The sequence below is a fragment of the Pongo pygmaeus genome, chromosome 2 (assembly GCF_028885625.2).
Source record: "Pongo pygmaeus isolate AG05252 chromosome 2, NHGRI_mPonPyg2-v2.0_pri, whole genome shotgun sequence".
NCBI lineage: Eukaryota > Metazoa > Chordata > Mammalia > Primates > Hominidae > Pongo > Pongo pygmaeus.
Window position 1 is genome coordinate 110,996,807 of NC_085930.1, and position 130,169 is coordinate 111,126,975.

A 130,169-nucleotide genomic window follows, 5' to 3' on the forward strand; every position below is an offset into this window, starting at 1 on the left:
CTGCCCTGGAACATCCCCTCAGAGCCATACATATTGAGTCACTGAGGTTAGGAGGTGGTTTGTTACTGCAGCAGAACTCAGCCTAACCTGACTTATTCACCAGTCCTGGTTCTAGAAAGCTACATAATCCGGGGGTAAGTAAGCCCAAAAGCACCACTAAGCCAGGGTGCCTCACCTCCCCTCATTGATCCTTTAGAAGGAAGGAAAGTCTGGCCTTCCCCAGCAGGGCAGTGCTGCTCTGACCTATGCATGCTTCAGGACATGAGATGTTAGTGAGCTGCTTGGTCCCAAAGAGCAAGATCAGGGAAAGTGAGTGCTCCAGAGACACCAATCATGGTGCCCACCGTCCCACAGCCACCAGCCACCCGGAGGCCTCTGCCCCAGAGCCTAGGATGACAGTGTCCAAGACTGGAGTGTGAAGGTGGAAATGCTGTGAGAAAGAGGGAGGTGGGGGTAGGGCTGGAGGAAAAAGAGGTGTCATGCAACCTGATATAGGAGGAGGTCAACAGAGTGGAAACACAGAGATAAGTGGAATCTGCACAAGAGTTGGGGGAGCAGCCAGGTCCCCAGGCCTGTCAGCCAGCCTTGTTTCAGGATCTCTTGAACAAGCCTGTGTTTCTTCCATTCATAGCAGGACTGTGCAGAAAGGCAGTGCCAACATCCTAGGAACCTGCACCTCCTTTCTGGCCAGTCAACAAATCCACCCATGAGACTTCTCTCCCAGTCCCTCCCAGTCCTGGGAGGTCCTGTCTGACCCTTTTCTACATATACAGAGTTAAGTGCCACAAGGAGCCTCATTCTGCATGTGTCCCCGGGGCCTAGAATTCCATTTGGCATGGAATGAGTGCTCTCTGTATATACTACTTGTGCCATGAAACAATTCTGAGTTCCCCAGGGAGAGCCATCTGCTCCTCTGGAGGCTACCACCTGTCTTCCATCTGAGCTTTTGTCTTTCCGGGTGCCTGAGTCAGCATCTCTGTTATCTGGCCCCTTCTGACCTCCCCTGCCTGCCGAGGGAGGGATGAGTCCATACTGCTCATCACAGCATCCCCAGGACTCAGCACATAAGTGGGAGCACCAGTCCCTGCTGTCCCGGAGCTCCTGTGGCTCCATGCCTGGTGCTCATGGGAAACCACACCTGCACAGGCCCTGGCCTCCTGTGGCCATTGCCTTCAGGACCTCTCCTCTTTCATGCCCCTCTGCATCTGACCCAAGACCCACCTATTTGCCCATCCCCCATCCCCCACCGCTGCCCTTGCCTCATCTCCTGACTCTGGGTGGTCCCCAAAGCCCAGCCCCTTGCTCTGGTCCAGGAGTCAAGGCAGGCCAAGTGCAAAGAAGAGGCTGGGCCAAGGGACACGAGTTTTACTGACTTTATTCCCCTTCATCTTCTCACTCGCATGCCTGCTGTGCCCCATGCTCTGGGGCTATGGGGTGCCTGTACACAAGCAGTTGTCAATGGTCTCAGCACACACCTGGGCATGGCCATTCTGCCACGACGAAGCCCTCTGTGAAGGGCACCGTGGAGTCTATGGCAGCATGAGCCGGGGTTGAAGGCTCCCAGAACTGTGGCCACGGGGCTTGAGTTCATCACTATAGCCACCCCTCGCCAGCTGGCCTGAGACCAGAAAGCCCCAAGGAGCTGGGGAGGGGGCGGACCCAGACTCCAGGCCTGAGTTCTAGCCAAACAGGCTGAGAAGTCCAGATGGACGGTAGGACCCCCACAGATCTCCTTGGGAGGGGATGATCCTGCGTCCCCCTTCCCCCAGCCCTGGGAAGTGAGTATGGTGTCCCAGTCTCCTCATTCTGACATCTGGGGGCAGATTGCTTTTTTTTGTTTGTTTGTTTTTTGTTTTTTTAAATAAAAAGGAGATGTAAAAGCTAGTAAAACAGGAACCCCTATCCATACCGGAACTGCTGAGGTGCCATTATTGCTTCTGGCCTTGTGGTCTGGCCGGAAAGGAGCCCCCACCAACAATGGCCCAAGTGAAGAGAGTGCTTAGCACCAGGGACACAGGCTCCTATCCCCAGTGGGGCAGGGGCCTCCCAGGAGAGGGGTTGGTTGTGCCCACCTAGAGCTCCCGTGACCATCTTGACCAGCTGTCAAGCTGTCTGGCCAGCTGTCTGGACCCCTCACCTGATCCCAGAGGGGAAGTGTACAAGAACAGGAAACCCATGTCCCAGGACAGGGTTTCATCGCCAGCTCCCCACCACTGTCTCTGACCTCTGCTTGTCAGTATGGCCTGACAGGTCTCAGCCTGGCCAGGACCACTCAGGCCCACTCAGGCTGTAGTGGGGCCAGCAGGTGATGACACCACCAGTCCCTGTGGGAGACCCTGGTGCCAGTGATGGGGGCTGGAAACCCATGGAGGTCCCTGCCTACAGCCCACTGGGAGAGATAACTTTTTTTGGGAAAATGTGAGCCAGCTCCAAAGAGCTGCCAGGCACTGGGACCAGAGATTAGAAATAGCAACAGGGAGGGGGGGACCCTGAGGACATCACGGAAGCCCAAAGATCAAGGAGTGCAAGGAAGAAAAAGAGCTACAGTAAAGCAGGAGCCTGGAGTCCCCAGCCTTGGGGTGGGGGTCCTGACCAGAAGCCTTCCTCCTCGAGGAGGGGCGAACCTTCTCTCCCCCAGGACAGCAGGGGCGCCTGAGCATATGTCTACAGCTCCAACATCAATTGAGCAAGGAAGCTGCTGGCACTGTCCCCTCCAAGCCCAGAGAACAACCAGGCTTGGATTATAAATCCTCAGATCACTCGGGCACCTTGGGCCTGCCCAAATCTGTACAGAATAAAGTGCTTCGTTTATTGATGATTAAAATGTCCCCAGCTCCCTGCCCCAGTGCCATGGGCCTCATAAGGTCAGAGGGGTTCAGTCCCCCTAACCATTCCCCCGGGGCCCAAGCCTCTTCCCACTCCAGCCATGCTGGGAAGGCAATAGTGTCGGGGAGTGGTGGGGGTTTAAGGTGCAAAGAGTATAACAAACAAAATTGTATAAACACAATAGGAAAGAGCTTAACTAGGAAACATGTAGCTTATGGAACCTTCCTCCCCATATTAAAGGCAGGAATAAAAACATTAAATGACAACAAAAAAGGGTTTCCTATTAGTGCTAGCCTCATGGGGGCAAGCAATTGGGTCTAGGCTGCGCCTCCCCAGTCCCCCTAATCCCCCGAGGGGCCTGAACATGCAGGTTCCTTTACCGGCAGTGCTATGGGCGCCCCACCCACCGGTGCAGAGGCCCAGGAGGGACGAGGATGCTGGAGCCAGCCAGGGACAGGTTGTGGCAGGGCCTAGAGGGAGGATAAGGCCTAGAGCGGGCCTTTGGGGGAGCAGAGATGGACACAGCCACACTTGTTCCTTCTGGTGTGGGATACATGGCCAGAGTAGCTGGTGAGGAACTAGGGTGCTCTGTGAGCAGCCGCCCTGCCCCTGCCCCACTAATAGCACCTTGAAACCCTACCAGCACTGTCCAAGCCTCATCCTAGGACTCTGCTCCCAAAGCTGGTGCTGCCAGTCAGCCTGTCTGCCCACCGAGGGTCTGGCTGACAGCGCTGTGAGGCACAGCAGCTTCTGGGGACATCTCTGGGACTCAGGACACTTGGTGCCACCTGGTGCAGGTCAGGGATCCCTGGGCCTGCTGGCAGCGGAGTGGGTGGGGAAGGCAAGTCCCTGGGGTCCAGCCCCTGCCTGCCCTGCTCCACACAGTGCAGCACTGGTCTGCAGTCTCCGCACCTCGCCACCCTCCACCCCCCACGCTCACCCAGGTCCAGTCTCAGGCCCTGCCTCAGTGCTTGCGGCTCTCAGACTGGGTTTACAACTCCTCAAGGGTTGTGGGGGTGGCAAGCCAACTTCTCCCCAAACCCTCCAAGATGAGGAAGCAAATTAGGGGCATAGAGGACATGGGGATAGGCTGCTGAGGCTGACCCAGGCTCCACCTGGCCAACACCTCTGGCACAGGCCTTGGCAGAGGGACTGGCCACACCTGCTGCCCAGGCCCCTTTCTTTCTGCTGCAGACCCCCAGCACCCCCCTCACCTGGAGGGGGGTGCTACAAATAGTTTCTTTTTCCTTCACTTCCCAAAAAAAAAGTAAAGGTTTCAAGGAGTCACAGAAAGGGGGGGCACTTGGGAGTCAGGTGCCCTCCACCAGCTCTGGGGGCTGCCAGCCTGCATACCCCTCATCGTCGGGGCCTCAGGCAGGGTACATCCAGCCACTTCTGGAGGTGGAGCAGGGCCCAGGCCCGCACTGCTGTGCTCCCCGGGAAGGCAGTGGGTCCCTCCTGGAGTGGGCCCTGACTCCAGGCCCCAGCGGGTGCACGGGTGCAACTCGGCAGCTAGTTGTTGGCGTTCATCCTCCCGCCGGGGCTGGCAGTGGTGGGGAAGAGCGGAGGCGGGGGCGGCAGGTGGGGCGGGGGCGGCAGGGTCTGGGGCAGCCCCGGGAGCAGGGGCAGTGCGTGCGCCTGGGGCTGGGTTGGTGGCAGGCCTGGGGCAGCGGGGGCGCCGTCGCCGGCCAGGGGGTGGCTGACGCGGAAGCACTTCTCCTTGTGGGCCTTGAGCATGTTGGAGAAGCGGAAGCGCTGGCCACACACGTCGCATGGGTAGGGCTTCTCGCCCGTGTGCGTGCGCCGGTGCCGCTTCATGTTAGGTCGGCTGGTGAAGCTCTTGCCACAGATCTCGCAGATGTACGGCTTCTCTCCTAGGGGTTGGGGGTGGGCAGCAGGGCGTCAGTGAGGGGTCGCCACACCCCAGTCTGGGGCCAGTCTCCGTCTCCCATGGAGCCACAGTGGGGCCCAACCCTGGCGCTCTCAGATCCTCCCCGACCCTGGGGCATTTTGTGCCAGCCTCACCCAACCCTGGGAGGCAGGAAGGATGGGTAAACGGAGGCCCAGACTTGAGAAGGGGTGTGGCCAAGATTATTCCAGGTGTCCTGAGCGGGGCTGAGAAGGGGTCCCAGGCCCGGCATGGAGCTCCGTCCCCTGGGGCAGCCGCACCTGTGTGGGTCTTCATGTGCTCATCGAAGTACTGCTTCATGTTGAAGTCCTTGCCGCACCATTGGCACATGAACTGCTTGTGGCCAATGTGGATGCTCATGTGTGACCGCAGCTGGTACTTGTACTGGAAGCGCTCATTGCAGTTCTGGGGGTGGGGTTTGGGGGTGAGGCCCAGACACAGAGCAGAAGAGCAGCCTTTGTGGAGGGAACAGCTCCCCTGTGGCCACAGGGCCAAGAAGGGACACACTCAGGGGCTCCTGGGCAAGGAGATGGGGACGTGAGGGCAAGCCGAGGTGCATCTGGGTGGGCAGTACATGGGCACAAGAGGAGAGGCCACAAGCACCCAAGGCTTAGGTGGGGAATGGGGGTCGGAAGTGGGAAAAAGCCAGAGAGTAGAGGGAACCCCATGCTTAAGGCACGAGGTCTCTCATCCTTCCTCCTGATCAGACGTCCAGCCCCTGCCCCTACCTCCCCACCTGCAGCTCTGTTGTCTCATCTGAGCTCCAGGCCTGGGATGCTCCTGAATCCGCCTCCCCAGAAAGCCTGCTCCTGGGGCTGCAGCCCACACACACTTCCCACCCTGAGTGTGTGGGGCTGGGTTGGGGAAGGAAGGGCAGGATGGGAGTGGGCCAGAGAAGAGTAAGGGCTGGGTGGGAGTGGGAGGCAGGGGCCGCAGACCTTAGAGGGTGGGCCTCTCTCTTTCTGGACCCTACATCCCGCCCCCTAGCCCTTTGTTTTTCAGCAGCTGTTCTGCCTAATTCCTGCCCCTCCCAGGTGGCCCCTCGGGCAGGCCAGGCAGGAGATGCAAGCTCACCTCACATCTGAACGGCTTCTCCCCTGAGTGCTGCAGTGAGTGCACCTTGAGGGACATGCTGCGCTTGAAGGACTTTCCGCAGGTCTCGCAGGTGAAGGGCATGTCCTTGGTGTGGGCTACGAGGTGGGCACCAGGGCCATCATGTCTTACGGGCCTGCCCAAGCACCCCGACGTTGGGCCCAGACCCTGCCTCCTGGGGCAGCCCTGTGCCACCACCCTTCCCTGGGGCTGGCCTTATACCCTGTCCCAGGACCTGTGCTGATTCCCAGGAGAGGCCCCCTGCCTCCATGGCTGGGTCTTCTATCTGCTCTGAAGGTCTGCCTCAGACATGCCGGGGCTCTGTGGTTCTTTAGCCTGTGGTCAAGGGAAGTGGCCAAGGCTGCCTTGCCCCCAAAGCTTTAGGGAAGGATGGAAGGACCCTGGGTGGACCTGGCTTCAGCTCAAATCCTGGCCTGACCACTGGCTTCCCACTCAGTCTCTCTGGGCCTCCGCTTCCTCTCCTATAAAAAGGGACTCATAGTGGTCCTGAGCTTCAGGGGTGGTGGGCTTTATAGGGGACATATGCAGAAAGGCCCTGGCCTCAGGCCCTAGCCAGCAGTCTGGAGGAAGTTAGCTGCACTCCTCCCAGCACCCACGGATAGGTGAGGACTAACAAACTCTTCAAGGATCTGGTAGGTGGCCACTGGAGACAGAAGGCTCCCCTCCAAGCTCACAGACACCAGTCCTGGTTTACCCAGCATGCTCCTGGCTGAGACCTAGGCTGCAGGGTGAGCTTCCAGTCAGTTCACACTGGAGGGCCCCCAGCACTGTCCCATGGAGAAAGAGATTAGGACCTGGCCAGGGGCTCACTGTCCGCCTTGGCTACCCCTCCCCCTCAAGGCCCAGACTTGGAGCTGGCAAGGAGGGCAGGGCTGTAGGGACATAAGACTCTGCCAGGCCCACATACAGTGGCTGGGCAGCCTTGCCTGGGGCAGTGGAGTGGCCAAAACACACACTTGGGGGACCTCCTTACTGTGTCCAGGCATGAACCCTGAGGGGAGGCTGCATTCAGAGAGGCCTGAAGCCCTATGAGGACCAGAAGGTAAGAAAGAATCAGAGGCACAGCTGTCATCAAACTGACACAGGGCCTGTACCAGCCCATACAGCACTTTGTATAATTAGGAAAAGGTATTCCTTTCCCTGGGTGGACATGAGCCCATGCCAGGATGCACAGCCTGGTTAGCAGTGTGCCAGCTTGATTCCGGTTCCCACCTTCCATCTTGTCCAGGCACCCTTGTGCAATGTGCAGTCTGCCCAACTGTACATGCCAGCCCTGGCCCCAGAGCTTGTCCAGGCTACACCTGCCACTGGAACCAACCTTCCCAGGCCTCCCAGCTGAGAGGGGCCTCCTCACCCCTTCACATTGCCCTTGGATGTGAAGTCTTTCCCATCCACCAGCCAGAAGCTGGTCCATCTCTATCCTCCGGCTCTATCCCCCAGTGGCCCAGACTTACCAACCATGTGCTTACGCACATGGGCCATGGTGTAGAACTTCTTCTCACAGATCTCGCATGAGAACTTCTTCTCTGCGTAGCCGTGCACAATCTTGTTATGCTCATGGAGGGACCAAAGCTTCTTGAAAGCTTTGCCGCATGTCACACACTGCAGAATAAGAGGGCTTGAGGCCCTGGGTCCTGAGTCCCCAGGGCCTTGGACTTGGGCAAGCTACTGCCCCCATCTGGCCTCAGTTTTCCCACTTGAAATATGCTGGAGGGCCCTTGATGCCAACAGCCAGCCAACTCTGATGTTTCTAAGGTTGGGGATGAAAACTCCTTAAGCACCCCCAAACACACAGCCTGGGGTCCTCCTTCATCCTTGAGTTAACTAGGGTCACGGGTCACCTCTTCCAGGAAATTCCCCCCTCTGGGCTCATTTCAACAAGGGCTTCCAAAGGCGTCACCCTTTGTCTGTCTATAGAGGTAAGGCAGACAACTAGCTGAAGGGCGCCCTCTGGTATGGAGGCTACACACAGAGATAACAGGTCCCACAGAGTGAGCCATTATCACTGCTGCCTCCTCCTGCTGGGACCTGTGCCATGACACCATGGATATCCCCAAGAGGATGAGTCCCAGAGGCATTGGCTGAGGAGGACAGCAGGAGGCTCAATGTCCCATCAGGCACAGAGAGTGGTAGGAGATCTTGGGGACCATATCCCCCCACTTGTTCTCCTGGGCCCTTGTCCTGCCCATCTATGCAGGACACCCCACAGGGATGGAGGCTAGGCCAAGGCTTGGGCAGAAATTGGTCAGGGTACTCAGGTTGGATGGGGCAGAAGCTTCTTTCTCCTTCAGGAGGGAGACTCAGGTGTGCAGCAGTTAGAGCATCAAAGGGCAGCCCAGCAGGCGGGCAAGTGGGCACAGGTACACAAGGGTGGGGCAGGATACCAGGTGACCCCCGGGTAACACTTTCTCCACAGGGCACTGCAATTAGCAATTAGTGCAGGCAATTAGCACCCACGTACCTGCTACCTTTCCCCCTTCTCCTGGGCCAGAAGAGGTGAAAACCACCTGTGGGAGCCTGGCTGGCCCTGTGCCACCCCACCCTGAGAAGCGAGGCTGGCACAAACAGACTCAGGCTGGCTCAAGGCCCAGCAGCCAGCTCAGCTCCCCTGCTTACCCCAGCAGCCTCTGCTCTTCCCAAATTTCTCACCCAATCCCTTTTTCCCAGGCCCATGAGAGCTGGCATCCCCAAAGAGCTGAAAGTGGGGGCTGCCTCCTGCTGGGCTGCCCCCTCCTCTATACAGCACTTTTGTGGGAAGTGGAGGATGGCATCCCTCTGGGCAAACCCCTCCTCCCATCGTGTGCTCATTTGCTGCAGTGCACAACCTGTGAAACTATACACAGTGGCCCTGCTGGCCTTCCTATAGCCCCAGTGTTTGTTAAAACCCCATCTGACTCATCCCACCCAGAGTGGGCTGTCTTCTGGCTTTGTCTGCTCAGACAACTCTCCACTCTCATCCTCCCAAGTCCATGTGCCCCCTTTGTTCCTCTGGCCAAGGGTACTGTTTGTTCCAATCCTCTGTACATCTCTTCATGCGCCCAACTCTATCCACCTCTCCCAGGAAGCTCAGCTTGATGTTACCCCTGAGCTCTAACCACCCTGAGAACTGGGCCTGGGCCAGCCTGTCTGGGGGCTAAGTCTGGTCTCCGCAGACCACCTAGGTAATGCAGTCAGCAAGACACTGGGTGCCCAGAGCCCAGTTCTGGCCTAGCCCCACTTGGACAACCTCTGCCCTGCCCCCAGCCACGTGAGGCCCACCTGGATGTTGCGCTCGCAGTCTGTCTGCCTGTGCAGCAGCAGCTCGCTCTCCAGCAGGAAGCGCTTGCCGCACTGGTCGCAGATCTGCATGCGGCTGTGGGTCACATTCATGTGTTTCTCCAGGTACCAGCGATTGTTGAAAACTCGTGGGCACTTCTGGCATGGATGGTGCTGCTTCTCCTCCAGCTTCACCTTGGCCCCCAGCCCATCAGTGGCTGGCGGCCCTCGGGCTGATGCAGAGGCCACTCCAGGGGGTGGCTTTGGCCTCTTCCCACCCCGCTGCCCAGCTTCTTCAGGTTCAGGGGTACCCCGGCGCCGGGCATTCTCCCGGGACCGTGTGGCCATGTGACTGTGGGGAGGGGGGTCTGCCCGGCTGCCTCGGCTTCCCCGTGGCCCCTGCTTGCCCCCAGCCTCCCCTTCCTCCCCCTCCTCCTCCTCAGAGCTCTCTTGATCCTGCTCACTAGGCCCTTCCTCCTCTTCCTCCTCCTCTTCCTCTTCCTGCTCACTGTGCCCGTCCTCCTCCTCCTCTTCCTCTTCTCCCTGACTGCCACCCTCTTCCTCCTCCTCCTCCTCCTCCTCCTGTCCACTGCCACCACCTTCCTCTTCCTCCTCTTCCTCCTCCTCCTCCTCCTCGTCCTCCTCCTCCTCGTCCGAGTGTCTCTGCAGCCCGTCCTCCCGGCCCAGAACCATGGTGGCCGGGCTTGGCCCGGCACCTGGCTTCCCCTCTGGCCCCGTGGACACGTGCAGTGTCTGGTTGTTGAGGTTCACCTCCACAATGATCTGGGACTGCTCCCTGCGGCTGTAGGTGCCAGAACCCCCAAGCTCTTCCTCCAACTCTTCTCCACCCTCCAGCTTGCACAAGCTGGCCGGGGGCCCACCGGCCTCCTCGACACCACCCTCCTTCTCCTCCTTAAAGAAGGGCTGGGCTGGCCCAATGGTGGCAGGCACTGTGCCACCAGCAGTCCCTGCCCCGTCCTCAACACGCACCGAGTAAGGGTCAGGGCCCTCGCGGGCGTAGATCTTGGGCAGGCCTGGGGTGTCAGCCTCCTGCTTGATGTCACAGTAGTAGGGCGGCGCAGCTGGAGTGCAGCTGGCAGCCGGCTGGGCCAGGGCCACAGTGCCCGGACCTGGTGGGCCTAGAGAGCGGGCATCCAGCAGCTCTTGGCAGGATGCAGCGATGTCAGCCATCTGCAGCAACGAGGCGGCACTGAGCACCTCGTGGACGTTGGCCGCGTTGACCAGCAGCTTGGACGTATAGATGAAGTTGAGGATCTGCTGCAGGCCACCAGGTGCCAGCGCCTCCAGGGACAGCTCCACACGCTGCAGCTGCTTGTTCTGGGTGAAGAGTGAGTGGAAGAACTGGCTGTAGGCGGCTAGCACACCCTTGTGTGCCGGAAAGACGCTGCGCTGGGGCACCAGCACCAAGTCCACGTCGCAGAGGTCAGGCTGGAAGAGGCGCTGCTCGTTCAGGCGGCCCATCAAGCAGGCAAAGTGTAGCGCCACGTCCTCCACCAGCGAGAACTCAGCCGCCGGGGAGTCAGTTGTCTTCTCAACCAGCAACTGCGGGGACAGAGGGCACAGGACTGGGTCAAGGCCAGTTGGCCCCTACCCGCCCTTCCCCCAGCACCACTCCCAGCATTGCCAGCCATCCAGGAGGCAGCCCATCACTCGTGGCTCCACTTTACAGCAACAGAGCCAAAACTCTAGCAAGGAAGGGATTCAAGCCTGAGTGAGCTGCCCTCAGAGCTCAGGCTCCACTCGTGACCCTCTGAGGCTGAAGATCAGGTCCTGTCACTTTTCTGGGCCTCTGGGTCATCTCCTGGGAAATGGGAAAAGTCATCCCAGGAAGGGAAAGGGAAGGAAAGGGGATGAAAGAGAGACCACAGTGACCAACCATCCAGGTTTGCCAGGGACCTGGGCATTTTCTGGGGTGCAGGGCTTTCAGTGCTAGAACCAGGACCATCGCAGGCACACCGGGACCAGGTGGTCACCCCAGGAGGGCCACAGGCATTCCTTCAGCATTTCCTCAGCCCCGTGGATTCTCTCCACATATTCACTCACACATACCAATACAAGCAAGCTTGCCCAGCCCCAAACACCTCAAGAACAGAAGCTGGGCTCACTGCTCACTGCCTGGCCTCTGGCTACAGAATCCAAGGGGTAGCACCTGAGGGAACCCCTCATTGCAACAGCCGTGCGGCTGCTGCAGAAGTTGAAACCTGTGAAGAAATCCAGGCTCAGGGCCTATACCATCTCCCCACTCTGGTCCTGCTGCACTGCCTGGTGAGGTCCCCTCATCACAGCCAGGGCTTGGGCCAGGCTGCCCCCAACCCCTGCCTGCAGCCTCAGGCCTAGCCCCCAGCAGCTCTCTCTCACTCAGGGGCTCTGCAGGGGTGGAACCTGCCTACCATACTTGCGGGCAGGAGGCCCCAAAGGCCTGCCCCAGACCCTTTTCCCTGTAGACCCCCAGACCCCAGGTCAGGTGCGGTCCATGTCCACAGGCTCTGGGAAAGCCCTGCCTTAGAGGCCACACCATCTGGGGCTTCCAGAGCCCTAGGGGAGGCCCTCAATGTCTGATGGGTCAGACTATCAGTCCTGTGGGCCACATCCAGCACCTGTGAATTGCCTGGAATAGAGGCCAACTCAGTCACCCCCGGCTCTACCACAGCAGCCTCCCCAAAAGGTGGGCAGCACAGACAGGCAGCCTGCCCAGTCCCTGCACGAGGACCATCGCACAGTGATGTGTAGATATTCAGTTAATATCCAACAACCACCAGCCCAGCTGGACCAGCACCACTGGTTCCAGGTTCTGGCTCTCCTCAGGGCCAGCCCAACCAGGTCTGAGCCTCCTGCATTCGGGAGGTATCTTGCCACAATATTTTGATGGCCACAAAACCATCAGCTCCATAGCTGTCAGTGCCTCCCTGGGGACCCTGGGATGAATCCTGGCCCCATCCATCCACAGCCTACCCGCCCCCCCCCCCCCCCATACCAGGCCTTCCATCGCCAGGACAGCAGTGGGTAGGCTGGGACTGGGCAGGAGTGATGGTGGTTGAGCTCCACTTCTCGGTCACCTGAATGAGAAACCTACCGTGGGCCTCAGGAGGAGCCTCCCTGAGCCACCAGGGGCTACCTATCTCCAGGCCTGTCCCGGACCCTGCCCCCTACACCCAGCGGCCAGGGCAGCAGCCATCCTTTGCTCCCTCACAACCCAGTCTGGCCAGGCCCCTGGCCAAGGCTACCATCTTCCTTGAGTTCTCCACTACACCCCTTACTCCAGCCAAGAAGCCATCCATCTGCCCCTCTGTCCCAGGCTGTCCAGGCCTGGCCAATCTAACTGGGACGTGGCACCAAGCCCCTCCCATCTCCCTCCTCTGACTCATTCTGATTCATCTTCTGGGGCCAACCCCTACTACACAGATGGAGAAACCGAGGCTCAGAATGAGAGGGTTCCACAGTCCAGAGCCCCTGGACTCCCAGCTCTGCTAAGACCACCCCTTCCTTGCTAGACCCCACATGGCTGGATTTCTGAGCCTTTAATGACTTAAAAAGCAAGAACATCCCTCCACCTGGAGACCAGCCGTGCTTCCCCACACCCACCACTACCCCCTCTACCTGCTCCCTCCTCCCTAGAGCCACTGCACCTGCAGGTCAGCGAAGGATCAGGGTACAACTTGGGTTGCAACAGGGGCTCCTTAGGGCCTCCAGGGGCCAAAGAGTGGCAGGAGAAGTGGCTTGGATAAGCACTTGCCGAACGAAGCCAGGCCTGTTGGGGGAAGTCCACCCCAGGCAACAGAGCCCCAGATCTCTCTGCTCTCCCTTAATGGAATGCCCTCTACTGCCCACCTGTGCCCACCTGCCACAGGGAAAGGGCAACATTCCCATGTGCACTTTGGCCTCTAGGCCAAATGAGGCCTGACTTTGGCCCTCTGGCCTCTCAGCAAGAAAGGAGGGGAGTGCTTTCTCAAATACTCCATTGCTAAGGTAATACCCTTAGCCAAGGCAGCACCATCCTTGGCTCTTGGGGGGCCCTAAACCTCACGACCTGATTGGACTGTCTTGACTGGGCACAGAGATGCTGCCCGAGTCCACAACTGGCAGCCCCTCAGCAGGGTTCAGCCACCCCCGTGTCTGGCCCCTTTCACACAATGCCCACCAGCTGTGCTGGCCTCCACAGCCAGATGTGCTGGTTTCCGGAAGCAATGGGTGCCCCTCCCCATCTGGCTGTGCCAGCTGCAGTCCAGGTCACTCCAGCCTAGCTAAGATGCAGGACCAGGGAGGTGGTCAGGCACTCTGGTTGCCAAGGGGTTTCATGTCCTCAAACCCTTGCCCCAAGTCAGGCTGGGGATTGGCCAGGTGCCAGACATCTCTCCAGGCTGCTCACCCAAGTCAGAGCCTTCTACACCTGAGGGGTACCTTGCCTCACTGATGAGAAGCCTCATCTCTCTACCCTGCCTCAGAGCCTCCCTGGAAGGCCCCATGATGAAACCTGGGGAGTCCATCTGTACCCCCCCCCCATGTCAATTCTTTCTATGCTGGGCAGCAGTGGGTGGGCCCAGACTGAGCAAGGGGGCACAGGCTCATGACCTCTAGGCTCCTCCTTTGGGTGAGGGAACGTCCATGCCAGCCTCCTCTGTGCACATACCTACCCTCCTTCCCTTGGAAATAGACCCAGAGAGGGCGGGGGATCTGCCCAAGGTCACACAGGAGTTGGTAAGGGAGCTCTGGGTGTCCTCCCACACCCCCTTGGCCCGGGTCATCCCGAATCCCCAGGCAGGGCGGCTCCAGCGCCCACGTGGCCCAAGGCCCAGGCGGGAATCCGACTCTCTCTTCCCCCCATTACCCAGCCCGAGGGCGGCGCCGTCCGGGTGCAGGGGAGCGCCCCCCTTCGCCGGTGCCTAGCAAGACCTCAGCCTCGCGCGCCGGCGCCCCCACCCCAGGAATTTAACCCCCTCCCCACCGAAAGCAGCGCCACAGCGCCGCATTCCCGGCCCGCGGGACCCAGCAGATGGAGCCGGGAGACCGGGGGAGGGGGGAAGATCCCTCCAGCCCCTCCACCCGAGCCCGCGGGCCGTGTGCCTGGGAGGTCAGAGCTGGCAGGTGGGCGGATAAGCGGGGGGACAGGCAGGGCCCTGCGTACCATGGTGCCGTGGCGCTGGGGGCTCACAGGGCCCCGCGGGATCGCGCTGCCCCCGGCGGCCAGGCCAGGGCCGCTCCATGAAGCGCCGCGCTGGGGGCCGCCCCCGCGCAGGGCCCCGCGACCATGGCCCCCGGGGGCGCGGCCGGGCAGGCGGAGGCGCAGGGCCGCGGCGAGTCCAGAGCCGAGCAGCTGCGGCCCCAGAGCCTCGGGCGCGGCGGGCGGGGGGCGCGGGGCGCCGATTGGAGCCCGCGCGTCAGCTGGGGCCGCCGTCTGGACGCTTAAAGGGCCAGGCCGCCTGCGTGCCGGCGGGGGGCGCGGACACGCGTGGTGTGCGCGGTCCCCGTGCAGCCCGCCCTGCCGCAGGCTGCCCTCCACCCCCAGCCCCAGCTCCAGCCCCCAGCCTGTCCCCACTGCTCATATCCGAGCAGGTAGACCCCGGCCCCACCCTCCCGTGCTGAGCCTCCTTTCTGCCGGGAAGTTCGTCCGGGAGTCAAACATCGCTGCCCTCCGGTTGCGCCACGGAGGGGGAGCCAGGATAGGAAGCTGCCATGAAATCAGGAAGCTGAGCGCGCCGGGCCCCGGATCCGATCAGAAAAGGCTTCCACCTGCTCCCCTGAGCGATCCCACGCTGAGGGACTGAACCCCGCACCCCAGCCGCGCTCACCACCCCCACGCTCTCGCCTGGGCTGCTCTGACCTGGGGGTGAGTCTGGGGTCCCCAACTGGTCCAGTCCCTCATCCCTATCCCAGGGCGGCGCAGGTCTCATTTTGCTCTGTGCCTCCAGGACTTGGCTCCAGTGGACCCATACCTACCTGGCGGCCTCATGCTGCATAGGGCCACCCAGGGCAGGAAATTTAAATCCCAGGACTACGACTGCAGCGATCAAATTCTCTAAGGTGACTGGCCCAGGACAAGGAGACAGAGGGACCAGAGGAGTAGGGACCAGAGGCCCAGGCCCCACTGTGCCCCTGTAGCCGTGTGACCTGACCACTGCTGAGTGGCCCCCCTGCTCAGCCTCTGCTGGGGAGATGCAGCCAGGCTTGCGGAATGCTGCTCTGGCATGGACACCCGTGGGGGCAGGGGGCTGGCTCTGTTGGCAGGAGGCTGTAAAGGAACGCCGCCAGGCTGAGCAGGCAGCAGGGTGGGGACCACGGGGCACTAGACCTGGCAAGGTCTGGATGGTGACTGGGTCACCATTGTAGAGGAGAGGCCTCTGTGGGCATCCCCTACTCCTACCCCAAGCTGACTACTGCCTGTCCTGGGTCACTCTCATGTTGCCCCCATCCTGATATTCCGCACCCCTCCCCACATATGTGCGCTTGTGTTTACATACAAGTCCATGTCCAGCTGCAGCAGTATCTCCTGGGTATGTTGCCCTACTCATGAGTGGGCAGGAACTCTGGCGCTGGCTCAGGGTGACTTGGTTCTAGGTGCCAGAGGAGAAATGGAGGAGAGACCAGGGTCTTAGGCAGGTGCCGTGAAACAGCCTGATGGTCTGTCCCATAAGATTGCAAGGGCCTCCTCCCCCACCCCCAGTCTCTGCCAGAATACAGAGGGCCTCAGGATAAGGCTATCCCAGAGCTAGGGAGAAAATGTCTCAGGGGCCAAACCTGGGGCATCTGGAAGCCCCTGGCAGCTGCTGCAGACATCCTGCACCTGCATGGGTGCACAGACAGCTGGCCCAGCTCCCAGAGGCCCCAGGTTAAGGCCAGGCCAGAGCAGCTTACATGCTTCTGACCAGCTAGCCCCCTGAGGGCTGCCTTCTGCCTCTTGCTCCCAGCCCACTTCCTCATCTGACTCACAGTGGATCCTAGCACTGGCCCAGGAGGTAGTAAGGGAGGGGCTGTGTGCCCATTGGTTGGATAAGGACTCTGAGGCTCAGAGCGGGACAAATCACTTAGGCATCAGCATCAGGAGCCAGGGGAAAGGGAGGTGGGGAGAGGGGACCCCTCCACCGGCTGGAAGAAGCCTGGCAGAGAGAGCTGCATGGGACATTGCTAGGCCCACTGCCAAGCCAAAGCTTGACAGAGGGTGTGGCCAGCGTAACTGAGGTGGTGATGCTGGCCCTATGGGGCCTTAGCTCCAGCAGTCAAGCTGCAGGAAGGGCTGGAGGTTGGGTGAGAAGGGAGGGGACGGGTGGTGGGGAGGCACTCAGTCTCCCTGAAGGCCTCAGCTATTCCCCTCTTGCTTCTCTGGCCTGCAGCTCATCAGCTGGGGAGTCCCAGGGCAGAGCCTGAGCTCTGTGAGCAGCTGTGGGCACCTGGCAACACTGGACCTGGCAGGAAGGAGTGGTTTGAAGAGCTGTCTGGTGGTCCCACAGGGCTGCTCAGAGCTGAGGCTTGAACTTGAACATTAACTAGAGCAATGAGGGAGTGAAAGGGCTTTCCAGACAGAAAGCCTGCAAAGGCCAGGAGGTGGAGACGATTTAGCACCTGCAGGGAACTAGAGGGGATTTGGTGTAGTGGAGTCAAGATTCCTGTCTATCAGTTGTCTGGTCAGTGGGAGTGAACAGGTGGAGCTAGGCAGAGGCAGAATTTCTTTCTTGGTCCTGACGAGGGGCATGCAGTAGGAGCTTCACTTCAGGAAGGTCAAGGCAGGCTTTCTGGAGGGAGGGACTGAGTTATTGGGGAGTTGACTCCTGGGCCAGAAATGCATGTCCCAGGGGTGAGTCAGGAGTCTGGAGACGCTCACCTAGCAAGGGCAGAGCTTAGTGATCCTTCACATATTTGGGATTGGGTCCTGGCAAGGTCAGCAAAGCTATGCCCCTGCCTCTAGAAGACAGCTCATGGGTTTTCTCTCAATTTCCCTAAGTATCTACTCTCAGTGCTGGAGTGTCCCCAGGCTTGGTTGGGGAAACCAGATTCAACCCCACTGAAGTTAGAACAGCCCAGGTTGTGGGTATGCATGTGTGTGTGGGAACAATGCAGGGCTGAGTCGGCCCGGAGGGCATGGAGCTGTGTGTAGCTGAGCCTGGGGAAGAGGGAGAGCAGAGTGGGCAATGCCAGAAAAATACAGGCAATGCAACTCAACTCGCACAGCATGGGGCTAGTGGGGTGGCAGGGAAGTTCAAAGCTACCCACTAGGCGCTGACCCAAAGCCCAAAGTTCTAGCAGGGCGGGAAAACATGAATCCCCTGGGTGTGGGGTGGGTTAAGGGTGGAGTTTACACCTGAATTCTGCCTCCACTGAACCTAGCACTAATAGCTACAGCTGCCCTGGGTTGGGGGCCTCATGCAAACCGGTAGGTTGCCTGGTTCCCTCACAGCATAAACATCATGGCTTTGGCATTTCAGGTCTCTCTTGCAGCTTCTAGGATCCTCTCCTGCCCTGTTGGTTCTGAGGGCCTTGGGCCTCTCCCTAGTGATTGAACCTGGCTCCACACATGAACCCTCTGGGACTCCTTCACTTCTCCTAGAGGCACCACCTCAGGGGCCACCACCTCTGAACCACTGATGTATGCTTGGTTTTCTAAACATTTAATACACCACAGTTCTAGGAGGAGGAATCCCTAGCATCCATTTTTCAGATGAGCTGAATTATAGAGGTCAAGCAAATTGTCATCCTTCCAGTTACCCAACTGGGAAGTGGCAGAGTAGAACTTGAACCCAGGCAGCCTGGTTCTGGCCCAGAGTCCTTAACGATTGTACCACAGAATAGTTGCTCATAGAAGTCCCCCTGCTTCTTCAAAATAAAATCAAATTAGGCTGGAGGCATTGAGGTCAGTGGGGACTCTTTTCAGGCATTCTCTGGCAACCTGGCCTGATGGGAGATTTTAGTTGCTAGAGGTCCTAGGTGACCAGAGGCTGGTGAAGTGCCAGCCTATACACCCAACCCCTGTGGGCCAGGTCCACTGGGAGGCAGACTCGTCTGCAGGCTGGGAAAGGATGAGCACCCCTGGTTGTCTATCATGTCTGAGTGTGCCAGTCATATATACCCTCTTTCAGGGTTTACGAGCCATAGGAGGCCCAGGATCAGGGCTCAAGATGCAGAATGCAGGTGTTTGTCCTGAGACCTCAGGTCACTCCATTTGTTGTTTCTCAGACAGGGTCTTGCTTTGTTGCCCAAGCTGGGCAGAGATGCAATCATGGCTCACTGTAGTCTCCACCTCCTAGGCTCAAGTGATCCTCCCACCTCAGCCCTCTGAGTAGCTGGGACTACAGGTGTGCATCAGCATGCCCAGCTGCTTTTTGTTCTGTTTTTGTCTTAATAGTCTTGCTATGTTGTCCAGACTGGTCTTGAATTCTTGGCCTCAAGCAATCCTCCTGCCTTGGCCTCCTAAAGCACTAGAAATACAGGTGGTCACTCCTCCTTTTACCCTGATGTCCTCATGGCTCTGGGCTGAAGAGATGCAACCCTCTCCAAGCTAGCCTGGTTCTGCAGGCTGTGAAGCTCAGCTTAGTCTAGGGAGCTGGAGTTTGATGGGCTATAGTAAGTGGTGGGTCTGGGGTCTCCAAGAGGCAGCAGGCCCACCCCGGGGCCTTCTGATTCAGTGAGGAGTGGAGGCAGCAGCAAGGGAGCACTACCTCTACCTTGTACTGAAACTTTGAAAGAAAACAGACCACTAAAGCCTCCTAGCCCTGTGTGTATGTGGCCAGGGCAGGCTCTCCTTGCCTTGCACTTATCGGGCCCTGACAAGCTTCCCAGTCTGTCCTGAGATGAACAGGTGTTCTTTCAGGGTACCCAGCGTCCTCCCCTGACACCTCTGGACTCCTGAGGGGACTTTACTGCATCAAAGAACTTCTCCCTGCTGTCTTCCCAGCTCATTCTACCACAAGGCCCTCATGGGCCTGCAGGCTCTTGCCTCACTGTGGGGAACAGCAGAGTTGATTCTCTGTTCCAAAAACCAGAGTTCTCTGGAAATCTGAACCCAGTCCCTTTCACCTTGTGAGGCATGGCTTCCACATCCTTTCACCTGACCACATTAGTTTGCAACACTCCTTCAAGGCTCAGCATTTGCCTTGAAAAAGTGAGTAGAGCCTCTTTTTTTTTTTTTTCAGTAGAGATGGGATTTCACTGTGTTGGCCAGGCTGGTCTCAAACTCCTGACCTCAAGTGATCCACCCGCCTTGGCCTCCCAAAGTACTGGGATTACAGGGGTGAGCCATCACGCCTGGCCACCTCCTGTCTCTTCTAAACAGTGATGCCCAGTTAGTGTCCATAATCTCTTGCAAGAGGGGCATTTTCCTTGAATTACCTTCCCAACTATTTAATGCCCATCTAATTCAGAAGAGTCAAGACCAAAGTCCTTGGCACATTTTCACCCCCAATACTGCCCAACTATCAAGTTTACCACTATCAGAACTTGATCCTGCATTTTCTTTACATTTTAAAGGAATGCATCCAGATTTGACAAATTTCAGGAGTTGCCCAACTAAGGAGTCCACTGTTAACTCAGTTTAAAAACTGAGTATCTGCAGTGAGAAGTTAACTAAAATAAGTTATGTTGTATTCACTAAGAAAATAGACATTCCTTTCAGTTCTGAGGAGACAAAAGTTAATTGTACTTCCCCTGCAAATTTTTATGTGTATGCTAAAAATATCACCATCAATGTTTTCTCTGGGAGTGAGTGACATGTGCTGCACTGCCTGGTGCGCTGCGGTTAGGGAGGGAAATGTAGAGGCTGTAGGTAAATGGACTGTCTCTAGGCAGAAACTCACACATGGGATGTGACATATTCCTCCCTCAGCAAAGACATCTTTATGCAGGTCACTTTAACTGGATGACAACAAAGTGTACAGGAAATCTGGAGTTTCCAGGGGAGGAAAACCAAACATCATTAATGCTTACCTGTGTAGGTTAAAATCTCTGCCTGACATTCTCTCTAGCTCCACCTCCTACACCCACCACTAACACTCAGCTAGGAGAAGAAAAGGAGCTGCCAAAGGAGATGAGGTGTCTTCACTGGCTGGGTCAGCAGAAAGATGAAACATGAACAGACTCAGACTAAGTATATATTTTAATTTCTACAAGGTCCCCTTTCAAGTTTTAGGGAAATTTAACTGAAGTGTATACAAATTAGACATTGCTAATATGTACAAAAGTATTTAATACAGTTTTTGAACGATAGTAGCTATTTGCAATAAACAGGATGTTACAAAAACAGTCCAATAATGAATTTCCTATTAAGCACAATACACAACATAATTCAATTTTATTAAAAAATAACTTCAAAATGTAGAACAATCCCCTTTAGGAAGAAAAGCTATTTCTGTAGTTCACTCAGTCAGTAAACACACAAGTTGAATGCTGCAGCAGAGGGCTATCCTTTTCCATGGAGAAAAGAAATGAGGCTTCTAGGGCCTATCTTTTCTGGATAAAGTTCCACCTACAGCTGAGATGGGCAGTTATTGCCTGTGGTAGGCAGAATTTGAAAATGCCCCTCCCCCTTTCAGTGAGCTAATCTCCGGAACCCGTGAATATGATGAGATGAGATAGTACTCCTGCAATTATGTTCTATAGCACAATCAACCTTAAAATATATCTGTGGGCTTGAGCTAATCATATGCCCCTAAAACAGAGGACGGGAGAGAGATCTGAAGCATGAGAAAGAGCAGGAAGGCTGGTTTGAAGCTGGAGGGGACCACATAAGAAGGAATGCAGGCAACCTTGAGGTGACGGAGGGGCCCCCAGCTGAGAGCCAGCAAAGAACTGAATTCCACCAACAACCTGAATGAACTTAGAAGCAGATTCTTCCTCAGAGCCTCCATGAAGGAATGTTGTCCTGCCAACCCTTATTTCAGCCTTGTAAGACCCTGAGCAGAGAATCCAGCCACACTGTGCCAGACTCATGAGCTACAGAACTGCTGTGGGTGTTGTTTTTTAAACTGCTAAATTTGGGGTAATTTGTCACACAGCAATAGAAAACTAATACACTGCCCGAGGGTAACTTTTCTTAACCTAATTACATTTGGGAGTTTCTGCTTGGGTTCTGAATGCATTTTTTTCCTGCTGACTAGTAGTAATATTCTCCTTTGCAGGCAACCTTTGGAAACCTTTAATATAAATCATACTGTTTTGTATTCAGTATCCAGTATTGTTTGTTTGGCCTAAGTCCTGTTTTCTAATGTACTTCTGTCTATCGACCTGGCAAACAACTGACCACCTTACCCTGTTTTCATACCTTCTTTGGGTGATAGTTTTAATACATTCAAGGGCACCCTCCCTCCACCAAGGGTTGTCAGCTCCCTCCAACTGAGGGCTCTTTTCCACTTCCCAAATACACCAGACAAGGCCTGTGGTAGGGTGGTGCTGAGTTCTACATCAGGCAACCAATATGAATTTCTTCTGCATAACTGGATTAAACTGGCACTAAGGTGATTAAGTACACTTGGGGAACAAATTCAAAGTAAAGATTAAAAAAAAAAAACCACACACACACACACACACACGTTTTTACAGGTCCAATTATTTTTGGAGGAACCACCCAAAGCCATGAAAATATATAATTTATGCTATACCCTCTATCCCTCTTCCCCTGTCTCTTGCACCTGGGTCAGGTCATGCAAGGCTTTCAGTCAGCTGCAGGTCACAGTGGAAACAGGAAAAACATGCTGGTTACAACAGTTCAGCTGCTGTTGTGGTAATATCCTGTACTTGAAAGACTTGAAAGGAAAGCCCTGCAAAATGTCTCCAGGATGGTGGCAGTTAGATTTTTGATGTTACTTTTGAAGTCCATTCTTCACTCTTCCAGAGGCACACACACGCAGTAGACTTGAGTGGCCAGTATCTCCTACTGCCAATCCTGCCTGCTCCAGGGGACCCCAACCCACATCTGTACTTGAGAGAAGCCCCCCAAATAGTCAAAGTGAAGACAGCTCAGAATAAACCATTTTTGGTGCCAGTGATTTTTTTGAATTTCATTTTTCTCTTTTATGGTATTTTAATATATGATATATAAGAGTAATGCTTAAAGATGCACCAAAAATTACCAAGCACCAAAGCATGAAGTAGAATTGTTTTTATAACCTAAACTTCTGATCGGTATTGATTAAAAAGAACATAAAATAGTAAGTCCTCAGAGACAGTGCAGGTATTTATAGTTAAGGCTGATTGATTCTTCCTAAACCTTGCCCACAAGCCTGAAGTAATACAGACTGTATGGGATGTATGATGACTACTTTCCTAATCCTGTGAAGTATCAAAGAAGTTAGGAATGAATTAAGAACCCCCCAGAGCCACTGCCTTATACTCCTGGTTACCAACAGTATCAATTCTGGGTGGTTTGTTTTTAGAGCACATATGTACAAGACTCTATGTAATCAGTATATAAATATTTGGCCGCCTTTAACAGTTCTCCTTCACAGTTCTATGCTTGGCAGCATATATGCTAAAACTGGAAAAACAGGCAAAAAGAATCTGTATTCTAAGGGATACGTGAGATAGAGTGAAATAGACTTAAAATAATATTGCAAATTATACATAGATAAATTTCACGATTTCTTGATTCAAGAAAATGAAGTTCATTTCCATAGTTGGCTACTGTAAAATGTGGCATAAAAATATTTTTAGGAGACATATCTGTATTTTAAATTCTTCTCCCCACATGTAAATGAACCAGTAACAATTAAGAAGTGTCTATTTTTGAAATTCACCTCTGATACTGAAATAGAACAACAGACTGTCATTAAGTTTCTTAAGCTTTTAAGTTGCCAGATATTTACAAATAAGATATAATTTGTATTCGGACGTTTTCAACTATATCTGCTGCTCTCACTGGGGCTCCGGTGATGAGAGTAACTTCGGTCACTTTCACTGTCAGAGCCATAAGATCTACAACTCCTGTAATAACAAAACAAAATATATAAAAACCTTGTAACTATAAAATCTTTGAATTCCTCTTATAGCTTCTTTTTTATATGAGTGGCTTGAAAACATCAATAGTGTTTCAAGCCACTCATATAACTGATGCACTATTGATGCAGCATAGCACAGAGGTAGGGTACTGACTATGGCAATACCACGGACTTTTCTTTTTCTTTTTTAGATGGAGTTTTGCTCTTTTTGCCCAGGTTGGAGTGCAATGGCATGCTCTCAATTCACTGCAACCTCCACCTCCCAGGTTCAAATGATTCTCCTGCCTCAGCCTCCCTGGTAGCTGTAATTACAGGTGCCCGCCACCACACCCAGCTAATTTTTTGTATTTAGTAGAGACGGGGTTTCACTATGTTGGCCAGGCTGGTCTTGAACTGCTGACCTCAGACGATCCACCCGCCTCAGCCTCCCAAAGTGCTGGGATTACAGGCGTGAGCCACTGTGCCCGACTCACACTATGGACTTTTCGAAGCTGTTTTAAATGACAAGTTGTAGTAATGTCAAGATTAAGATAAAGAAACATCACATCTTAGGAAATTTGTGTGAAATTCATTCATGCAAATGCTGGTACCACAAAAACAAAAAACCAATGAGCAGAATAGTTTCCCATGTTACCCAAAATGAGTATCAATATTTGAGTAGATTACCTGAGAAAAGTAATGGGGAAAAGGTGCACAAATAGTTTCATTAAAGGAATGGAAACCAAAATGGGGTCCAATGAGGGGTGGGGGTGGCCCTCGGCATGAACAGGACCACTGGGATATTGAGTCAAGAGGACCTGGTCATGGGTCCCATTCAGTTATTTTGAAAAACATTCACTGTGAGCCAGGCATTTTGCAAGATGCTGGGAACACACACATATACACACACACACACACACACAGACACAAAACCAAGTATAGTTCTCTGGGGTTCAAGGACAGAATAGAATAGTCGGCAAGACAAGTAATTTAGGAGCAAGGGGAGCCACAGCAGGAGCAAAGGCTGTCTTAGAGGCACATGGGAGGGACTGTATCCTAGGACTAGGCATCAGGGAGGGCTGCCCAGGGACAGTGGAGATCTGCAGGGTAGATGGGAACTGGCCATTTCAAGTGGCAAAAGGGGAGATGGTGAAGAGGACACGTGTGTCTCCAGGCAGAAGGAAAAGTCCCAACACTTTATAGGAGGGAAGCCAGAAAGAGTGTGAGCTGGAGTTGGTGCTGAGGAGGCTGGACCTGATCATGAAAGCAGTAGGGAGTCCTTGAAGAGTTTCAAGCAAGGGAGTATCCAGATCATACTGATATTTACAAGCATCATTGTAGTTGCAACGGACAGGGGAAGACAAGACCAGAAGCCACCAGAAAAGGACAGTACAAAAGTTAACATAAAGACTTTTGCAGAAGCCAAAATATGTTAAACATAATACATATAATACATAAAAAATGTATTTTACTAAATAATTGACAACATATAAACCTCAATCCTGCTGCTGAAGCAAATGATATTATGTATTTTTTAATCTAAAAAAATGAGAAACTGGTTACTGCTAGCAAGTAGTTCTATTTAAGCAAGTGGCCATGGTTTGGGTGGCCTTTCTTTCTTTCCAAAAGAAAGGTCTGTCCAAGATATGTGAATATTTAAAAACCCATTTTAGATTCAAATATTAATAATAACCAACAAATATTACCTGGCAACTCTTAATATAAAAGCCACTTTTAGTGGCTGCTTGTGGGTTGTTCAGATTTAAAGGAAGAAGTATTTCTGTCCTTGGAAGATTACACCACTTTCTCTTCCACTAGCAGCCCATCACCCTCCCACATCAAGTGCCCACCGTGGCCTACAGTGCGATAAAGGACGATAAAGGAGAGAGACCCACCTGGACCGCCGATTATAACTTCTGCCTCGGTGGTAACTGTCACTTCTCTGGCTTCTACTTCGACTCCGACTCCTGCTATAGTAGCTATCGTAGGTGTAGGACCTGCTTTAATGGCAACAACAAACACTAAATTTTCCCACTCAAATACTCATATGTTCCTATTTCTTTTTAGGATCTCAGGAGTGTTCTAGCTTAGAACTTGGGCACTAGGCGACAGCGTGAGGATATATTTCCAAAACAAGTACTGGAAACATTTCACAATTGCCCCAAATGAGACTTATCATAATTAAAGAGAAAAATGTTAATTTCTTTTCTGCATTGAAAAATATCACAAAATAACGAGTTAGTTTGAACCTGGTGGATCTCTGTAGGCAATTATATTCAATAAACACCTGCCATTACAATTTGATATTGTCATTTTTGACACTGGAGTACAATGGGCCAACAGATAAAACTTGTCAAACAGACCTCATTTAGAAAAGGTATGGTTTCAGGAGACAAATATATGCATTTAGTTACTCAATAAAATACCACTTTGAACGAACAGTTTATAAAACAAGATCTTTCAGTTCTGCCCCACTGGTGGTTTCCCAATCCCTGTTCGTACCTGGATCGACTGTGGGGATCATATGAGCTGCTCCTGGATCTGCTCCTGCTGGACGTCCTAATATTAATCACATGAAGGACCATCATCTTATAGATCAGGGCAGGACAGGCTATACCAAATATCTAGACATTTATTTGCCCATCAAGGTAAAAATACAGTGAAATCCCACAGCTACATTTGTTTTGTTTTCATATCAAAAGTATATTGGATTTTTTAAAAAGCCTACTGGATTTCATAAGATCAAGTTTTATGCAGTTCTTCTCTGAGATGCATATAAAGTCACTAGGGAGGCTCTAAACTGGGTGGAGTTAGGGGAAAGGTCTGTACAAGTAGGACCTTTGTAAGTAAAGTGAAGTGACAGCAGCAGAAAATACCTCGGAGGCAAAAGAGGCAAAGAAGCTAGGAGAACTAGAAATCTGGGGCCACCCTTCCCACAATATATATATACTTCTTCCTCTTGGTCCCCTCTCTACAATCTTCCTATCCCAATCTCTAACCCATGTCAAGAGGTGAATGCAGATGTAAAACTTAGGTTAAGGAAGATGCATGTGGGGGAGGTGGAGGTAGGGGTCAAGGCTTCTTAAGTATTTCTACTGCTCCTCTTGCCTCACTCTGATAAGATTCCAACAGAGGAATAGTCAAGAATTCCACAGCTCTTTCACAGGAAAAAACTACATGAGAAAATAGGCCAGTATTATATTCAGTAATGACATGATTCTTCTCAACAACTACCCCCTCTGCCTATGTAGCCTTAAAAAGCGGACATGATGGAGACCACATCACAGGGCGAGATCACAAGCTCACCTGTGACTTTTGTAACTCCGGTAGGAACTGCTCCGGCTTCTGGTTCGGCCTCTGCTGTACCATCCTCTGCTCCGACTTCTAGAGTAGCTTCTTGATCTACAATTAAAGCAATTGAAAAAATATATAATTATGTTAACTCACCACGATATTAAAATTAATTACTGGTAGGGCAGGAAGGGGAAAACACAACAAGAAGAAAGGCCTCTCACAAACTCCTCACAGTGGATATGACAGTGTCAGCTAATGAGGAAATCTCGAAACAACCATGGTTAAAATCAAACAGAAGAAAATAAAGAAAAACAAGAAAAAGTTGGCACAAGTATGTTCATAGAAGCCTGATTTATAACACCAATAACACTGAGAAGAAAATAAACCAAATCTCCACTAATGGTAGAATGGGTTAAAAAAAAATTAAGGTAGAGACATATAATGAAATATTCTGAAGAAAATGAACTACAGCTACATGTATCAGCAAGGATGTATCTCCAGAACACAATGTTGAATGAAGGCAAATGTAGAACATCTATATATATAAAAGTATTTCACTTATAAAAAGTGCAAACATAACATTGTATAAAGATAGAAACATTTGGGGTAAAGCTATAAAGAAAGACAACAAAATTATAACCAAAGTTTAGAATAATGGTTAACTTTGGGACACAGGCGTGCAACTAGGGGTGGCACTGGTACATCAAAGCTCTATTTTTTTTCTTTTTTTTGAGAAGGAGTCTTGCTCTGTCGCCCAAGCTGGAGTGCAGTGGCATGATCTTGGCTCACTGCAACCTCTGCTTCCCAGGTTCAAGCAATTCTCCTGCCTCAGCCTCCTGAGTAGCTGGGATTACAGACGCGCACTACCACGCCCGGCTAATTTTTGTACTTTTAGTAGAGACAGGGTTTCACCATGTTGGTCAGGCTGGTCTTGAACTCCTGACCTTATGATCTGCCCGCCTCAGCCTCCCAAAGTACTGGGATTACAGGCGTGAGCCACCACGCCCGGCCCAAAGATCTATTTTTTAAGCTAGATGGCAGGTACATGAGTATGTATTATATAGTTTTTTATACTTTTATCATTTTTTATGTCTAATACTTAATAAAACAAGCAAAAATGTAAGCAGTACAATTCTGCCCCTCTGCATTCACTTGGCTCCCCACCCTTCTCCCCTACTTTAAGCCTGTCATTCAGGAACAGAACAATACCTCTGTGTACAGGTGACATTATGTAATATAATATCACCATAGGTTTTATTCAGTATGCACTATGTTTTGGAAGACATGACCTGCTTCCAGTATATCTGCAAGAAAATGAATACATTATGTTCTAATAAGACTGTAGTCATTTATTCAACCAAAAATAATAAAGCCAGACCCTGTGAGGTGACTGAACGATGAGTAACACACAGTTCCTGACTTCAAGGAGTTCACAGCCTAATAGGGGTGTCAGGCCCAGGCAGGTAACCAAAACAGGGAGGCAGGGCAGCACCCAGGCTTATCCATCTCAGTCATAGCCTAGAACAAGTCCCTTAGCCTTTCTATGCCTTGCTGTCTTCATTACAAACTGAAATACCACCCACTCCAAGGCGGAGGTGGGAAGGTAAATGAGAAGTGGCCAGCATCACGAATAGCTCAGAGCTGTCTCTGTGTAAATGGTAAGGCGGATCATAAGCAGACAGGAAGCTGGAGTCGCTCAATAGGCAACTGCATCTATCAACAGGAACTCAGAGAGAAAAGGCCACGAGGAGGAAGAGAAGCCTATAACACAAGGACAAAATGGCCTGAGTGGGAGAAAGGAGAGCTAGCAGAGGGCTCCAGAAGTGAGGCTGAAAATATGCCATGGCACTGGCCATCAGAAGTACCTGAAAGTCTTAGTAAACTAAGAGATACGGGGAGGGGAAGGCACAGAAGGCAGCAAGCACACAGCCGAGGAGAAAATGGGAGACCGAGTATAGATGGCACGTGGCAGTTTCTTTTTTAAGAAGTCTGGGTAGGCAAGGGAAGAAGGACTGATGAATAACTAAAAAGGAAACAAATGTCAAAGATTCTTAACGGTATTTTCAGTTCAAATGATGAATATCAAGCACAATAAAATAAGGGATATGAATAATTAAGAAACAGGCAAAACCATAAAATATTTACAAGAAAAAGAATGCAACACAACTGCTTACTAACTTCCTATTACCATAACAAATATTTTTAGTTTTTAATTCTCATCTGTTATCCATTCTATGCTGACAAGTTATGATGCAATTTATAACAATAACAAAAAATCTTTTCATGAAGGTGTAGAGTGACAAAGATGAGAAAAAGGTGTTTTAAATTCTTTTATTGCTTTTCAAACAACAACAAAAATCTAAAGATGATCATTTTTATCCCTACCCCCCATCTAAACTAAGATGCACGTCTTGGGCAGGTAACTTTGTCTCTCTGGCCCTCACCTTCCACATGTGTAAAATGGAAGGTTAGATTAATGATCTGCAAATTCTATAGGGAATCAATTCAGGATTCCCTTCTAAGGCATCACTTGACTGGCAAGAAGCAGCCTCACACCAAAGATGGAGAATCTACCACCTATCATGGGAGCTCATTTCTAGTGACAGAGAGCTTTAAACTGATAGTAATAAGAGTTTTGTAAACCCAGCCCAAATTTCTCCTCCTGAAATTCCCTCTCCCTAAGTTCTCAATCTACTCTCTGAATCACACAAAACAAGACTTCTTATTCCTTTCAGATATTTGGAAATGGTGATTCTGTCCCTAATTCTGATATTCTTCCAAGCTAAACAATAACAGACTCTCCTTGGGAGAAGAAATGAAAGAGAATATTGCTCACCGATAAGATGATGTGGAACTTCTCGATCGACTTCTTGAGTGACTATAGGAGACAGACCTTGTTCTGTGTCTTGATTTGGTTTCAGATTTACTTCGAGATCTACTTGGACTCCTGGACTGGCTGTCATCATCCCGACTAGGCGTCTGCTCATCACTTGAACTCTCCTGATTTCTTGGTCTACGGTTTAAGCGTGCTGTCTTTCTTACTTCATCAAAGAGAGACCCAGGCCGAACTTTATTTTTGCTTTTAATTTCTATTCTCAAGCCTTGTGGTTTCATTTCAGGCACAGTGGTCAACACCTTAACTTCCACAGCACTGGATGTGGCAGCAGTAGGTGCTGCCAGGTTCCCCACACCTTGCAGGGGCTTCCATTTCTTATCAATGAGGTTGATCTGGCTCTTCTCAGCCACCTCCTTCTTCCCGGTACTTTCTCCAGCACTAGCCAAGCTACCAGAGCCGCTGTCCTGTTTCCCCACTTCACCCAACACTTTACTTTCGGACATGCTGCTTTCCTGTTTTACTACCTCTGCTTGAGGATGTTCCGTTGCCATATCCGGCTTCAAAACAATGTTTATATCTGGGGTGTCAAGCCGTGCATTTCCTAGAGGGGAAGTCTCCTCTACCTTTGCTGGGGAACTCCTATCAGGAGTACAGATCTCCATGTTGTCATCTGTTTGAAGCACATCTTCCACTCCATTGGGAACACTTTCTTCAACATGCTGAATGTTTTGTAAACAGGCCACATTTTCCTCCGTATTTAAAGCTGTGGGAGAAATACTGAGTTTACTATCATCTTTAGTAAACTGATCAAGATCTGATGAAACAGTCACTGTATTATGTTTACCTGAAAGGTTGTCCTCTTCACTGGATTTCTCAGTTTTTGGAATATTATCTTTTATGGTTTCACTGTTTTCAGAAACTTTTTTCTCTTTTGATTCCTGAGTAACTTGCTTGTCATCAATCTCCTCCTCCTCCTCTTCACCAAACTCTAGTGGAGGCTGCCAGTGAAATGCTTGCTTTCGTTTTGGAGCCTTGTGCTTTTTGTCTTTTTTCCCTTTCAATTTCTCTTTCACTTTTTTGGTGTGTTCTCTTTTAAGATTTTCCTTTGACCCATGTTTGTGCTTTTGTGGCTTTCCCCTATTGTTTTCCGAATTGGAACAGGACCCCTCAGAGTCAGAAGTTGATGTGCGCTGTTTGCTTGATTTCCAAGCACCATTATCATCAGGCAGTGAAGTATTTGCGGACGACTTGGTTGTGGGTTTGACTTTGATGTGAATTTCACTAACCTCTGATTCAGAATCGGATGTGGCCTCACCTTCCTCCTTGTCAGAGGATGGATGGGAATCATTTTTACTGTTTTTAGTTACATCTCGTTCTGAATTTGACTCAGAGTCCCATTTACTACCAGCATAATTCTTCCTTTTGGGCTTACTGCCATTTCTAAGGTGATCAGAAAGATTCTCTTTCGAAGTTCTTTTTTTTGAATGAGGGCATTCCCGTTCAGACTTGGATTTTTCTTCACCTCTGTTTTTTTCTTGTTTACTATGTGTTCTTTCCATTTGGCCCTGCTTCTCTTTTTCCTGGGCTGACTGTGTGGCCTGAACACTTGACTGCTCACTGTCTGAAGAATAATCTAAAGACGATCTGCTCTCGCTATACTTTCTCACACACGAAGACCTATCTCTACCTTTGACATATTTACTGTGAAGTGTCTTTTCAGAGCTGCTGCTATGCTTTTTATGTGAAACACTATTTTTTTTCCCACTGGATCTAAGTCTCCTCTTAGCTTGCCTTCCATCATCACTGCTAATAGAAGTATATGAAGATGATCTACTACACTGTGAATGATCACTGTATTTATTTCGTGAATGAGATCTAGATGATGGAGACCTAGACCTTGAATGTGAACTAGCTAGACTACGTGATCTTGTATATGATCTGGAATAAGATCTACTCCTAGAAGATCTGCTCCTTGACCTTGGTGAGCTTTCTGAACTTCTATCACTGTATTTTGAGTAAGTGCTCTGATCACTTTCTGAATTTTTTTCTCTTTTATGGTAGGATGATGAGCTACCAGTCTCTTTAATATTTGCTAAACTGTAAGTGCTTTGGATGGGTAGCAAATGGGTTGTTTTAGCTTTCATTTCCTGAATTCGCTCATAAGACGGTTTCCAAGGTTTCTGTCCAGGCTTCCATCTTGAAGGGGGGGGACTGTCACTCAGTGGTATTACAGGAATATTTTCTGCTACAACTGGTTGTACTACTACATTTTCATTTTGTGCCATGGTTGCTCTTAAAGGTTCTGTTTTAACTGGTTTATTTTCACTTAACTGAGAAGCTGTTTTTCTTGGTGATTTTGATGCTCTCTTTCGGTGACCAGACTTGGAACTAGATCTGGACTTTGATCTACTTCGAGAATGTGATGAGGACTTTGACGCAGTCCTTGATCTTGAGCTTCCTCTAGAATAAGACCGTGAGTGAGATTTTGATCTGTATGAGTCTCTGCTGGAATGGGTTAAAGAGCTCTGGACATCCTTATCAGATTTAGACCAGTCTCTCTTTGATGAGTGATGAGACGATAATGAGAAAGAACGAGAACTCCCTTCTCTATCACAAGAGGATTTCACTCTTCGAGTGGAAGATTTTGAGGATTCTATGTCAGACGGTATAAGAATCCTTCTCTTCTTTGTTTGTTTGTGTCTTCTGCAGTGTTTCTGCTTTTTCCCTTTCTTTTTATGCTTAACCTTTTTTTCTTTTCTGCGTTTTTTATGGTGGCCATCAGAGTGTCTTGCTGTACTAAGGTCTGAATAATATCCATTATAGGACCATGATCTGGATCTCTGAGACAAGCTTCTTTCATCCCATCGGCTTGAACAGGGGTCACTTAACCTATAAAAAGGACATAATATTCATGTGGTGATTTATAAGCATGTTTTCTACACCTTAAGACACAGCTTTGTTAACAACAAAGTTCCTGACCCCATTAACACTTTAAGCACACGCAGGAAGCGTGAATCAGAGTTATAGGCCTGGTCTTGTTATAGTTTCAGAGACACACACTAAGAACTACTAACAAATTCACTTACGAAAGGATTTTTTTTTTTAAGCTAAGCAAAGAACCTTACATTTGTTAGGAAAATGTTTTTGAAAACCAAACTAACTAATCACAAGAACACCGTTGAACTCAATGACAAGAGTTCCTGACTATTACCTGCTCACAACCCTCTGCCTCTAGGAACAGTTTTTGAGGGTGAGTCAAACCAAGGTCTCAAACAATTTGTTGATTTTCTGAAGATGCAGGATAGCTGCTTGAAACTAGCATGAAGCTTGTTTTTTCTCCACCTCACAGAGGTAATCCAGATTTCCCCTAAGACTGTAAACTACTTAAAACAGAAATTGAGGAAAAAGTACACGAAAACAGATACAGGCTTTACAATCTGAGTGTTAATGTCAAGGCTCAGAATTGAAAGTCCTCAGCACCACTGTGTCTGAGCCGCTTCTACACAGCAGATGCATTCCTTTTCCTCCTTTTCACAATTCCAAACCACTCTGCAGGATGTCCCCAGAGAAAAAGAGAATACTACCATGGAGGATTACACAGGGTCCCATTAGTATATTTTTCACTAGCTATTCTGGGGCCTGTCCCCTTCCTAAAATAAATATTCCACCGTTGGACATCACTGAAGGTAAGAGACGTGTACACTTCTAAAAAAGCAAGTCTCTGCGATCAAAAGTCAACATGTACACCAAGTGCACGTTTTCCTATTTACCAATGAACTCATCAGTAACCTGGCTGGCTAGGAAAGAATCTGCTATATAATTTCTAAGTCCTAATTATTTCTTTTTTTTTTTTTTTTTTTTTTTTGAGACGGAGTCTCGCTCTGTCACCCAGGCTGGAGTGCAGTGGCACAATCTCGGCTCACTGCAAGCTCCGCCTCCCGGGTTCACGCCATTCTCCTGCCTCAGCCTCTCTTGAGTAGCTGGGACTACAGGCACCCACCACCGTGCCCGCCACCACGCCTGGCTAATTTTTTGTATTTTTAGTAGAGATGGGGTTTCACCGTGGTCTCGATCTCCTGACCTCGTGATCCGCCTGCCTCAGCCTCCCAAAGTGCTGGGATTACAAGCGTGAGCCACCGCGCCCGGCCTCTAAGTCCTAATTATTTCTAAAATTGACTAAGAGGTCATTAAAAGACACAGGCTTGTAGTTTTTGTTAAGGAAAACAGGATTTTGATTTAAAAGCCCAACTAGTTAAGAGTACTACTTTCACCAAGTAGTCACAAATATATTTCCTTTGGTCACGGTCTGACTGTGAATCTTTCACTGAATCTTTAATGAAAAGTCCAGAATTGTATCCAGTCCCTTTAACATTTAAAATATAACAGACACAGGATTGTGCTTATACTCAAAGTTCTTACTTATCTCCTTTACTCCATTTTTCTCCACTAGGTGGTCTATATGCTCTTAATCTCTGCATTTCCTCTTTCCAGTGAGGAGGAGTTTCACTGCTGTCATCATCATCTGACTCAGAACAGGATCTTGATCTTGGAGGTGTGTGATAGCGCTTTAAAAACAAAAACAATACTATTTTAAAAAATGCCTCTCCACGACAGTCTGCTATGTGACAGAGTTAAGTAAAAGACCCAATCTCAGATCATCCCATCAAAGGTAATGATTTAAGTTACCAAAAGGATAGTCTAAAGTTCTTTTTTTTTTTTTTTTTTTTTTTAGTTTTTAACTTTTATTTTAGGTTTAGGTTCAGGTGAAGTTATTTCAAACAAGGCATTAAAAGAGATGGGCAAGGCTGAGATTCACCTGTAATCCACATAAAATTTTCCTCTTTAAAGTCTTAATGATTTCTCAGCATACTCACTGATGGTTTCACATGTTCCTCCTTTCATACTCAATTAAACCCATTCAAACACAGCAGTATACTTTGATCTAACAGCAATACCTTAATACAATTAGTTCCTTGAACAGATTTTGTATTATATTTAAAATTAAAGCTAGGACTTTGACAATAGGTAAAAATTTTTTATTAGATACATAATTTCAAAAAAAGTCTTATCACACATACAATTGTGCCCCTTCCTTTAATCTTCCGTCCAGACTTTGATACAGATGGTTTCTGATCACTTACAATGGGTGCAACATCAGGAATCTTCCTAGGAAAAGAAGATTGTGATGAAAATTAAAAATAAGCAAAGAAGCTAGAATTTTTAATAATGAAAACACATTATGTTAAGCTATTAATTCAAAGATACATGCCATTTTGCAATAGCTTTTTAAAACAAGACAATATCAGGCTTTAAAAAATATTTAATGAACTAAATGATAACTTTATGCAGAGACCTAATTATAAACAAGGACTCTTACTCCTATACTTTTCAGCTTTCAAAATAACTCTTCATAGGGAACTTATCGATGACACCAGCCATTATGGTATTTCTGTTCATGAAACATTTTCTTTTAATAATTCTAAACTTGAATCTAATACACAAAATATATTAAATACTATTTTCTCAGACCAAATCTAAAGCGACACATTCACTTTTCCAATGCAGAGAAGTAATCGTTGAACGAGTTAACAAAAGTAACTTATTTATGATACTAAATTGTATCTCCAATCATCATGCAATTAATTATGCACTATTCAAATTGGAACCCATGCTTCATCACTTAAATGGACCCAAATAATTCAACTCTCTATTCTGATAACTAAAACCTCACCCCTCTAATAAAAGGCAAAGGCAAGAAGATCAGGAATAAAATCTTTCCAGATCACCAATAAGGGCTTCCCTGATCAACTTGCCCAACCTCCTCTCCCTACTAGAATGTGAATTCTGAAAGGTAGGGTACATATCACTCAATAATCTGGTATCCCCCATATCATTCATTAACCTAATACTCCCATACTATCTTTCAATGTGCTTCAAACATGGATCATGTTCCATACATGAGTGTGGAATGCAATGAGCTGACGGAACTGTGTATTGGAGAAATAAAAATAAATAGTTTAGTCATCCTACTTACGGTTCAGGTTCTGCAGTAACAACAGGCATATCTCTTCTTAGTAAAAATCGGTTCTCAGGCACTGGAGGAATCTCTTCTGGGCGGACCACAGGTTTTTCCCTTTTAGCACTGGAATCAACTGACCTTTTTTCATTGGTATCACTCCTCTCAGAGTGACTTAGAACAAACCAAGTCACTGATTAAAATGTATAATGTTTGCATTTCATAATAAAAGCATATAAAATTAGTTACTAAAACAACGGCATAATTAACGATAGCTTACAAGTCTCACTCAAAAGAGTTATATGATTTTCACAAAAAAGAACAATATCAACCCAGTGAAAAACCCAAAGACTAGAATTTTGATAGGAAAATTGTTAAATGATCCTAACTTTTTTATTTTAAGCATTCCAGGAGGCCAGGCATTGTGGCTCACACCTGTAATCCCAGTACTTTAGGGGTCTTAGGTGGGAGGATTGTTTGAGGCCAGGAGTCAGAGACCAGCCTGGTCAACATAGCGGAAGACCCTGTCTCTACAAAAAATTTAAAAATTAGCCAAGCATAGTGGTATACGCCTGTAGTCCTAGCTACTCAGGAGGCCGACGCAGAAAGATCTCTTGAGCCCAGGAGGTGGAGGATGCAGTGAGCTATAATTGTGCCACTGTATTCCAGCCTGGGTAACAGAGCAAGACCCTATCTCTTAAAAAAAAAAAAAAAAAAAGAGTTCTTAGGACTGTTTTCACCTGAAAACTGAAAACACACAAATCTTTGAAATGAAATGCCTACGCTACCTACTCCTAGATCTGCCAGATTTCAATTTAGATAAAGTTTAAAAAATGCTATCCTTTTTCAATAACAGGTAATAAAATTGAGTTTATAGAATTATACCTACTTTTCCCATTCCAGAGTGTTTGTTTTTAGGTAAGAGTACATTGGTGTTTTACACGTACCCTTTTGGGTTCATTACATGTTTATTCCTTGGCTCTTCTGAACTGCTTGCTTCCTTTCGCCTCTTTTTAGAACGTTTAACTTTTGGCCTCCTCTTATGTTTCCTCCTTCTGCTTCTCTCATGTTCAATTTCACTTTCTGAAGATGATTCTGAAGAAGAGGAATTGCAAGAGGAATCCGAGCCTTCTGAATGAGTTGGTTTCTTCCTTTTTTTCTCAAAAACTTTTAAGAAACATTAATAAAAACATTAGTACTAAATTCGGTGCCTACCTTTCAGAGTAAAAAATGTGACTACTGAATATCATAAAATGTGCTTTACATACAGCAAACAAAAAATGAAACGTAGACAGTTTTTTTCAAGTTTATAATAAAATTACTGGCAAGACTGTAAGGTAGTAAGTCCCTTGTCCTTATGAAGCCTATATTCTGGTTGGGTCAAGTAACAAGAAATAGGCCTGGTGCAGTGACTTGTATCTGTAATCCCAGCACTGGGAGGCCAAGGCGAGCACATCACTTGAGGTCAGGAGTACGAGACCAGCCTGGCCAACATGGTGAAACCATGTCTCTACTAAAAATTACAAAAATTAGCCAGGCATGGTGGTGCATCCCTATAATCCCAGCTACTCCAGAGGCTGAGGCAGGAGAATCACTTGAACCCAGGAGGCGGAAGTGGCAGTGAGCCGAGATAGTGCCACTGCACTCCAGCCTGGGTGACAGAGCAAGACTCTTGTCTCAAAAAAAAAAAAAAAAAAAAAGAATTGCATAATATGACAAATGGTAAGTGCTAAGACAGAAAAACAAAGGGAATAGGAAGATTAGGGGTAGTTTAACATAACATTTGAACAGAGACTTCAGAGCAAGGGACAGTGTCATGCAGATATCTTAACAAAGGGTGTTCCAGACAAAGACAATAGGCAGCACAAAGTCCCTGAGTGGTTGGCATGTCTGAAAAAAGGTCAATGTGCCTGGAAGGCAATGAATAAGGGAAAACAGTTTAGAGAGACAGCACAGAGCCAGACCAGCCAGGGCCTTAGAGACCACCGTAAAGACTTCTGCTTTGGATGATTGAAGAATGGAGTCCTTGGAGGGTTCTGTGCAGGCGTGACATGAATGCAAACTATGGTTCAAAGGGATCACTCTGGTTGCTGTTAAGGACAGACCATAGCGGGCGTAGGATATAAGCAATGAGATCAGTTAGGAGGCTACTGCTGCTGACAAAAGATTATAGGACGGAGGCAAGGTAAACAGTTACGACGCTACGGCAATAATCCAGACACAAAATACTGGTGGTGTGGATCAGGCTGGTGGCAAGGAAGTAAGAAAAAGTAAGATCTGACAAGATATGCTAAAAGATTAAACATGTAGGGTATAATTCAGGGGCACCAAGGGCTATTGCTATACCACTAGTTCCACTACTCAAATCTAGTTACAGTCTTCAACAATGCTTTACCTGCATCTTAGCTTCAACTACTGTCAAAATAGTTCTTACCATCTTTTATTGATTTTGTGGCAAGTACTCCACAGTCAATAACTCGCACATCTGCATATGGTCTGCTTGCAGCATCGGTCTTCAGATTTTCAATTTGTTCGATTACTTCAAAACCAGAAATAACCAGTCCAAAGACAACATGCACCCTGTCATAATACAAATTCAAGAAACGACTGGTTTGATAATTAAGCTACAAACAGTAATCAAGACAATTAACTGTAATCAATGACATGTCCACAGACCTGAAAATAAAACCAAACTGTTTGTTGTATGAAGCAACTAGAATGGAATGAGAACTTGAAATCTGCTTCATAAAAGGAAACGATTATGCAAACTGGGCCTCAGTTTTCTGCCTTTAAAACAATGGTTCTTAACCATTTTAGGGTAAAGAGTCTGGTAACATTCAGACTTCGCTTGGTACTTGGGAACCTTCCTTACAGGGACACATGAAATTGTACTGCTTACTATCTGACCCATTTTGGAAAACTGGAAAAAAAAAAAAAAAAAAAAAGAATTATATTGCTGAGAAGCCCATCCATGAGTACAGATTGACTCCTTCAGTGATATGAGAGCCGTGGGGTCTCAAAACGAGTATATTCTGTGATCCTAAGGAATAGCTTTTGCTATGAGATTAAGCCAGACATCAAAAGCGCTCCCTTGAGGGCTCAACCATGGTCCAATCTCTCTTTATGGCTGGCCACCCAAACACTTCCCCAATGTAGTAAGAATGTAACTCTTACCCATCCAGGTGCGGAGCAGGCTTTGTGGTACTATGTAATAAACATCAACACAAAGATGATGTCAAACACGATGTGTTCAGGTGAAGAGAGCAGAAAGGTTTAAACACAGCATGTAGAGAACAAAGAAGTAAAGATAAAAAGATAGGGGAAAAAGTTAAACATGATATATATCTAATCTTAAAAACCCCAAAACAGCAATAGTAGCCATCTTACTAATTTAAAAAACTCAAGATTATAATGAATTACAATCATCTCTATTAGACTATATGTATGTATACATATGAAATCAGTTTGACTTGTAGCCATAAATACACAGCATGAATACACATAAAAATTAAAGTTACTCTCAACTCCAAAACAACAAAACACTTAAAAAAAAAAAAACCCTCAAAATTTATCAGCGTAATTAAATAAGAAAAGCACCTCCTATTTGCCCTATGGAAAGAAAGTGTGATTAACATTTGCCCCAAACACTTAAATGTTTTCTTATTTGTTATTTCTCATACTGAGTCAGTCCACATTTTTATGCAGGCAGAGGTAGGTCTTAGGAGTTCTGTTTCCAGAATTCCTGCCCATCTTCCTTCACCCAAGGTGGAGCTCTGACACAGCAACTCTGAAAATGCGATAGGGAGAAAAGCTTCAATCTGCCATCCCTTCTGACAGCAAAAAGTAATGATGGATAACATTACAGACATTTTAAATTTCCTTGGCCCAGAAAACACCCAACCGGCTTCTTCTACAGTCACCAACTGTCAGACAGTCACTCTTGGGAAGCCTACAGGGTATATTTGGTTAAGATATTTTGAACCCAAGCTAGTTTTCCCATAGCATTTTCACAGATCTTCACATTATATGAATTGGAGTGGAAAAAATTCAAAAGCAGATAATTAGACTCAGAATTATATACCACAAACATCTTGATTTATAAGAATGAGAAACAGATATTTAAGAGATAGAAAACAGAAATTTGAAAGACAGAAAAATATCACTAGATGTCAGGCCATGTTAAAGCAGTCAACTGTACTAGAAGCTCCCATATAAATTTCTGTATTCATTTTAAGGCAATTTTAAGACATGTAAGTGAACAAAACCCAGTTTTTAACCTTCGTAACAATGCTAAAAATATTTATTCTACAAGGAGTTGTAATGCTTATACTTACATTAAGAATATTCAGTTCTGTAAGAGCACTACAGAATTTAATTAAAAAAAATTAAAATGTCAACTTAAGAAGTTCCAGAATTTTAAAGGAAATATTAAGTTTTAAAAGCACAAATCTCAGATATTCCTTAGAAGATTGAAAAGTGGAAATTCATGCCAATGTAATTATAAAAACAGGCAGCAAAAAGAAAACAGAACAAAAACTATCTAGTGAATTAGTGAGCCACTAGTGTTTAAACCATTAAAATAGCATCCAGAAACCACCTTGGATGGTAACTTCAAGATAGAAATGTGCTTTAATTATAAAACTTTACCAAAGTACACTAAAGACAAGAAATTGGTACAGAAGCTAGTGATTCTATTATATGAAAGAAGAGTGCTTTTATTTTTATTTGTTTATTTTGAGATGGAGTCTCACTCTGTTGCCCAGGCTGGAGTGCGATGGCACGATCTCGGCTCAGTGCAACCTCTGCCTCCCGGATTCAAGTGATTCTCCTGCCTCAGCCTCCTGAGTAGCTGGGAATACAGACATGCGCCACTAGGCCCGTCTAATTTCTGTAATTTTAGTAGAGACGGGGTTTCACCATGTTGGCCAGGCTGGTCTCAAACTCCTGACCTCAGGTGATCCGCCTGCCTCAGCCTCCCAAAGTGCTGGGATTATAGGCGTGAGCCACCACGCCCGGCCAAGAGTGCTTTTAAGAAAGTACATTTTTCTACAGTGTATGGGATCAGCCCCAAATATGTAGAAGTAAAAACAATGTATGGTTTCCTCATTAGATACATTCCTTCTCCTTCTTTGATCCTTTCTCCCACAACTCACAGATTCTGTAGTATTGAGAAAAGCCTGCAAATTTTTCTTAAAACATAAAGAGCCCAATTCAATTTGCCATCTTGGCTAATAGAAAGGCTGTAAAAACCACTTTATGGCAAACCTTTGGAGAAAATGGTGAAATAAAACATTCCAGAGTAGTGTAGCGATGCAGCAACATACTACTTGAGACTCAATTTGAGGATGGAATAGCTATCTTTATGACATTCAAGTTTAGTTTTTAATTCAAATGAAAACTGCCAAGAATAGGCAAACTTGGTCCTTTATAGTAGTGCAGAAAACAAATGAAGACAGGAATGACTCTTTCAAGGACAACTCAGCCTGCCCATAGTGCCTAAACCTGATGTCAATGATTTAAGTCCATTACTTGCATCTGCAACTCAAGATACAGAAATATAAATCTGTACTTTAATTGGATTAGATTACATATTAAGAATACTAAAAGTATTTAACAAAAAGAAGCCCTCTGGGGTTCTCAACCTACATTCCAGGAGTAGAAATCCCAATGTAAAGCAGGGTTACTGGCACTTGGCTAATACGTGGATGAACAGAGAACATTAGCCAAAGAGGGTTACAAAAGGGCAGAGAGAAATAATATGCACAGTCCAGACTATTCAATTCTACTAAAAGAGGCAGAGAGCTCATCTCACTAACTCTTAATCTTTCAAAACTTTCAATTAAAAAAAAATTGCATTGATCTTAAAAGCAGCTGTTTAAAGAGCTGTGCAATGGTGACACATGCTCAGTAAGTTAAGGCCAGAGGCTATCAAAAATGTTTAAATTTATATATGCTTATGAAAACATACCTTTTAAAAAAGAAAAAACCACAGAGAACATTTCAAATTATAAAACCTTTCAATATTTATGCATTTCCATTTTTCTCTTGTACTTAAAGACAGTGATTTTTCAGTTTCCCCGACCCCTAAATCTACTTTAAAAAACATGTGTGCAGGGTATTTAAGCCTTATAAATCCTAGAAATTGACAAGTGTCACTGCTACTCCAACAACAATCTATAGTTTTATACCATTATCAGAGAACCTTTTGCCCTTATACAGAAATGACTAATTCCACACTGAAATGAGAACTAAAACCATACTATAAACTAATAACCCCACTCCCCCACCAGAAGATGTACAGGAACTTGGTGGAAACAAGCCACTGAAGTTAAAATATAGTTCCCAGGATTAACCATGAAAAATAAAATGCACTTGTTTTACATGTACTGCTGCTATACAGATAAAGCAGAAAGTTTTTTTTTTCTTAAAATGTTTCAATGCACATAACAACAGAATTAAAGAGATAAAGGCAAAGAAAGAGAGAGCCTTAGAGTAATGAGACATTACCTTTGGAGCGCACGGTGTAACACTCTTTCTGTAAATTTTACACAAAAATGGCAAGAAATAAATTGTAATACACTTTTAAGACAAGACTGAATCTATGTTTTAATATCAATATAACTTTGAAATTAATTATTTTCAAGTTTTATGCAGAGCAAGAAAGCTTTTTTAAATGGAGGGCTCTAAATTTTCTTTCATATGGGATATTTACGTAGAGATGAATTATGCTTAAGAAAAGCATCGTGGCTAAGTGGGAATATAACATAGAGTGCCAATAATAGCTATTAACATATTACATTTCCTTTCACAAATCCCAGAAATTAGCTAAGACAACATTTTCTCAAAAGAGAATAGTGTATCTTGCATACATACATAAATATAAAAATCTGAATGCCCAGGAGCAGTTACTACCAGTTGAAAGCAAAAATTCATTAGAAAAAAGTGAGTTAAGATCATCCAAAATAAAATTTCAAGGAACTTTTAACTAATTCACATCAAATAGTTAAAGAACCTTTCACATGCTTCTACATTTGAAACCTTTGGTGACATATCACAACAGACTACTTTCAGGAGTTAATGAGCAAATGTTTGGACCCTAGTTACTGTTCAGTGATATTAGATACACATTGAAGTTAAGTCACTGAACATAATAATAAAGCAGCATTAACTACAATTTTAGGGACCTTCTCAGAGAATAAAAAGGCAAGAGAGATGAAAGCGTAAGTGCAGTCAAATCTTAGCCACAAGATCTTCTTTTCCTGTCTAATCTCTGATTTTCCCCACTATGAAGATTTTTTTTCGGAGAACACACACTGACCAATTTTTATCTATATTTAAACACATATATCTATTACTACTCAGATCAAAATACTATTATACCATGAACAAAATGCTTTATAAGAGTTTTGAACGTAATAAATCTTGAAATATTTAAAAATAAGCTTAAAATTATCATAAAGACATTGACAACATGAAAAAGTCAAAAAAGAACATAACGTTTGAAATAATGTGGAGTTTTCAATGAATGTTGCAAAAAAAAATTAAGAGACTGTAGGTGTAAAGTAGTACAGAAGAGGGAAATAAAGATAACTTCTGTCCACTTTAGCTTTTAACATGCAATGCTTTCCGGAAACTTTAACTCCTGAAACTATCGCGCTATCAGGGAAGAGGCACCAAATTGTACAGAATGACAACACTTGTATAAGGGTAATGGAAACTAACCAAGCCACTTGACAATGCTCTACCCATGTGTTCCAAAAGTCACCAAAATAGAAGTGCTTTCTAAAATTCAGCACTAATGTTAAGATAATACACACCAAACATTACTAGATAAAAAATTTCTTCCACATTGCTAGCACATAAGTCACATAAACATTAAGTTATTAAGCCTGAATGTTAGGGATGACACTTGATATTCAGAGAATTTGGTTTATGGCTAAGTTTCATGAACATCTTTGCTCATGAAAAAATTTGAAATTAACATATGAAGGTATTACCCCAAAAAAAGGAAGGAAAAAGCTAGAGCTTCTCAGGTTATTAACACTTGTACTAGCATTTCTTCTTACATAAATTTATGAATATGTGGGTAGAAAAAGCATTTCTACCCCCAGTCTAGTTTTATTACCCAAAACATCAACACAGCTTTACAAACCCCTTAAAACCAACTACTCCTCAACTCTCCTTGCTCCACTACTTTGTAATAATCAGCACTTCTCTCCCATTCAGGTACCTGCAAGTCAGATTCTTAAATAACAAAAAACATATTCTAAAACTTCTTATGCCCCACCCCCTCATTGCCCTATTTATGACTGTTAAAATGTAGCAAACATGTTTTGTTTAAAGTTCAAAGTTTGACTCTTCTATATTATCTTGTTTTCTTACATTGTTATAATTATTAATGACCACTGACAGTGGCCAGGGACAGGAACTGTTCTTGCAGGGTCTGCAGATCTCTACTCTACGGTTGCGCAGACTCATGTTCTAACAGCAGATGATGAAGAGACTTCTGTTGCTCTTGATTTAAGATGAGCCCAATACTTCTTTAAGACACTTTTCAGACTAACGAAAACTAGGAAATTATGACTATTTCCATTAGGCAAGACAATGTTTGCACATAAATCATTCCACACATTCAGAAACTTACGACTACCCTACAAAACACTTTCTTCCTTTTACATCCATATTTTCACACCAATGTTTAAGAAAAACAAACTCAAGGTACAGAGGAAACTAAAATCAAGGTTTCCTGACAGCTATATTAGTGTCCTATCCCAGAAGTTACTACAAAGCTATAAACTATTTACTCAATCTTTTTCATGACTATTTTATACAACATCTTTGTCTTTTTGATTAATGTATATAAAGACAATGAAAATTACAGCCAGAATTAATAAGCTACCAGTAACAGCAAAAGGGGAAAGAATGTTTCTCCAAATGTCATTTTGTTTTCCAGCAAAATGCTGATGCTTCTAATCCTTAACTAAAATAAATTCAGAGCAGAGTGGTTAATAAAATTTTGAGCTTAAATAAGCTTAAATTTATAGTAAAGGCATTAATAATATGAATAAGTATGCAGCATTCTTTTTCTAGCTATCAGTTTCTTCCAGATTGTAAGTAAAATTTCTATAATTTTACTTACATGAAATTTTACTTACATGAAAAGGCATGGACTTTACATGCCTTTTCAAGAATTTAGCATAATCTACAGAATGAAAAGGTTGGACTAGATAATCTCTAAATCCCTTTCCACTCTATGACTTTATAATTCTAGCTTTTTTTGTGGTTTCTTTCTATTCTTTAACCTAAAAAATAAATAAGAATACAAAGGACAAAATAAATACCAAATTAACTTGGTAACTTTAGTCCCAAATCTTTGAATTTCTTCAAAAATGTTCAAAATAAAACCAGTTTCCTTAGTGATTCATGGGGATAGTACCATATATCACTTCTTCCACATTTCTTGAGCAGTACTATTCCCAAAAGAATCAAGTTTTCTTCTATATAGACCCCCGAGAGCAAAATCATTATGACAAATACAGTAGTAGAAATAAAGTTACTGTAAAAATTACAAACAGATTTATAGAAGAAAATCTGATTTTCATCATGTATATAATTTTTCCAGCCAAAGAAAGCAATATATGCAAAATTATGTTGAATAAAAATGACACATGCCTAAGGAAGGGGGAGTTTTTAAATGTGTAAGTAATGAAGACAGTAGTTAATACACAAAACACAAGAATCCTTGAGGGATGTTTTGCAAATAGCCACACTAACAGCACCAAATCTACTTCTTAGGAATTGCAGAGTAACAGATTCGTAACAAAAACTACAAAAACAATTTTGCAAGGATGTATTAAAAATCCCTATTGAGCCTATAAAGCAGGAACTATAAAGACAGTTCTTTTTATTTTACCACCATTCTTACACTATCCTTTCTTTTTCAGATTCCAGAACTGCCACTCAAAGTGCCATATGAGGAGCTGTGGTAACAGATTAAAAGGCAGGAGCCATCCTTTGGAGGCTATCAGCAAGCTCTGTGACCATCAGAGCTATTATCTGTGATCATATACATAACCTGAAGATAGCATATCATACTTTTTTTAATACTTTCAACTCCAAAAGGCTTTGGGCTTGTAAAAACATAGTTTCAAAGATTTTTATTTTATCAGCCACCATCTCCATTTTTACCTATCCTTTCCATAAATGCAAGGATATGTTTTAGTTCTGAAACATGAAAGTTAATTTGATTTTATCCTGCAACTCTTGAGAACTGATCTTTCTAGCCAGCATAAAGAAAAGTATACAGACACAAAAATCTTCAGAAAAAATATAGGAGGATTAAATACTCAATTACTTCCATGCTTACTCCTTTCCAAAGGGACTGCAAACCCCTTTCCAGAAGGAAATTTCAAACTAAAAGTAAAAAATTTTCTTTCAATCAGAAGTTCACAGTGATTTTACTGCCATCTAAAGTAACTTTGAAAATAAGTATAAAAATTATAATTGTAATTTACTGATTTAAAATTTTGTATTTGGCATTCCTCCTCAAAAATTGTAGTCCAATATAAAATTAGGCCATGTAGAAAACAGTAAAGGCCTTTACTAGATATTCCTAGAAAATACTTAGGCAAGTACTAAATAAAATAAAAATAAGATGTTTTTGAAGGGAGAATCTTGTATACTGAATTTTAATTAGTGTATGTTTAACGATAGCATTTTTAATGAGTTTTAACTCTAACATTTTATGAACAAGCTAATGTATGTAACAATATCAAGAAGCTGCTGCTTCAAATTTAATTGTACTGATATAAAAAAGGAAATCTAAAAGAAACTTTAGAGCCCTCAAATGGTAGCTTCTTGACCAATGAATCATTATGTTTTTCATGTTCACAGTTCAGATAAGCTTAAAAATGGAAATGGGAAACCTCAACCAAAGGATAAACAATTTTTACATTAAGTTACTATTAAAAAGGCTTTCTGAAAATATTTCTTTCTACTTTGTATTGGCTCTTAAGGTTAAGAATAGAAAATCACTCTATTAAAGAAGAGTAATAACAAATAACCTATGGGATCAAAACAAGATAAGAGAACAACTGTTGTAGGTCTTTTACCTGTATAATTCTAAGCATAATCTTTTATCAGCTTTCCATTTTTAGGACATTCTTAGGAACAGAATGCCCCTTATCTGAACTTCATCAGATCATGTAGAAATATATTTTTCAGACAAATTTAACATTTGAGTTTTGTATGTCAGTAATATACTCCTTTAAAGACAGGGAAGCGCCATTCATACTCATTCATTCAGAAAGATGACAAAGAAAGTTTTCAATAAATCATTAATGAAATATTTCTCCAACATACATAGCACAACTGAGATTCACTTCCAATCAAAAGCAACAGTCCTCATGCTGGACAGTTATCTTTCACATTTTATATGATAGAATTATGATAAAAATAGGTTTTGAAGCAGCCTTAGATAAGAATATAACTAAAAGTATGCCAAAGGATTTATTTAGAATTTTCAGATAATAAAAAGATAAGTTTTTGGCTATGCAAATGCACATACATGTAAATATATTTGCTTTTTCAAAAGCAAATTTAGTATTCTTAAGTTTCCTGAGTGACAATCTCATAAATTTTGGTGGAAATGACAGCAACATTGGGTTATTTCAATTATGCGTGGAGACCTCATAAAATGAGTTTTTAAAAATACTCGCTCAACAGCAGGTCACCTATCTCTATATAACATCAGAAAATAATAGTACTTCTCTCAAAATTGCCTCAAAGAGCAACAGTAAGAGAAAAAAACAACCATGCAATGGTTTACTCAAACTGCTTTCCCTGTTGACGGGGTACAGTAACTGAATCCTCTTCTATGAACAATTTTTACATGTTCATCAATAGTTTATGTTCCAATCTAGTTTTGGTAAAGTCAGCACTCAAATTTGACAGGGGCTTAAATATGCCGTCATCTTTTCTGAAGATGACGGCATATTTTGAAAACAATGTATAAATTTTAAGTTTTTAAAGTCCCATTCTTCCAATTCAGGATATATGCTGAATGCTAAGGCAGTTGTTAGACCTTATAAGTTACTATGATATTAGAAATTAATCATAAAAATAAAGCTGACAGAATTTTAGCATTAAACTTGGTTTAACTATACCATCTTTCTTATGAACAGCGCTTCTCTGTTTAAGAAAAGCTCATCTCTGAATTATGCCTACTCACATGAAAAACTGGGAACCATTGGTATGTTTCCCTCGATTTGCCATTGACAAAAGGAACGCTCTGTCATGTTTGAGAATAAAGTTTTCATCTGTTTGAAGAAAACACAAATTTGTCAGTCTCCAATTATAAGTCACTTTAAAGTAATGTTCAAGTAATAAATAGAAAGCAAAAGATGAAATTCCTCTTCTGGTCAGTACAGATAACTTGACTGAACACTCAGAAAAGAAAAATTTAAGCTAATCAAATAACAAAAGCATAAAAAGGCCAAAAGATACTAATTAAAGCCTTGAGGAAAAGAACATATATTTAATACTTCATACAAACAGCCTTAGAACAGTCACTTTTAGTAGTAACATACTTTGGCTAAATGATATTTAAATTATTAACTTTCAGAGAAAACTAGTAAAATTTTAGAAAAATCTCTAGCTTACTTCCTCCAAATTTCCAATTAGCTTGCCTAATGTGCTATACATGGAAGAAGTTTAATAATCTTTTTAGGTGTTTAATTTTTATACAGTAAATTTATTATTCAACTGAATTGAAGCTAGACTATAAGACAAAAAAATTATGATATACTAAGTTACAGGAACATATCTAAATTAAGTATGTGTATACTCAATTGTATCACAAAATTATCTAAGGAAGAAAGCCCTGTGAGACAAAAATTTAAATAGCAAAATACAATTTTAAGGTACAAAAGTATCTGCCACAGGGAACAACCACAAAATGGCCTACAGCATTAGTTTTAAATTGCTACATAATAGAACCAGCTAAATAGCTGTTTCCTACTCGTTCAAAGGAAAAAAAAAATCTGTGATAAAGATCACTTAGAGTTATTTTAATTCCAGCAGGAATATCCTTGAAAACTAATTTAAATGTCCTTTTAACATTCATACAAACAAATCTTCTTCAGAACAAACAGAAACATAGAAAACTTTAAAAAGTGATTACCTTGGGAACAGGCTTCTGAAAAAGAGTAGTAATCCATTTTCCCCCAAAGGAAATATAAAAGACTATTATAACACTGAAGCTATTATAGCGTTAAAACCTAGTAATATTAGATTTCATTACAAATCTCTGCAACTGACTTTTCTAAGGCTTTTTGGGGCAAGTGCAATAGTTAGATTTATGCAGATGCTACTATTGTAAGAATAAACACAGTCATAGTTCTAATATACAAAAGAAAACATACAAACCTTTGAAAAAGGAAATTTCAACTTTTATTCAAAGAAATTGCTGGTTTAGGGGAAAAAAAATCCCACAACTAGACTCTTTTCTCTGATGTGAAATTAATAACCCATTGGGAAATGAAAAAAGATACAGAAGCATGTATGAAATAATACACAGAATTTTCCAAGTCTTCAAGCAATATAGAAATCCAGCCACAACCTGACCCAGACTGTCCATAAATTTATTAGGAAGGGTGCAAGGGAACAGAATTGGAGTTTGTGTTACTGAGCTTCGTTCTCTTACCTTTTCATTTTGCAAAAGACCACATTCTCTATAAACAAAAGAATATGTTGACAGTTTTAGGCAGGAAGATAGGAGTTTTCATGTATATAGTTGCCTAACCTCCATGCTGAAAGTCATGTTTAACCATAAAGTTAGCCTTAATTAATCTTGTCAATTAAAAATTATATATTACAATATAATTTATCCCCAAATTCATGCAAATACAGTATTTTCATGCAGCATTAGTTTCATGCAAAAAGTGAACTATAAGTAAACCTCTTCTCATTAAAAGTATATGATCAAACTTGCTTTAATATCAGAACTGAAACAAAAGACCGTAAAATATTAAGCCTTACCTTTAAAATATCCACCATAAATTGATTCTCCACCTTTTCCATTACCTGCAAATAATGAGCTACATTAAGCCATAATGAACATTAAAAATATACTAACACATAAATCATTTTTGATAGCTTCAATTTGCTGAAGGAAACCTTGGAATAACTGCTGCAATAATGAAAATTCTCAGAGTCCTCAATTAACTTCATCTTTAAAATATATGTCAAATCCCATTACAATAAATACCATCAAAAAAGTCACCTTCACAACCTACTTATTTCAAACAGTAATAACACCAAAAACATTCTAGAACAAAAGCAATCAGACAGTACTTTGGCATTCATTGTAAAGGAATTCACTAAGTAACTATAATATTAATAAAACAAACTGCATAAAAACAAAATAAAATGTCTTACGTGGTACTTTGCTTTTTCATACATTCTGGATCTATAATATTCACTCATCCAACAAGTATTCACTGACCACATTTTATATCATACTGTAATTGACACAATATTTAGAACTAAAAGTAATAATGAAATACTTTAAAAACTGATAGATGGAGTTATTAGGAACATAACTTTTAGCTCTACCTTCACTGAAGTCCCCACCCTGAATCATAAAGTTTTTAACCACACGATGGAACGTAGAACCTTTATAACATAACTTCTTCCCAGTTGTTTTCCCAAGGCCTTTCTCTCCTGGAAAAAAAAAAAAAAGAAATGAAGTTTAATTATACATACACCCTTCCATGGAAAGAACAAACCAATTAATCCTGTGTCAAATCTTTCCTGTGTGCTAGGCACTGGAAGAGATGTAAGAAATAGATGACATGATAATTTAACATACACACATGCACGCAAACCAAAATAAATAATACAAAGCAGCACGTAAATGTAAAATTGTGTGGTACAGACTCTACATGCTACAGGACATAATATTAGACACACTTATCACTCTAGTCAAAGAATGAGGTCAGGCGCAATGGCTCACGCCTGTAATCCCAACATTTTGGGAGGCCGAGGCAGATCACTTGAGGTCAGGAGTTTGAAACCAGCTTGGCCAACAGGGTGAAATCCTGCCTCTAAAAAAAACAATACAAAAATTAGCCGGGTGTGGTGGCGCAGGCCTGTGGTCCCAGCTACTCAGGAGGCTGAGGCAGGAGAATCACTTGAATCTGGGAGGTGGAGGTTGCAGTGAGCTGAGATCACACTACCACACTCCAGTCTGTTTTTGAGACAGGGTCAGACTCCGTCTCAAAATAAATAAATAAATTAATTAACAAAATCAAGGAGTTAATGCAAAAATTGCATATGTGTATCCAAGTAAGAATTTAAAATTTCAGTGTGTTCTAATTTTTTTTTTTTTTTTTTTTTTTGAGACAAAGTCTGGCTCTTGTACCCCAGGCTGGAGTGCAATGGCGCGATCTTGGCTCACTGCAAGCTCCGCCTCCCGGGTTCAAGTGATTCTCTTGCCTCAGCCTCCAGAGTAGCTAGGATTACAGGCGCCTGCCACGACAGCCTTCACCATGTTGGCGAGGCTGGTCTTGAACTCCTGACCTCAGGTGATTTGCCTGCCTCGGCCTCCCAAAGTGCTGGGATTACAGGCTTGAGCCACCATGCCCGGCCAGTTTGTTCTAATTTTAAAGTAACATTATAGATGTTTCCCTCCCCATTTTTTCTATTTATTTAAAATGTATTGTAAAATTTGGAATACTAAATTTTTTCAAAGTAGTGAAATTCATAAAATTCTACCAAATCAGTTTTGAATGTGTGCTATTATTTTATAAATTAAAATGTATAGAGAACATTCCATTACATAACGTAGATTCTCTCTTTTTCATTTTTGAGATCATTCCTTTCTAATCTCTTCCCCTTAAGACATGCTTCCCTGATTTCATATAAAAGTCAGTATAAGTAACTCTTTTTTTTTTTAATTCACAAAACTAATTTCACAAGTCCATTATTCTTCCAGGAAAATATCTATTCTGTTCAGCAAGGTAAAACTGTAAGCCACAGCTTCTCATTGGAAATAATAATTCACTTACCTGAGCACAAGCAAAGGAAGTTTTTGCATGTTTTTGGACATATGTCTGAGAAGAGCTGAAACATAATGCGACCAACTGAAATAAAATACATAGGAAAAAAATAGTAAGCAAGTTAAATATATCACATTTAAATGGGAGAAACAGGACTAACAAATTAGAAAGTCTATTTTTGTAATTCATTTTAATTTTTTAAAAGATGTAATGGGAAAGCATTTAACTGGGTGATACCTATGGACAAGAACACCATTTTATTTGTTATTGTTAAAATTTACATGCAGCCAAATTGGTTCCAGCCCCAAAATTATAGGATTTTAAGTGTGTTTTAAAGGAACTTTGTATTATTAGATTCCTCATAGTTCCCTATCTGAACTACAAATTTTCTTTAAAAATACTTTCAATAGTTGTTTGATTTATGCTTGGGCCCTTCCAGTGATGAGACTACATCAAAAGACAGTAATTCTGGCCAGTATTGTTAAGAAACATTTCTGTCGCTTTATTTTCAGCTTTCTTCCTTTAAGCAAGAACTGTTAAGAGCCACCTTCCTGAATTACACCAATCACACTTAAAATTCACATTTTAAGCTGGGCATGGTGGCTCACACCTATAATCCCAGCACTTTGGGAGGCTGAGGCAGGGAGGGTTGCCTGAGGTCAGGAGTTTGAGACCACCCTGGGCAACACAGAAGGACCCCTGTCTACAAAAAAATTTAAAAATTAGCTGGGGATGGTGGCACATGCCTGTAGTTATTGGGGAGGCTGACGTAGGAGGTTCACTTGAGCCCAGGATTTCAAGGCTGCAATGAGCTATGATCATGCAGTGAGCTTTGATTGTGCCACTGCACTCTAGCCCAGGTGACAGAGCAAGACTCTTAAAACAATACTTCTCATTCTATTCCCTGAGAGAGCAGAAAGAGAAGAGGTTATGGTTCCCTACAACAAACATGAGATTACAAGGAAAAGTCTGCAACTTCAATTTAACTATGCCAGAGAAAAATGGTTCTCAAACTTTGGTCTCAGGGCTCTTTTAAACTCATTACTGAGCTTTTGTTTATGTGGTTCATATCTATTGCTATATACCATATTAAATGTTAAAACTCAGAAATGTTTAAAACACAAGAATACACAAGCACACGTTCCATTAGCTGTCAGGGCAGTGATATCATCACATATTAATATATAATCTCTGGAAAACCTGACTGTATACTCACAAGAGAATGAGAGCACAAAAGGCAAATCATAATCTATTACTATAAAAATAGTTGTGACTTTATGGACCTGTTGAAAGCATATCAATAAAATAAGAAACGTAGTTCTGATTTGCAATTAATTACTCTTCAGTTCCTTTTCCCTTTATTTTACAAGATCTTTTCCATTATAAACATTTTTATTTATTCAAAAGGACTTACAGAATAAATAAAAATTAACTGTGGACCAAACATAAATCATGTTCAGAACAGACACAAAATGACTCTGTATCACTAAGATTGTATTGCATTCCTGGCCATATCAGTCAGTTCCTGTGAGGAGGAAACAATGATACTGCATTATAGACATCGTTAAGGTAAAGCAGGATGGAAGACCTTCCTGTGTCAACATTCTTAGCCTATAGCTTTAAAAGAGCCAAACTATAAAGCAATTTCAAAACTTTGCAGCTGTTCTTAAAACCTAAGGGAATGAAGAAAAAGACGGAAAGCAAGCAAAAAGGAGGACTCAAGACTTTAAAGCAGGGAGCAAAGTATCTAAAGTCATTTTAGAATTAAAAAAATACCTATAATATGAGTAATAGTAACTATCACTGTATTTACATGGAAACATTCTACCAGTATAATAAATGTATTTTGATCAGTCCTCATAAATCCATGGGAAATGGCTTAGCTGGTGTCAAGTTCAAAATCATCCAGCTTTGCATACCAGAACAGACTTAGATCTTTGCAATCCCTGTAAGATGGCTACTTTTATGGCTACTTTTCAGGATAGAAGACATAATCGAAATAATCAAAACATAGGGCTTTTCTTAGGGCCAAAGTAACTTCAACATCAGGGTGTTTTTTGTTTTGTTTTTTTCAAAAACTTGTAATGCCTCAAAATGAAAGCTGTTCAAAGTTTCAAATGTTTTTAGTTTCTCCTTAACAGATGATTGGAAATTGTGTACCCTCCAGTAGTACAATACACACTTGAAAACAGTTAAAATATGATTACATTCCTATCCAATATTCGGAGAGGGATAGCTAACTAGAATGGTTTAAAAAAAAAAAAAAAAAAAATCTCGGCCAGGCATGGTGGCTCACGCCTGTAATCCCAGCACTTTGGGAGGCCAAGGCAGGCAGATCACCTGAGGTCAGGAGTTCAAGACCAGCCCGGCCAACATGGTGAAACCCCATCTCTACTAAAAATACAAAAATTAGCCAGGTGTGGTGGCAGGCGCCTGTAATCCTAGCTACTCGGGAGGCTGAGGCAAGAGAATCGCTTGAACCTGGGAGGTGGAGATTGCAGTGAGCTGAGATCACATCACTGCACTCCAGCCTGCGCGACACAGCAAGATTCCATCTTAAAAAGAAAAGAAAAAAAAATCTCACCTCTAATATCTTACCCTCTTCTAGCTTGGTGCAAAAAAAAAAAAAAAAAAAACTTGCCCTCCGAACCTCATGGCACAAAGGATAGAGCAGAGGTTTTATCTCCTCTATGGCATTATGTTGTTAAGAGCAAGAGGAAAAATACAACAAAACTGAATTGTTTTCACCTCAATAACAAGGTGCAAGACTAAACCTGGCACACAAGAAAAATAATTTTAAAATCCTGAAAAAAACACATTAACCCAATCAGGTTTGCAAGGCATGACAAAGGCTGAACTATGGATATTCAGACATTAGTTGAGTCTACTTTCTTAAGTTAAAATGCTTGTATATATGCAATTTGAAGGGTTTAAAAACAAAAAGCAAGGTCAAAAAAACAAAACAGCATTATGATTTCTACCTATAAAGAGGTAACCTAGTATTAATTCCCTTCAAATTAAATCCTGAGATTGAACACTACAGGATACAGATCAGCAAATACTAACTTGAACTGAAGCTCATTAGCAAGATTAACAGGTTTTCAAGAAATATTTTTATTGAATTGTATTATTTTATAGAAAACAGGCTACCATGTGATGATACTTCTATTCTGAAACTCAAAATAGACAATATTCTAAAGGTATGGTCTTTAAAAAAAAAAAAGTCAATGTGGTTCACTAGTCTAGTTAGTAAATATTTTCGGTGATGGCAAGCATAAACTATGATGACAAAACATATTGAAGATAAAAAAATTAAGCTGTAGTTACAATAAAGAACAGACTTGGAATGAATTTGCGTAAGTCTCTCTGGCTCCCAAACTGATGAGAAAAATGAGTGTGACAGTAACCCCATCTCTGTAAAGAGTTAAGCACCCCTGCTGATGATGCCTCTTTGGAAACTAACTGCTGCTGACTGAATAAATAAGATCTAAGAAAAACTTGTTACTCAACAAATACTATTTATAATTTAGTGGAATTTAGTAATCTTTTAGAATCAGTCGATACTGGCTGGGCACTGTAATACCAGTGCTTTGGGAGGCAGAGGCTGGAGGATCATTTGAAACCAGGAGTTCAAGAATCAGTCAATACTATTGATAATATTCTTATACATAGTTTTCGTCCACAGAATTAATGTTATGCCAATAGATACACAGCTCTATAATAAGACTAAAATCTACTGTTAGTGTAAACATTAGTATGTTGCTTTTATACATGGCTAAGGACAAAAATGACACAAAGCAGGACTAGTTTCTAAATTTAATCCGAAAATACCAACATGCAGATCCTTAAAAATAAGACAAGCGAACAATATTAAGATTAATCAGGTAATATCAACACATGTTAAGCTTTGGCTACAGACAGGAAAAGTCTATGTCATGGTGTAGATTCTGATTTGGCCACTAGGTGAAAGGAATAAAATCACCAAGTACACAGATGGAATAAAATCAAACATCATCTTTCAACACTGTTCCTTGTTTTCAGAAATAGTTGCGCTGGAATTGCAGATTCAATGGTTTAAAAAGGAGACATGTATTATGTACATAGAAGATATGGTAGTTGGAAAAGTGAGCATCATTAGAAAAATGTTGCAGGGGTTGATAAACTACAGAAGGCAAAGAATAGCCCATAGAACAATTAATTACAAGCAAGGGGTGAGGAAAAGAGCAAAGGTTAAGAACAGATCACACTAGGTAGGCAAAGAGCAAAATCTAGGAAGAAGATTAAGAAACAGGAGCAGCATTTCAATAACATGGGACCATTTACTCAAATATTATTTACTGAGATCTTACCCATATGTCAGGGAATCCAACAGTATTACATACTGTTGTGCCTGAGTTTCAAGAAGAACGTAGTGCCTGAGTTTCAAGAAGCTCACATCTTGGCTAGGAATGACACATGGAAATGCAGCTGCTACACAATATGATGAGCTATCATTAGTATGAACTAAGGGCACTTATATATAACCCAGGTCTGACTGATGTGTGTGACCGCAGAGAGATAGGGACCATGACTGTTTTACTTACCACTATATCCCCAGAGACTTACATAGTGCCTGGTACAGAGTTAGGTGCTCAATAAATATTTAATAATAATAATACTCAAAACAAAATTATTCAAAGACAGATTTACAAAATACTTTCATAAATGAAGGAACACCCAAATATACAGATCAAAATTATTCACTACATACCAGGAAAAAATATGTAAGTGGAGCAATACCAAGATATCAATTAATAAAGCTATTTAGTTTTGGAGATATAAATGGAAAAAAAAGCCTCCTAGTGTCCAGGCAGTAGAATCACATCGCTCATAAAGAAAAAAGAAAGAAGACCAGCTTCAGACACCTTATATTACAAACTGGAGACAACTGAGCACAGTCTACCATTTTTAAGGAATAGGCTGTGAAACAAGAATTCTACACCTAACAAAGGAAATACAATTACATTTTATCCTGAAATATCTATTTGAATACATATCCCTGAGATATAAGTCAAAAAATTAATGAATGAGAACTAGTAGGAAGAGTGGCATTGGGCACTGAATCTATTACATTACAAAATTAAACCTAAATCACTATAATTATGGTTTTAAAATAAAAGGAAATGAGGCCAGATGTTAGAGCTGCCAGTTATGACAATGCAAACAGTGTTAATTATGGTTTTAAATGTTATCAGTATTAGGAAACAAAGTTATGTAATGGCAAAATTTTTTTTATGTACCATCTGAAAATGTTCTTTCTTTTGAATAGGTAATGTTCTCATGACTCAAAAATCAGTGGAAAAAGGTACAGGATGAGAAGCCTTGTTTCCCAACCCTATCAACAGGTACTCACTTTCATTAATTTTCTGTGTATTTTTCCAGTTTTTTTTCATACACAAGCAAATATTGATATATTCTTATTTTTCTTCCTTTAAAAAATGGTAGATTATGCACACTGTACTGCACCTTGCTTTATTTACTAACATATTATGAACTTTTCTCATGCCTGTGATATAAAAATAATGTATGTTATTTTATTTTTTAAGAGACAGGGTCTCCTGCGTCCCCCAGGTTGTAGTGCAGTGGCACAACCTCTGCTCACTGTATCCTCAACCTCCTGGGCTCAAGCAATCCTCCTGCCTCAGCCTCCTGAATAGATGGGAACATAGGGGCATGCCACCATGCTTGGCTAATTTTTCTATTTTTTGTTGAGACAGGGTCTCACTAGTTGCCCAGGGTAAAAATAATTTCAATTGGAGGAAGGCAGTGGAGAATCAATAAAAACCAACAAGAAGGATTTGGACTGGTGAAAGAAAATACATATCCTCATACTTCATAGTGGGAATCAATAGGTAGACTTTTCTGAAGCAGAGAGGAAATAAGAATTTACGCATACATTTTTTTTTTTTTTTTGAGACACAGTCTCACTCTGTCACCCAGGCTGGAGTGCGGTGGCTCGATCTTGGCTTACTGCAATCTCCGCCTCCTGGGTTCAAGCAATTCTCCTGCCTCAGCCTCCCGAGTAGCTGGGATTATAGGCACCTACCACTACGCCCAGCTAATTTTTTGTATTTTTAGTAGAGATGGGGTTTCACCATGTTGGCCAGGCTTGTCTTGAACTCCTAACCTTGTGATTCGCCCACCTTGACCTCCCAAAGTGCTGGGATTACAGGCCACCGTGCCCAGCCAAGGGTTTAAGCATACTTAAACAGGTATTCACTGGTAGAACTAACAGTATTTTACATTTTTCAAGCTTCTTTGGTGGGAGGGGCAGCAACCTAGTAAAAGATATATAACAAAGGAAATAGCCAAAAAAAAACATAAAATATAAGGCCGAAACAACTTACTTATTTAGCCACATGAAGCTTTTTCCATGACATGTTCATAAATACCCAGCTAAAGGTTTCCTGCAGATAGTACAAGCAAAAACTCAAAAGAGAACATATTTACTGGCTCATGTAGTTATGACGAGGATATTAGTGCAGATCAGAGAATCAAAGAGCCAGGATGTCAGGAAATGAGACCAGATGTTAGACCTGCCAGGTCTGACAATGCAAAAAGTGTTAAATACCACTTATTTATCCTGATCTCTGCATATAGTCATAAATATTTTCATTAATGAATAAAACTAAAGATAAATTAATCACTTAACTCAGGAAGATAAAAGGAAGAATACCAAATTTAGAAAAAAGAACTATAAGATAGTATACAGAATAAAAAACAGGCCCAATAAAGAAACTAAAATGCTGCTGACTATCCAAGAGTGCTGCTATTAATTCTTTAGATGAATTACTTCTGATCTTCAAGTAACATTAAAGTGTAACGCCATATCAACTGTTCTAGAGCACAGCAAAAGATGAAAAGCTTAATTTTTTTGCAACAAAATAAAATTGAAACCAAAGCCTGGGAGAGATGATATAAAACAAATTTAAAACCCCATATGCCAATCTCATTTTAAAAGAGACCCTATTCAATATTAGGAAATCTACTAATATAGTTTATTGAAGTGAAGGAAAAATCCTATAAAAATCCCATGATACGAAAAAAAAAAAAAAAAATCCCATGATAGAAACCAAAAGTGCACGGTGAAATTCAACATTCATATCTACTACAGAAACAACAAAATAAATTTTAAAAAAGAAAAATATAAATTAGAAAAAAAGAAATTCAACATTCATTTCTTTATATAACACACATATTCTCAGATATCTTTCAAATCAACAATCAGCATTATGTTTAATGGTGAAACACTCCTATACCATTAATTCCACTGAAGCAGGAAACAAGTCAAAAGTAGTTGTTAGCATCACTACTGCTTAATGCTGTTTCAGAAATTCTAGTCAATGTAGGCTAGGCGTGGCGGCTCACGCCTATAATCCCAGCACTTTGGGAGGCTGAGGGGGGCGGATCACCTGAGGTCGGGAGTTCGAGACCAGCCTGACCAACATGGAGAAACCCCGTCTGTACTAAAAATACAAAATTAGCGGGTGTGGTGGCTCACTCCTGTAATCCCAGCTACTCGGGAGGCTGAGGCAGGAGAACCACTTGAACACGGGAGGCAGAGGTTGTGGTGAGCCGAGATTGCACCATTTTGCACTCCAGCCTGGGCAACAAGAGCGAAACTCTGTCTCAAAAAAAAAAAAAAAAAAAAAGGAAATTCTAGTCAATGTAAGTAGACAAGAGGACAATATGAGAGATTTACAAGTAAAAAAGAGCATATTTATCATCATTTGAAACATTAGCTATACACCTAGAAAGCCCAAAAGAACCAACTAAAATACCAACCGATACTGAAGTTGTTGATATTTATATTATGACAAACAAGAACTAGTAGAAAAAAATACAGTAAATATCACATTCTCAAAAGCAACAAGAAACATTCTAACTACATAAGAGTATAGGATCTATAAAAACAAAACTCCAACTTTGAGAGGCATAATGCCAACATGAATAAAGGGAGAGATACCTTGTTCTTGGATGAGACTCAAAATTGCAAATGTGCCCAATATTCCCTAGAGTAACCTATAATAACTTAATTGCAACCTTCAAAAATATCAGTGAGATTTCTGAGGGAACTTGACAAAATGATCCTGAAGGTTGTCTGAAAGAATAAATGTGCAATTCCCCTCCTTGAACTTTTGTTTTGAAATTTTCAAATCTACAAAGATGTTTTGCCATATTTATCCCTCTCTACACACACAATCTTCTGGAACAATCTGAAAGTTAAAGACATCGTGACACTTCACCCCTAATTATTAATATTTCAGCTTATATTCCTAAAGAATAAAGATATTCTGCTACTTAAATCCAAAACCATTACTACATCAAAGAAATTTAATAGTGATTATCTTCTACTCCATAGCTGTGACATAACATGAAACATTACATTTGACCTCTGTCCCCAGTTTCTAGCACAGTGCTCCTAAAACTTGTAATTTTCTAAGTGATAGGACTGACAGGAGCATCTTTTGTTCTATTTGATCTTTCTTCTTCTTTTTTTTTTTGATATAAGAGTCTTGCTCTATTGCCCAGGCAGGAGTGCAGTGGCGTGATCTCAGCTCACTGCAACCTCCACCTCCCACATTCAAGCAATTCTCCTGCCTTAGCCTCCTGAGTAGCTGTGATTATAGCTGCTCCCCACCATGCCTGGCTAATTTTTCTACTTCTTTTTACTGGTCAGGGTTTCACCATGTTGGCCATGCTTGTCTGGAACTCCTGACCTCAAGTGATCCACCTGCCTCAGCCTCCCAAAGTGCTGGGACTACAGGCATGAGCCACCACACCCAGCCTACTATTTGATATTTCTCTCAGATTCTTGACAGGGAACACTTAAATCCCTTAGCATTCGCATCCAAAGAAGAGACTCTTGGCAGACCCCCAGATAGCTTCAGGATAGGGCTGGTTGCCAGAAAAACCATGCCTTGGTTAGAGGTCTAGAACTTTTAGCCTCACTTTCCAACCTTCAGAGAGAGAAGAGGAGCTGGAGATTCAGTTAATAACTGATCACACATATGCAATCATACATGATGAAATAATTGATCATACATACATATATTTTTAGCCACAAAACCCGCTAAATGGCAGGATTTAGAGAGAGCTTCCAGACTGGTGAACACAATGAGGGAGGGTGGCATGTCCAGAAGGCCCATGCATCTCCCCACCCTCTGCACCTACAATACCTTGCCCTAGGCATCTCTTCCGTTTGGTTGTTCCTGAGTTATATCCTTTATAATAAACCAGTAATAGTAAGCAAACTGGCTTCCTAAGTTCTGTGAGCTGCTCTAGCAAATTACTGAAGCTGAGCAGGGGGTTGTAGGGATCCCTAATTTACAGCTGGTTGGTCAGAAGTAAGAGTGACTCAGAAGCCAGGCACAGTGGCTCACGGAGGCCGAGGTGGGTGGATTACCTGAGGTCAGGAGTTTAGGACCAGCCTGACCAACATGGTGAAACCCTGTATCTAATAAAAAATACAAAAAGTAGCCGGGTGTGGTGGCGGGCGCCTGTAATCCCAGCTACTTGGGAGGCCGAGGCACGAGAATCTCTTGAACCCGGGAGGTGGAGGTTGCAGTGAGCCAAGATCGCGCCATTGCACTCCAGCCTGGGTGACAAGAAGGAAACTCAAAAGAAAAAAAAAAAAAAAAAAAAGTGACTCAGGACTCAGGACTTGCGATTGGCATGCCCGCAGTGGGAGCAGTCTTGTGGAACTGATTTCTCTTAACTTGTGGAATATGACACTAACTCCAGGTAGATAGTGTCCAGAATCAAATTGAATTGTTGGACACTTAGTTGGCTTTGAAGAATCTGTTACTGTGGGGAAAAACTCCTCATAATAGTCCATATTCAAATTTACCCAACTACCCCTACAATGCTCTTTACATGTTTTTTCCCCTTTTCATTCTTTTTAATGGCTGAATGGGAATTCTGTTGTTTGGCTATATCAAATTTTACTCAACCAATCCTCAACTGATTAGCATTTGAGTTCCTTCTAGTTTACTGACAAATATACATCTATACATCTATTTTTTAAAATCCAGGAATCTCATTCAAGCATTATATACCCATTTGGTTTTCATTTGTTGGCCTCTTTTAATCTAAAACAGTCTCCATCTCCATCTTTTTTTTTTTGCACCCCATTAGAAAGCATGTCAGTCTGACCCGTTAAAGTACCTTTATAACTGAGATATTAGCCACATGTTATTTGTAACGAAATTTTCCTCCATTTTAAATTAATAATCTGTTGGATACTTTGTACACAGCACAACTTTTCACCTACGGTTTGGCCACTGATGACTACTTTCTGAACCAGTTATTACCCTGGGGGTTGCAAAATGATGATTCTTCTGATTCCATCAATTCTTCTCTATCTATCAAACTTGAATCTTTCTGTTAAGAGCTGCAGGCACCCACCCCACGTCAAGAGTAACACAGTATCGACACAAAAAGAGCCTGGATCCCTCACATGGACAGCCCTGATCTGCTGACTCTGAGTGCTGTGTGACAGAAAAGCAAAACTTTTATATTGTTTTAAGTACTGTTATTTAACCTTTATGTTAGAACCAATCTTATCATTTAGCCTAACTAATACAAGATATCTTCATATGAGGGTAAACTACAGTCACTAAGTGATTACATATCAGAAGGCTGAGGTGGGAGGATCATTTAAGACCAGGAGTTTGAGGCTACACCACACTATGATCATGCCTGTGAATAGCCACAGTGCTCCAGCATGAGCAACACAGTGATACCCTGTCTCTAAAGAAAAAGCAAAAGGAAATTTTTTTTTTTTAGGGATAGTGTCTCACTATGTTGCCCAGGCTGGTAGGTTTCTAACTCCTATGCTCAAGCAATCCTCCTGCCTTGGCCTCCCAAAGTGCTGGGATTACAAGCATGAGCCACTGTGCCTGGCCAAGAAAAAAATAAAAATTTAAAATAAAAGTAAAAACAAAATATTAAAAAATGTTAAAAAGTGATTACATAAAGATTAATTGGTGTTTAATAAAATAAACATTGCTGAATTAAGAATCAGGCTTCAACTCTTTGTACAAGTAGACATACATAGTTAAGGAGTGAAAGCAGGAATTCAGGATTTCACTCTACAGCACTGTCTCTTGGACTTTAAGACACAGTCTCTGGGAACAAAAGGGACCAAAATCAAAGGTCTACCTGCATAATACCTAAATATGAAAGCCCCTTAACTTGACTTAGTGTCCATACTCCTGCACATGCAATACTTAAAGCAACTTAAAAAAAAAAATCAGATACTGTGCTATATATACTTAACAAATACAGACTGCTCTACAAGAACAGTGATAGAATTTTAAGAAACATTGCATTATCGAAAATCACATATAAAAATAACTGTTTCCATATAAAAATGGGAACTCGGGGGGAAAAGGGAGTTTCCAGTTGTATTTTTTTCTTTAGGAGTATCAATAATAAATTTTAGCTATAAGAGGACGTTATAAAATCTAAACATCATTGAGGAAACCCTACAACTGACCAAACCTCATTTCTGCCTCCATTCCCAGCACTGTCATTAGCATAGTGGCCTTCAAATCAGTTAGGACAAACAAGAATGACTCAGAGCAGCAGTGCTATCCAACTGCTCTTCTCTCCCACGCCACTCTTCCCCACCTGCTTATCCGATTGTTATACCAAACAGTAGTGTGCCTAATTAAAATTGTGCTCCTTAATCCACCCTATCAGAGTAAGCTCATGTTACAAAAACATAATCTATAAGATGGCATTATTTAATTACTCTTCTCAATAATCTTATTATATAAGCACTATTAAACTGGAGTCCTATTATTAGGTTAATAATATAACTAATAGGTTAATGAGCATATACAGTGCAAGTCATTTAAATTTCATGCCATTGCATCTAGTCACTCTACTCATGAGCTTATGACCCAGGGTGACCTTGAGAGGGGAGATGCATTTCTCCTATTCCCTCAGAACAAACCAGATCCCATATACCTCTCTCGAAGTATGAGCTATTTTGAATGTGAGTCTAAAGTTTAGTTTAATTTTGAATATAAGCAAATTTTCCTATCCTGTTAGCTTTGGAACCAAATTAAGAACAAAACTGTATAGTAGTTCCATTTCACAAAGAGGTTGTTAAACGGCTTGACCAAGGACACAAGTAGTACTCAAACATTTGCCTGAATCCTTTGTCACCTCTTAAGACTAATTTCTTGATATCACTTCCAAATACTTTACAATGTTTGCTAAGAACACATTTTCAAGTCTGTTTTTATGAATCTTAAGCAGTAAAGCAAATCTAAACATAACAATAATTATATTAAATGTATATAGTTAAATATACTGACTAAAAAACATTGTCAGAGTGGGACAAGACCCATCTATTTGCTATCTACAAGAAATTTACTTTAAATATTATATAGAAAAGTTAAAAATAAAAGGATTGGCCGGGCGCGGTGGCTCACGCCTGTAATCCCAGCACTTTGGGAGGCTGAGGTGGGCGGATCACGAGGTCAGGAGATCGAGACCATCCTGGCTAACACGGTGAAACCCCGTCTCTACTAAAAATACAAAAAATTAGCCGGGTGTGGTGGCAGGTACCTGTAATCCCAGCTACTCGGGAGGCTGAGGCAGGAGAATGGCGTGAACCCGGGAGGCGGAGCTTGCAGTGAGCCAGGATTGTGCCACTGCACTCCAGCCTGGGTGACAGAGCGAGACTCCATCTCAAAAAAAAAAAAAAAAAAAAAAAAAAAAAAATAAAAGGATTGAAAATGATATACCATGTAAATACTAACAAAATGGAAGTAACTATATTCATATCTGAGGCAAAGGAAACTTCAGAGCCAGGAAAGTTACTAGGAATTAAGGTGTCACTACATAATAATAAAAGAGTTCACTAAGAAGACAACAATCCAAAATATGTATGCACCCACCTAAGAGCCTCAAAATAAATGAAGCAAAAACTAAGAGAACTTAAAAGAGAAATACGGCCGGGCACGGTGGCTCATGCCTGTAATCCCAGCACTTCGGGAGGCCAAGGCAGGTGGATTGCTTGGGCCCAGGAGTTCAAGACCAGCCTGGGCATCATGAAGAAACCCTGTTTCTACTAAAAATACAAAAAATTAGCCAGGCATGGTAGCTCACACCCGTAGTCCCAGCTACTGGGGAGGCAAAGGCATGAGAATCACTTGAACCAGGAAGGCAGAGGGTGTGGTGAGCCAAGATCATGCCACTGCACTCCAGCATTCCAGCCTGGGAAACAGAGCAAGACTCAGTCTCAAAAATAAAGAAGAGAAATAGATAAATCCACAATTACAGTTCTTATAGTTGCTGACTTCAATACTCTTCTCTTGGTAATCAGTAAACAAGTAGAAAATCAGCAAAGATACAAAAGAATTGACCAACACTAATAGCCAACTGGATTTGATATTTATAGAACACACTACACAAAAACCGCAGAATGTACATTCAAGTGCACAAAGAACTGAAATCATGTGTGTTCTCTAGCCATAATGGAATTAAATTAGAAGTCATTTGAGACTCTGTCTCAAAAAAAAAAGGTATCAAATCAACAAACTATGCTTCAACATTAAGAAACTAGAAAAAGAACAAAATAAAAACTGAAGCAAGCATTAGAAAGAAAGAAAACAATGAAATTGAAAACAAAAATAGAAACAAAATTCAATCAGATCAAAATCTGGTTCTTTGAAAATGTATAATGAATAAACCTCTCGTCAGACTGACAAAGGAAAAAGACAAAAGGAAAAATTATCAATATCAGGAATGAAAACATCACTACAGACCTCACAGATATTAAAAGAGGCTGTGGCAAACAACTCTAAGCACATAAACTTGACAACTTAGATAAAATGCACCAATTTCTTTAATAAAAACCACAGGCTAGGCGCCGTGGCTCACACCTGTAATTCTAGCACTTTGGGAGGCCAAGGTGGGCGGATCACTTGAGGTGAGGAGTTCAGACCAGCCTGGCCAACATGGTGAAACCCTGTCTCTAATAAAAATACAAAAATTAGCCGGGGGTGGTGGCACATGCCTGTAATCCCAGCTATTGGGGAGGCTGAGGCAGGAGAATCGCTTGAACCTGGGAGGCGGAGGTTGCACTGAGCCGAGCTGGCGCCATTGCACTCCAGCCTGGGTGAAAAAGTGAGACTTCGTCTCAAAAAAAAAAAAAGTTGTGTAAAATCCACTATTTAGCTAATATACTCAAAAAGTGCTAGTATTTTACAAGACTGAACCATATGAAATTGCCAATTATCAAATGATTGAACCTAGAACAATGTAAGCATTGCATTTCCTTGTTTTATATGATTCAGTGTTCTCAAGAGTGCTAATCACATCTACACATCTATCACAATGAATTGCCTTGGATGTTGAGGATGGAGGTTCACTGAACATTTGTCAAACGTATTCTGGAGATTTTTCACAACACAGGTTATGTGCAAATCTAGGATCTCAACATTTACTAGGAAAGGAGTACTTAACTACAGAAATTTTTACTTGTATTTTTTCTTGTTTTTTTTTTTTTTTTTTTTTTTTTAATTTAGAAACAAGATCTTGCTCTGTTGACCAAGCTGGAGTGCAGTGGTGCAATCATAGCTTATGGCAGCCTTAAACTCCTGAGCTCAAGCCATCCTCCCACCTCACCCTTCCAAGTACGGGTGAGCACCACCATGCCTAGCTAATTAAAAAAAATTTTTTTTTGTAGAGACAGGGTCTTGCTATATTGCCCAGGCTGGTCTCAAACTCCTGGCTTCAAGTAGTCCTTCTGCCTGGGCCTCCCTAAGTACTGGGATTACTGGTATGAGCCACCATGCTTGGTCATACATCTACTCTTCAGCAATCTACTATTTTTCTTTTGTTGTTTTTTTTTTTTTTTTTGGAGACAGGGTCTCACTCCGTCACCCAGGCTGACATGCAGTGGTATAATCTCTACTCACTGCAACCTCTGCTTCCCAGGCTCAAGCAATCCTTCAGCCTCAGCCTCCCAAATAGCTGGGACTACAGGCAAAAACTAAGAGAGACACCATGCCCAGCTAATTTTTGTATTTTTTTGTAGAGATGGGGTTTCACCATGTTGGCCAGGCTGGTCTCGAACTCCTGATCTCAAAATGATCCATCCGCGTCTGCCTCCCAAAGTGCTGGGATTATAGGCGTGAGCTATTTTAATTCTTAATAAAAAATAACCGTGTTACCTGAAGCATGGATTCACTACAGAATAAAGATTAAGGTCCATCAAGGCTTTCTAGTAACACTTATTTAAAAAAAAAAAAAAGATCAATCAAGGCTAAAAACATTAAAGAGAGAGAGAGAAGGCAACCAAATTTCTAGGATTATCTCATCCCTTTGCTCAAAACCCTTTAATATCTTCCTACCTCACTGAGTCAGTCCTACAGGCCATTTCCTACTATTCTCTTCCCTGTTCTACTCCAGCCACACTGGGCACCTTGCTGTCCCTCAAACATGCAAGTACAGTCCTCCATTGTTTAATAACCAGGACGGATTCTGAGAAATGTGTAATTAGGCAATTTCGTCATTGTGTGAACATCATGGAATGTACTTAAACACACCTAGATGGTACGGCCTACTACACACCTATGCTATATGGTCTATTTGCTCCTAGGCTACAAACCTGTACAGGATGTTACTCCACTGAATACCGTAGGCAACTTTAACACAATGAAGTATTTGTCTATCTAAACACAGCTAAACATTAAAAAGTTACCAAAAAAAGGTGTTATATATAAGACCGTTGTTAGAGATAGAAATGTTATTTGGCGCCTGACTGTACACTACTCCTCACCTCAGGGCTGTGCTGTTTCCCTCTACTACCAATGCTCTTCTTAAATACGGCTCACTTCATGTCCTTCTGATACCTGCTTAAATGTCATCTTCTCAAAATGGCCTTGTCTGACCAACTTATTAAAATAGTATCCCACCTACAAGTCACTGTTATTTTTTTCCTAGTTGTCCGTCTTCCCCCCAATAGAATATAAACTATAAAAGGAAGAGGCCTTTGTTTTACGCGCTGCTCTATCTCCAGACCCTAGAACAGTAGCAGGCTCTCATGAGAATATGCAGAACAAGATGTTGCACAAAGACAACATATATATACATATGCCTACAATTAAAACTTTTGTCACGGATAACAAAAAAAGCTAAGAAAACACTTTGAAACCCTGCACGCTCTGCTACTTAGAATGAAATAACTATGCTTTAGAAGGAAATGTTTCATTAAAAAAAAAAATACACTAACAAATGTCTAGATTCCCTAAAGACAAACATGAATGCTAAGTGCATGCATGCTGCAATTCTGCTGGTACAAAATGCTCTGGTTTATCACAAAAGACGTTCACTAAGCCATTTTCCCAGGAACCACGAAATTCTAGCTAAAGATTCTTAAGGAAAAATAGAGGCAACGTTAACATATTAGTGACAAATCGTGATTAGGAAACACACAATATTTCCTACTAGTTGAAACTTCATAGCACCGAGCAAGATAACCGGAAATCGGATCGGGAGTGTCTGCCTCACGGAGACACTGGGAGAGAAAAAGTCCTCAAAGAACTGCACCTCCTTTTCTTGGCGCCAGGCTGGCTACGAGGACTCAGTCCGGAGATGCAGCGGGGTGTGTGGGGTTTGGCAGGAAGAGGCCCGGACTGCGAGTTAGGGGTGTGCCCAGGCCACCTTCCTCTTCCACTGATATTCTCTCAAAAGAAAACGGAAAGTTGCCTGCGCCTCCTACCCGCTCCCAAAAAGGCCGGGGGGAGGGTTGCTGAGGGTAGACCCCTCCCCTTCGCCAAAGCAGGCCTCGGCCCCAGCAGCGCTCCCCAGTTTCCAGCTCACCCGGCTCCCGGTTGATCTCGATGTCGAAGTGGCACTGCGGCCGGTCCTGCGCCCCCATCGCGACCGAGGCGGCGGCAAGAGCTGGGAGAGAGGGGGAGGAAAGCGGTCAGGGCAGGGGCGAGGGCAGGGGCGGGGGCGGGGGCGAGGGCGGGGCTGAGACGAAGTCCGCGCCACGGTGCCTCACGCCGGCCCGTCGCGACAGCGCAGGAGGCCAAGACGAGGCCCCCTCCCGCCCCGGGCCTCGCGGCTCCCACGCAGCGCGCATGCATGCGGGCGAGCTCTTCACCTGGCTGGCCTCCAGCCTGAGCGGGTCCCCGTGAGCAGAGGAGAAAGCACTGCTACTGCAGCCAAACCCCAACGCCGCTAACCGAACGCCGTCTCCTCCCCTGGGCCCGGCCTCCCAGTGCCACGCTAAACCCCGCGAGAGTCGAGACAAATACCGCGAGAGTACAGTCTAGATGGGTGTGGTCAACCGAAGGTGGCGGCAGTGGGGGCGTACGCACGGGGGCGTGTCTGGGGAGCTCGCGAGGAGCTTCCACCCAGCCCTCCTATACCTGCGCGCTCCCTGTTTGCCCGCCCTTTGAAGTCAGTCGCCCAATCTGAAAGCCGTGGATGCGCCTGCGCCCTCCATCTCGTCCGGTGTGGCTGTGAGCGTCGCTCATTTTCCGATACCGCGAGACTTCCCTGTTGCCGAGCGCTGTGAAGGAACTGAGTGAATTGAGGCTTTGAATTTTCGTTAGCCAAGACGTGTTTCTCTGTGTTCTTTTTGGCCGGGGGTGGTTATGTCCGTGTCCTACTGTTAGGTCTTTTAGGCTGAGGAATGCGTTCTTTCCCGCTTTGGCACCAGCGTCACTGGCACCGTTTCTGTCCTGTGCTTACTGGCCATTCTGCATCTTTTGTGAAGTTTCAGTTCCAGTCTTCTGCCCGTTTTTAAATCTGGTCCTTCGTGTTTAACAGTTCTGGATACAAATGTTTTGTTAGATATATGTATGCTCTGAATGAAAACCTTTTGTTACATAAATGATTGCGAAGTCTTTCTCCCAATCTGGGCCTGTCGTTTCATTGTTTTGACCGTGTTTTTGGCAAGGAAGATTTTAATTCTGATTAAGTCAATTGGACAGTTTTATATTTTATGGTTTGTGCTTTTTCTGTGCTAGGAAGTCTCTGCCTACCTCAAGTTCGTGAAGATATTCTGTGTTCTCATATATGTTTTACATAGTCTTTAACGTGTAAGTCTATGATCTAATAGCATTAATTTTTGCTTATGTTGTCAAGTAATTGTCAACATTTTCCTATCGGGATATACAGTCGTTCCATTACCATTTGTTGAAAAGACTCTTATACATTGAATTACCTTCGCCTTGTGACCATATATGTGTGGGTCTGTTTCTGGATTTTTGTTCCAATGATCTGTGTCTGAGTACCACACTTTTTTAAGTTTTTTTTTTAAACTATAAAATATACATTACATGGGCCGGGCGCGGTGGCTCATGCCTGTAATCCCAGCACTTTGGGAGGCCAAGGCAGGCGGATCACGAGGTCAGGAGATCGAGACCATCCTGGCTAACACGGTGAAACCCTGTCTCTACTAAAAATACAAAAAATTAGCCGGGCGTGGTGGCGGGCGCCTGTAGTCTCAGCTACTCGGGAGGCTGAGGCAGGAGAATGGCGCGAACCCGGGAGGCAGAGCTTGCAGTAAGCCGAGATCGGTCCACTGCTTTCCAGCCTGGGCGACAGAGTAAGACTCCGTCTCAAAAAAAAAAATTATATATATATGTATATATATGTATATATATGTGTATATATGTATATATATGTGTATATATGTGTATATATGTATATATATGTGTATATATGTATATATGTGTATATATGTACATATATGTGTATATATGTACATATATGTGTATATATGTGTATATATATGTGTGTATATATGTGTGTATATATATATACATTACATGAAAGTTGCCATTTTAACCATTTTTAAGTGTACAGTTCACTGGCATTAACTGTATTTCACACGGTTGTACAACCCTCAGTACCTACCATCCGTCCACAGAACATTTTCCATCTTGCAAAACTGAAACTCTGTATTATTGAACAGTAACTCCCCATTTCCCTCTTTTCCCAAGTTCCTGGCAGCCACCCTTCTACTTTCTCTCTGTAAATTTGTCTACTCTAGTATTTGTCTACTCATATGTGAGTAAAATCATACAATATTTGTTCTTTTAGGTTAGGTGCGGTGGCTCACACCTGTAATCCCTGCACTCTGGGAGGCGGAGGCGGGTGAATCACATGAGGTCAGGAGTTCGAGACCAGCCTGGCCAGCATGATGAAACGCCGTCTCTACTAAATACAAAAAATTAGCAGGGCGTGGTGGCAGGCACTTGTAATCCCAGCTACTCAGGAGGCTGAGGCAGGAGAATCGCTTGAACCCGGGAAGCAGAGATTGCAGTCAGCCGAGATTGTGCCACTGCACTCCAGCCTGGGCGACAGTGCGAGACTCTGTCTCAAAAAAAAAAAAAAAAAAAAAATTTGTTCTTTTGTAACTGGGTGATTTCACTTAGCATGTCTTCCATTTCATCCATGTTGTAGCATGTCAGAATTTCCTTTTTTGAGGCTGAATAATGTTTCATTGTATGTGTATATCATATTTTGTCTATCTATTCATATGTCAGTAGATATTTAGATTGCTTTTACCTTTTGGCTGTTGTAAATAGTACTGTTTTGAACGTGGGTGTACAAATACCTCTTTGAAACCTGCTTTCAATTATTTTGGATATATGCCCAGAAATGGAATCACTGGATCATAAGCTAATTCCATTTAAGATTTTTCCAGGAATTACCATACTGTTTTCCATAGCTGCACTATTTTACATTTCCATCAGCAATGCACAAAGGTTCCAGTTTTTCCACATCGTCACCAACACTTGTTATTTTTTGGTTTTCTTTATTGCCATCCTAATGGCTGTGAAGTGGCACACTGTTTTAATTGATGTAGTTTTACAGTAAATTTGGAAATTGGGCTCACTTAGATTGGGTGTCCAATCTTTTGGTTTACCTGGGCCACACTGGAAGAATAATTGTCTTCAGCCATACATAAAATATACTAACACTAACAACAGCCAATGAGCTTAAAATTGCAACAAAATCTCATATTTCTTGAAACTTTATGAATTTGTGTTGGGCTGCACCCAAAGTCGTCCTGGGCCACATGTGGCCTATGGGTGGCGGGTTGGACAAGCTTGACTTAGATCATTTCCGACCTGTTTCTGCACCTATGTCACCTTTTTTTTTTTTTTTTTGAGACAAAGTCTCGCTCCGTCGCCTAGGTTGGAGTGCAGTGGTACGATCTTGGCTCACTGCAACCTCTGCCTCCTGAGATCAAGCAATTCCTCTGCCTCAGCCTCCAGAGTAGCTGAGACTACAGGCACACGCCACCACACCTGGCTAATTTTTTTGTATTTTTAGTACAGACAGGGTTTCACCATGTTGGCCAGGCTGGTCTCTATCTCCTGACCTTGTGATCTGCCCACGCTGGCCTCCCAAAGTGCTGGGATTACAGGCGTGAGTCACCGCACCCAGCTGTCCATGTCACCTTTTTAAAGTGCAGTCAAACCTTTGGTACTTCCACACCATCACAGAAGTGCTGTCCTTTGTTAGAGCTTGCCCATTCTACCTCCCAGAGAGTCCAGTGTGTCTATTAGAGGAGCAGACTGTAGGCTGAATTGAGAAGCTAGCGGTCTTGGGTCTGATTTTGCTGACAGTTACAGACTTGAACAGTATGAAATGTACATGCCTTTCTGGAGATGAAATAGTTTGATAAAGCTAACTTTCATACATGGATTCATGAAAGGAAAGGATGGAGACCATTGCCCAGCTTTGTAATTACTGTGTTTTGGACATCAGGCTTCAATGTAAATAGGTTTTAGAGCTCAGGAATGAAATATTTAATTTGGGATGTACTTAAAGTAACTTTAAACCTGGAATTCATTCTTATTTTGACATTCCAGCAATTCTCTTCTTTCTGCCACTGGTTATGTGACCTGAGACAAATCACTTTGATCTCTCTGAAGTTTACTTTCTTCATCTGTAAAATAAATGAGATAAAATATCTCCTTTCTAAGGTCCTGCCTCTCTCAAAGATTATTTTATTGTCTTGTGATTTGAAATTATATTTTAGATGATTTGAAGATAAAGTATGCAATTTGGTCTGTGATTAAGGTGAAGAAACTCCTGGGACAAGGCAGGCCTAGGGCTAGTGTCTACCAAAATGACTGACACCTCCTCCATCTCTTCCAAGAGTAGTAGAAAGTTGGTATCCAAAGAGTTTACAAACTCAGGCTTAATTTGTCCATGATTTATCATGAAGGAGAACCACTGGTAGTACGAATTTTCAGGTAATGATTCTGGGGTTCAGCCTTTTAGAGTGTGATTACGCCAGCAATTAGAACTTCAGGGGATAGGACTCTGGAAAACAATCAGGAATGCTAGTGGGGAAACAGACAAAATAATTTTCTAGAAAACAGAAATGATCGGCTGGGCGCGGTGGCTTATGCCTGTAATCCCAGCACTCTGGGAGGCCGAGGCAGGCGGATCACCTGAGGTCGTGAGTACGAGACCAGCCTGACCAACATGGAGAAACCCCGTCTCTACTAAAAATACAAAAATTAGCCAGGCATGGTGGCGCGTGCCTGTAATCCCAGCTGCTTGGGAGGCTGAGGCAGGAGAATCACTTGAACCTGGGAGGTAGAGGTTGCAGTGAGCTGAAATTGCATCACTGCACTCCGACAGAGCGAGATTCCGTCTCAAAAAAAACCAAAAACAAAACAAAACAAAAAACCAAAAAAAAGAAAAAGAAAAAAGAAAGAGCCAGAGCCCTCAGATAACACATTAGTGCTAACGTAGATTAACATGTGCCCAGTTCTCAACCACGTTATCTCAATCTCACAGCCTCAGGAGGCAGATGCTATTTTCATTATCCTCACTTTAGAGGTGAGGAAACAGAGCTTTCAGAGGTTAAGGGATAGAGCTGGGATTCAAAATGAGTTATCTCTTCACTATTTATATGTATTTTACAGTTGCCCTAGGTTGCAACCCTTGACTGCAAAAAAAGGAGCAGGGACCTGGGCTTCTAATTTTGGATATACTTACAAGAATCTCTTTGCCTCGTCTTTCAGATAAATCTCCAAGAGTGAAAGTTTTTTATAGAATACAGCTAATAAAGTCAGAAAGAATGATAAATTAGAAAATCCTCATTATGTAATCCCTAATGAATTACCAGATCAAAGCTGGGTGGATCATAAGTGAAAGGCTGGTTGGGAACTTGAAAGTCAGGTCACTCCTTATGTGATGCAAAAGCAAGTACTTATCACCTTCTAATATATTCCTGCTAAAAATATTAGAACATGAGTCTGCATGAGCCTCTAGATCTACTAGTTTACAGGAAAAGTGGATAGTGGCACATAGTTAACAACACTATAGAGATACAACTGTATGTAGAACACGAGAAAATTCTAGAGTAAACACCTAGTTATTTCAACAAATGAAGAAAAAAAGGAACTATTAAGTATTCTTTAAGTGACTTAAAGGAACATCAACAAAATACAATGTGTGAATCTTATTTGGATTCTGGTTCAGACAAATCAACAAAAAGATATCTGATAACTGAAGAAAATTAAACATCATCTATTATCAGATGATATTAGATAATAATTAGAAATCACTATTCATTTTGTTGGCAATGATAATAGTATTGTTGTTATATACTTTACGGTTAAGTCCTCACAGTTATTCTTGAAAACCAAATGGAATACTTATTACATGAAAACTTCTATACCTCCACATCAGTATTTTATAGAAAAATAAGCTTTATTTCAAAGCAATCTGAAAACAGCAGTCAGGGGGACCACATTTACAAACTGGTAGGAAGGAGCACACATGTCCATTTAGCAAGGTCTCAAGTCAGGAGTCTCACCAATTCCTGCCCAACACCTACTCAGTTTCCTCTTCAGGTTCAAACTAAAAAGTAGACTTGAACATCCCAGTGATGTCTTTGTTATCCAAACATGCTCCAAGTTCAGGAAAGAGGACACCTGGGCTCAACTTATTGAGGGATTTGCTTAATTATTTAAAAAATATTTACATTGAGAATACAGCTAAGTTAGTAGCTTTCTTCACATTTTCACATGTTTTGAAAGAGCCACAGAGGTTTCATTCATGTTTTAACCAGCTGAGTTGGTAAAGACCCTGTCTCCGTTTTGTAAGAGATGGATTACATTCAATCACTCCTCACGACAGCCAAATGGAAAATTATTCTATTGCTTTTGAAAGATTATTCCATTGCTTTTGAAGTGCTGGTTGGACTGGCATCTGCAATGGTAGCCAAATAAATGAGATTTCTATGTAACACATGCTGGTACCTATGGGCAAAAAAACAGGCAAAAATCAGAGGCTTGTTTTTACCAACCATGAACAAAAAACTGGAAAATAATTTACCCACTCTTGTGGAATGGCTCATCCACTGACTGGATGATTCAGTGTTATCAACCTTGTTTAACATATTTAAGGAAAATATAGTCAGATTCTCACCCATTCTCACTGATTACTTTCATAGCTACCATCATTTCTTGCTTGAACTATTGCAGTAGACACCTAGTCTCCCAGATCTATCTTTGCACACCTATTTTATTCTCTACACAACAGCCTGAGAAATCACTGTACAATTTAAATCAAAATCATGTTATATGTCTATTCAAAAACCTTCCAAAGGCTCCCATCTCATTCAGAGTAAAGGTGAGCTGCTCTTGTGTCCTAATAAGGCCCTGCATGATTGGGGCCGCCAGTCCCCCTCTGATCTCATCTCTTATGGCTATACCTTTGTTCACTGAATACTGGCCACAGTGGCCTGGCCTCCTTCCTGTGACTTGAAGATATCCAGCACACTCCTACTAGGGAGCTTTTCCACCTGATGCTTTCTCTGTCTTACTTATCTCACTATGCCTTACTACTGCATAGCTGGCTCCCTTACCCCAGGTCTCTACTCAAATATCACCTTATCAGACATACCATGTATAAAATAGCACTCCTCCCCCCACTTACTCTTATTCTTATTCAAAGCACTTATTATTATGTGCCTATTTATACATTTCCTTATAGATTCTAGAGTCTAGAATGTCAGCTCTGTGAGTGCAGAGCTGGTGTTTGTTTTACTACGGATTTCCCAGAGTCTGAAACAGTGCCTGGTACCAGGAGTACAATTATCCCTTGGTATCCACAGAGGATTGGTTCCAGGACACCTCCCTCCTCCCCTTAGATATCAAAATCCGAGGATGTTCGAGCTCAAGTCCCTTATATAAAATGGCATAGTATTTGTATATAACCTACACACATCCTTTCATATCATATACTTTAATTAATTAATTTATTTATTGAGATGGAGTCTTGCTCTGTCACCCAGGCTAGAGTGCAGTGGCGTGATCTTGGCCCACTGCAACCTCCACCTCCTGGGTTCAAGCAATTCTCCCGCCTTGGCCTCCCAAGTAGCTGGGATTACAGGCACACACCACCATGCCTGGCTAATTTTTGTATTTGTAGTTTTTAGTAGAGATGGGGTTTTGCCATGTTGGCCAGGCTGGTCTTGAACTCCTGACCTCAGATGATCTGCCTGCCTCAGCCTCCCACAGTGCTGGGATTATAGCCGTGAGCCACCACACCTGGCTCACATACTTTAAATAATCTCTAGATTACTTATAATACCTAATACAATTTAAATGCCATATAAATAGTTGTTATACTGTATTGTTTTTTATTGTTGTGTTGCTATTTTTTATTGTTTTGTGTTCCCCAATATTTTTGAAATGCAATGCAGAACCCATGGATACAGAGGACCAACTGTACTTATAAAATATCTGTTCAACAACTTCAAGAAGGGACGAAACATTTTCATGATCAACATAAGTTTACGGGGGGGGGCGGGGGGCGGGTAGAGTTCTTCACCCAAAAAAAAAAATCAGACAAGGGGTCAGAAAGCATGGCCTGTGCAATTGAAAAACCCCACTAGGAGATTTTGTTAACTTTCTTACCCTTGGGTTGAGAATTACTGTACCAAATGGAACGTTTTGCAACCATTTTTCATATAGAAAAAAGAGAAGGTATTTACTATAAACTTTTAAAAATCAAATTACCAAATGCCAGAGTCAGATGTAAAGATTTACCCAAAAACTGATATCTCTACTATTCTATTAAGGTATTCAGTGAGGGACTGTAGGTAATTTTTCTACGGGGTAGGGATTGTGAAACATTTCTTCAGTAACAAAGAAATAATATATTTTTCTATAAGAAATGGGCATAAGGTCGGGCGCGCTGGCTCATGCCTGTAATTCCAACACTTTGGGAGGTCGAGGTGGGTGGATCATCTGAGGTCAGGAGTTTGAGACCAGTCTGGCCAACATGGTGAAACCCCATCTCTACTACAAATATAAAAATTAGCAGGGCATGGTGGCACACGCCTGTAGTCCCAGCTACTCGGAGGCTGAGGCACGAGAATTGCTTGAACCTTGGAGGTGGAGGTTGCAGTGAGCCGAGATTGCACCACTGCACTCCAGCCTGGGTGACAGAGGGAGACTGTCTCAAAAAGAAAAAAAAAAAGAAAAGAAAAAAATGGGCATAATACCTGGACTAGATTCGGAAAAGAGACTCAGACTCTATTTTCTCTCATTTTGGTATCTGCTTAGGGAGTGCATTAAATTATTATGCAGAATTTACCTTTGACTTAACTTGGAAATCCTTTGTTTGTCTTTGTGTGTGTGTCACTAACAGACTGACTGGAAGTTAGAAATGAGAGGGAGCTTAGCAGTCAAATGGCCTGACCCCTTCACTTAACAGAGAAAGGATGAGGCAGGGATCCAAGATCAGAAAGGGGCCATGGCTCTAATCTCCTGAGCCTAGTTTTCTGTGTGCTCCCACCCCCATCCCTGTTGTCATCAGCCGGCATAGCTTTGAGTGAAGGAGGCTTTGCAGTGAGAATAATTCACATTTTGAAGAAAGAGCCACGTCTGACTCCAGGCTCCACAGTGTACTCATTGTATGGTCTTGGGCAGGTTGGCAAACTCTTTGAGCCTCTCTTTCCTCAGTTCAAAGAGGGGCTTAACTGCGATCAATCACCCAAGACTCTTAGTTCGAGAAAGCACCACATCACACAGGCTTCCCCTCTACCCACAGGTCAGGGGCGCGGGGGTGGGGGCACTTACTGGACGCACTCGTTCCCGCGGCCCTTGTTCTGATACTCCACAATACAGCGGATCAGCTGGTCATTCTCCTCAAGGAGCTGAAAGATCAGAGAAAGAAAGGGTCTGTGCAGGCCGGGCGCAGTGGCTCACGCCTGTAATCCCAGCCCTTTGGGAGGCCGAGCTGGGCGGATCACGAGGTCAGGAGTTCGAGACTAGCCTGGCCAACATGGGGAAACCTCATACTAAATACTAAAAATACAAAAATTAGCCGGGCGTGGCGTCGCGCTCCTGTAATCCCAGCTACCCAGGAGGCTGAGGCAGGAGATTGAAGCCGGGAAGCGGAGGTTTCAGTGAGCCAAGATGCGCCACTGCACTCCAGCCTGGGCGACAGAGCGCGACTCCGTCTCAAAAAAAGGAGAGAAAGGGTTAGTGCAGTGTGACGTCTGGACGGCGGGGGACCGAACCCCATGCCGGGGTCCTGCCCCGGCGCCTGTGCTGATTTCGTGCCCATCTCACCCCGCACCCCGGCTGCTCAGCACCCTTCACAGTCAGCTGGGAGGCCGCTCACTACAGGATGCTTCTCGCACCCCGCAGCCCCTCGGGATCCCGACTTCTCTCCGCCCGCCCGCCCGCCCGCCCGCGTGGATGCTCACCCGCTGGATAGTCTCTTGATTGACTTCCGCCTTGCCCCTCAGCCAGTCCGGTACGAAGGCCACCGACATCCCGAGGAACCTCCGGAACCACGACCGCCAAGCGACTCGACCCACGATAGGTGGGGGCCTACGCTCTCGAAGTTGATTGGATGCTCCCGCCTACAGGGCGGGGGTCGGAAGGGACGTCATTTGTGACTGGACGCGCATGAGCTATACTCAGCGCTTTCCTCGATCCCAGCCCCCAGAACGCCGGGGGCGTTTACGTATCCTTTGCGCTTGCGCAGTCTGGAGAGCGAAACTTATGGGTCGGGGCTGGGTCTACTGTTGACCTGCCTGGCGTCAGCACCTCCAGTCTTAGGCTGTGCATGCTTTTTTTTTTGAGATGGAGTCTCGCTCTGTCGCCCAGGCTGGAGTGCAGTGGCGCATCTTGGCTCACTGCAAGCTCCGCCTCCTGGGACTACAGGCGCCCGCCACCACGCCCGGCTAATTTTTTGTATTTTTTTAGTAGAGACGGGATTTCACCATGTTCGCCAGGATGGTCTCAGTCTCCTGACCTCGTGATCCTCTCGCTTCGGCCTCCCAAAGTGCTGGGTGTGCATGCTTAATCTATCTGCAGGAGCGGCTTGCTCGGCGTCACACAGCATGTCTGGAACCCAGATACATGGTTTCAGATCCATTGTCCTCTCTACATCACTCTGTGCCTCCAGGTCTGCATCTGGAGCATGAACATTGGCTATGGCATTGTCTCCTGCCAGGCCAAATCTGCAGGGCCAGGAAAACTCTGGTATTAGCTTTACTCTTTGCTGAAGGAGAAATTCGCGTTTTTCCACATAGCCTAGACTTATTTGGGGCAGGAATAATGCTTATTAGGTTGGCAACCCTAAAAAGCACTGGTATTTTCTCCATTTTACAGATGAGGAAACAGGTTAAGTAACTTGCCCAAGGTTCCTTAGCAAAGCCAGTCTCTGAATACGGGCAGTCTGGCTTTAGAACTCTCACCCTTAACAACCCGGGACTGCCCAGGCACCATACCGCAAAGGTGGCGTGCCGCAAGATGCGAGGAGGAAGCTGGACATACCTTCTTGGGCCACATGGTTACTCCTGGTGACTACTACAACTGAATTGGTTGCAGTCTTCTAGACCAGTGGTCCCCAGCCTTTTTGGCACCAGGAACTGGTTTCGTGGAAGACAATTTTTCTTGTCTTCCACGGGGGTGGGGGTGGTTTTGGTATGAAACTGTTTTACCTCACGTCAGCAGGCATTAGATTCTCATTAGGAGCGCGCAACCTAGATCTCTCGCAAGTCTAGTTCACAATAGGGTTCACGCTCCTGTGAGAATCTAATGCTCCCGCTGATCCTAATGCCCCCGCTGATCTGAGGGGGCAGAATGCTTGGCGGTAGTACTTATCCGCCCTCTGCTCACCTCCTGCTGTGTGGTACTGGTCGCCTGTTCTAGCCATCCGTGGTGGATGTGGTAACAAGTTTCCTTTTCCCTGGAGTGAGCAGCGGCCACTTCATTTAGGAGGGAGATCTTGGGAACTTACACTCCTAAAAGGGGAGCTCCCTAGAGCTTTATTCCCCTGAGTGGTTGCCCTGATCCTGAGCAAGCTCATCTGCTTTACTGGGCTTTCTCTCCACAATCCCTTTATTTAAACCTGTGAAAAGGCAGCTCTCATCCCATTTCTTTTTTTTTTCTTTTTTGTTTTTTCTCTTTTTTTTTGAGACAGAGTCTCTCTCTGTCACCCAGGCTGGAGTGCAGTGGTGTGATCTCGGCTCACTGCAACCTCTGCCTCCCGGATTCAAGCGATTCTCCTGCCTCAGCCTCCTGAGTAGCTGGGATTACAGGTGACTGCCACCACACCCGGCTAATTTTTTTTTGTATCTTTAGTAGAGATGGGGTTTCACCATATTGGTCAGGCTGGTCTTGAACTCCTGACCTCGTGATCTGCTCACGTCGGCCTCCCAAAGTGCTGGGATTACAGGTGTGAGCTACTGTGCCTGGCCTGCTTTCATCCCATTTCACAGAGGGGTAAACCCGGTGAGAGAAGTGAGGTAACACCTGAGCTGGGGCGGACTCAGGGCTTCCTGGTTACCAAGCCTGCACTGTTAACTTCGCATCAGGCTTCCTCCTCAGGAAAATTCCCCAAAGCTTTCAGAGAAACAGAGTGGGCAGAAAAGGAACCATCAGGAGCAGGATGCAGGTCTTGCTTATTTCCACTCAGCCCTATTCCTGTTTAGACAAGTGAGGAATGACAGTAACATGAGGTGGCCCAGACAATAATCCTCCCACCTGTGAAAGCTTCCCTGGGATTATGGGCATGAACCACCATGCCCGGCCTATACTTTTGTTCATAAAGTTTAAGTGACTTGCTTACCAATCTTATGCAAAATTTCATGTAATTTACATAATACTATATAACATAATGCTACATATGGTATGTATATATACACACAAAGATCTGTCCTGGGTATTAAGTATCTTACCTCTAGGCTTTATGTTTATGGCTCTGAAATGGAGGGAACTGGGACATACATGTTTTGAGGAATAAAGTGAAAGGTTTTTGTTGTTGTTGTTGTTTTTTGATACAAAGTCTCACTCTGTTGCCCAAGCTGGAGTGCAATGGTGCAATCTCAGCTCACTGTAACCTCCACCTCCCAGGTTCAAGCAATTCTCCTGCCTCAGCCTCCCGAGTAGTCTGGGACTACAGGCATGCGCCACCATGCCCAGCGAATTTTTTTGTATTTTTAGTAGAGACGGGGTTTCTCTATGTTGGCCAAGCTGGTCTTGAACTCCTGACCTCATGATCTGTCTGCCTCGGCCTCCCAAAGTGCTGGGATTACAGGCGTGAGCCACCGTGTCTGGCCCCGGTTTTTGTTGTTGTTGTTGTTGCTATTGTTGTTTTTGTTTTTGTTTTTTTGAGACAGAGTTTCACTCTTGTTGCCCAGGCTGGAGTGCAATGGTGCAATCTTGGCTCACTGTAACCTCCACCTCCTGGGTTCCAGCAATTCTCCTGCCTCAGCCTCCCAAGTAGCTGGGATTACAGGCATGCACCACCATGCCCAGCTAATTTTGTGTTTTTGGTAGAGATGGGGGTTTTTACCATGTTGGTCAGGCTGGTCTTGAACTCCTGACCTCAGGTGAACCACCCACCTCAGCCTCCCAAAATGCTGAGATTACAGGTGTGAGCCACAGAGCCTGGCCTAAAGCGAAGGTTTTGAGTGAGGTTTATATAAGGATTTGATTTTTTTTTTTTTTTTTGAGACAGAGTCTCGCTCTGTCGCCCAGGCTGGAGTGCTGTGGCACGGTCTCGGCTCACTGCAAGCTCCGCCTCCCAGGTTCATGCCATTCTCCTGCTGCAGCCTCCCGACTAGCTGGGACTACAGGCGCTGGCCATCACGCCCGGCTAATTTTTTGTATTTTTTTTTTTTAGTAGAGACGGGGTTTCACTGTGTTAGCCAGGATGGTCTCGATTTCCTGACCTCGTGATCCGCCTGCCTCGGCCTCCCAAAGTGCTGGGATTACAGGTGTGAGCCACCGTGCCTGGCCTGATTGGTTTTTTAACATCATTAAAGTTTCTATCAGGTAAAAAAAAAATGAGATGGTGTTAGGGTGAGGCAGGTGCTATAGGGGACCAACCTGTTCCAGCATACAGGGAAAGACCTCCAGAAGAAAAGGTTTATAAAGGCAGTATAAAGGCAAAGTGGAGGTTAAGCAGGACACAGGTGTCCAGATTCTGTACTCTCCTAGGAGCAATGGGAGCCATGGATGGTTTTAGGCAGAAGAATGATGAAGCCTGAGATGCATTTAGAGTTTTATTGGCTGTAACATGGTGAAAGTTAGGGAAGATGCCCAGATGAGAAACAAAAAGAACAGTGACAAGGCTGCTACAAGCATGCAGGCCAGAGATAGTGGGAGCAATGAGAAAAGAAGTGTGTGCATTTGAGAGACATTAGAAGTAGACTTGGCAGGCCTTAGTGATCAAGTGCGGAGGGAAAGAAAAGGGAAATTAGGGATGCCTTCTGGGGTTCTGGGTTAAGCAACTGAGAAACTGGTGATGCCTCTTATGGAGGCAGGGAACAGTGGGGGAGATGCTGGACTGGAAATGAAGGTGATAAATTCAGTTGTGGAAATGTACAGTGTGAGGTGATGTCAAACGATGTTGAGGCTTGTGGCTGACTATTTGGGGCTGAAACTCAGGGACAAAGGCTAGGTTGGAGATACAGCTTTGAGAAACATCACTTGTAGAAACTGACTGGAACTATGTAGTGGATAAGACTGCGTAAGGAGAATGTGATAGTTTCTCTTATGGCAGAGGAAAAGAAGCTGCAATGGAGACTGAGGGGAGAAAGAGACTAGAGATATAGGAAGAGGAAAACCAGGAGAGTGGGGGTTATGGCTTTTTTTTTTTTTAAACAGTGACTGAAAAGGACAGACAGGACAGCAATGACAAATGCTGTTGAAAGGTCAAGGAAGGGGTGGGTGCAGTGGCTCACACCTGTAATCCCAGCACTTTGGGAGGCTGAGGTAGGCAGATCACTTGAGGTCAGGAGTTTGAGACCAGCCTGGCTAACATGTTGAAACCCTGTCTCTACTAAAAATACAAAAATTAGGTAGGCATGGTGGCACAGGCCTGTAGTCCCAGCTACTTGGGAGGCTGAGGCTGGAGGATCGCTTGAATCCGGCAGGCAGAGGTTGCAGTAAGCCTCAGTGCCATTGCACTCCAGCCTGGGTGACAGAGAGAGACTCTGTCTCAACAACAACAACAACAACAAAAAAGAACAAGGAAGATAAAGACTAGGTCTTTGAGGAGGGCATTTTCAGTGATACGGTGAAACAGGTATCAGAACTGCAGGGCACTGAGAAATGATGAAAGGTGAAGGTGAAGCAATGAAGTGTTCAAATATAGACCACTTTTTCCATGAGGTTTGGTTGTAAAGGGGAGAGGGGAAAGAAGGTGGTAGCTGGAGGGAGAGGAGTTGTCTGGAGCTAAGGGACATCACTTTGATGGTTGGTCGTTCTTCGGTAACGGAGGTTCCTGGGAGAGCAAGCGGGGGAGGGGGGGTTGAAGAGTGGGAGATCTGGGGAGCATGCAGGATATTTGGAAGTTGATTTTGGCGGAGAGCTGGAGAGAGAGCTGCCTTGGCAAATAGGACCGCTGAAAGGTGTTGAGGACTTAGTTGAAGTTGACAATGTATGTAGCACTGATCTGTGTGGTTGTGAGATTTTGTCCAGCGGCACTTAGAGCCAAGAAGCAGATTCAGAGAAGACAGAAGGTTGGATTCTTCCAGGATTGTAGTGCTGCCAGATGGGTGTTACTATCCTTCTAGTTGTGCCAGAAAGATAACTGTGCAAGGAATATAAGTATATTGGGAAGAATGTGATGGAGGTGATAAACTCTGAACTCTCAGCTGATGGGGAAGGAAGTGAAGACTCGAGGGAGCTTATAAATAAAACAAAGTAGAGGGACAAATGAACTGGAAGTTTCTGCAGGCTAGAGAAACCATGAAAGGAATTCAGAGAATAGCAGAAGGACAGATGAAAGATCAGGTGTCTGCATTTATAACTTCAGAGGTGGAGCTCTTCTGCGGTCCAGGGTGTTACCCTAGGAGTGGAGGGCTGAAGAGGACTGGAAGAGAAAGACTCTGGAGTTGACTGTGAACCTGGAGCCAAAGTGACCAATGATTGGAGATGAGAGCTAGGACGTTAGGTACTACATCTCACCCCTGTTGTCCAATCTACCATGGTGCCTGAGCCATACCAGTTGCACCAGTCAGTGGGTGTAAGGTCCTGTTCGAAAGCACTCGCACCACAAGTTTTGAGAGCTCAATTCCCCATATTTGTTTGTTTGCTTTGTTTTGTTTGTTTTTTGAGACGGAGTTTCACTCTTGTAGGTCAGGCTGGAGTGCAATGGTGCGATCTCAGCTTACTGCAGCCTCCGACTCCCAGGTTCAAGTGATTCTCCTGCCTCAGCCTCCCAAGTAGCTGGGATCACAGATGTCTGCCATCATGCCCGGCTAATTTTTGTAATTTTTCAGTAGAGACGGGGTTTTGCCATGTTGGACAGGCTGGTCCCTGACCTCGTGATCCACCCACCTTGGCCTCACAAAATGCTGGGATTATAGGTGTGAGCCACCACACCTGGCCCCAATTCCCCATATTTGAAGAGCACTTATGCTACAGGGTTTTCAATTGCCTTTACCAACCCCGAATCTCCTGGTTTTTCTCCTTCTTTGTGCCTGTTATGACCTACCCTCACTATCAGAGACTCATTGTGGGCGGGGACTACACAAGGGTATAAATCCCAGGAGGTGGTGAACCCTGGAGGCTATCTTAGACTGTATCACAATTCTCTTCAGTTTTCATTTTGTAATTTTTCTCTGGCTATGTAAGCCCCGCTTCGATTTCCGCCCATATGATGATGACTTTCAAAAGTCTATGTCCAGGCTGGGCGTGGTGGCTCACGCCTGTAATCCCAGCACTTAGGGAGGCCAAGGCGGGCGGATCACTTGAGGCCAGGAGTTCGAGACCAGCCTGGCCAATATGGTGAAACCCCCATCTCTACTAAAAATACAAAAATTAGCTGGGCGTGTCGGCAGATGCCTGTAATCCCAGCTACTTGGGAGGCTGAGGCAGAAGAATCACTTGAGCCTGGGAGGCAGAGGTTGCAGTGAGCCGAGATTGTGCCACTAAACTCCAACCTAGGCCACAGAGTGAGACTCAGCCTCAAAAAAAGTCTGTGTCCAGCCCAGACCTCTACATTGACCTGAAACCTCTATATGCAACTGCTGTGTTGACATCTGTATTAGTCAAGTTTCTCCAGAGAGAAAGAACCAATGTGATATCTATATATCTACAATATAGATCTATATCTATAGATATATGGGAGGGGATTTATTAGGGGAACTGGCTCACATAGTTATGGAGGCTGAGAAATCCCACAATATGCCATCTACAAGCTGGAGAACCAGGGAGGCTGGTAGACTGCTTCAGTTCAAGACTACCCTGTCTTGGACTTGGCCTCAGAACCAGGGAAGCTGAATGGTGTATCTCCCAGTCCAAGGCCCAAGCCGGGAGAACCTGGGGAGCCACTGGTACAAGTCTTGGAGTCCAAAGGCTCAATACTTGCTAAATGAATAAATGGACGGACTCTACTACCTAATCTCCTGGAGTTAGGAGATTAGGGGAACCTGGAGTTCTGATGCCAAGGGCAGAGGAGGGGTGTCCCAACTCCAGAATAGAGAATTTGCCTTTCCTCTGCCTTTTGGTTCTGTTAGATGGTGCCTGCGCATATTGGATGAGGACAGATCTTCCTTACTCATTCCATCGATTTAAATGCCAATATCTTCTGGGAACACCCTCATAGACATACCCAGAAATAATGTTCCCCCAGCTACCTGAGTATCCCTTAACCTAGTCAGGTTGACATCTAAAACTAATCATCGCAAAATCCTAACCAAGTCTCAAAGGTGCCTCAAATTCAACTTGTCTAAGATGGAGCTCAAGATCAATCTTATCTCCTCTTCCAGTGTTCTCCATATCTGTGAATCCCTCCACCATCCATCCATTTATCCAAGGCTGAAGAGTGGCATCATCCTTGAAGCTGCTTCATCGCCCCTTCACATCCAACTCATCACCAAGTCCTATTGATTTTGCTCCTACATTTCTCTGCAGCCTTCTTAGATCTCTTTTTCTTCACTCTCACCCTAGTCCACACTCCAGCTCCATTCTCTCTTGCCCAGATGACTGCACTGGCTCCCAGGCCAGTCCCATTTTGATCTGCACTTTAGCAGCCAAAGTGAGTTTTATAAAATGCAATTTTGATCAGTGTTCTATGGTCCTAAACTTTCCACTATGGCCCGTAAAATCCTACATGGTCCCGCCCCTTCTATTCGCTCTAGTGGATCTCACTCCACTCCTTTATTCTCTAAACTCTGAGTTTCTTTTCTTTTTGTGGTCAAATGTGCACAACCATTTTTAAGTGTGCAGATCTGTGGCATTTGGTACATTCACATTGTTGTGCGATCATCACTACTATCCATTTGCAGAACTATTTCATCTTCTCCAGCTGAAATTCTGTACCTATTAAGCACTAACTTTCCATTCCCCCCTTTCTGGGTTTCTTTTCATCCCTCAAAGGAGCTCTGCTGTCTTCCACAGAGTTCTTATATACATGCTGATCTCTCCATCTGAAACACACTTCCTCTCCCCTTTGCCAAGTTAGCCTCCTGTGATTCCCAACACCAGCCTAGAAGCTTCTGTAAATTCTCCCAAAACCCCTACTCCTCCCTGAAGAGCAGTTTGTATTTATACAGGTGTTTGATTGTTTGAAGGGTGCTCTCACCCTGCCTCCTCTCTTAACATAGTTTTTCGTGTCAGGAATTCCTCGCTTTGTCCACAACCCCTGGCACATAGCAGGTGCTCAGTACTTGCTAAATGAATAAATGGACGGACTCTGCTACCTAATCTCCTTCCAGCCGGTCATCCATCTGTGGGTGCCTCCGCCCCCAGCTTGGGGTGTGTCCCCCTGGGTCGGACTTTGGCGCCCCATCCAGGCTGGCAGTAAGTTGTGCTCTTTGATTTGCCTATCTCGGGCCTCCCGCCCAGCCGCGCGGACCGCAGAACAGACGCCCCGGGCGTATCACTCTGTCACGCGGAGCCTCCCCGCCTCCAGCCGTCAGTCTGGTTGCTAACCCGGCAGGAATCGAGCTTAGATCACGAAGGCTCCTTCTCACCTCTGGACGTAAGAATTACAGGCTTGGACCTCAAACCGCCGCGGTGAGAGCCAGGAGGTGGGAAGAAAGTTGGGAGGCGCGCGCCCCCGTCACACTCCCTCTCCTTTTGGGTCGCAGCCCTTTAAGAACCACTACGTTCGCGCCTTCGCCGGGACGGGGGCCGTGGAGGCGCGCCGGGATTGGTTGGTTTGGGTGCGGGTGTCGCTTAGCAGCAGCGAATTGGGGGGTGGGTAGGGCGGCTCAAGGCTCGCGCACGCGCACGCGCACCACCGCCTACCTGCGCCTGGGCTGCCGGTGACCTGGGCCGGGTCCTCCCGGTCGGCTAAGGTTGCTGAGGAGGCGGCGGGTAGCTGGCAGGCGCCGACTTCCGAAGGCCGCCGTCCGGGCGAGGTGAGGGCTGGCGGGCGGAGGCGGGTGCCGCGGCCCGTTAGCCGAGAGCAGGCGGGTTAGGGTGTGGTGCAGGGCGGGCCCAGAGGTGGAGGCGGCCCAGGGCCCGCCCCGCCCTTAGTCCCGGCCTTGACCATGGGGCTCCCCACGGGGCTTCACTGGGCTTCTTGGAGTCCTCTGTCCCCTTTCTCCCGCCAGCCTGTTCCCGGACCCCGGGGCCACCCAAGGCACGCACCTGCAGGAACCCTGGGCTGACAGATGGGCGCCAAGGGCTTCTCCCAGTTGGAAGAGATGGGGAGTGAGAAGGGGGACGACTGTTTCTTTAACCATTCACGAAGCTCACGTCAGAGCACTGTTTAATCTGAATAGCAAACTTCCCTTAGCATGCCCGTGTTATTAGACTTTAAATATTGGATACACTGAACCAACTTTTCAGAGCACTAGGTGTAGGACGTTCCATTACAGGTTTTGTGTTCATTACAGATTTACACATGTGCCTCCAGAGCCAGAAGGATAAAGCACTCGGGGAAAAATTAGGTTTGTAGAAATAAAAGCCACGGAAGACTATTGCCAGTGTGGAAAGTAATTGGTGAAGTTTGTGACATGGTCAGAAAAAAATACAGCTCAGAACCAACATATAGGGTAATATTTAATTACATTTTGCAGAGAAGAGTTGATCCCACTAATTTTAGTAAAATGAAAAATGGAAGCAACTGGAAATGGTTTAACGTTGCCAGATAGAATTAAATAAACAAATAGAGTTTCCTCTGGAAAGTACATTTTGGACGATGTTAATAGCTCTGATTTAAGTGTTTGTATTTGCAACAGAAGCCATCTTGGAGTCAGTGTTTTTTATTCTTAGAATAACTTAGAAATCAACTAAATTCAAAAAGTAACATGATCATATAGAGAGGACAACCTGACTTCAAGGTAATACAGTGGATAAAGAGCAGTTGTAACAAGTGTAATCTCAGGCTCCTTCCTCTACCAACAGGTCTCTGATTAGCTTATTAGTGCTCTAAGGAGAAGAAATTATTTTAGAGAAAGGGAGTAGCTGTAATTCCCAAGGTTGGATTTGTAGAAGAAGGATGTGGTGGAAAGATCGTAGGCTTTAGAATATTTGAAGTAAGGAAGTCTGGGTTGAATCTGGCTTTACCTCTTGAGCCTTAGAGCTGCAGTTTTCCCACCTATCCAGTGTAGATTATGTCTACCTTATAGTTACAAACATTTAATAACATTATCAGTGTAAAAGGTCCTATCAGGTTTAGTTCCCTACCCCTCTCAGTTCCTAACAAATGACAAAACTGACCTCTACCCTCCTCTTCACTCCATCCCCAAGCAACTTGGAGCCTTAATAGAATCTACAGATTTGGTAACCAGTTCTCAAGTCCTGTGGCTGAAGGTGAATTCAGTAAGGGTAGCACAACTCAGTTTTGTCTTCTGTATTGTGTATTTGAGTTTTCTGTATTCTGTATATACTTTATGGTGAACACTTTGTGTTTGAATATTTGTGTGCCAAATGAAGCCTGTTTTGTCTAAATTCCTGTTTTGCAAGGTGCAGTCATCTCTCTCTTTCTCTCTGTTTTTCTTTTTCTTTCTGTCTCTCTCAGCCTCTCTCTCTCTCAGTGCATGTGATAGGGGCTTGAGGAGGGGTTAAGGGTAAAAGGTGGAAGAAAAAACAGGATCAAGGGTAGCCTGCAGCATAGGCATAAAGTCTTTGTTAATAGAACAGAGATAATCTATGACATGAGCAGTTTATAAACAGATGCTGGGAAGAAGATTTAGGAAATAAGGGAGGCAAATTAAAATATGTTTTTATAAAACCTAGTAACACGGATGCTATGTATTTGGTTACTGCTTCACTCTACTTTTAGACAAATTTCATCTGTATAAACCTTTCTCTTTTTCTCTCCAAGTACAGATTTATTGTGGAAAAGTGTTCAAACTGTAGATCAGAATTATGGCAAGGGATCTGTAAACCTGCATTTCTTGTTTCAGTGAGCAAAAATAAGGCAGCCCTTAGGTCATTCATTCATTTAACTTAGCAGTGTTTACTGAGTGCTTCCAAATATGTACCAGGCAAGGTGGTAGGTTATGACATCCACTGCCTTGTGGAAGGATCTGGTAAGATCTGGAAGACATTCCAGTGTCTCTTTGTATGAACATTCTGAAGCTGCCTTTGTCCTTGTGGAATTGATTTTCTTTTCTTTTCTTTTTTTTTTTTTTTGAGACAGGGTCTCACTTTGTTACCCAGGCTGGAGTGTGGTGATGCAGTCACAGCTCACGCAGCCTTGATCTCCTGAGCTCAAGTGATCCTCCCACTTCAGACTCCCAAGTAGCTGGGACCACAGGTGTGTGCCACCATGCCTGGCTTTTTTTTTTTTTTTTTTTTTTTTTTTTTTTTTTGAGAGATGGGGTGTCATTGTGTTGCCCAGGCTGGTCTCAAATTCTTGGACTCAAGCAGTCCTCCCACCTCAGCCTCCCAAAGTGCTGGGATGAAGTATGAGCCACCATGCTCAGCCTGCTTTCCTAGTTTTTTGTTTTGTTTTGTTTTGTTTTTTTTGAGATAGAGTTTTGCTCTTGTTGCCCAGGCTGGAGTGCAATGGCACAATCTTGGCTTACTGCAACCTCCGCCTCCTGGGTTCAAGCGATTCTCCTGCCTCAGCCTTCTGAATAGCTGGGATTACAGGCGTGTACCACCATACCTGGCTAATTTTGTATTTTTAGTAGAGACGGGGTTTCTCCATGTTGGTCAGGCTGTTCTCGAACTCGTGACCTCAGGTGATCCGCCTGCCTCTGCCTCCCAAAGTGCTGGGATTACAGGCATGAGCCACTGCACCAAGCCGCTTTCCTGTTTTAAGTTGAATACTAGTTGTCTTTCAGCAGCTTTATTTCAAAGAGTCCTGAGATTATAGTACCTTCCAGTTTGGAAATGTGATGTAGTAAAGGAGCTATTCACTATAAAGTGTGCCCTTCAGTGTTCATGCATAAAACATCAAAATTACAGTTAATTAGCAGATAAGATATTGGTGGGGATATTTAAAAATTATATTTAAACAAAAAAGTATGAGCATAATTTAAGTAACCAGTACATGAGAATCTTAAGTTAATACTTTTTTCCAGCTTTTATTTTAAGATAATTATAGTTGCAGGAATTTGCAAATATAGTACAGAGAAGTCTCATGTACCCTTCACCTTGTTTTCCCCATTGATTACATATTATATAATTCTAGTACAATAGCAACTCCAGGAAATTGATGTTGGTATAAAGTGTGTGTGTGTGTGTGTGTGTGTGTGTGTGTAGTACTGTCACTTTATCGTGTGTAGATTCCTGTAATCATCACCGCAATCAAGACACAGAATTATTCCATCACCAGATGCCTTTGGCTGTTCATTCATAGTCACACCCATTCCCCTCCTCTCTACCATCCCTAACCTCTGACAACTGTTTATCAGCCCTCCATTTCTATAATTTTGTCATTTCAAGAATGTTACATAAAAGGATGTATATAGTATATAACCTTTTGATACGGGCTTTTTATAACCAAGCATAATGCACTTGACATCCATTCAAGTTGTTCTGTGTACCAGGACCATAGTTTATTCTTCTTCTTTGCCGAGTAGTATTCCATGGAATGAATATACTGCGGTTTGTTTAACCATTCACTATTTGTAGGACATTTTGGTTGTTTTCAGGTTTGGTTGTTATAAATAAAGCTACAATGAGCAATTGTACAGAGGTTTTTGTGTAGACATAAGTTTTTATTTCTCTGGGATAAATGTCAGGAGTGTGATTGGTAGATTGTACAGTAATTGCATGTTTAGTTTTAAAAGAAACTGCCAAACTGTGTTTTGTTTTTGTCTTTTTTTTTTGAGATGAAATCTCATTCTGTTGCCCAGGCTGGAGTGCAATGGTACAGTCTTGGCTCACTGCAACCTCCGCCTCCCAGGTTCAAGTGATTCCCCTGCCTCAGCCTCCCAAGTAGCTGGGATTACAGGTGCCCACCACCATGCCTAGCTAATTTTTGTATTTTTAGTAGAGATGGGGTTTCACCATGTTGGCCAGGCTGGTCTCGAACCCTTAACCTCAGGTGATCCACTCACCTCAGCCTGCCAAAGTGCTGGGATTACAGGCATGAGCCACTGCGCCTGGCCCAAACTTTTCTAGAGTATACCATTTTACAGTCCAGTAATGCATGAGAGATCCAGTTTCTCTCCATGCTTGCCAGTGTTTGATGCTGTCACTATTTATCATTTTAGCTGTTCTGATGGGTAGGTCATATTATCTCATTGGGGCCTCAAGTTGCATTTTCATAATAGCTCAATATCTTTTCATGCTCTGATTTGCCATCCATATATCCTCTTTGGTGAAATGTCTGTATGTGTGTTTTTCCCATTTTAAAATTGGATTGTTTGTGTTTTTTCACTGTTGAATTTCAAGAGTTCTTTATACATTCTAGGTTTGAGTTGCTTATCAGGTATGTGGCTTACAGGTATTTTCTCCCAGTTTCTAGCTTGTCTTTTCATCCTCTTCACATGGGCTTTCCTAGAGAAACAAAATTGAAAAGCGTTTTATAGTTTTATTTTTCATACTTAAATCTATGATAAACTTTGAGTTAATTTTTATGTAAGATGTGAGGTTGAGGTCAAGGTTCTTTCTTTTTACTCCTGGCACTATTTGTAGAAAAGACTACCCTTCCTCCCTTAAATTACTTTTGCACTTTGTAAAAAATCAGTTAGATATACTTATGTAAGTATATTTTTGGGTTCTGTATTCTGTTTCGTTGATCTATGTCTATTCCTCCAACAATACCACACAATCTTGATTACTACAGCTATATAATAAGTCTTGAAGTAGGATAGCATGGTTTTTCCTATTTTATTCTTTTTTCAGAATTGCTTTAGCTATTTTAGTTTCTTTGCCTTTCCATACGCATTTTAGAATAATCTTATCTATAGCCACAAACTCTCTTGCTTATTTTTTTTTTCAGTAGTTGCATTAAACCTGTATATCAATTTGTGGGAGAACTGACATCTTTGCTTTGTTGACTCTTCCAATCCATAAAACATGATATATCTCCCCATTTATTTAGCACTTTGATTTCAGGAATATTTTGTAGTTTTCAGCATACAAGTTCTGTATATGTTTTGTTAGATTTACATCTAAGTATTTTATTTAAAAAATTATAGCTTTATTGAGATTATTTGTTAGAGTGATTATAAATGGTATTTAAATTTTGGTTTCCATATGTTCATTGTTAGTATATAGAAATATAATTTTTTTTAGATGAAGTATCACTCTGTCCAAAGGACCAACTTTTTGTTTCATTGATTTTTCTCTATTTTTAAAATTTTCCATTTCATTGATTTCTATCCTATTATTTCCTTCCATGTTTGTGATTTAAGTTTATTTTGCTCTTCTTCTAGTTTCTTGACTTGTGAGCTTAAATTATTGTTTTGAGACTTTTCTTCTTTTGGAATGTAAGCATTTAGTGCTGTGGATTTCCCTCTCGGTACTGTTTTAGCTGTGTGCCACAAATTTTGATATATTTTCATTTTCATCTAGTTCAATGTATTTTTTTAATTTCCTTAATTTTTAAAAAATTTCCTTTTTAACTTACGGATTATTTAAAAGTGTGTGTTTAATTTTCAAGTGTTTGGAGGTTTTCATTACCTTTCTATTATTAATTTATAATTTGATTACATTGTGGTCATATAACACACTTTGTATAAATTCTTTTAAATTTATTGAGGTTTGTCTTATAGCCCAGGATATGGTCTATCTTGGTAGACATTCTGTGGTTTCTTGACTTAAACTCCTGTCCTCAGCAATCCTCCCACCTCGGCCTCCCAGAGGGCTGAGATTACAGGTATGAGCCACTGTGTCCAGCCTATTCTGTGGGGTTTTCAAAGGAATTCTTCTGTTGTTGGATGGAATATTATAAATGATGATTATATCCTTTAGTTGATAGTGTTTTTTAGTTCTTTTTTTAAATCTTTGCTGATTTCTGTTTACTTGTCTTATCAATTTTTGAGGTGGAGGTGATTGAAATCTCCAGCTATAACTATGGATTTGTCTATTCCTCCTTTCACTTTATTAGTTTTTGCTTCACTTATTTACATCTTTGAAGTTTGGTGCAAACACATTTAGGATTATTATGCCTTCTTGGTGGACTTATTCTTTTATCATTATGTAATATCCTTCTTTGTTCCTAGACATTTTCTTCGCTCTGAAGTCTATCTGATGATAATATAACTCTTGCTTCTTTTGGTTAATGTTTGCATGCTATATTTTTTCCACCCATTTACTTTCAACCTACCTATATTGTTATACTGGAAATGATTTCATGTAGATAGTATATAATTGGGTCATGTCTTTTATCTACTGTCAGTCTCTGTCTTCAATTGTCATATTTAGACCATTTACACTTAATGTACTCATTGATATATATTAGGGAGTAAGTCTGCCCTTTTTAGTTTTGTGTTTGTTTTGTTTGTTGTTGCTATTGTTGTTATTTCTCCATTTTCTTTTCCTTGACTTCTTGTGGGTAATTTGAACATTTTAAAATAATTACATTTTAGGCCAGGCCTAGTGGCTCATGCCTGTAATCTCAGTACTTTGGGAAGCTGAGATGGGAGGATTGCTTGAGACCAGAAATTCAAGACCAGCTGTGGCAACATAGCAAGATCCTGTCTCTATCAAATATATCTTTTAAAAAAATTAGCTGGGTATAGCGGTACATGTCTGTAGTCCCAGCTGCTTGGGAGGCTGAGGCAGAAGGATCACTTGAGTCTTGAGGCTGAGGCAGAAGGATGACTTGAGGTTGAGGCAGCAGTGAGCCATGATTGTGTCACTGCGTTCCAGACTGGGTGACAGAGTGAGATCCTGTCTCAAAAAATAATAATTTCATTTTATAATCTATAGTGTTTTTTAGTATATCCCTTTGTATAGTTTTTTAGTGGGGTGTATATGTGTTTTTGTGTGAGTATGTGTATGACTTGTCATGGTCTCCTGATGTGTTTTACTATTTCAAATGAAATGTAGAAACTTTACCTCCTTTTATGTCTTTGAACCCTCCCGTTTATAATTGTCTTAAATATTTCCTTTACGTATGTTGAGAACCACATGAGACATTATAATTATTGCTTCATTCACCAAACATAATTTAGAAAACTCGTGAGAGAATAATCTGTCATATTTTTAAAAGTTTTTACCCTTTCTATTGTTCTTTCTTTCTTCCTGATATTCCAGGATTTCTTCTTTTATCATTTCCTTTCTGTTTAGAGAACTTCTTGACAAATTCCTTTAATGTTCCTTCATCTAAGTATGCTTTAATTTTTCTTTTATTCCTTTTTTTTTTTTTTTTTTTTTTGAGACAAGGTCTTGCTATGTTGCCTAGGCTGGACTTGAACTCCTGGGGCTCAAGCAGTGTAGCTGGGACTACAGGCACATGCCACTGCACCTGGCTGCTTGAAGGATATTTTTGCTGAATACAGGATTCTGGGTTGGCAGTTATTTTCTTTTAGTATTTGAAAAATGTACTACTTCCTTTTGGCCTCCATGTTTTCTGTGAGAAATTTGCTGTCATTTGAATTGTTTTCCCCTTATAGGTAAGGTTATTATTTTTCTCTTGCTGCTTTCAAGATTTTTTCTTTGTCTTTAGTTTTCATAAGTTGGGCTTCTGTCTGTGTGCTGGCATGGGTTTCTTGGGTTTATCCTTTCTGGGATTTGTTCAGTTTCTTGAATCTCTGGGCTTATGTCTTTTGCACAGTTTGGGAAATATTCAGAAATTATTTCTTTGAATACTTTTTCAGCCCTGTCTTCTTTCTTTTGTCCTCCAGGACTCAAGTAACATGAATATTTGGTCATTTTTTAGAGTCTCACAGGTCTCCAAGTCTCTGTGAAATATTTTTCAATCTAGTTCCTCTCATATTGTTCAGATTGAGTAATTTCTATGTTCTGTCTTAATGTTTACTCATTCATTCTTCTCCCCTCCTCCATATTTCTATTGAGCCCATCCATTGCAGTTTTTACTTTAGTTAATTAATTAATTTATTTTCATACAGATGGGGGTCTCATTATGTTGCCCAGGCTGGTCTCAAACTCCTGGTCTCAGGTGATCCTCTTGCCTTGGCCTCCCAAAGCATTAGGATTATAGATGTAAGCCACTGCACCTGGCCTCAGTTTCGTTTTTTGTTTTTTTGTTTTTGACGGAGTCTTGCTCTGTAGCCCAGGCTGGAGTGCAATGGCGTGATCGTGGCTCACTGCCATCTCAGCCTCCCGGATTCAAGCAATTCTCCTGCCTCAGCCTCCCAAGTATCTGAGACTACAGGTGTGTGCCACCATGCCCGGCTAATTTTTGTATTTTTAATAGAGACGAGGTTTTACTGTATTGGCCAGGCTGTCTCGAACTCCTGACCTCAAGTGATCCACCTGCCTTGGCCTACCAAAGTGCCAGGATTACAGGTGTGAGCCACCGTACCTGGCCGCCTTGGTTTATTTTTAATTCTAGAATCTCCATTTAGTTTTTATATCTTCTGTGTCTTTACTGAGAGTTTTTATTTTTCATTTTTTAAAAGTGGCTGGGTGTGGTGGCTCACCCCTATAATCCCACCACTTTGAGAGGCCGAGGTGGGAGGATCTCATGAGCCTGAGAGTTCAAGATGAGCCTGAGCAACATAGCGAGACCCTGTGTCTACAAAAAAAAAAAAGTAGTGGTGTGTGCCTGTATTCCCAGCTATTCAGGATGCTAAGGTGGAAGGATTGCTTGAGCCCTGGAGATCGAGGCTGCAGTGAGCCATGATTGCACTGCTGCATTCTAGCCTGGGAAACAGTTTATAATTGCCCATTGAAGCATTTTTATGGTGGCTGTTTTAAACTCTTTGTTAGATAATTCTAATATCTCTGTCATCTTGATGTTGGCATCAATTAGTCTCTTCTCATTGAAGCTGAGATTTTTCTGGTTCTTAGTATAGCCAGTGATTTTCTATTGAAACTTACATTTTGGATGTTATGAGATCTGAATCTTACTAAAATCTTCTGTTTTAGCTGGCCTTTCTGGACACCACTCCAGCAGGGGAAACGAGGGACTCTTATTACTGCCCAATGGAAGTAGAAGTCGAGGTTCCCTACGTGGCCTCTGTTAACACCCTGGGGGAAAGGGGCTGCTCATCATTGCCTGGGAGAGATAGGATTCTGTCTACCCAGTGACACCGTGGGAGAGAATGGCTCATTACTGCCCTCTAGCCCCCTACTTGGCCTTCTCTGATGCTACCCCGGCAGGATGGGAGGTGGAGAATTAGGCACCTCATTACTGCAGGGCAGTGGTGGAAGTCTAGGCTCTTCACTTGGCCTTCGTTGGCAGGTGTGTGGTGGTTACAGTTTTTTTGTGATGTTTGGCTGGAGTAGAGCAGTTTTTTATCTGCAAGTTTTTTGTTTTGCTATGTATTACCTTTTCTAGTTTTTTTGACTGGAGAGAACAAAGTTTTTTTGGCTTTTTTTTTTTTGGTCTGTACCCATTGGCATTTCTTGCTAGCTTCTCCAACACTCAGTCTGTGATATGTGAGACAAACAAACAAACAAATAAGAAAAAACAAACTCAGCAGACTCACAGCTGTGTCATTCCTCAGACCTCAAGGTCCCTAGCCAGTCTTCTTCCTTCTTCTCCACCTTTCAGAATTTTTATTTTTATTTTTGAGACAGGGTCTCACTCTGTCACCTAGGTTGGAGTGCAGTGGCACAATCTTGGCTCGCTGTAACCTCTCCCTCCCAGGTTCAAGCAATTCTCGTGCCTCAGCCTCCTGAGTAGCTGGGATTACAGGTGTGTGCCACCATGCCCGGCTAATTTTTGTATTTTTAGTAGAGACGGGGTTTCGCCATGTTGGCCAGGCTGGTCAGAATTTTTAAATGTTTATTTTATATATAATGTCCAGGGTATTTCATGGGAGAAGTAGGGAAAAGTACTTCTACTTCATCTTTCCAGAAACAGAAGTTCATTCTGTTTTGAGCAGTGGTCAGATCTCTTATTTGAGTACAGGCTGTCTCATAGTGCTCATAACCTGAATTCACAAATATCAAATCCCTGTAAAGATAAGCCCCTTCCTTTTTGTATTATTTTTTTTCCATCTTTTGGAATACAAAGTATATTTTTACAAAGGAAAATAATGTCAAGGATGTTGTCTTCATTCTTAGACTCTTCTGTGGCAGCCTATAAAATCTTTTAACCCTTCAGGCAGCTGCCATCCTGTACATTCACATACACTCACAAATACGCACAAACAAGTTAGTATCACAGTGCCATCTTCATTAAGCCATCACAAATATTTAAAAAAGACTTTTAAAAAATAGATGTGGGTTTCACTAGTTTGCAGTAACTAGTAACTTGATAGAACTGAAAAACAAGAGGAGTATTTGTTTATCTTGAATACTAATGTTTGAGGAAAAGCAAGTTTGATCACCAAAGGACAGGATGGAGAAGTAGAGAACCTGGAGGGGACATTTGGGTCCTTTAGAGAGTGGTAAAACTAGTTCTTCTGGTTACCATCGCTTGGAAATGTCACCCTTTTCTTTTTTTATTGGCTTAAGACAATACTTGGCATAAGGTAGATGTTCCATAAAGACAGAACTACAGAGGATGTTTTGGAATTGACAGTTGGGGTCAGTGCACACTGCTTTTCTTTAGAGGGGCATACAATTTACTTGGCTCCCAAAAAAGTACCTTTCTTATTTTGCTTTGGGGTGTTTCTGTCGTGTCTCTAACTGTTTTGGTATCTCATTGACTGTCTCTTTTTGGCCTCAATGTCTTCATATCTTGGCTTATGGTTCTTGTTGGAGTTATTGTTGAGAGCCTAAGCCCTGGTCTCAAATTGATCTTGTAGCCTTTCCCTATGTCTGTCAGGGCTTTGTGGCCTATAACTCTTTTTAAAAAATGTTTTAAAATTAAATGTTTCAAATACTTACGAAAGTATAGAAGATAGAACAATTAACCTCTCTACATTTGTCCCCTGATTCCCTTTGTGGTGCCTTGAGGTCTCATCATTGGCCAGGCGTCTGCTGTAAAACCCACAGTGTCTTCTGGCAGTTGACCTGGTCCCGCCATTGGTGCTGCAAACTTACTAGCTTTTATGTGTGGGTGTATTTTTCCTGGGGCTTTTCACATTTTTACTCCCCAATAGAAGGTGTGGAGAAATGGGTCAAATGGACTGTGTAGGATCTGTTGGCTGGTAGCCTAATTTTTCTTTTTGCCTCCTTTGTGTTTTTTATATCACTGCGGTTTCTACATGTATATTGTGGTAATAATTATTCATCCATTCATCCATTCCAGACATGGTCTTTATTCTTAGAACTTATATTTAGGTAGTAGAAATGCAAAATCAGTAAAATAGAGAACAAAGAGGTAGGTTTCCTAAGAATTTAAAAGAGGGAGAAAGTACTTCCAGCTGGACAAGTCTGAGAAGGTAGATTTGAGACAGTCTGTGATTTGGATTTGGATATGGAGAGATCAAAGGAGTGGCATTGCAGACCCAAGTGAAGAATGCATAGAGGTACAGAGATGAAGAGTAGTGTGCATCTTGGGGTTCTGATATGAAGAACTGAGATGCCAAATAAGGTTGCATCCCTAGAGTTCTTTGGAAGAGAGGTCCACTGGTATCCTGTTATCATCCTATCAAGTAAAGGGCCTGATAGTAGAGGATCCTGTCAAGTAGAGGATTTGTGAAATAGGATGTGTGGACACATCCTATTGGAAAGACTCATCTGAGCTGTAATAGCCACCTCAGTAATCCCTAATTGCAGGGCTGCCACTCACAGATGTACAGGTTATGCCCTGAACAAGCATCCTGCAGTGTTAACAGATAGGGCTAAAACACAGCCGGGCTCTGCCAGCAGAAATGGTGCAGACCTGTTTCCACCAAGAGAGGCATCCTTTTCTAATTTGCCCAAGGCACCACGAGGGTTCAGATCTGTTTCTTTCTGTTTCTTAATGGTATTCACATATCATGGTATTCACATATCACTGTAATATAATTTGCTAAATGATTGCCTTTAGCCATATGTAGGAACTCAGTCATCACTTTGAAGACTGACTCTATATCACTTTGAAGACTGACTCTATATCACTTTGAAGACTGACTCTATATATTGCAAACAAACATTTGCAGAAATTCAGAAGGACTTTGAAGACTGACTCTATATCACTTTGAAGGCTGACTCTATATATTGCAAACAAACATTTGCAGAAATTCAGAAGGACATGACCTAGAGGTTTCATTTTTGCCTTCTGCTCTCCTTGTCACCAGCATTAGGTTAGATGCTCAGAATCTCTCCACCTTCTTCTATCTCCTTGCAAGTGAGGATATGGCAGCTAAACTGCTTAGTGCCTATCTCCATGGGTGACCTGAAGTTCACAGGTCACTGACATCAATCCTTGCTGCTTCAGTGTCTGGTGATTCCTGTCTCTTTAGGTCTGTCTTGCTCTGTGTCCTGCTACCTGCCATTAGTACTGTTAGTCCTGAGCCCTCTGGTCCTGTGTCCGTTCTTCTCTATTCCTTTCCCCATCATCCCAGTTGGCTTAATTCTGGAAAGAGAGAGACTCATTAAAGAAAAAGAAAAAGAGAATTACAAGTGCAGAAAAGGCAGGGAGGATAATGAAGGGAGGAAAATTGGGAGTGATGTAGCAGTAGAGGCCAGGGAAATAACAATAAAAGCAACATTTGCAATTATAGTGAGAATAAGGGAGAAAAACCCTAGAGTGGGAATTTCACAGGTGGGGGTATTTCTGGCACTGTCATTTGAGCCTCAGTAACAAGGTGACCTTGCTTTCCTCAGGTGTCCTCATGACTTCTCTTGTGGACCATGTCCATGATCTTTTTTGCCTGCGTGGTACGGGTAAGGGATGGACTGCCCCTCTCGGCCTCTACTGATTTTTACCACACCCAAGATTTTTTGGAATGGAGGAGACGGCTCAAGAGTTTAGCCTTGCGACTGGCCCAGTATCCAGGTCGAGGTTCTGCAGAAGGCTGTGACTTTAGTATACAGTAAGTGAGCATATTCACTTTTTCAGAATATTAGCAAAATTTGGATTACTTTTAACTACATGTAGTGGTAATCTTATGCTGATCACATTGTGTATTAAAAGTAGATCTAGCATCAGTGGTCTGAGGTCATGTGTGTCTACAACAGAATCATAAAAGAAATGGGTTTTCTTAGAGCTTCAGGAATGGCTGCTCCAACTTTTTTTTTTTTTTTTTTCTTTTGAGGTAGAGTTTCGCTCTGTCACCCAGGCTGGAGTGCAGTGGCACCATCTTGGCTCACTGCAACCTCTGCCTCCTGGGTTCAAGCATTTCTCATGCCTCAGCCTCCTGAGTAGCTGGGATTATAGGCACATGCCACGATGCCCAGCTAATTTTTGTATTTTTAGTAGAGACGGGGTTTCACCATGTTGCCCAGGCTGGTCTCGAATTCCTGATCTCAGGTGATCCACCTGCCTCGACCTCTCAGAGTACTGGGATTACAAGTGTGAGCCACTGTGCCCAGCCATGGCTGCACCAGCTCTTAACTTCTGTTAGTGGAGTGCCCATGAGCATTGGGAGACCTGGGTTCGTGTCTTTAGTTTTGTAGTTTTTTCTTCACTCAGATGCAGGGGAAGAGAAAAGGTAAGGAGGGAGTAGATACTAGATTATAATGTTGGGGAGGGAAAATAATGAGAGTTAGAAAGCCAAGAAAATAAGAAAAAAATTTCATTTATACTTTATTTATACCTTTGCTTTTTAATTTTTTTACTTTTTTGTGTTTTAATTTTTCACTTTTTAATTTTTAGTTATTTATTTTTTTGAGACAGTTTTGCCTTTGTGGCCCAGGCTGGAGTACAGTGGCAAACTCTCTTCACACTGCAACCTCTGCCTCCTGGGTTCAAGTGATTCTTCTGCTTCAGCCTCCTGAGTAGCTGGGATTATAGGCACCTACCACCACGCCTGGCTAATTTTTGAATTTTTTAGTAGAGACGGGGTTTCACCATGTTGGCCAGGCTGCTCTTAAACTCCTGAACTCAGGTGATCTGCCCACCTTGGCTTCCCAAAGTGCTGGGATTACAGGCGTGAGCCACTGCGCCTGGTCATTTTTAAATTTTTATTATGTGACAGGAGCAGGAGAGTGAAAAATAAGTGAGAGTAGGTCTCTTTTCTCAAGGAACTTAAAGTCTAACAAGGTAACAAGAGAAATATATAACTAACTGTAATACAGTGGGGAAAATGTTCCATTGGAAGTAGGAATCAAGTGATTACAATAATCCTGGTTACAATAACTGATATCATTGAGTGTTTTCTATATGCCAGGCACTATTCTGTGTTTTATGTGGCTAATGATGTAGGTAATAGTGTTAACACCTGTTTTGCAGAGGAGGAAACTGAGGTAAAAAAAAACTTAACTAAGATTACACTGTTAGTAACTGGTCAGCCCAGGATTTGAATGCAGGCAGTTAGGCACCAAAGTCTGCTTCTTATGGGTTATACAATTTCCTGTTCTAGGACTCAGAGCAAGAAGCCAGTCATTCTATGGAGGCATCAGGGGCAAGGCAGATTTTAGAATATCAGAATGACTTGTTAGATTTTACGTCTATTTTCTCTTGTTTTAGACCTTTACTTAGCAAGTCCCTTTTGCTCTCCTTATATTTTTATTTTTTATTTTATTTTTTAGAGACAAGGTCTCAGCTGGGTGCAGTGGCTCACGCGTGTAATCCCAGCACTTTGGGAGGCTGAGGCGGGAGGATCGCGTGAGCCCAGGAGTTGAAGACCAGCCTGGACAATATGATAAGACCCCATCTCTACAAAAAAATTAAAAATTACCCAGGTGTGGTAGGGTGCACCTGTACCAGCTACTTGGGAGGCTGAGGTGGGGGGATTGCTCAAGCCCAGGAGGTCGAGGCCGCAGTGAGCCATGTTCACACCTCAGCCTCCAAAGTAGCTGGAACTCTGTCTCTAGATAGATAGGTAGATTAGATAGATAGATTATTGATAGATAGCCTCCCAAGTAGCTGAGTCTACACACTACTATATCCAGCTAATTTATTTTTATTTTTTAGAGACAAGGTCTTGCCATGTTGCCCAGGCTGGTCTTGAACTCCTAGGCTCAAGTGATCCTTCTGCCTTGGCCTTCCAAAGCCCTGGGATTATAGGTATGAGCCACCTTGCCTGGCCCCCTTTTGTTTTCCTTGAATAGTAAATATTTTATTTATTTATTTTTTTTGAGACGGATTCTCGCTCTGTCACCCAGGCTGGAGTGCAGTGGCGTGATCTCGGCTCACTGCAAGCTCCACCTCCTGGGTTCACGCCATTCTCCTGCCTCAGCCTCCTGAGTAGCTGGGACTACAGGTGCCCGCCACCACGCCCGGCTAATTTTTGTTTGTATTTTTAGTAGAGACAGGGTTTCACCGTGTTAGCCAGGGTGGTCTCGAACTCCTGACCTCGTTATTCTCCCGCCTCAGCCTCCCAAAGTGCTGGGATTACAGGCGTGAGCCACTGCACCCGGCCTTGAATAGTAAATTTTTAGTTGACCTGCTAAGCTGAGGTCCTTTTAGGGGAATTCAGTCTCAGAATTATAAAAACAAAAGGAAAAGTCCAGGCCTGATACCAGGCTAGGTGGTAATGTCAGGCTAGAAGGGCCATGTCCTGAAGGGGGTGACAAATAATAGGCACATGCAGCTGTCACCTGGTGATGTGGGCTCTGGATGTTCAGGAGCAAACACTGAGTTGCACCTGCCCACATGTGCAGCCCCTTTCTCTGGGGGCCTGAACATGCTGTCCTTGATGGTCTCTCCTTTACTATGCTGTGATTAACTGATCTGTACGTCAAATAGGAAAGCTTTTCTCCATTAAAGGATATTTTTCACAGAAAAAAGAAGTCTAAGACTTCAGATTTAAATCCTGGATACTTCAGTAGTATTTTGGAAAAAGGAATAAAAAATGTTCTACTCATTTGTAATTTTGAATTAAATATTTACCATTATTTTCGCAGAGGAAACAGACTTTCTTTTCTTACAGGTGAGCAGTACCATAGCTTTTAATAGTAAGGAGTGTGTTAGTTCCCTAAGGCTGCCATAACAAATGACCACAAACTGGCTTCAAACAACAGAATTCATTCTCTCACAGGTATCAGGGCCATGTTCCCTCTACAAACTTTAAGGAAGAATCCTTCCTAAACCTCTACTACTTTCTGGAAGTCGTTGGCAATCCTTGGTTTTCCTTGGCTTGTAGATGCCTTACTGCAGGCTCTGTCTCCATGGTCGCATGGTCTTCTTCCTTCTGTCTCTGTGTCCAAATTTCCTTTCATATAAGGATACTAATCATTAGATGAGGGTCCACCCTAATCCAGTATGACTTCATTTTATCTTGGTTACATCTTCAAAGACTCTATTTCTTTGAGTTAGGACATCAGTAAATCTTTTTAGGGGGACAAACTCATCCCACACCACGGGTCCTCTTTCAAATAGAAACACCTCCATCCTAGAGTGGCCTAGACCCTTCTGAAGGATTTCTTCCATAAGGAAGAGAGTTGTCCTTTTTTTTAGATTGGAAAAGTTTTTATATAGGGAGTTACAGTTTCAAAAAGTTGGTAGAACAACATAACCTAAAAACCCTCCTGCTGAAAACATCCAGAAATGAGGGTAAATATATATCGACAATTACTTTAAATGTGTAGTTAATCTTGAAAGAAAGAAATCCTAAGATGCTAGAAATGAAAGGGGGGCAGAATATTAAGGTAGTAAGTGTGTGAGTGGACAGTGAGGCTCCTGGCATTCGGTCACCATAAAATTGGAGCTTGGTTTGGGCTTACATAGGATGGAGTGTCAGAACAAGACCCTTGTGGCTGGGTGCAGTGGTTCACGCCTGTAATCCCAGCACTTTGGGAGGTTGAGGCAGGCAGATTGCTTGAGCCCAGTGGTTCGAGACCAGCCTGGGCAACATGGAGAGACCCCCATCTCTACAAAAACACGAAAATTAGCCAGGTGTGGTGGCGCACACCTGTAGTCCCAGCTACTTGGGAGGCTGAGGTGGGAGGATGGCTTGAGCCTGGGAGGTTGAGGCTGCAGTGAGCTGAGATTGTGCCATTGCACTCTAGCATGGATGACAGAGTGAGACCCTGTGTCAAAAAAACAAAACAATACAAAACACTCTTGCATAAAGGAAAGTTCTTGTCAGGCCACAACCTAATGAAATGGTGATAGGTGAGGGAAATAGTTTTCCCATTGATATAGGGTAACTCACCTCTACTTGGATTTGTGTGGGAAGGAAAAATAAATTTCACCTAAGAAATTGAAATGTTGTTCTTGTGCCTTGTAAAAGGTTGAAATTGGAGTGTATACTCCCCAAAGTCTAGGAATTCCTAAGCCAAGGTTGAAACATCAGTATTGGTCCCAGAGTAATGACACTGCTATGGTAGCCAGCCAGAGCAAATGCAGAACCACGCTGGAAGAAGTGTGCCACAACTCGGGCCTCAGGGGATTCTTACAAAAAAAAGTCCCATAGGGATGACCTCTCAGCAAAAAATGATAAAACACAAGAGGAGACATTCCACAGTGAGTGGGAGTCAGTAGACACACAGATAGGTGACCTAGAGCCCCTGTACCCTGAACTTGAAATGATAGCATGACAGCCCAAAAGGGAGTAGAAAAAGAAGAAAAGCCCTGTATTTATTTTATGAGACCAAAATATCCTAAACACCACAATCAGATGAAGACAGTATAAGAAAGGAAAATTATAGGCCAGTCTTATTTGCATAGACACAAAAGTCCCAATTAAAATGTTAGCAAACTAAATCTAGCAGTTGTATGTTTATGAATATGTAGGAACTCAGATCCAACAAGGGCTTATTTTAGGATGCCAGGATCATTTAACATTAGGAAATCTGTTGATGTAGATTAAAGAAGAAAAACGTTTTCTCAATAGATGTGGAGAAGTCTGAAGCTAACTCCCCCAATAGAATATGCATCCCTCATGCATGAATAAATAAGAGTGATCACAGGCTGTCATTGACTAAGACTACTAGACATTTTAAAGGAAGTGGAAGAAAGACAGTCTCAGGAATAGGTCAAACTGAAGAGACAATATACCTGCAGCAAACAGCTACAGGACTGTTTAAAGCCAAGCAAGTGCAGAATTGAGGTAAGGTTGTGTCTGGGTGTGGGATGGGAATACATGGGGCTGTTTCCTGGTAATACAGATATTGCCCTTTTGTTTCAGTTTTTCTTCTTTCGGGGACGTGGCCTGCATGGCTATCTGCTCCTGCCAGTGTCCAGCAGCCATGGCCTTCTGCTTCCTGGAGACCCTGTGGTGGGAATTCACAGCTTCCTATGACACTACCTGCATTGGCCTAGCCTCCAGGCCATACGCTTTTCTTGAGTTTGGTTTGTAACCCTCTTTCATATTTATTGTTCTCTTCCATGGTGTTATATGTGTAGAATTTACAGTTTAGGTTTGGCTTTGACCATCAAGGAAAACCACTGGAGATGCAAAAACATGTCACTGAAGAACAGACTTGTACCATGAGATTTCATAGCAATTGAAGTGTCCCGGAAAGCGTCAAGGTTTAACACTCTGGCTTTTCATCTCCACAGAGCCTGGGGGCAGGGTGGAGGAAGGGTGAAATGTGTAGGTTTTAACCCACAGCTCTCTGAAGCTGGGGTCAGCAAACGATGGCCCATAGGCCAGCCACCTGTTTTGTAAATAAAGCAGAATGCGGCTATGCTTATTCTTTTACATGTTGTCTGTGGCTGCTTTTGCCCTACGACAGCGGAGTTGAGTTGTGATAGAGACCATGTAGCCACCAACCTAAAATATTTACTAACTGGCATTGTAAGAAACTTTTGTTGACCCCTGCCCCAGAGCATTACTACTCAAAGGGTGTTTACCATCAGGAGGTAAGCACAGAAAGTGAGAACTGGTGTTTAGAAATTCTTACAGTAATTTGACATTCCTGTGATTATTTTTTATTGCTTTTTTTAAATCAAAATATCAGTCTGCGGTGATTTGGAAGTAAGAAAAAAACAGTTCCTTGACCCAGAAGTTTGCTCTGGAAAATGATACTTCTTTTCTAGGCTCTGCCAGAAAGGCCTTGTTGAGGCTTAGAGACTTTGGAACACAGCATGGTAATCATAGTGTGTGCCCTATTTTGGTCAGGTGTGGGTCATTTTGAGCTCTTGGGAGAAGAGGAATGGAGATGAGAGTTGGGGGACAGTCTGTGCTCTCCATGTAAACAGCTGCTGACTCTGTGATGTTCTTAAACAAAGGTTTGGCAGCATTTGTTGTAAATGGTCAGGGGGCAGAACCAGCACCTGGAAGTGTTGCCACTTAGGTTTTCTGGCTACTCCTGCCATAGCCCTCATATTCCTTCATGTGTTCTACTGGCTAGCCCATCAGGAATGGGGCTAGCACCCTCTTTTGGTGTCACCCTGGTAGGCAGGCTTCAGCCTGGTAGACCAGTGATAGACTGAGAGTTCTGCCCCTGAGTCTCCCTGTGAGGTCTTAGTCAAGCTTGTGCTCTGGGCCACACTTCTTTCTCTGAAGAGGGCTGCTAGTCCAAAACAGACCACAGCTGCAGCATCCCTGGGCTGTGAGTTGATTTGGAACTGGGTAGACCTGTGTTCTTCTCTCCCCTTATCTCTGCATGTGCCTTCCTTCTAAAGCCATGTGCTTGATCTGATGGGAGTCCCTTTTCCAGCATCAGGTTTGCTCATTGTTGAGTGGGAGTAGAATGAGTCAAAGTACACTGAGAGTAGAATTATACATGATTTTGCTTTGCCAGTATGTATGAAACTTCACTTCAAGAACTGTTCAGATTTGATAATGGATTTATACTAACATAAATTTAAGAATTAAAATGAATACTTTTCAAATATATAATCCTAGTTTGCACAACATATTCATTTGTAATTTTTTTCAAACAAGCCCTTTTTTTTGAGTTAATCAGGTCAGGAGTAACTGTCTCCATTTTTCAAGCTTAGAAATATTCTGTAAATTGCCTAGAGTTGTACTGTACTATCAGAAGTGGTAAGGGGCTAAGACGCATGCCCTTTTCCCCCGACTGTCTCATCACTGAGGTTCTGTGATGCATTATTGCCTTTTTAGTCAATCACATTTTAATTATCCTGCTTTGAAGAGATTGATCAGACAGTGTTCATATTAGCAATCATTTGGCCTTTATGTTTAACTTGACGCTTTTCAGAATCTGGCTGATTTATTAGCTCTTAGAAATGTGAACTTCAGCTGGGTGCCGTGGTTCACGCCTATTATCCCAGCACTTTGGGAGGCTGAGGCAGGAGAATCCCTTGAGCTCAGGAGTTTGAGACCAGCCTGGGCAATACAGTGAGACCTTGTCTTTACAGAAAAACAATTTAAAAATGAAAAAAAATTAGCCAGGTGTGGTGGCACACATCTGTGGTCTCAGCTACTTGGGAGGCTTAGGTGGGAGAATCACTTGAGCCTGGGAGGTCAAGGCTGCAGTGAGTTGTGATCGCACCACTGCACTGCACTCCAGAGTGGGCGACAGTGAGACCCTATCTTCAAAAAGAGAAATGTGAACTTCATTTTGTACATATTGTCTTATAATATCCGTTCTGATGAAAATGCTTAACTTTTTGCAGACAGCATCATTCAGAAAGTGAAGTGGCATTTTAACTATGTAAGTTCCTCTCACATGGAGACCAGCTTGGAAAAAATTCAGGAGGAGCTCAAGTTGCAGCCTCCAGTGGTTCTCACTCTGGAGGACACTGATGTGGCAAATGGGGTGATGAATGGTCACACACCGATGCACTTAGAGCCTGGTAAGTGGCTTGTTGTTCCCTGATGTTGATGAAGTGATATTATGTATTTCAAATGGACATTGATTTTTTTTCACTAGAAAGCTATTTTTTGGGGAGAGGGAGTGGTATAAAATATGCTGAGAAAAATATGGACCAGTCCTGTTTCTTGGTGGCTGTTATAAAAACTTTGACTACAGGCCAGGCGTGGAGGCTCATGCCTGTAATCTCAGCACTTTGGGAGGCCAAGTCAGGTGGATCACTTGAGTCCAGGAGTTTGAAACCAGCCTGGGCAACATGGCAAAACCCCATCTCTATCAAAAATACAAAAAATTAGCCAGAGGTGGTGGCTCGTGCCTGTAGTCTCAGCTACTGCAGAGACTGAAGTGGGGGAATCACCTGAGCCCGGGAAGTCGAGGCTGCAACGAGCCATGATTGTGAGCCACTGCACTCCAGCCTGGGTGACAGAATGAGACCCTGTCTCAAAAAAGAAAAAAATTGACTATTACAAGTGGATTGGTTTGAGGGGAAGCTATTGTGATGAAATTCAGGAGCTGAAGAGTGACTTGGCAGGTTATTTTCGTTTTTCTTTTCCTTCTTCTTTTTTTTTCAAATAGAGACAAGGTTTCACCATGTTACAGCCCAGGCTGGTCTCGAACTCCTGGGCTCAAGCCATCATCCTCCTGCCTCGGCCTTTCAGAGTGCTGGGATTACAAGTGTGAGCTACCACGCTTAGCTGGCAGGTTATTTTCTTAATTAGGGTGAAGTCTACAAGTTTATTATTTTTAAATTTTATGTTTTTATTTATTTATTTATTTAAGTCCAAGTTGTTCTGACAGAACTACAAGTTTAAATGTTATAAAGAAGATTCATTCTCTTTTTCTGTAAGTTACTTATTGAACTGTATAGATTGGTATTATATATATTATATATAAATATATATATTATATATAAAACATATATTATTTTTATATATATATATATAGAGAGAGAGAGAGAGAATCCTTATCATATTATTTACTGAAATGTTGTAGATCTGAAACCCCCACACTTCTTGTTGGAGGAAAGACAATGGGGATGAGAGCGTTGGGCAGGGGGCTGGAGCCAGGGCTTCTAATGTTCTCACTGTCTGGCTGTCTCTGAGACCTGGGATCTCCCTCTATCCCTGTGGATTTCAGAGACCTCATCTGAAGGAAGAGGTCTTAATGAACGTGATCACAGTGCACTGACATTCCATGCCTTTGTCATTAATGTCATTAGCCACTCAATGCTTATCACATAACAAAGTATGATTTTTTGCATTCCTGTTTATAGTTACATACAATTAAACTAATATTTAATTAAATTGGATATTTACATTCTAAGAATTCTATAATGGCATAAGAGCTGAATCCTTTGCTAAAAGAACTGTCTACACTATAATAGTCTTAATTACTTTGTTTTTAACTGTTTTATGCTAAACTCATTTCTTGAATTTTAAAAGTGATGTATTATATTCATGGTTTTGACTTAACTTTGTGTTTTAGTTTAATGTGTTTCAACCAATACTTGGATTGGCTCTCATTCCAGTCAATAAGTGGTTCTAGTTTATATTGAGAATAAACTTAATTTTTGTAAAAGGAAGACTGGGTAATTGAGCTCCAAGATTCTCCCTTACCGTATATGAATGCAGGCATATCTTTGTAATGTATGTTTTGTTTTTTAAACACTTAGACAAGAGGAGCAAATCCAGAAAGTGTCACCTTGCCCGTCTTTCTAGAACATTTTACTGTGATTTGATTTACCCTATTGTCCTGAGGCTAGAATCTTTACAGGTAGCATATTCTGTTCTAACAGTAACTTTTAATTGCTCAGTGGAAACTCTAACACACTAACAATAGGCATAAGTTGGATTGTGACGAGGTATTTCTGTGTGTGTGAAATATGAGGGTAAGAAAGTATAGCGAGAGAATGAGAGGGACACCATTTAATTATGTGAACCAAAATCAATTTCAGTGGTTATCTTTACAGAGAAAATGAGCATTTGTTCTAATTATAGTTCTAGAAACAGCTTGTAACCTGAATAATCCATGTTTCCCTCTTTCCAATTATTTTAGAATTTTAAAAATTGCATTTGCTGTGAATTGCTCTAGAAGTGCACATGACATCACATATTGTTATTGTCAGAGAAAGAGGACAAGTTGAATGTTGAGGCATATAATAGAAATGCTTTAAACATTTGACAACCAATTACAAATAAAGCCTTGGTCCTCTCTGGTAGTATAAGAAACTGTTTTATTTACTTACTTATTTAATTTTTTTTTGAGACAGGGTCTTGCTCTGTCGCCCAGGCTAAAGTACCATGGTGGGATCTTGGCTTACTGCAACCTCCACCTCCAGGGCTCAAGCTATCCTCCCACCTTAGCTTCCTGAGTAGCTGGGACTACAGGCACATACCACCACACCTGGCTAATTTTTATATATTTTTTTAATAGAGATGGGGTTTCACCATGTTGCCCAGGCTGATCTTGAACTCCTGAGTTCAAGTGATCCTTTCACCTTAGCCTCCCAAAGTGCTGGGATTACAGGCATGAGCTACTGTGCCTGAACTTTTTTGTTTTTGTTTTTGATACAAGGTCGCTATGTTGCCTAGGCTTGAGTGCAGGGGCGCAATCATGGCTCACTGCAGCCTCAACCTCCCAGGCTCAGGTGATCCTCCCACCTCAGCCTCCCAGGTAGCTGGGACTACAGGTATGCGTCACCATGCCTGGATAATTTTTTGTATTTTTTTTTTGTAGAGACAGGGTCTCACTATGTTGCCTAGGCTGGTTTTGAACTCCTGGGCTGAAGTGATCTGCTGTCTGCCTCAGCCTCCCAGAGTGCTGGCATTACAGGTGTGTGCCAAAAATTGTTTTAGGATTTTTCAGCCTGATCCCTATTGACATTTTTGCATCAGATAATTCTTTATTTTGGAGGCTGTCCTATGCATTCATTGTAGGATGTTTAGAAGCATTCCTGGCCTCTATCCACTAGATGCCAGTAGCAGCCTGTCTCTAGTTGTGACAACCAGAAATGACTCCAGACATTGCCAAATATCCACTGGGGGGCAGATTGCCCCTGGTTGAGAACCACTGCTTTAGATAGAAAGGAAATTAAGCACTTGAAAAACCTGTGCTTGCCTGGAAAAGAGCCTTTTTCTGGAAGAAACTTTACTCAAATACCCACATCCATTCTGTCCATCATTTCTTGCCTTTTTTCCCTTCTAACTTCTGCTGCTTTTACAATTAATATGTTTGTAATTCTGTGTTTAACATAGTGAACCTATCATTAGTGTAGGTCTAGTTAATGTCTTCGTTTATTTTTCTTTCATATAGAAATTACTTACACTAGACACTTGTTTTTTTTCACTGTGAAGCTCCTAATTTCCGAATGGAACCAGTGACAGCCCTGGGTATCCTCTCCCTCATTCTCAACATCATGTGTGCTGCCCTGAATCTCATTCGAGGCGTTCACCTTGCAGAACATTCTTTACAGGTAACCTTTTTTTTTTTTTTTTTTTTTTTAGACAGTTTAAATTGAAGGACATATGATAGAAGAAAGTGATAGGGATACATTTTATCTATAAAACTGAGGTTTTACAATTTTTCAAAACTAGTATGAATTTTATTATAAATTTTATTCTTTGTAGTAAGTTGAATGAATATGAAGGTTGCTCTTTTAATGTCTATTGTCCTAAGAGGCAGGAGGGGCTGCCAAGATATTGGTAAGAAATGGAGAATTTGCTACAAGGACATTAGACCACCCTGTGGCTCTTGGGACCCCGCAGTCACTCCAGGGACTGGATTATTTACCCAGGACAAAAGTTTCATTCTCTGATTTTAAGGTTCAGGCTCTTTGTCTCCTGAGAAAAGGTTGTCCCGTAATCTGATTTGTATAATGCAGATGCCACCTTCTTTGTGTCTTTGTCGAAGAATTATATGTCACTAGGAAGTTCCTTCACTGGTCTGCTCATTTCAAAGGAACTTACTATTTCAGTGCTTTTTTAAAACAGTTTTAAAATTTTGAAGTATTTTAAGAAATATTTCAAGAAGGTATCGGCCGGGTGTGGTGACTCACGCCTGTAATCCCAGCACTTCTGGGAGGTTGAAGCGGGTGGATCACATGAGGTCAGGAGTTTGAGACCAGCCTGGTCAACATGGTGAAACCCCATCTCTACTAAAAATACAAAATTAGCTGGGCGTGGTGGCGCATGCCTGTAATCCCAGCTACTCAGAAGGCTGAGGTGGGAGAGTTGCTTGAAATCGGGAGGCAGGGGTTGCAGTGAGCCAAAATTGCGCGATTGCACTCTAGCCTGGGCGACAAAAGCAAAACTCCGTCTCAAAAAAAAAAAAAAAAAAAAACAAAAAAGAGAAGGTATAGAACCATTATTAGCATCAACAAATAGATATTACTTTTAAAGATAGTGCCACCATACTCACACCCATGTATATAGTGGGTAAAGTCTGAAGCATGACTGTTGTTGAACCTCAGGAGACTGTTGTAGACTGACCTGTTTGGAGAATGGCAGCAGGCCTGTGTTATGAGTGGTAACTGCCTGTTACCACATCCTGTCTTTGATCAATGTGTGTTGTGGTTTCTACTCTTATTGTTTATGATTGCTCTTAGCCAGATACTTACCAACTGTCTGTTTGTATACATTAGAATTAGTACCTGGCCAGCAAGATGGTTAAGACATAGTCCCTGCTTTGGGGGCTCTCATGGCCCAAAACAGTGTTTGGTGGCAACCCTAAGGAGGCGGCAGTGCCTGGAGATGGGAGGAATTAGAGAAAGCTAGGTCTTAACAGATGCTTAGGTTTCTGAGAGGTGGAGGGATTGGCGGCTCATTCCAGGTTGAAGACAGCACAATCACATGGGAACAGGAGGCACATGCTGTGACCAAGCTGTTGAAAACGATTGTATGCTAACCCTGATCTGGTGCATAAACAGGAACTTGTGTCTCACCCAGCCAGGGATTTTGTACTGTCAACCATACCAGACAGAAGGCAGAGTAAAGTGCTTTATGTCACAGTGTTTCCTTTCATCTAAATATCCCTTTCCTTGTGTTCCTTGTATTTGTTTTAGGTTGCCCATGAGGAAATTGGAAACATTCTGGCTTTTCTTGTTCCTTTCGTAGCCTGCATTTTCCAGGTGGGTGAAACGATATTTTGGTCAGTGGATTAAATCCATGACCTTATTTTGTTCTTCTGTTCATCTATCAGCAAGTTTCTAGATGTGATTTTTGTTCCACCAAGGTCATGGTTCAAATCATGGACAATACCAAGCCCTTAGTGGAGGACCTTAGGCCCATCCTGGCCAGTCCTCTCATTTTACAGAGGAAGAACTTTGTGCTCAGAAAGGGAAAGCCCCTTGTTCAAGGCCAAGGGGCTATTGACAGCAGCAGAACAGAAACCAGCAGTTTGGATTTGACTTCCCAGAAGGGAGGGATGAGATTACATGGGGATTGGATTAGGCCTGACTAGTGAGTGGCAAGATATTGCCTTGTGCTTATTATTAGGACAGTCCAAGCACAGAAATGTCCTTCTATAAAAGTAGCATCTGTGTACATGTAGTTTTTAAAATATAGGTCTAGGCAGGCATTGTGGCTCACACCTGTAATCCCAGTACTTTTCAAGGCCAAGGTGGGAGGATCACTTTAGGCCTGGAGTTTGAGACCAACCAGGGCAACATAGCAAGACCCCATCTCTGAACTTTTTTTTTTGAGACAGAGTCTTGCACTGTTGCCCAGGCTGGAGTGCAGTGGCACAATCTTGGCTCACTGCAAGCTCTGCCTCCCGGGTTCACGCCATTTTCCTGCCTCAGCCTCCTGAGTAGCTGGGACTATAGGTGCCCACGACCACACCTGGCTAATTTTTTTTTGTACTTTTAGTAGAGACAGGGTTTCACCGTGTTAGCCAGGATGGGCTCGATCTCCTGACCTTGTGATCCGCCCGCCTCGGCAGCCCAAAGTGCTGGGATTACAGGCATGAGCCATCGCGCCTGACCTCCGCAAGAAATTTTTAAAAAAAAAATATATATATAAGACTAGGTCAAAGAACTGCTGTTTTTTGTTGTTGTTGTTGTTGTTGTTTTTAAATAGTAATACCTTCTGACTCAGACCTGTTCTTTAGGAACTGAAGCAAACATTAGAACATTAACTAGAGGGTTTTGATTAGTTATTTTCAAATAAGCTGTGTACTAAGGGGTGGCATAAAGAGGCGCTTTTGAGTCCCTCATAGGCAGAGTTAATTCTAGTGAAAGCCTGGCTCTAATTCTCCTTCCTTGTCCTCCGTATGGACTAGGATTTTAGCACTCTCTCTGAACACATATTTTTTTCTCCCTTTTTTAAAAATTAAAATTTCTGTTCTTAGGACACTTTCCTTCTCTTCCACATACATCCTAGAATGGTTTATTCTTAAGAATTACCCAGGCCAGGTGTGGTGACTCATGCCTGCAATCCTAGCACTTTGGGAGGCCAAGATGTGTGGATCACTTGAGGCCAGGAGTTCAAGACCAGCCTAGGGAACATGGTGCAACCCCATCTCTATTATAATAAAAATTCAAAAATCAGCCGAGTGTGGTGGTGCATACCTGTAGTCCCAGCTACTTGGGAGGCTTAGGCATGAGAATTACTTGAACCCTGGAGGTGGAGGTTGCGGTGAGCTGAGATCACGCCACTGCATTCCAGCCTGGGCAACAGAGAAAGACATTGCCTAAAAAAAAGGAAAAAGCATTACCTGATTATGCAAAAAGAAATTTTCAACCCATGAAAATGCACTCATTTTTTAGAAAACAAGTCTCCAAGACCTTGGACATAGCCAGTGGCAGTTTCCTAGAGCTATGTTTTAGGACTGCAGGGATTGTACAGTTCCACCTCATTCCTTCAACTGTGTTCCTAGTTGGATAGCTCACTGTCTCCCTTGTAGATTGAACCTTTGTCGGATTGATCCATGTTCAGCGATGTCCTTTTTTTTTAAAAAAAAAAAAGAAAGCATTGAACCAAAATGCCGTTTCCACCTTTTGCAGAACAAGAATGACCCCTTTTATGTGTGATAGTCATACACAAAATACCAGTCACTCTCCCTGCTGTGAGACCTTTCCCCGACTCAGAGATGCTTTGGAAGACATGATAAGGAGGGTGCCCAAGGGAAGAGTGGTGCTCAATGTAGTCGTGGCTCAGGAGAAACCAAAATAGTAAAAGCATGGCTTCCTCTCACCAGCTTGCTTGCCTGTCCTGGCTCCCTGAAGGAAAACTTCATTGGGGGGCCAGTCAGTCACGTTAGGGTCCCCTGTCTGCAGCCTGGCTGTCTGCAGCTTACGTGCAGCTCTTCTTTCTCTACTGCCAACAGCCTAGTCATTTCTGTCTATTTCTTTAACTTCTTTCAGATGTGCCATGCACTAATTCTTCCTGTGACATCTATTTCACTTTCCTTTAATCTTCCAAATCCTCACTTTCATCCAATAATTAGCAGCAGTCTAACCAGTGGGTCCACGCTTTACTGTAATGAATTCAGTTTAATCAGCTAATGTGAGGGAAATGACACTCTTCATGGAAGCTGTGGGAGGTGAATTTTGCATATGATCTAGTGGCCATTTTATCTCTGATTGGAATTCCTCTTCTGGTCTCATTTCAGTGTTATTTGTACCTGTTCTACAGTCCAGCCAGGACTATGAAGGTGGTGCTTATGCTGCTCTTTATTTGCCTGGGCAACATGTACCTGCACGGGCTGAGGAACCTCTGGCAAATCCTTTTCCACATAGGAGTGGCTTTTCTGTCTTCATATCAGATACTAACAAGGCAGCTTCAGGAGAAGCAGTCTGACTGTGGAGTATGAGGATGACACTGTGATGAATGGATTCTTTGATTTTCTTTTGAGGATCAATCTATGTTTCTCTTTCTGCTTCTCTACTTTACACTCCAGTTTCCATCCTTTTCAGCCAACTGGACTGAAAAACCAGGAATTGGGGATGTTAAACAGTTGCAGTGGAAGTCATGAGGTTGCTTGATACCCAGCCTTGGTTCTGTGCCAAGCATTACTGCAGGATCTCCATCCAGTTCAGCACGTTTACTTAGGACAGCTGGATCTGGGGGCTCATCCAGAAAGAGCTTTATTGGAAGAGAGAAAGGAAATATTTTGGTCTTTTAAGTTGAATGATACAGTAAACCACTTGATTCAATAACACTGGTTATAGTAATTGGGAGTTGTCTCCAAGGAACCACTTTAAAATCCAAATCAGCTTTCAGTCTAAATCTAACTTGGTTAGTTTTTTTTTTTTTCAAAGGGTCAGTACAGGATGAATTAAAAACCTAAAAATATGGTTCATAAATATAAGCTAGATAAATTTTGTTTACATTTTTTCGATATCTTAGGTTCGATATACCTTTGGAATATTTAATTATATTTTGGATATAAATTGGACTTCATTTAGGGCGAGGGCAAACTTAAGCTGAGAAAATGGTTAAGAAATCTGAGTTTATTTAATTTATATGTAACCTTTTATGGTGGTGGGACTGTGTGGGTACAGAAATGTTTTCTATTTATTTGCAGGGTATATCCGAATATTTTAAAAATTAATTGAATAACCAGTACTACTAGATGACAAGTTTATCAGCATGAGCAGAAATGAGAATTTCAGGATTACTTACAATTGACCACAACCTGGAGTAGGTGAATGAACATGGATTCAGTGGCACTTTACAGATCCGCTTGGGAGGGGCTGCTGTCATCAGCCTTTTCAGTAGAGCTGAGTGCCTGTTGTTTTAATGATGATGACTACTGTACCCTGTGTACCTGTTCCCAGAGTGCCTCCAAAATTAATTACTCCTCTGCACCTTTCCCAGTCATCTTAATTAGCTTGAGGGCCTCATTTTTTATGAACAAGAGTTAAGTAGCTGTTAGCTTTTTAAAGCTTGATAGAGATATAATTAACACATACTCTGGAAAGTTACTCTCTTTCACTGTCAAAAAATTGATTGATCACAGTTTTCCAAAATATGGTTTTGGATAAGATCCCTTAGGTTTCCCGAAATTTCAGCCTGGCTTCTTTAGTACCACGCAGGAGGTCATTTTGGGAGTTTGCTCTTTGGATTGTTCTTGGTAGAAGTCTGCAATCTGAATAGTTCAACCACAGTTGCATGGAACACTTTGAGTGTTCTTGATAAATTTTTAAAAATCCTATTTTGATAGTTTTTAAAAGTGGAAAACCATTACAAGAGTTGAGTAGATAGGGAATGTAAGAATGTAGTTTTAGAAAAATTCAGTTATATTTGGTTATCACTGGTATTGTATTGTTATTGAGCTACCTTGTTATCATTTTAAGAAAAATAAGTTTATATACTGGGAACTATGTTGGGAAAATGTAGTAACTTTATTTTTTTATAATAGAATTTTCTATTTTTGACCAAACATAAAATATCTGGATATGGGCCAGGCATGATGGCTCATGCCTGTATTCCCAGCACTTTGGAAAGCCAAAGCAGGAGAATCGGTTGAGGCCAGTAGTTTGAGACCAGCCTGGACAACATAGTAAGATTCATCTCTACAAAAAAAAAAAAATTAGCCGGATATGATGGCACATGCCTGTAATCCCAGCACTTTGGGAGGCTGAGGCAGGAGGATCCCTTGAGTCCAGGAGTTTGAGGCTTCCATGAGCTATAATCACACCACTGCACCCCAGCCTGCGTGACAGAGTGAAACCCTGTCTCTAAAAAGTCTGAATATGAAAATTATATTGGCAACATACTCAGACATAAACTCCAAAGTTGTCTCTACACTGATTTCACATCTGCATAATTTTCTGCATACCCAGCAGGTGAATTTTCAGTTTTTCTGGGAGACAATTTTGAAGAGATGGTGAAATAGAATGGGAAGTTAAGGAAGGGAGGCAAAATGTTTTAAATGAGAAGAACAAAAGAGCTTTAAAAGTCAGTAACACTTCGGGAAGCTGAGGTGGGCGGATCACGAGGTCAAGAGATCGAGACCATCCTGGCTAACATGGTGAAACCCCATCTCTACTAAAAATACAAAAATTAGCTGGGCACGGTGGCGTGCGCCTGTAGCCCCAGCTACTCAGGAGGCTGAGGCAGGAGAATCTCTTGAACCCGGGAGGTGGAAGTTGCAGTGAGCCGAGATCGAGCCACTGCACTCCAGCCTGGTGACAAAGCAAGGCTCCGTCTCAAAAAAAAAAAAAGTCGGTAAGAACGGCTTAAAAATGGACTGTTTTCTTTTCCTGTGTGGCATTGGGTTGCCATGTAGACCTGTACCCCGGGTGCTTTGGGCATCTGAGCCTATGATCCATATTCAGCAGGCAGTAAAGAAACGGTCCTTGAAGATGAGTCCTTCCTGGTAATGCTTCCTGACCACCGAGGCACTACCGGAGATGTCATCCACACCAGGTTGAATGTGTGGATATCAGTTAACATCTACATGGGGTGAGATTGACTTTTGCAAACAAAAGGGAAAAGATGCACTAGAAAAAGAGTCCAAGTAATGACCACAAAAACATTGTTTGAAATCCAGCTAGCTAAAAGAATCCTCAGCTCACTGAAAGAAGAGACTGAAAATAGGAAAGAAGTTCTGGTGATTTCATCCAAGGGAAATCCCCAGGCTTAGATTTGACTTGGTTCAGGGTTGGAGGTTTATAGCCTCTTGTGTGATCCTTGATACCAGCAAACTGGTTCCAAATCCCAGGAGTTATCCTCACTCCACCATGGACTCACTGTTGTTGTAGCACTTTTGTTTTCCCAGTAGTTAAATGCTACCTGTGCAGCTGACCTCACTGGACTAGATCTGGGAATAGACGAAATAATGTTGAAAACAAAACTTTAGAGGTGCCTTCTGGTATCAGATGCTGCAAGGCCTTGAGCATCAGAGTGCGTTAAGTCCCATCTACTGTATCAAGGCCAGAGTGTGGCTCAGTGCTCTTAGGAAGGGTTTCCCAACCACGGGGCCAGAGCCCAAAAGGTTTCCCCTTCCCTAATATGCTAATGAACGAAACATGTAAATCTGTTTTCCCCTGTTAGGCTAGTCTTACTGTGATGAGGACTGTACCTGGCTTTCCTTTTCCTGGGTGGAGACAGCTAGGGCATATTCGGGTGGCATTCCCTCTCAGTACCAGAGGCCCCACTGCCTGCAGCTGGAGGCATGTGACCATAAGCTCCTGGTTTTGCTTTTTGGGCTTGCATCCCTCTTTTCCGTGAACTCTGGAGAATGCTGGAATTAAAACATTTAAGCATTTTGATTAAATGAGCTTGAGCTCTTCTGTTCTTTTCTAGGTGCTCTTGTTCTCCAACTCTCCTGCCTCTTTCTACCTCTGCCCTATACACTCCAGCTGTGGAGACAGAGGCTAAAACTGGAGTCTCTGGAGGGATGAGAAAACCATCTTTAATTGTAACAAATGGGGTGGGTAGACGAGCTTCAGAATGGGAGCAGATTGCATTGAGGTTCAACTCTCCCACCCATGCCTGGGAGTCAAGTCTTGGAGAGGAGTAACACTCTTGGTGGTCAGCACAGCTCAGAGTCAAAGACAACAGCCAGCAGGCCAGCAGCAAGGCTAGCTGTGTGAAGCACAGGAAGCAGGGCATAGGTAGGGAGCAGAGCTGGGGGTTCCCTCTCTGCTGGAAGATAGCAGCTGCCCCTTGGCATATGGGGGTTGCACGCTGCACCTTGTAGCCAGGGCTGCTATTTGCTGTTCTGTGAAGGAGTTGGTCACTCATTGTAACATGCAGGACAGTGGCCTTCTGAGAACCTGCTGCTTGCTTGCACAGTGCAGCACAAGTGAGGACAGGCAGGGGTGGGAGCATTTATGGTGATCAGATGTGCCTGGCAAGCCCCTGTTCAGACATTGCTCACATTCCAAATGTTTTCGTGTAGAATATTGCACAGGTCTGGGGACGCTCTACCTGTGCACTGTGAGTGTTAATAATGGTGGAGAAAGAGTGTATGCCCTTGAGAGATAAGGTGAGGGAAAGAGTGCACCAGTCAGCTGACCGTCAGCTGGCTAGGCTCTTCACTGAGTCCTATGTTGCAGTGCACAAATCACTGTCCATCAGGCCTCAGTTTCCTCATCTGGTAAATGGTGATAACATCAATCTGCCCCCCCAGGGTGCTGTTATGAGGGTCAGAGTGGTAGTGGAGGGTAATACTGGGTGAATCCATTGTGTGTGGGAGGAGAAAGGCTTTACATTCACCTGGTACATGAAGGTTTTTCGGCTTCGCGCAGCACAGCACAGCCATTTCTTCTGGCCTTTACAAAAAGGCATTTTGTTATACTACAGTGTAAACAACCTCATTTTTTCACTCCAAAAGGTAGCAGCCCCTCTTCTTCCCACCCTGGACCTGCCTTTCACTCCCTGGGCACAGAGTGCATGGTACCATTGGTGTTTGGTTTATTCCAGGATCCAAGGAGCTGGTTCTGCTGGTTGGACCAAACCTCATGAGCCAGCCACCCCTGACCCAAATAAGGAGAGCTCTGATTCTCCCATCTGGGAGCAGTGATGTCAAACTTCTGTTGCTGGGGAAATCTCATCAGCAGGGAACCTGTGGAAAAGGGCTTGTCAGTGAAATCTGAGAATGGCTGGATATGGAAACATCTGCCCACGTGTACTGATGGCAGAGCTGTTGCCCACAAGCGCCTTTTATTTAGGGTAAAATTAACAAATCCATTCTATTCCTCCGACCCATGCTTAGTACATATGACCTTCTTTAACCCTTACATTTATATGATTCTGGGGTTGCTTCAGAAGTGTTATTTCATGAATCATTCATATGATTTGATCCCCCAGGATTCTATTTTGTTTAATGGGCTTTTCTATTAAAAGCATAAAATACTGAGGCTGATTTAGTCAGGGCAAAACCATTTACTTTACATATTCATTTTAAATACGTGCTGTTCATGTTACACAAGCTTCTTACGGTTTTCTTGTAACAATAAATATTTTGAGTAAATAATGGGTACATTTTAACAAACTCATAGTAGTACAACCTAAACTTGTATAAAAGTATGTAAAAATGTTGTATAGCCATTTATATCCTATGTATACATAAATTAAATGAGGTGGTTTCAGAAATGGCAGAATAAATCTAAAGTGTTTATTAACATGTGTCTTTGCACTTGTGTGAAAAATTCTGAGTTATGGATCCTTTCCTAGACTGTGTGATGTGGGCCTGACTTAATGGGGAGGGGGTTGTTGAGAGAAGTGAAAGTCAGGTCATCTTGTCCAGTGAGGCCTAGAGAGGCGCAAGGGCTCAAATAGTCTTTAGTACTAACCCCCAACCAAAATAGCAATCACAACAATGCCCTGGGGGCTGGGAGGCCTCCCCACTTTGTAGGCTCTGCCCCTGCCCTGCTATGTGCAGCAGGCACTTTCTGTGCTCTGCGTTTTGGGCTCTTGTCTACTGTGAAGGTGAAGTTTCATCTCCCAGGACCAGCCTGACCACAGAATGGCCACCAGGGGGCGCAGCTGCTGGCCACCTTCTCAGGTTTCCAGCCAAGGGAAGGTGGCCTTTTGCAAAGGCTGTTCCTATAGCAGCTAATAAAATTCCCAGAAAGAAAGCAAATGCACTATCCTCTCCTGACCATCCTCTAAACACATTGGGGAATTCACTCTCCAAGAGTCTCTGCACCATCTGTCCTGAATCAGAATCTTTTGGAGGAAGGCAGTGACTTCCAAAATAAACATCTGAGTTATTGGGTGCTGGGATTTGGTAGTTGATAGTTTTCAGACACCATCTGCTTCAACCACTTTTTTGCTCAGGTTGGGTAGCTGAGGCTTGTTCTAGGGAGCCAGTGACAGTAAAGTTTGGAGCTCTGTTTCCCCTGAGCAGGAAACAAGTGGCTGTCCCCCACTTGGCAGTACCCACAAAGAATAAAAGATGTTCCTTCTATGCCAGGAGGGCTGGATGAGAAGTTCTGGCTGGTGAGTTGCCTTCTTTTTTCTTGGGGCCTACCCTTTGAAGGGGACCAGGTAGCAGAAGTGCTACCTGACAGCTGCCAAGCATCTTTGGGCAGTGCTAGTGGAGGAGAGGCTCTAAGGAGCCCACCTGGCTCTGCTGAGTCAGCACCAAGACATTGCTGGGATCAAATGTGGTTGGCAAATTCTATGAAATACATTGAAGAACTTGAAGATTATCTTTGTGGCTTGTGGTGGAAAAGGACTTCTTAAGTCAAATGTGGACGGCAAAATCTATGGAATATGTTGCAGAACTTGAAGATTATCTTTGTGGCTTGTGGCGGAAAAGGACTGCCTTAAGGCAAAATGATTGATGAGTTTGACTATATACAAATAAGGATTTCATGGGCAAAGTTAAAGAATGGGAGGAGATATTTATGATGCCAGAAACCACTAAGGGATTAATAACAGAAGAAATTCCTGTGAATCAGCAAGAAAGAGCAACCCCACTGGAAAATGTGCAGACAATTAACAGAAGAGAAAACCTAAAAAGCTAATAAGCATATGAAGAGGTTTTAAATCATTAATACACATTGAAACAACAATAAGACATCACCTCACACCTATGAGTTCGGCAAATCTTGCAAAGCTGGATGGCAGTAAGTGCAAGAGGGAGTGTGGAGATGCAGGACTTCATGCGAGGTGGCAGTGAGTAGAGAGGCACGGCTGATCTGCAGAGCCATGCCACTGTTAAGAGCTGAATTCTCTTCCCCTGAAATTCACATGTTGAAGTCCCAACCCATGAGAAAATAAATGTCTGCTTAAACCACCCAGACTTTGTTAGGTACTTTGTTAGGGCAGCCTAAACAAACTAATACAGCCTACTTACCCAAGTTAAGAATGCACACCTTGTGAAGTGGAAATTTTACTTCTGGTTATTTGTCCCAGGAAAATTCTTATACAGATCCTCAAGGGGACATGTTCATTGAAGACTTACTGGTGTTGGTGGAAAGCAATCTGTGTATCCATCATGGAAAGAAAGTGTGCAGGCTCACCACGGAGCATCACGATGCAGGCAGATGTACCAGATTTAGATGTAACATCACATGGATGAATCCTCAAAACTTAGAGCTGAGTGAAAAACAACTGTTATATGATAAGAAATATATGCATACAAGACCATAAAATATTTTGTGAGGATATATGCAAAAAGATACATGTTAAATACACTTGAATGGCTGCTTACAAGGGACCAGGAGCTTGGGAGTTAGGTATAGGGATAATAAGGAATTGTTTTAAAAAGAGGGTTGCTTGTGTCAGCAGTCAGTTCTGAGAGCTCTGGGAGAACGGGGTGGGCCTGCATTTCCCCTGGGAGATCCTGTCCTGGCCTTGCCAGCCCTGCAGTTGACATGACAAGGTTGAGAAGGCTGGCCTTTGGGGGCTCTAAAGCCCCATATGCTGCCAGAGTGTTTAAGCCTGCACAGGGCTGCAGTGGTAGGGGTACGGGCAGGGAAACAAGCCTGGGGTTTTGTTGGTCAGGGAAGGCTCTGGAAGCCATGAGGGGCTTGGGTGGGGAAAAGCAGAGAGGAGAGACTCCAGAGGAGAAAGTGGGCAGGGGGAGCTGGCTCTGACCCCCAAGCCACTAGGGACTCTCCTTCCCATATTCAAGCCGTCTGACCAGCAGTTTCCTGGCCAAGACTTTCCCATATGAGGCACTCAGCTGAAGGGCTCTATGAGGACAAGGAACACAGCTGCAGGGGGACAGAGGTGCCCTCAAGGCGATTTCTTCCTCCTAACCCAGAAATAGCCTGTTCTGGCCACAGAGCCCAGAGTGTGGGCCTGGGGAAGTGAAGCCAGAGGCGGGTGGGGTTGAGAGGAATAAAGGTGACCAGGACCTTTATTCCCCCAGCCCTGGGGGTTATTCCAGGCGCTTTTCCTGAGGCCCCAGGGATCAGAGCAAGGGCTGGGGCAAGGAACACAGGGCCAGCATTAGAATGAACTTTCTCACAGAGCTGTCCAGCAGGGGCTGGAGAGGCAGTGAGCTCTCCACTGTGAGGTGTGCAGGCAGAAATGAGATGTGTCTAATGGAACCTTGGAACATGCTGTCCCCATCTCGCAGACATCGTCTCATCCAGAATGCTGGCGTCCGAGGGGACATTTGCCTATCTCCCGGAGTGCCTCCTGTTGTGTCCATCCCACAGGGCGAGTCAGACGCCAGTTGCAGGAAACAGCCTGTGCCAGCTCCTGTTTGAAGAGTAAATATTAGTCTTTTCAAGAGCTGCTTGTTCTGTGTCACTTGGCACCGAGGACATTGAGCTGGAGGCGGGCAGGGGGGGGAACTCCACATCCAGATGGAGTCTGTGGGCCTGGGTCACTGCTGCAATGAGGGACCCAAGAAACAAGCCTCACCATATCCAGCCAGGCATCCTCTCCTTACTGCTTGGTCAGCCCCTGAGCCCCTGCCTAGAGGAATTCAGACCCTGCTGAGGCCCCAGACCACCTGGTTCTCCTCAGCTACTGTCCAGGCTGCTTCTGCAGAGGCAGGGAACTGGATGTTTTGACCTGGACTGCAAGATCTCTGAGCGGCAGCTCTGATGCATATGGTTTAAATTCCTCTGATCATCAGGGAGGGGGAATGACCTGCTCTTGCCTCACTGTCATTCCCTCTAGCCACCCCAACTGACAGAGCACCCCCCTCACTCTAACCCTCATCCTGCCTTCTTTTTCTGTAACTTTTCTCATTTACTATCTGTCTCCACCATTAGAGGGTCAGTTCCATGAGGGCAAGTGCTCTGCCATGTTCACCACTGCATCCTTAGTGTCTAGAACTGTGCACACAGTAATTATTTGCTGAATGAAAATATGATGGTAATACTTTGAAAGCATTAAACAGATACCATTCTCATTACCTGGCCCCTGAAATTATATCCCTCTGAAGCCCTCCACCATTATAACCTGGGGAAAGGTGAAGGAGGGGTATGTCATCTCTGCAAGGAGGAAGTGAGGATGGAAGGAAGGGAGGAAAGCCCACCTGGTCTCATTACCTAGGAAATATTGAGGGGACACATTGAAACCTGAAAACAGAGGGTGTGTGTGTCCCACTCTGTGTTAGGAAGTCAGTCCTCCAAGCAACCTGTGCCCCTTAAGTGGCCCTTCTAGATAAAATGGTGGAGCTATAGATTTAATGCCAAGTAGTCTGAGTGAACACCACCAAGCTACCCTCAGCTCCCAGAGGCCTGGAAGGGACTCAGAATTTCCTGCATGCTCCCTAGGGCGTGAGAAAGGTGGCGGAGTTGGAACTGGTGGGTCTGTCATGGTGCTGCCACGGTGAATGTTGAAGTGAGTCTGCCACAGAGGCCATGGCAGGGGGAAGCTCACACCCAAGGCTGGGTGATGGCATGGCTGAGCCTGGAGTGGTGTGAGGGGCCAGAGTGAGCCTCAGTGGGGCCAAGTCAGCTGGGGTAGACCCTGGGGCTGCAGCCAAGAGAGCAGCTATGAGTACCCCAGCCAAAGACCTTAGCAGCAGGGCCAGTGAGTGTCCATGCAGACCTTAGTGCACAAGGACCTTTGTGTGGGGCTCCTCTTCTCTGCCCCAGGAGGCCACCTGTGTTGGGTCCTCTGCCTCATTCCCTATTGGCCAACCTTGGCCAGCTTCTTGGTGGGGGATCCTGACAGCTCCTCACCCTATCTCTACCACACAGCTGGCCCTTTCTGCCCTGGAGTTCCTCTGACTATGTGATGGGATGCCTGCAGGAACCTGCTTCTTGTTCATGCCTGTCAAGCCTGGAAGAGTGAGGGGGCTGATGTGGGCAAACCTTGAGCAACAGAGGCTGGGAGCCAGTGGTTAATGCTCTCCTTCTCTGTCCCTCAGGAGGACAATTTTGGGCATGTTCTGCCAGCCCTGCAGAGGGTCCCAGTGAATTGAGTCCTGTTGCCCCAATAGTGGCCAGTGCAATAACTCACCTTTTTCGTGAGACAGGGTCTTGGTCTGTCACCAGACTGGAGTGCGGTGGCATAATCATGGCTCCTACAGCCTCAACTTCCTGGGCTCAAGTGTTCCTCTCACTTTAGCCTCCCAAGTAGCTAGGACTACGGGCATGCACCACCACACCCGGCTAATTTTTTATTTTTTAATTTTTTTGCAGAGATGGGGTCTCACCATATTGCCCGGGCTGATAACTCACCTTTATATTGGCTTTCCTCACTTCCCCATTTCACTCTTCTGTTTCCTGGTCACAGGCCCTTGTCTCAGGCTCTGTTTTCTGGGGACTTGGGCTACAATGCCACCTGAGCTGCTGTGCTACAAATTATCTATTGGCATTCAGCCTCTTCTCTAGCCCCTTCCATGTTCCCCTGCTTTGTTGGGATTGGAAGGCTTAAGCCTCCCTTTCCGGAATTCTCTCACTGCTAGGAATTTGATGCAACTTAGGCACTGCCAGAGGGAAGCACCACCAAGACAGTTGGGAAGCAGAGAAAAGTAAAGGCCGTGTTTCCTGCAGCGTGGTGGCTGATGGGTGGGATATGGCAGACCTGAGTTTTCTGCAGCAGCAGGACACTATGTTCCTTCTGCTTTCTTGTCACTAGCTTTAATGGATGTGCAACTGAGATATTGGCAGTAATGTTCGGCAAGGTGGCAGCTGCAATGTTGTGACCATGGATAGAGGTGCACTCAAACTTCCAGCCCTCCAAGCCTTCCTATATTTAATTCCCTATACTCAATCTCTTTCTGTACAAAACACCCAGAATGTTTTCTGTCTCTTACACTGAAGCATGACTGATTTGGATCTCTCACCTCCCCCATATACTGCACCACCAGGCTCAGGTGGAGGAATATGAAAGATCACACATTTATCCCAAGAAACGTCCAAAAAGAGACTGAGAGTCAGACTCTGTTGGCTACCTACTCAGTAGCCATCCCCATTTCTTTCTCAGTAGATCAACTTCCCTTATAGAACCCTCACCAATCTTTGCAGGTGTGGTTTGGGTATGTGACCTAATCCTGGCCTGAAGAGAGTGTGCAAAAGGTGGGTCCTGGGATAGATGATTGTCCCTGATAAAAGGAGACATATAGAGGAAATTCTCCTCCCTGCCAGTGGATGGGGTTCTGTGGGAACATGATGCTTGGGCAGTGACAGTCATTGTGCAGTCATGAGGGGATAAGTCTGAGGGTGAAAGTCCACATACTAAGATGGCAGAATGGACAGACAGAAAATACCTAGATCTGCGGTGACATTGCTGAGCCACTGAATTTGCCCTGGAGCTGCCTCCTTCTAGTAGACATCACCCTGGCAGGATCTTTTCCTTCTAAGACACATAAAGACCAGTCTGGAGCTCTCCAGAGTTTCTTCCATGCTAATATACTGGGACATGGGGATGCTGGGAACCCGGGAGCTGGGCTGGGATTAGAGTGAGGCAAGCAAGATACTTGCTTCAGGTGCAAAATTGAAAGGGGTGGCAAAAAAACCTCAGTGATCAAGATAATATTTTAATCTTATATTTTTTAAATATCAAAATTAATGCAAAACATACATAATCAGCAAAATGTCAAGATTTTAAACAAAGAATCAGTGTCACTGATTAGGCCTGCTCTTCATGTGTTTCCACAGAGGGCATCCCTAATGGTCTCACCTATGATGATCTGTGTAATGGAAGAGGCAGGGCTCTGAAGTTTGGAGAACTGGGTTCAAGGCCAGGCTCTATCAGTAACTTTCCTGGTGATCTCAAGCATGTCCTTTCCCTTCTCTAGCCTTTGGTTACCCCGTCTGTCCTGTGTAGAGGCTGGGGCATTGCCAGGGTGGCCTTCTGACCTGTCTTCCTCATCCCCACGGCCTACTGGGGTTACTGTCCCTCTTCCTAGGAGGCTGTGTCTCCAGGGTCATTGGCTCCTGCCTATTAATATCTTGGCCATCCCTGGCCTGATTGGGGTGTTTAATGACTGCCAGCTGTGGCTCCAGCCCCGTCCCCCGGGAGAGATAAGAGCAGTTCCTGTTCCCACATTGGGGGAGGCTGGGTCATTGTTCATTAAAATAGGCCCTGGGCGAGTGGTGAGAATGGAGGGGATGATTCTGACTCTTCACCCCACTCCTGCCAGCACAGCAGATGGGGGTGCCTGGGGATATACACTCCCCACACACCCCTCCCCAAGGGGGCTGCCCTGTGTCCCCACCTGCCACCTGAGCTCTGTCACTTTAGGTCCTGATTCCAATCGCCTTGGAGCTTCTCCCCAGATGTCCTGCAGACATTACATTCAGCATGTCCTAAACCAGGTCATCATTTCCCCAGCCCTCCTCCTCCCCACCTGGATGGGGGACTCGCAACTTTTCCCAGCCTGCCCCTTGGGCCCTTCTCAGTAGCCAGAGTGGCCTGCCCCAAACCCCCATCATCCCCTCGGCCTCACTTAGGAAGCCTCCACTGTGCTCCTGCTGCAAAGGACCCCTGATGCCCACCCTCTAGGATTCAGGTATCCCTGGCACCCATCATGTTCTCTTGGGACCCAGAGACCCCTACCTAGCCCTCAGAGACCACCTCGATGTTCCCTCACCTGAGACACTGTCCCCTATCCATACTGCTGGCAAACTGGCCACCCTCCTTGGGCAGCCCATGCCCTGGAGTGGCAGGAATCACCCAGATGGTGGCCTCTGCTGTGGAGGGGATGGTGTCTCTCTGCACAGGGATGGTGGGGTGCTCCTTGTCCTTGTCTTCCCAGGAGGTACCCACATGAGTCAACTGGGCTTTGCCCTCAGGGACCGGGCTTAGGGATCAGTCAGTGGCTAGGGTCCAGCCTGTGGCCAGTCAGAGGCTGGGCTCTATCGGGGGTTACAGCTGGGTCTGAGGCAGGGTTTGTGTGCAGCAGAGGTCAGTGGCCTGGGTCTAAGGGCCAGGCCCCGGGTCGCCTTAATTTCAGACTAAAGCCTGATAACCAGTCCTGCAGCCTCACTGCCTCACCGCCTCCTCCCTCTTGTATCTCACTCTGCCTGGCGCTCAGGAGAGAGGCCCGCCCTCTGGGTCACTTGGCCTCCTAGGAATGGGCCTCCACCCAGGTGTTTGGGCACTAAGGTCAATCTTAGTGAAGTCCTTGAAGCATCCACCAGGGGGCGATAGAGATGAGTTGGCCTGGCCGGACAGGTACCTGGCAAGGGACCTGGGAGTGGGCGGGGCGGGGCAGGGGGAGAAGGAGGGGACCAGGAAAAGTCCTGCTTATGGCCAACCCCGTTATTCCACGGCTGTTCCTGGCCTGGGAGACTGTGTTTCAGCTTCTTACCATCCTTAAGCGCCCATCACTAAGCTTTGCCCTTCCCAGTAACCTCTCTGAGCAGGGCCCCACCTATGTCCTCCCTTTTGTTGCCCACATCTTGGCTCTCTGCTTCATTCACTCTCCACCCTCTTGGCTGACAACTGGTCCCCTACCCAGGCTGTCTGCCTTACCCCAAAGCCATGACACACGAATACGGGGGGATATCAGGGACTGTGGTGGGTGGGACAGGTACAGTGTGGTGTGGGGGCCCCTCCCAGCCTTCACACAGCCCAGGCAGTCTATAGGGTCCTAACCTGGAAGGCAAGGTGGTGCCCTTTCCTCCACATTTCTGTCCCCCTCTCCCTTCTCCTTTCTTCTACTGGCCTGAGTTCATCTCTCAAGGAGTCCTGCCAGATCTCTGACCTTGTTCTCTGCACAGCCTCCATCCTCTGTGTATGCCTCAGCCCCCAACTTCTTGGGGTTCCTCCCACCAGCTGCTGTCCTTCCCCTGAGCCCAGGGGGGCAGAGTGGGTGGCAGAAGGCTCTGGACAGCCCCTCCTTATTAGCCATCTGTGCCTTAGCCAGGGGCTAAGCAAAATCATCTAGAACCCTCCCTATTGTGCAGGTGAATGGAGAGATTCATACTCAGGAGGAGACCTGCCCATGATTGCCGAGAAAGTCTGAAGCAGAATTGGGATTAATTGACAAGGGCTGGGTTTTCTGGACCTTACTGAGAAGTATGGGGTGGACAAGGTCTCTGGAAGCAGTTCAAAGAGGCACCAAGTAGGGAGTGGGAGGAGGGAAACCAGAGAGAGGGAGAGAGAGAGAGAGACAGTGGCATGCCCCAATTGGATGAGGGGAACATGGACAGACTATCTGTCCCCTATCTCTCAACTCCTATGACTTGGAGTGGCGGGAATGCAAGATGCTCAGGGTCAGTAGACTGGGTGCCGTGGCTCACACCTGTAATTCCAGCACTTTGAGAGGCTGAGGCGGGCGGATCACCTGAGGTCCGAAGTTCGAGACCAGCCTGGCCAACATGGCAAAACCTCATCTCTACTAAAAACACAAAAATGAGCCAGGCGTGGTGGTGCATGCCTGTAGTCCCAGCTACTCAGGAGGCTGAGGCA

The 130,169-nt window shown here is 44.0% G+C and overlaps 4 protein-coding genes across 19 annotated transcripts; 1 reads left to right on the forward strand and 3 right to left on the reverse strand.

Annotated features, from left to right (window-relative positions):
* Positions 1-2,788: 2,788 nt before the first annotated feature.
* Positions 2,789-14,499, reverse strand: ZBTB47 (zinc finger and BTB domain containing 47). Its single transcript, XM_054483359.2, has 6 exons — positions 14,247-14,499; positions 9,107-10,666; positions 7,303-7,450; positions 5,810-5,925; positions 4,996-5,140; positions 2,789-4,700 (listed from the first exon to the last, which is right to left on the reverse strand). The coding sequence occupies exons 1-6, from the start codon at positions 14,247-14,249 to the stop codon at positions 4,339-4,341; spliced, it is 2,334 nt and encodes a 777-aa protein (XP_054339334.1). The 5' UTR covers positions 14,250-14,499; the 3' UTR covers positions 2,789-4,338.
* Positions 14,500-20,183: 5,684 nt separating this feature from the next.
* On the reverse strand, positions 20,184-68,533 carry NKTR (natural killer cell triggering receptor). Of its 9 annotated transcripts, none has more exons than XM_063661250.1 (18): positions 68,391-68,533; positions 68,105-68,185; positions 51,230-51,304; positions 49,776-49,883; positions 49,200-49,244; positions 47,392-47,479; positions 38,337-38,366; positions 37,597-37,742; positions 36,110-36,329; positions 35,181-35,336; positions 34,225-34,312; positions 33,566-33,711; positions 29,991-32,035; positions 29,147-29,909; positions 26,323-26,418; positions 25,519-25,575; positions 24,912-25,013; positions 20,184-23,023 (listed from the first exon to the last, which is right to left on the reverse strand). In XM_063661250.1, the coding sequence occupies exons 2-18, from the start codon at positions 68,160-68,162 to the stop codon at positions 22,936-22,938; spliced, it is 4,311 nt and encodes a 1,436-aa protein (XP_063517320.1). In that variant the 5' UTR covers positions 68,163-68,185; positions 68,391-68,533; the 3' UTR covers positions 20,184-22,935. The 9 variants fall into 9 exon arrangements, with proteins under 9 accessions (XP_063517320.1, XP_063517318.1, XP_054339329.1 ...); XM_063661248.1 differs by having other exon boundaries at positions 24,912-25,016; XM_054483354.2 differs by having other exon boundaries at positions 29,147-32,035.
* Positions 68,052-121,012, forward strand: SEC22C (SEC22 homolog C, vesicle trafficking protein). Of its 7 annotated transcripts, none has more exons than XM_054483372.2 (7): positions 68,052-68,209; positions 99,937-100,145; positions 105,345-105,508; positions 107,744-107,923; positions 111,294-111,412; positions 113,000-113,065; positions 115,549-121,012. In XM_054483372.2, exons 2-7 carry the CDS (start codon positions 99,964-99,966, stop codon positions 115,747-115,749), a joined length of 912 nt encoding a protein of 303 aa, XP_054339347.1. In that variant the 5' UTR covers positions 68,052-68,209; positions 99,937-99,963; the 3' UTR covers positions 115,750-121,012. The 7 variants fall into 7 exon arrangements, with proteins under 7 accessions (XP_054339347.1, XP_054339352.1, XP_054339346.1 ...); XM_054483377.2 differs by having other exon boundaries at positions 68,072-68,209; positions 120,312-121,012; XM_054483371.2 differs by lacking the exon at positions 68,052-68,209 and adding an exon at positions 86,572-86,766.
* Positions 73,960-86,880, reverse strand: SS18L2 (SS18 like 2). Of its 2 annotated transcripts, XM_063661265.1 has the most exons (5): positions 86,724-86,880; positions 78,545-78,636; positions 77,991-78,149; positions 77,359-77,435; positions 73,960-74,529 (listed from the first exon to the last, which is right to left on the reverse strand). In XM_063661265.1, the coding sequence occupies exons 2-5, from the start codon at positions 78,632-78,634 to the stop codon at positions 74,442-74,444; spliced, it is 414 nt and encodes a 137-aa protein (XP_063517335.1). In that variant the 5' UTR covers positions 78,635-78,636; positions 86,724-86,880; the 3' UTR covers positions 73,960-74,441. The 2 variants fall into 2 exon arrangements, with proteins under 2 accessions (XP_063517335.1, XP_063517336.1); XM_063661266.1 differs by having other exon boundaries at positions 77,991-78,752.
* Positions 121,013-130,169: the final 9,157 nt, after the last annotated feature.

Excerpts from the sequence above, each read along its gene's own strand:
- ZBTB47 (XM_054483359.2), bottom strand. Across the intron at positions 7,451-9,106 it reads ACTGCGAGCGCAACATCCAG|TGTGTGACATGCGGCAAAGC; the intron begins GTGGGCCTCACG and ends CTTATTCTGCAG. Across the intron at positions 5,926-7,302 it reads TGTGCGTAAGCACATGGTTG|CCCACACCAAGGACATGCCC; the intron begins GTAAGTCTGGGC and ends CCCACCTCGTAG.
- NKTR (XM_063661246.1), bottom strand. The coding sequence starts at position 68,162 with ATGGGGGCGCAGGACCGGCCGCAGTGCCACTTCGACATCGAGATCAAC. Across the intron at positions 35,337-36,109 it reads CATGTAATGAACCCAAAAGG|TCACTCTGAGAGGAGTGATA; the intron begins GTACGTGTAAAA and ends GTTTGTTCTAAG. Across the intron at positions 34,313-35,180 it reads GTTACTGCAGAACCTGAACC|GAAGATTCCTGATGTTGCAC; the intron begins GTAAGTAGGATG and ends TTCTTTTCCTAG.
- SS18L2 (XM_063661265.1), bottom strand. The coding sequence starts at position 78,634 with ATGCTGTGTGACGCCGAGCAAGCCGCTCCTGCAGATAGATTAAGCATG. Across the intron at positions 77,436-77,990 it reads ATCAAGAGACTATCCAGCGG|CTCCTTGAGGAGAATGACCA; the intron begins GTGAGCATCCAC and ends CTGATCTTTCAG. Across the intron at positions 74,530-77,358 it reads CGCGGGAACGAGTGCGTCCA|GTACCAGCATGTGTTACATA; the intron begins GTAAGTGCCCCC and ends TTTTGCCCATAG.
- SEC22C (XM_054483372.2), top strand. The coding sequence starts at position 99,964 with ATGTCCATGATCTTTTTTGCCTGCGTGGTACGGGTAAGGGATGGACTG. Across the intron at positions 107,924-111,293 it reads ACCGATGCACTTAGAGCCTG|CTCCTAATTTCCGAATGGAA; the intron begins GTAAGTGGCTTG and ends TTCACTGTGAAG. Across the intron at positions 111,413-112,999 it reads TTGCAGAACATTCTTTACAG|GTTGCCCATGAGGAAATTGG; the intron begins GTAACCTTTTTT and ends TATTTGTTTTAG.